At 38.9% G+C, this 107,065-nt stretch overlaps 3 protein-coding genes across 5 annotated transcripts; 2 read left to right on the top strand and 1 right to left on the bottom strand.

Annotated features, from left to right (window-relative positions):
• Positions 1-770: 770 nt before the first annotated feature.
• On the bottom strand, positions 771-4,911 carry rdh14b (retinol dehydrogenase 14b). Its single transcript, XM_051409364.1, has 2 exons — positions 4,277-4,911; positions 771-2,549 (listed from the first exon to the last, which is right to left on the bottom strand). Exons 1-2 carry the CDS (start codon positions 4,628-4,630, stop codon positions 1,932-1,934), a joined length of 972 nt encoding a protein of 323 aa, XP_051265324.1. The 5' UTR covers positions 4,631-4,911; the 3' UTR covers positions 771-1,931.
• A 2,086-nt stretch (positions 4,912-6,997) lies between these two features.
• Positions 6,998-23,131, top strand: LOC127368488 (interleukin-31 receptor subunit alpha). Of its 2 annotated transcripts, none has more exons than XM_051409345.1 (16): positions 6,998-7,321; positions 11,167-11,415; positions 11,508-11,622; positions 11,723-11,901; positions 11,994-12,109; positions 13,138-13,161; positions 14,150-14,309; positions 16,666-16,748; positions 16,914-17,124; positions 17,289-17,453; positions 18,173-18,274; positions 18,361-18,504; positions 18,599-18,739; positions 20,438-20,522; positions 20,667-20,748; positions 21,426-21,681. In XM_051409345.1, the coding sequence occupies exons 1-16, from the start codon at positions 7,267-7,269 to the stop codon at positions 21,489-21,491; spliced, it is 1,977 nt and encodes a 658-aa protein (XP_051265305.1). In that variant the 5' UTR covers positions 6,998-7,266; the 3' UTR covers positions 21,492-21,681. The 2 variants fall into 2 exon arrangements, with proteins under 2 accessions (XP_051265305.1, XP_051265304.1); XM_051409344.1 differs by lacking the exon at positions 21,426-21,681 and adding an exon at positions 21,688-23,131 and having other exon boundaries at positions 7,004-7,321.
• A 371-nt stretch (positions 23,132-23,502) lies between these two features.
• rngtt (RNA guanylyltransferase and 5'-phosphatase) lies at positions 23,503-104,236 on the top strand. 2 transcript variants are annotated; one of them, XM_051408747.1, is made up of 16 exons: positions 23,506-23,940; positions 25,245-25,354; positions 25,446-25,549; positions 25,636-25,724; positions 29,361-29,436; positions 30,419-30,668; positions 33,350-33,459; positions 34,192-34,293; positions 45,775-45,910; positions 49,350-49,421; positions 57,491-57,655; positions 73,599-73,667; positions 86,140-86,240; positions 91,464-91,530; positions 100,630-100,753; positions 103,817-104,236. In XM_051408747.1, the coding sequence occupies exons 1-16, from the start codon at positions 23,877-23,879 to the stop codon at positions 103,981-103,983; spliced, it is 1,806 nt and encodes a 601-aa protein (XP_051264707.1). In that variant the 5' UTR covers positions 23,506-23,876; the 3' UTR covers positions 103,984-104,236. The 2 variants fall into 2 exon arrangements, with proteins under 2 accessions (XP_051264708.1, XP_051264707.1); XM_051408748.1 differs by lacking the exons at positions 86,140-86,240; positions 91,464-91,530; positions 100,630-100,753; positions 103,817-104,236 and adding exons at positions 84,845-84,960; positions 85,333-86,024 and having other exon boundaries at positions 23,503-23,940.
• Positions 104,237-107,065: the final 2,829 nt, after the last annotated feature.

Raw genomic sequence — 107,065 nt, 5'->3', positions numbered from 1 at the left:
AATTTAAAAATAGGTTAGTCGAGAAAGGATTTTTTGCCAAGATCAGCAAACTCAAAACAGAAAAAGGAAGTTTATTCTGCATGTTCCAGGGAGTCATTCAGAAAATACTACGAGGAAATGTTTGTTATGCTGTTTGTTTTTGTGATATTACACATTAAATGACAGCTAATACTCACCATATGGTGGCAATTGCTCTTCTGATGTTAGTGGTATTAAATATACACAGTGAACAAAATAACAGGAATACCTTACAATATGAATATACCTTACAGTATATCCCTGCAATGAATTCCTCTTATGTAAAACCTGCTGATTAAACTTTTTAGGTCAATATATCACAATGAGGTGTAAGGCAAAAATAATAGGTCAGTTAATCATTAAACATTTTTTGACTCCTAATTAATCATTTAAGTCATTAACAAAGCACTATTTCCATTTTCCAAGCTCCAGTCTTTCAGATTGGAGGGCTTTTGTCTCCATTATTGAGTTTTGGACGTCTGAGGATGTCACCATGGATTGTATTTCAGTATTTCCTGACTAATTGTGTGGCTTAGTGATTAGTTTATTAATTAAAAAAAGCTTTAGGAAAATGTGAGTGTGAGAAATTGGGATTATTCACTACGTGATAGCATTTATAGATAAATCGAGGAATCAATAATTGTGAAAATAACAGAAATCAATTTTAGCTGAAGGCAGAAATTTAATCCACCCTCTATATATTCAACATCCTGAGCAAACAGTGGTTCAAACAGAATTAAGAAGTCACCCAGTCATTTCAGAATGCATTTATTATTCTGCATTTTAATGTTCACATAGTAATCATTGCTGTGTCTCCTTCTTATCGAGGTGAGCTTTAATGTGAGACTGAATCCATCCACAGGAGGGAGCCACAGCGTGGCAGAGTCTCACTCATCTGCATTGTCAACCTCATTGTTCTGTCTCCTCCAGACACAGCAGAATGCATTTACACTTCAAACACATCTACAGAGGGAAACTAGATTAACAGCTACCCTCCACCTCTTCTCCTTTTACACTGCAAAATACATGCTACAGTATGCACAAACTTAGCACTCAAGCACAATAGCTGAGCTAGAAAATGGATACGCTTTTCAACCTGCTCAAGCACAAGCAATAATGTGACCTCACAGTGGAGGAAAAGGTGACAACTCAGCTTGACTTTGATGAATGCAATGAGGGGATCAGTACTTTCCTTTTGATCTTGATGTGTGTGTATGTGTGTGAATCTTGGTCAGGCATAAAGACAAGAGAGCAAGCCGCTATCTAGATTTTGTATAGAACATACCCAGATTGAGCAGGCTCCCAGGAGACTGTAAATTAGTTAGTTTTTGGAATCATTTCCACATCTGTTTGCACTGAAAGGTTGATTTAAAAGTAGTTTTGACAGGAAAATCTACCATCAAGCACCTTGTTTCCTCCTTCCCTCCTTCCTTATGTTATGTGAGTGTATTTCTAGGAAGCCAAAAAGTTCATGTCTAGTCTTTTGCTGTAATCGAGGTTTGGGGATTGGAGAAACCTAATTTCCCTGGATAAATGATCTTCACTGGCCACGTATACAGGTAACCAGATTATTTTTATTACGTGTACATGTGCATGAGGAAGACTTTGGTTATTGCAGAGCAGGTAGATGTAAGGAAAAATCTTTTTACGGGCACATCTTTTTTTAAATTCAAAGCTTTATGCACTCTCCTAACAGCCCACTCCAATGTACACTGCACTCTTGCTCACAGACACTTAATTTAAACACTTCAGTGGCACAATACGTCATTCAATTAATAATTATATCCCCAAGGTGGCAATCAGTCTTTTCACAAGCCATCTCTCACAGTGTCTGTGGGGCTTGCTGGAGATTAAGTATTTTATCCAAGAACACACGAGTCCTCCCCAGCACGGTCCACAGAACAGGACTCTGCTCAGTTAGCGAGCCCGACCATCCTCCTGCTTATGTCCCACAGTCTCTTGGCTGCCTGGTCATCTGTAGCTTTGGCCATCAGCTCCTCCTCCTCACAGTTAGCGAAACACTTTCCCGAAACTCCCTCCACCTCGGGGGAGCAGGACAGATAAAGCGGAGTCTGGGCCCCCTCCAATGGACTCTTGAAAAAGAGTAGCGAGGCGAGGTAGAACAGCGGCTTTGCCAGGAAAGGGATTTTGACATGCCTGCCTAGTTTGGTCCTCACAATGCCCGGGGTGAGAGCATTGACTGTGACCCCCGTGCCCTCCAGCTGGCTGGCCAGTTCAAGTGTAAAGAGAAGGTTGGCCAGCTTGCTCTGACTGTAGCAGAAAGCCTTATTGTAGTTATTTTCACTGTTCAGGTCGTCGAAGTTGATGTGGCCGTACTTGTAGAGCTTAGAGGAAACCACGACGATGCGGCTGGGAGCCGAGGTCTTCAGGAGGTCCAGCAGGAGGTGAGTGAGGAGGAAGTGACCCAGGTGATTCACACCTAGCTGCATCTCAAAACCATCCTCTGTCTTTGTGTAGGGACACTGGTAGACGCCTGCGTTGTTGACGAGCACGTCGATCTTGGATTCCTCCTAAAAGGGTCAGAGAAATTTAAATCAATTAATACTTCATAAGTTAAACTCTCTAAAAAACCTTGACATATAAATGAAAGGTTTTTTTTTTTTCAATCTAAAGCAACTTTAAGTACTATACAATTTATAAATATAAGTAAAGTACAAGTATGAGGTTTCAATGAAATATATCAATACAAATAGCCTCCGATAGCAGATATAGGGGTATAAATAGATATAGATATGTAGAATATATTGTACATTTGTGATGATGGTGCTGTTTCCTTTATAATGTACCTGCGTTTGTTAAAGCACTAATTCATTCCAACAAATCTTTGGTCTTAAAGGGAACATCCAGAGACACCCAGTGGTTATGGGAGGTAAATGTTGGCTCATGACACGGAATATATTTCACAGAAATACTGCATTAGTACTCTTTGACTAACACTATCAAAAGGGATCGAGAAATTGGGAAGATATATGGATACTAATCGATTTGTTGAGTGTAGACTTGATAAGCTGATCAAAAGAAAATAAGGTTGATAACTGATTCATCATTTTTTAAAGCAAAAAGGCGAAAATAATTGATGGTTCAAGGTTCTCAAATGTAAGATTTTGCTGCTTCTCTCGGTCTTAATCATAATAAATACATTATTTTGGGGTTGTGGATTTTTTTTATTGCAGCAAACAAGACATTTAATGACGTTACTTTAGGCTTCAGTAAATTGTTATGGGCATTTTTCACAGTTTAACTATCTAACTGCATTTTTTAACTGTTGTTTTATACACCTAAATGATTAATCAAGTACATAATTGGCAGAATAATGTACTGAACGCAGCCTCTAAAGTACGCTTGGCTCTGCGTAAGTGACTAAGAGTATATCTTGATGACATCTTAGGAAAACATCAATATGGTGCCAGGGGACCAAACTTTCTCTGTAAATTAGACTAGTAGCAGGAATTAGCTGATGGATGCTGTCAGACTTTCTCATCCTGGCTTTAATCTGAAAGGTGATCTGAACTGTCTGGTAACAGGAATGAACGATATGGATTTTATCATCTGATATTAGAAGTTCAGAACCTGTAATTTATGCACACGTGACCTGACGGTAAGAGAAGCTATGGTGTAATGAACAAAGATGGATGATTCATTGTTGTTTACCATCACTCTGACATAAACAAATGTTATACACAACATAAACAAACAACAGTTCTGACTCATTTACTTTTTCTAAAAAAAAAAAAAAAAAAAAAACCACAAACATACTTTGGTTTTCATAGAAAATCAAACATGCAGCATCCAAATTCAAAATAAGTTATCATTATTATTATCATCAACAATCAAAGTGCACCCCTGCTGGTAACAGTGATTTGAGGACCACTATAGACCTTTTCATGTCAAGGACCCCCTAAAAGATTACATTAGACCACAGACCCCTAATCTAAGAGTATTTTGTATTAAGGAAGTAATATTTTTTAGGTTTGAAGATTACTATACAATCAACCCTATTGCTTCCCACTTAAGGACCCCTCTTAGTCCCCGGACCCCAGTTTGAAAACCACTGCATGAGGCTACTGACGTTCAGCACCACGGACAGCTGAAGCACCGGTACTGTCCCCCTTTGCATTGGACCAGACAATAACTGGAATGAACTAGACTCCAGCAACATAACCAGCATTTAAAATAAACTGCACATTGAGCAGGAGACAATGAGGGTAAACTGCCCCCATGCACTGTTCAAACTTACTTCACGTATTTCCTCACAAAATGTCCGGACTGATCTGAGAGAAGCGAGGTCCAGGTGTTTGATGACCACCTGCCCCCGTGTTGGTCCCGCCTGTTTCTGGATGTCTTTAGCGGCCTCCTCGGCGCTCCGCTGGTCCCGACAGGCCATGACGACCCGGGCTTGGAGCTTCAGCAGCTCCCCGGCCAGGGCCTTCCCTATCCCGCAGTTAGCCCCGGTCACGATGACCGTCTTCCCTCGCATGGTGTCGGCGGGATACCGGAGCAGCTTCACGGCTTTCTGCCGGGGGAATAAACGGCGCATCAGCAGCAGCACCCCACCGCCGACAACAGCGGCTATAAGCACCGCGGTGGACATGGAAGCGGGGCCGGGGACAGCACAGCAAGGGCAGGATGTCTCGGTGGCACGGTGTGTTATGAGACCAAGTTACAAAATTGCCCCGGAAATACAACCTAGGCAACTTATTGTGGACTTTATGTGTCACATGATATTTGTATTTTTCGCACACTAAACATTTTGACTTAAACGAGTGCACCGAAAAGCAAACGGCTCAACTAACGGACAGTTCAACGGTTGCTAAGCAGCAATGTAGCGCAGTGGGTTAACTGAAGTTAGCGACGTTAGCTTCAGAGGCGTCTCTTAAAACTACTTCCGGGGTATTTTTCTAACTGTTTTACACGTTATACTAAAGTTAGCGTTACACCTGTGTCAAAACTTTCTCCCGAAGCCATTATAAATGTTTTATATATATGTGTTTGTATATAGGCTATCTGGATTTTTCCAAATAGCTACTTTTGAAATGGAGATTAAAACTAGAGTGATTATTTTTCCCCTCATAAATATTGTCAACCTATTTCAATTCTTTCATAAATCATATACATTCAGCACTAGGTGGAGCTATATGAACACAAAAATAGATTATCAGATTCTCAATTGCACTTTTAAAGGATATTTTACTTCCTAAATGCTTATTTTATTGTCCTCAGAGTCGAACTTGGTCACAATAATACAATTATAGTTGTAGGTGTCAGCCATCAGCTCCAGTCACCTTTTCTAAACTTTTTTGCAACAACTGTGCCTTTATATAGGTTTATATTGGCTTATTATTATGTCAGGAGTTTTGCCTCTATAAAGAGAGGTGTTAATTGTTGTGTTGTTTGTGGCAAAGAAAATAATATTGCTGCCTTTTGAAGAGGTACAGTAGTTGTTTTTAGTAAGGCGGTATATGGAAAATTAATACCATACAGGAAATCACAGCTGGTTCAGACATACAGTCATATCAATTAGTAATTTCTCTTCTCAGGTGGAGTCTAAGGTAGGACTGAGAGTGAGGCATCAGCTGACGGGGATCCTAATTACTAACAAGTGGCTAGAAATAAATTTCCCATCCAGCCATTATATGGTTGCATTAGTGAACTCAGAGTCCCGTATAGACTTGTCCTTCTAACAGGTGACTCTATTGCTGAGGGGCTCTTTATAACCAGAACTGTTGTACTCCATAGAGCTTTCTACTATATTGGGTGAACAAAATATTATATTATTATTATTATTAGTGTTTGCTGCTTTCACCCTATAGTCTGACATGAACTGTGTTCTGTTGTACTGTAGCTTATATTATAATACTCCAGTGCTGAAATGTAGAATTGTTTTCGGTCAATCTCTCTTTTGCAGTGGTTTAATGTAACTTAGTACATATACACAAGTACTGTGTAAGTAGTGGAGTGCTGCCAGAGAGCTACTGGCAGCGGAGGCACGGCTAAGGCAGAAGGCCCTTGGGACGGTGGCAAGAGGGCGATCAAGCCTGGGCTACTTTCCAGGCAGCCAGGTGGACAGAGCTAAAGGGAAGAAGCCACAACATCTCCTCCAGGAGGAAGTGCGCACAGGTGTAGAGGAGATAAGAGCCAGCAAGATGGTGGGACTGAGTCAGCAGGGAGCCTGGACAAGGTGGGAGGAGACGCTGCAGCGGAAGATCTCATGGCCAGATCTCTGGTGGGCTGACAGCTACCGCATCAGTTTCCTGATCCAAGCCGTCTACGACACCTCGCCAAGCCCAGCAAACCTTCACACCTGGGGCAAGATTGAGACACCAAAGTATGCAAGAATCCGCGGGGCCTCAAAAGCCTGTACTGTGCGCTACACATTATGTGTTTGTAATAGACTATTGGTTGGACAAAACAAGCATTGTGAAGGTGTGTGAGGGCACTTCTCCCTATTTTCTAAACTTGTACAAACCAATCAAGCGATTAATGGAGAAAATAATAAGCAGATGAATCAATAATAATCATTAATTACAGTCCTATGCAAAATAGTTAATCTTTTGATCCTGAATTTGCACCTCAGCAGTCACAGTAAAATCCTGCTCTTACCTTAATATGCATGATTAATAATAATATGTTATAGTACATAATAGTTTAATGATCACAGGAGCCATTTGTCTGCATCGAGATTTATTTAGGCTACTTCTTTTTTAACAGTGTAGTATTAGTACTGTATTATATAGTGCTTTATAATAGTAATACCTCCTCCACCAGTGCTCTTAAGTGAATTCATTTGAACTCAACTCTGTGCCAACTGACTGGAAACATGCGACAGTAAATCGATTCCCTGACAGACACGGTGTGATTCATAACCTCGTCATAACAGCGTATCTGGAGCGGGAAGCGTTATTGTTGCTCTCCCGTTGCTCCGGGGAATGAAACGGAGTCTCGTTATAAAACTATCCACAGACTGTCGACAAGTTACTTCACTTCCTCTTAGCTCGCTGTGCGTCCAGTTGGGTAATACCGCCCGTTTATTTCAGGGCTTTGCTTCAGTTCCTGTTACTTGATGGCTAAAATGCAGAGTTAGTGGGGGGTATGCGGACAGTCTGTCAACACAGACACTATAAAGGCGATTTTAATTATTTTATCTGGCGCAACTGAACATCCCTAAAGCTCTACATGCATTTTAAAAGGATATTTATTTGAGCTCTGGTACCTGGATTAAAAAAAAAAATGTATTCTTGTCTAGCTCTATTCATCCTGGTTGCAACCTCTTCCATTTGTAAAGGTAAGTAAAGCTCTTATAATGATGTTTCTTGTTGTAGGTGAAGCATGGGGTTTAAAATGCAGAGCTGCTGACCGGTCAGATAGGCCTAAGGGTCTGAGACTTCTGGGAAATGCTTCTTTTGTTTTGGTTTCATTACATAATGTTCCCCTCAAAAAAAGTGACCGTTATTTAAAATGTCTTGAATTTAACTAGAAATATCACAATATAATATTCCTTTCAGCCAATTCGCATTTTAAATTATTATTATGTACAGTCACAGATAGGCCATTGAGACTAAAAACTGTATTTATTTATTTACAATGGACATTAATCAACACTGCATTTGACACTTAAATGTAAATTTGTCACAGTTAGCTAATCAACTAATTTCCATCTGTAGTCTTTCATTTGGGCAGGTTAAAACAAATGAGTGCATAATGTCACCAGTACAATGCTTCAACAAAACAATACAGTATAATACATAAATACATTACAGATATATAACAGTAATATATAAAAACAATGAGATTATTTAAAGACAGAGACAGAGATGAGGTGGTAAGACTACTTGATTACCTAAGTGCAAGTTTGGTTTGCCTTAATGTCTTAAATTTATGTTTAAAGGTTCATCTCACGAGGCACTTACTGTAAGTCAGAACACATATTTGATCCAAACTCAAAAGAGCCTTGTGAAATATATGAGGGTCAAATTACTCCGTGGACAAACACACACATACAAGTTTATTGAGCTAAAAGCTTTATGGATCATCTATCCACTCAGATTTAGTACATTTCATTTATGTAAAAGACAATTGTAAAGATTCTGCTGTACACTGGGATGGTCGTAGTTTTAATCCATGATACAATCTAGTCTATTCATGATCCATTGGAGCTGTTACTCAAAGAAAAAACATCACTATTGACAACTAAACAACGGATTCAGTTTAGTTTTTAATGATTGTTAGAAGGTTTCACCTGTTCTGCAGTCTGAAGTTTACACATGGATCAAAAAAACTCTATTATGTATTGTAACTGTAGTTCTATGATCTCAACTGGTGCCAAATGTAAAATGTTTACTGGTGACAAAAATAGCTTTAATTTGAATGATTTTCATTGTTATGGGCTTTTTCATTGCAAATATAGGACAGGAGCCTTTTCCAAACACCACTTGGCTTACCTACTTACTAATTCTGAGGTCCTGTCACATGCCTGAACACAGTTCCTGATTTATTTATGGCTAAAACAAAATGTGTGGGAAAAGCCAGGGAGAACTGTGTGGAAAAATTACAGGACTCTCATAAACCTGCTGCAATCCAGATGTGAAACAATATTTTGTACGGGAATTTGGCCAGAAAGTAAGAGCCGTGCAATGAGTTTGCAATCACAGTGCATCCCAAGCAGATCACAGACCCGTAACACTCCATTAAGATAAACAAGTATGTTATTGGAACAGTCAGGGAGCAAACAGTATAAGACTGTTTCTGTGTTGTGTTGTTGTAAACTGATTTTAAGTCGGATTTCCAGTCACAAAGCTAAGCATCAGATTTCCTGACATTGTTTTTTTTTAATCCACAAGGTAACACTTACTGCTGTTGTTAAAGGTCCAGTGTGTATACAGGCATCTAGCGGTGTAGCTGCAGATCGTTAAAAAAAAAATCTCAAAAACACGTCATTCTATAAAAACACAAACACAGACAGTTCCAATAAGTTCCCCTTATTTTAACCCATATTGCATACTCATGGGATACAACTATACTAGTAGAAATGACCTATAATAATAATGATGATGAATGATGAGTACTGATTCAAGTACCCTCAACTATCTGTCACTTGCTAGTACTGACCTCACAGTGCTCTCTTTCCCCAAATTAAAAATCTGCCTCAATACTCACTGGAATTATTTTAATCAGAGATAACATAAAGGCCAGGGATTGCTGTTGTGCTCAGAGTCCCTGGATGATTATAGCTGTTAGTCATGGCAGATACCCAATTTGCTTTATGAGTTAAGAGGAAAGACCTCTTAAACTCACATGCTACGGTGAGTTTAAGAGGTCTTTCCTTGGTACAGAATGACTAGCTCATGGGTGTGAACTCTCTACAGAGCCATTCATGAGCATTAAAGCAAAAATGTAGACAGCACAGAGTGGACAGTGTGTAGTGTAATGTGCTTTGTTATTTAAATTACAAAGCAACAAAGAGAGCATAGTTTCATGTGCTGCTGATGCTGCTAAAGATGGCTCTACTCTGATCTATCGAGATTACTGATACAGCATCCTCTTGAAAGATAAGGACTGATGGGTTTCTCCCCATGTGATTGAAACATTGGTGATACATTGTAAGAGAAGCCCTTGCTCAACTTGAAATAGCTTTATTTTATGTTATAAAATGGTCTATAAGAAGGAAAAGACTGCTACAGTATGAGCAAACATCCCTGTTGGTAGAATAACTCGTGCTGCATGTGAACATATACAGTATTGAATATGCAGTAACACTTCAAGTTGTTTTCTGTACAAACAGGTGTGGTTTGTGCTAAATCATTTAACTTATGGCAGGCATGAGGTGAAGTTTCAGTTTATCCTGTTTTTTTTCCATTTAAGATGTAATTGCCATTGTTTGGAACAAACACTGAAAGCCTCATAAGAAGACTTTGTTTGGCTGTTTTGCTGTGCTGTTTGAGCGTACGATGACCACCACATTTTGATTGGCTCTAGTTCTCACACCACTGCTGATGCTTTTTCTAAAATCTGGTTTTTAATCCATTGGCTATGAAGAAGAGGAGGATGTGTTTGATGTCAATCAAACTGCACAAATGTAGGTCATGTGCAGGTTAACCTGTCCCGTCTTTGCACGCTACGCCCAGTGCGGAAAAATCATCACAAAATCACAAGCTCTGCAGATTTAGATGGAATAAGATGGAAACCACCTGAAAGAAAGGGAAGTGGAACAGAGACTGGGAAACTACTATAACTGGATGAAGAGACTACCCCATAATAATAATAAGACAGCTTCCTTTTGTGCTCACCTTAGCATGGGAGTTGGGAAAGTTGCATTCAAATAAAATATAGGCTATTTGTTAAGTTCTTCACATGCTAAAGGCCTAACCTGCAACCTGCATAGTCTGTGTTACTAAATCACGAGAAGCTTAGAAATATTATACAAGTTAACAATAGAATAGAAATGTTTATTTTTTAAGTTAAATAGACATTATATCAAACTTTTGGACTACCTCTCAGCATTGTTAATACCCACACTCTTTCTCCCTGTTTGTGCGACGTGTAATAAGAAAAGAATAATTATATTTAATGTCAACATGATTTTAAAAAATGTTCCTTCTTTCAGAGTATGGTGAGTGCATTTATCTTGTTAGCTGTAAATCATCAAGCCATCGGTTAATGTTCTAATGCAATATCAATGTACATATGTGGGTTAGAGGAATAGTTTTCAACAGTTTGCTTACTACCATTTTTGCCAAGCATTGGATAAAAAAACTGATGCCACTGTCATGTCTTTACACTCGATATGAAGCTACAGCCAGCAGCAGTAGCTTAGCTTAGCAGACTGGAAACAGCTAGCCTCAAATTGTTAAATCTGTGCGACGACTGAAGTGTAAAAAGGAGCTTTAGAGGTCCTGGAAGGCAAATTTTGTTCCTGTTGGACAGAACCAGACTAGCAGTGCCTTTCTGTTTTCGGCCTTTGTGTAACAAAGCAAACCAGCTGACGGCTCTAGCTGCATATTTGCCATAAAGACACAACAGTGGTATTAATCTTCTCATCTAAGAAAGCAAACAAGTGTATTCCTTAAAATGTCCAAGTATCCCATTCATGTAAACTGCCTGTTACATCATTATTTATCATTATAATTGCAGGTCAGAACGTTTTCCCCAAAGATCCGTACATTGAAGTGGGATCCAGTATCAATATAGTGTGCCAGAATAACGTCCAAGGCAAAATATACTGGACGCTGAACAGTGAACGAATAGATAAAAGCTGGCCAGTCACTATCAACTCCTCACACAGCGTCCTGTCACTGCTGAACTTCACTCACAGCAGTGCTACACTGCAATGCCACAGTGCAAATACTCAAGTCCTCGGAGGCACCATTATCAGAACGTACAGTAAGAAGTGTTCTTAGGTACTTATATTCTGAAACTTAATATTGCACGATATAATGATATTTCATGTAATTGCTGACTTCCTTTTTTCACAGCGAAACCCAGCAATATGTCATGCATCTTGACTGATACGATTGGTGATAGTTGGTTCATGTGCACCTGGGAGCATCAGACTGATTCTTCATTGAAAATAAACTACACTGTCCTGTGGTGGGTTTCATATTTTCTTCCTTTTTTGAAGAACTAATGCAAGAACAATTCTTTGTCTTGTTGATGTCCGTACTTAATGTAAAGCATTTATGTCTTTCAGTAACTCATGCTCTAACCTGAGTGAAATCTGCAACTCCCAAGAAACATCATGCAAATCCAAATATGCGGATATAGCCGAGGAAATAACTTTTGTGGGGGATTTTAATGTTACTGTGAGAGCTAAACACGCTGCTTGGGAAGCGTTTTCAGAGCCTCAAGTATTTAAACTAAGAGAAATATGTAAGTACCATAAAGTAAATGTTGTAAGAAATTTTGTTTTAACATTGTACGTTTCTGCATTTTGATGTGTTAACCTGATCATATTCCCTTAGTGAAAATTAACCCTCCGAAGTTGAAAGTAACTGCCGTCTCTGATCACCTATTGGTTGAGTGGAAACCGACATACAAAGTCCAAAGAAAGTATCGCTGTCAAGTCAAATACAGCACGGTATGTCCCTCTTTGATCTCCTAACTTCAGCATGTGAGGTATTTACTGGAAGCAGCTGTGAAATCAGGAAAACACAGACTTTTACGCAACCATCCAATGACAGCGATTTCAAAACAGAAAGAAAGATGACTGTAAACAACCATAGAAATAAAACAGAATTAACATCCTCTCTCATGCAGGAAGAAACTAAGCTTCCCACAACAAAACAATAATAAATATAGTAAACATATACCTAGAGTTCATAAGAGCAATCTGCAAAACAGTTATCCCAAACAGTGAAGCTCATTCATGTCATTCATATTATGCGTGATCAGTGGTAGCAGATGGGAGAGATAGATTTAGGTTTAATTACATTAAATGATGGACATTGGCTGACTTCCATGTTTGTTTGGTTTTCAGGGACTTCTCCATTGCTTAGTACCAAGTCAGATATTTCTGACCTTTCCGAAAATTCTTAATGTATGACCTGAAAGTTGTTTACAAGACGGTAAAATATCAGTAAAATGTTCATTAACAACGTGTTTCATTTCTTTGTTAAACTTTTTTATTGTTATGTTTGTGCGCCTACGGCAGTAAGATTGCAGTCTGGTTCAAAACAGAAGCCGTCTGCGCTGACTTCGGAACTAACGGTTTATAAAGCGATTAACTTAAACAGCAATCTCTCCGCCACCTTAACCTAAGTGCTCTGCTATGTGAACCTAACCACTGCTATCTGTGACAAATACAGTAATCAAACGCCTCAGACTCAGTGTGCAAGGTTTCTATGCATAACAAATTCAATTGGATGACGGATAGAAATACGGGAAATATGGACTTTCCTGTGCAAAGGCAAAGGAAATTATCTCTGACCCTAGTTCTAAAAATGTAAATTTTTTATCAGCGCTCCTTAGGGAAGAAGATCTAATGAACGTGGCAACCAATCCCTTTCTCCCCTACAGCTGCTTCTGATTAAAAACTAGTACATTTTTGATTCTGTTTTTGCAATCGTGGCTGATTAAGGTGATTTCTTGTTTGTCTTTCTGTTCCAGGCTGCCAATGAAAGTACTCCAGAGGTAAGAGACACATTTCTCCCTGGCAGTCATAAAGGAATTCATGTTTGTTTGGTTTTCAGTCATTTCCGTCTCATTACCTACCGAGTTGGTTGTATGGTATGATACATTATGACACGGTGTAGGCAGCACTAGCAACAAATTAGCCTCAGATTGTAAGTGTAGCGGCTAGGTTAGCGTTCAATAGCACTAAACTGATCACAGATAAAACTAACATGTCAAATAACAAACAACAGTTGCAAAACAACTTAGTAAAAAATGGCTGTCAATATTTGCTTGGTCGCAGATTAGACATGGATATAACAATGGCTGTTAGTGAGCAGTAAATTGAGCCTTCTGACATTTACGTTTCATCATTTTACACCATAACTGATGGCTACTGAGCTGAACAAATTTTTGCATCTATGTTGTGTGTAGTACAGTAGTGTAAATGCCATGCACACTACTTTTTTGTTCCATTGTGGAATTTTGGAGGGTAGTAAAAAGTTCACACACTCACAATTCAGACACAAATAAATGGCATAACAGTAAATGTGGTTCACTATATAGTAAGTGGGTGATTCCAGACACCGCCAGTGCCAGTTAAACTCCAACTGCTATTAAACTTTATTGCTTCTAATGAAAATAAAAAAAGGTGTAAAAACTAGAGAACAGCTGGTTTTGATTTTTGCAGACCATTTCTGGTTTGCCAGGTGTTCCAGGTTGTCAATAAAGGAACTCCAAAATAAAGGCAAAGCATTTAATTTCATCAGCAAAACAAAACAAAATGTCCATTAAAAATCTGCCATAGTAAATAAGCGTGACTTTGGATTGTCAAGATCAAGGTTTCTTTATTAGTACCCAAGAGTATATGTGTTGTGCAGACAGGAGGTTCTGCATTACGGGCATAAAGACAAGACAGCATAGTTGAAAAAGATGAGTTTTCCTTCTTGGACTTGTGTAGAATTTGAATGGATGTTTCTAACTGAAATCTGTCTGGTTTTCCTTTTAGGTGCTCAATAAGAATCTGGCAGAACTTGAGAATCAAGGGATCGTGAAGATTGAAAATGTGAAGTCCTGCAGTAACTACACAGTTGCAGTCCGCTGTGCTTCAGAATCAGCCCCCTGGAGCGACTGGAGCCAGGAGGAGACAGTTCTGACCAAACTAAACCGTAAGAACAATGTCAAAACTGATAATGGCAGGCTACTTCGAGCTGTTGTGTTGTAATCAGACCCCTTGTTTTCCTTGACGCAGGTTCAGTGCAAATTCCAAGAATGTGTTAAGACAACGCTACAGCTCTCTTAAATCCTTGGGGAGATATTAAAACTTCTCAACGTCAAAAAAGTTAATAAAATCCATGCTTAAATGTAGGAGAGATTATGAGAGGTTTTGTCCACATAGGACTGATTTTCTACTTAACAGCACTTTGTAAGACCATGATTCCTCTTTTTAGACCCTCTGTGCTAATCATTGAGATAGTTTCAGTGTCATCTTTTGAGGTTTGGAGATAGATATTATGAAATTGGCAAAAAATACACAGAAATCATTACTTATAAGGAGAGCCACACAACAAGCCTTGTGGCTTATTTTTTGGCTTTGGTTATTATTTTTTAAGTCTTATTATCATTCTTACATTTTTATTAAAAAATGCTAATAAATGACAGAAACTAAACTAGATAAAGTATAGTATTCCCACTAACTGTCCATTACTGTGCAAAACAAAGCACAACAGTATGACCGCTTTTGTTTATAGTTACTTTTGTGTTTTTTGTGGAAACAATCAACAATGATTGACTTCTAGATGATTAACAAATTAATGAAAACAAACTAAATATCTTTATGTATATATATATATATATATATATATATATATATATATATATATATACACATATATATATATATATATATATATATATATATATATATATATATATATATATATATATATATGTTCTATATACATGTTACATTGGTTTTGCTTAAAGCTAGGGTAGGTAACGCTGGAGAAACTGGCAAGAGACAGATTTTAAAGTATCCAACAGCCATTGCCATTCTTGTGCAACTAGCTCGGTAGCTTTAGTAATATCTGCGTGCCGGCTTGTGGAAGTCTCTGTTCATGTGCAGGGGGGGCATAGTTAGGCAGGTAGGTAGGTGGACAGGTTGGCTTATTACAGGCCTGTGTCTGCTACAGATACCGGATTCTGTTAGTGGGGGCTCCGAGAGGGAATAAAGATCAGCTTCAGTGACACATTTGAGTTGCAGGTTTGGACTTGAATTATGAATATCTTAAGATCCTAATACAAAGTCAAAAGGGAAGTCTGTGTCTGGCTCGCACATAATGCATAATGTGTTAAGTTGACCCCTGAGGACTGATAATTCCAGGCCTGCTGACATAATCGCAGGTTTTCACAGAATTGAGAATGTATCATTTAGTAGGGGTTTGGGTTGCACAATGTATTACTTCTCATTTGAATTCTTGGAAGATTCCTAAAAAGTTAAGTAAAACCATTGACTAATGACGATTATAATACAGTGCATCCGAAAATAAAGCACTTCACTTTTTCCACATTTAGTTATGTTACAGCCTTATTCCAAAGTGGATTAAATTCATTTTTTCCCTCAAAATTCAAAACACAATACCCCATAATGACAATGTGAAAAAATTTTGTTTAAAATTTTTGCAAATTTGTTAAAAATAAAAAGCAAAAAATAAAAAATCACATGTACACAAGTTATCACAGCCTTGACTCAATACTTTGTTGAAGCACCTTTTGCAGCAATTACAGCCTCAAGTCTTTTTGAGTATGATGCTTGTCACATCTATTTTTGGGCAGTTTCTCCCAGTCTTCTTTGCAGGACCTCTCAAGCTCCATCAAGTTGGATGGGGAGCGTTAGTGCACTGCCATTTTCATATCTCTCCAGAGATGTTCAATTGGGTTCAAGTCTGGGCTCTGGCTGGGCCACTCAAGGACATCCACAGAGTTGTCCCAAAGCCACTCCTTTGTTATCTTGGCTGTGTGCTTAGGGTCGTTGTCCTTTTGGCAGATGAACCTTCACCCCAGTCTGAGGTCCAGAACTCCTGGAGCAGGTTTTCATCAAGAATGTCTCTTTACATTGCTGCATTCATCTTTCCCTCGATCCTGACTAGTCTCCCAGTACCTGCTGCTGAAAAACATCCCTGCATGATGCTGCCACCACCATTGGTCACCTCCCTGACTAAGGCCCTTCTCCCCCAGCTCTAGGAAGAGTCCTGGTGGTTCCAAACTTCTTCCATTTACGGATGATGGAGGCCACTGTGCTGTTAGGCAGTAACATAACAAAATGTGGAAAAAGTTAATAGCTGTGAATACTTTCCAGATGCACTGTATATTATTTACAGTTGTCAACAGTGGCCCTGTTCTTTACTTTTTGGGCCTTAGTCGATACCAGATTTATGACGCATATTTGATATCGACTAATTGTATTGTCTTATCATCATGTGTATTCCAGGGTGATTGTTTTGAGTGTACTTTAATCCTTTACAGAGAGTGATGTCAAGCTGCATCTGTGGAGAAAGGTAGCTGAAGCAGACGAAAATCGAGTTCGAAAAGTTCGTGCCATGTGGGCGGTAAGGAAGTCTCTCATTGCTGCCGTACCGTAGCATATTTTTTTAAATCACTTTGTTTCAAAACTCCTAATTCAAGTTTCAACTTCAACTTTAACAACCTGTATTTCTTAAGAGACATGGACGTTAAATTTCTGACTGACGGAGTGCTTCAAACTGTCTACGCAGGAGATTCCTTCAACGTGCCAAGAAACAGTTACCTACACTATCAAACAGACTCCCTACAAGCAACACATGACTGGAGTAGATCATATGGAGACTTCATGTGACAATTCAATTTGTGATGTGAACCAAGATGCGCACAGAATAAATCTCAAAGTCTTTCACAATAAATCCCTGTTTGTGGAGGACTCCGTTTATGTTCCTGCCATTGGAGAGAGTGAGTTTCAATGATATTGATTTTCCTTTTTTAATGAGTTACCACAATTTATGGATCAAATTGACTAATTTTAATGGAATAATTCTTCACCCTGATGACGGTTAGTGATGTGGTATCAAGATTTGTTATTGATTGGTTTATTTTCACTTGATCTCACTTGGCAGGACTCCCTCAAGTTACCAACATTCAGACCTCAACCTTTGAAGGCGTTATTCTGGTCAGCTGGAAGGCTCCTCGTGAGCCTGTCAGTGGTTACATGATCGACTACACCCACAATGGAAATATATACTCTTGGAAGGAGACCAAATACACTAACACAACACTGTTTGGTAGGTTAGACAACAGAGATGAAGTGGTTGATGGATGTCAGATAGAAAGATGGATGTGGAATACTTTATGGGTCTTACATGAATACATGGAATGAGCTTTGTAGACGATTCATCATCAAACCCATGACTTGTGTTTGTTGTTTTTATGGCCTGGGTGTGGCAGATAATGGATATACTAATTGAGCTGCGCTGTAATGCATTAGCGGTGCAGAGAGATCTCATCATATCATTTCAAAACAGACAAACCAAACACTGGCTCTAAATTGGCCAGTTTGTGTTTGTAGTGTTCCCTTCACGCTTGAAAAAAAGGAGGTGAAGTGAGAGAGTTGTAATCTGCAACTACACTGCTAGATACCACTAAATCCTACACACTTTCATATTTTGACCCCTGATGGTGACGCAAAATGAAAAGTCAGGGTATCACCAAAGTTATTACAGTTCATCCTGGATCGCGTGACTTTACAGCTGCAGTGGACAAAACCTTCTGCCTCATATCTCTCCGCCTAGCCCCTCCCACCAAACCCACAACAGGCAAGAATGCCTTCTCACTGAAATGACATGTGACTGGCCAAAGTCTCCTGTTACAGGCTAGATTTTCTAAAGCCTGAAAAGAAGAGATGCAGAAAAAGGCTAAAAAGCTAAGCTTTGGTTATGGCTTTTATGTGTTTAGTGTCACTTTACTGCAATAGATTTTGAGAACAGTCTTCCCTTCCCTACAGACCTCCTGGATAAGAAGCCATACAATATTACAGTAACTCCCCTCTTTGATGACAAGACAGGTCACAGCACACAGGCCCATCAGATCTGCTCCAACGTTGGAGGTACGTCATTCAGATTTTTTTGTTATTCCGAGAAAGGATTTTTTTCATGTTTTACCAGTCTGATTTTGAAAACACTATCCCTACAGATCCAGGGGATTTCACTAATGTCAATGTTCAGGCTAAGCACAAAAGCGCCTTTGTGAGCTGGAGCGTGAAGTCACAAGAGGCATGCAGGGGTGCTGTTGTTAACTACATCATCTTCTATAGTACGCAGGACGGACCACAGCTCAGTAAGTCCACCACACACTTGTTTGAAGTTTGCAACTGAATTGAAGAACCTTCATCTGACCTTTTTATGGCATTTCTGTCACTGCTTTCTTCTAGATGTTACTGTAGACAACACAACACAACACATTTCTTTGAAAGATCTGAATCCAAACACCCAATACAGCGTCTATGTCAAGGCCATAGCTCATACTGGAACTACCAAAAGCAGTGAGAGGCTCTTCGAAACCAAAAGATTCGGTGAGTAGACTGTAGGGGCTCCTTGTGAATATAAGACACACATTTAGCCTGAGTTCTATATGTACAAAACTGCAGCCCTCTAATGAAGGAATGTACAGATTTTAGATTAAATGACCCCCACCTTCAGATACTTTATTTACTAATGTGCTACAATAATGTAATGTTATTGAGTTTAAATATCTTATATTTATATTTATTATATGTGATTAAATCAGCATTCTGCCACCCCTTAAAGTCTCCACGTCACTTTCTGGCTACCCCATGGTTATTTAAATTCAACTCTGGATACGGCTCAAGATAAGACTGAAATCTGAAGCTATAATCTTTGCCCAATGTTAATTCTGGCAGTTGGTATTTTGTCCAAACTCAAACTGATGTATCCCTTGTGTTGCATGTTTTGGCATGTCGGGTTGAACGTGCAGTCGGCTGAGACACTGTTATTAAAGTCTAAAAAAAACATGTCCTTTAACATCTCCCTCTTCCAAACAAAAAGTTACATGCACAAGCAAGTAAAACACAACGTTGCTCAATTCAGTACAGTGAGGGCTTTTGCAGCTACAGTCTTACTTTGTCTGGTAAGACCAGCAGCATATAATGGCTAATGTTGGCTTGCTGTAGATATTGCTATGTAATGGACTGACTTCATGACTCTTCTCTGCTTGTACTACGTTTACACTATGTTTTACCATTGAACATTATCCCATTAATTGTCACTTGTGCTTACAGTAGATGCCGATATCCAAGCGTTACTTAGTCTTACTCTAATCAAGCCCAGATCTGACTCACAAAAGTTGCCAAGCAACCTTAAATCATTGACAAATGTTGAAAGTGTCAAACATGGAGGTCCTGGCCCATATCCACGGGTTTCAAATAACAACCGTGACAACCACTGTTTTTTCTGGCAAACTGAGGGCAGCATCTAGCAACCCAAACCAATTGGAGGTTCTTGGGTGCTAGCAGCTGCGAGCAGAGTTCCAGCTCTGTGAGATCTGGGCACAATTCAATTAGTCATTTCTGAATAAAGGCAGCATCAAATAGCAAAGGACAGATAATAAAGCCTGTGTGAAATAGAGCTACTGTTTTATATCAAAATATATATATTTGGTTGGGGTTCACAAATAAGTGTGAACAAGAGTTGTTGAGTGCCATTACTGTACGATGTTTGACATGATGATTCTGTTATTACTTTGCTGCCATATTATGATTAGGGGTAAATTTACTACAAGGAGTTTTTAACTGGTTGTAAAAAGAAAAATTCTTAATTTAACACTTATGCCGCTGTATGACCTACATAAGCACACAATAAGATTAGTTATTTATATTGTTATTCTTGATGCCTGACACTGGGTCAGAATCAGTCAGCTTCCCTTTGAAATCAGTGAAATAAAGTGGCAGAAGCACTACTGCTTTTGTCCTCAAGGGCTGCAAGAATCAACAAATCAACTTGTTGCTGCTTTATTCAGATCCCAATTATTACAGTAATTACTCTTATTAATCACTTAAAAAGTATGTTGAGTAAACCAAACTGACATTGTTTTGTAGCTACATGGTCAAAACATCATAAATTATAATGCCTCTGCGTAGCAGAACATGAACAGAGTTTCATTTATTTATTCATTCATAGAGAAGTGAGTCACTTTTCATGCTCAACAAACACTGAAACATAATTTATTTTTATTATTTGCTTTTTTTTGACAGATCCGGCTCTCATCACAGCACTCAGTGTGTGTGGAAGCATTTTAATAGTCCTCGTGTTATCTGTTGGATTATGCTGTGCTATTCAGTAAGTTTCAACCTTTTACTGTCAGTGATAATGTGATATGGAAGACACTGAACCAAGTACTACGTCAGCAATAATAAAAGGCATATTGCACTGGATTTTGTTGCTATACAGTGAATAATCTTGACATTTGTGACCACAAAATAGGTGGAAAAGATTCCAGGAGAAGCCGATTCCTAACCCTGGCAACAGTTCGCTGGGGTTGTGGCGGCCGACGGCTCATGACCAGGTGAACTCAGTGAGGAATTTTTAAAATAGCTGAGTGAGACGGTTCACTTCTAGGTTATTTGTGGTCGGGGAGAAAAACATGAAAAGGATTTTGGTTTTGTATCCTTCCCCTGGGTAGACTTTGACCAGACACCTAAAAAGTAAAGTCTGAGAATCTTTTTATGTAGTCAGTTAAATGCTCAGTTATATTGTCTGTAAATTAGAGCTGAAACAATTACTTGATCCAAAAAAATGTATTCAAAGATGTCAACTTGATAAAATATAATAGTCATTCAGTATTTCACTGTTTTCAGATATTTTACAGAAAGAACAATTGATTGATCCATAATGAAAATAATGGGTAGTTGCACTGTAAATTGCATTCCCCAACATGAAGATCTAAAGCATTTAGATCTATTTTCAAAGCCTGCTGCGCACTACCAGGAGTCAACCTGGTCTTTAAAAGTTGGCCTTTAATTCATCAGATTTCAAATATATCAAGTCTTAAAAAAAGAAATACTAGAATCAGCGTTTGTAAACTCCCTGAGGTTGCTTGCTAAAACCCTGAATTTCCAGAAAAAAGGACAATAACTTCATAATAATCCTAATTTAGTTAAACCATTGTACACTTACCAGACGCCTCCTGGTTTTCACAGACTTCTTTAATTTATTTTTGTTGTCTGTTGCCCTTCTGTTTAGAAAAATAATGAGGAAATAACCTCGGTGTCCTTGAAGGTAGCTGCAACCCTGATGTCCAATGAGTAGCCACACAATTTCATTCCCATCAAAAATGACTGCAGATTTCCCTCCTCTGAGGTCACTTTTTCTGGTCTTTGATCACCTGCACAGATGGATTTAGATGGAGACACTGTACTACTGTCATTATTCTGTAGTCAAGGTTTTATCGCCCTCTTGTTCACCCTTTTTGTGTCTGTGTGTCAATGTGTGGATCTGTCCACAGGGAATATGGCGCTTCCAGCCATTGAGTTATCCACACCAAAACATCTTCAACGTGGCTGACCCAGTGGAGGTACAGAGAACGTCCATCTCTCCACTAACTCCAGGCTGCCATGATAACCCAGCCAGTGACCAGACAGTGGAATACACTGACCCAGTCCTAGTCACAGCACCAGACATACAGAGCGAAGACTCAGTTGAACGTAAAGAGACACAGCATCCATCTCCTCCTGAAGAATCCACAGAACTGCTTTCTTCCGAGGGCGGCCCGTTGAGCCCATATCGAAGTCAGAGTTCTGTGGAAACTGCTCCCAGGACCAGTAAACCATGTAAGTCTGTTTCACTAAAACAGCCAGACAAGACACCACCTGTGACCATTTACGTAACTTTGGACATGTTTGAATAAGATCAGAGCAGGAAAAATGAAAACAATACCTTAAAGATATTCCAGGAATCGGGTCAGTCAGCTGTGAATGAATCAGATGTGGTTTAATCTTGCCAAAGACTTTCATCTGTGACATTATTGCTGCTGAATATAAAGAAAAAAAATAGTATAATTTATATCAGACTTCACTCCCCAGCTAATAAACTGCAATGTTTAATGTAAAATAAAAGCACATTTTGCTACTGTCTATCCTTTATTGCGCAAACATGTAATATTTATAGGCCAACAATGTGTGTAGTAGCTAGTTTATTAAGTCAACTTGATGTCTTTTGCAGCGATAATTATATGGAGGTAACTGTATATTCCACTAAAGGTTCTCCTTTAATGCAAAGTCAGACCTAAATACATATTTAAAAACATATTAATAACATACAACATAGAAATATGTACAATTACAAACTGCATTAAATATTATATCACAAAGTTCAGGTGTGTCCAAGTGTTGTAAATATGTATGTACATTTATGGTGTAAAAATCCTGTTATTAGCTATGTATTATGATAAGATTCTCATATGTTTCCTGTTTGTTATTAGTGATATCTGCACTTGTTAAAGCTGTACTAAACTGCTTAAAACCATAAATGCTGTCACTCATTGCAGCTTTTCTTGAACAACCTGGCATTAGTTTTAACAATTACATGTACATAAGCTGTTTCATGGTGTAGCATTTATTGTTCTCCAGAAATGTTTGAACTCGCCTGAGACGGTATAGTTGTATTTGTATAAAATGGCGCACAAATGGATACAGAACTACACTCAAGAAGCTGTTAAATATAATCCAATGTATTATCACAAATTCTGTCTTATTTATATATATTAAAATTGTGAATGGTTGAAATGGTGAAAGTTTACTACTTAGCAAAGCACACTGCACCATTTACTAAATATTCACCGAGTTAAATGGGTTTGAAAAAAACTGCATGAATTTTGTGTTTATTTATATTGTATGATTTTGTACTTTATTAAACAACAACGTTAAATAAAGCACAGATTTGTTTCGGTTTCACAGTTTCTTGTTTGTGTCCACAACGTTTGTAATGGTTGATATAGTCTGTGATTGGAGGCAGATGGATGTGGGGGGGTGTTTTTTCCACAGAAGAGTAAATTGTGAAACAGTGCATGTCATCAGAAAAGAGGAAATCAGCTGTTTGAGAAATCTACTAACACTTGTGAGACCAAAATAAATAACATAAGCCTACATTGTCAGAACACAGTTCACAAAATAAACAACAAATCATTAATGTTGTCCTTTTTTTGTTTGTTTGTTTGTTTGTTTGTTTGTAGACTTATTATTTACATTTGTGTCCTGTCCTCGTAGGAACCAGCAGGTGGCAGTATGTCGCAGGCTGCCACCTGAACTACAGACATTACCAACAGGGATTAGAAGGCTAGCTGGTTTAGCCACAGCTAGCTAGCACGTTTGGTGACGGCTGTGACGTTGTGCTAGCTAATTGCTAACAAACTGGATTTAAAGAGAAACCACTCAGACGATAATATCACTCCTGGGGCACGTTGCTCTGCCGCGAGTCGTAGAAACATATGTCTCGCGTAAAAGCATGCCGGCCCGTCAGAATGTTTCCCGGGCTTGAACTTGTTGGATGACTCTGCTGCGTTAAGTAGCTGAAGGGCCCCGAGTCCGCGGCGCTCGAGTGAGCGACAGCCGGGGGACGGCGGCGGTCTGAGCGGGAGGGAGCATCGAAGCCACCGGCTAGCCACTAATAGTCACCGCACCACGACTTCTGTTCACCATGTCACACACCGGACCCCCTCCTCGGTGGCGGAATTGTCCCAGAAGAGGACAACCCGTGGCAGGTGAGGAAAAACAAACAACTTGACAACAGATCAACCTTTTAATTGAGCTATTTGTACGTTAGCTAGTGCTAGTGCTGCGGTAGCTAGCTTAGCGGTTAGCTGCGCGATTTACTGCCGTTTATGTTCGTCACAACGTGCTGGTGAAACGTGACTGTGTGTCTTTTCTGTCAGGTTATCACCCAAGTTTTATCTTCCTGATATAACACGCAGCGCTTTGCGATTTATTTATTTTTTGTCCATTTTCAGTCGCACATTGGTGCTAGGCTAACGTTAGCATCACAACACAGTGACGCTAGCCAGCGCTGTAGTCTGAATAAATGTGTCGTTTTGTTTAAATTAAGAGGTGGTTGGTGTGAATTGGGATGCCGACCTCATTGAGACGACACTAGCTAACTACATAAGCTGAGACTTTTATTAAGGAGTATGTATATTTGCCACATGTAGCGAGGGCAACTTAATTTGTCATATTTTTAAAGGAAGTTTGGTATTACACCATTCACTCGCGTGTTGTTTAGCTAACTTGCTACCTGTGGCTGATGGGCTTTGAAACCTAGATTTTTAAAAAAATCTAACTAACAACCCTAATTTAATTTTCAGCCAAATTTGAGTTTGTGGGCTGTTTCTTGCATTTGTTTTTCTATAAAGTGCATTAGAAAAGTGCTACTAAGTTGGCTAGCATCGCTATCGAAGCATCACGTGTCAAAACAAACCGGGGCTGTAGCATGGTTGTGCATGATGCTGTAGTTGTGGTCGATATCCAGTAAAGCCGTCTAAATATAAATAACATGTTTACTTAACTAGATCTCGCATTTGCCAGAACATCTCCACTTCACGTCTGCTTTTACCAGCAGTAGTCTAAACAGATGTAACACTGAAGGGCACAGTTGGTGGTTCTGGCCCTTTTTAAATCCATACTTCAGGTATAGTACACACAGTCCAGAGACATGCCAACAAATAGTGTGTGTGTGCTGTTTTTATACTTAATTTAAAACCTGAATGTACTTCTTCTGTGCTTTGTAAGCCCTGATATTTAAACCCATGAAAATGCCACATTTGTCTGGTGATTTGTCCTCTTGATTTGGTTTGATAAAACATGTTAACCATTTCATTTGTTGACAAAATGTTTGTGTGGTAGACTGGGCTTTACAGAAATCAGCAAGTAAATTCAAGATAAAATCCTAGGGTAAATAAAAAACAAGGTTTTGGTGAACTAATCTATTCATTGGCTTCTTCAGGTTGCTACTCAGAGTACAGTGTTTTATACTTACGGCTGCTGCTTTATTACTTGTATTTTACCCTCATAGCTAAATTCCTGCCAATGAAAACGATGTTGGGTCCCAGATATGATGACCAGGTTGCAGAGGAGAACAGGTTTCACCCAAGCATGCTGTCCAACTATTTAAAAAGTCTTAAAGTAAGTAACTCCTTGAAGACTGAAGTTCTGAGTAACATTTTGAAGTTGAGAGACCCACATCTCACCATGTCTTTTTTTTGTCTTTCCTCAGGTGAAAATGGGTTTGCTTGTGGATTTGACGAACACTACTCGCTTTTACGATCGCACCGAGATTGAAAAAGATGGCGTAAAATATATGAAGCTTCCGTGTAAAGGGTATGAGAACATCTGCTGTCATGAGTTGAACTAGTCGAAAGTTAATTAGTAACGTACTAAGACCGGTGTCAATCTGTTTGCTCTAGCCATGGAGAATGCCCTTCAAAAGAGACAACTGGGATGTTCATCAGGCTCTGTGAACACTTCATAGAGAAGAATCCCACAGAATTGATAGGTAAGGAAACCTGAACTCAACAGTTAGATCAGATCAATAATTGACCATGTGCTTCTTACAGATCATTTGTGTTTTCTCCATTTTATCATCTTTGTCTGAGGAACATCTCCTTTCATAGATTTGATAGAGAAATGTTTATATGACTGTGAACATGTTTTGATATCGAAGGCTTGGGTCAGCTAGAATTTACTGCTGTGGAATAGTTGGATCACATCTATTGTTATATGTGCTGTGTTTTATGTTGTTAAACCTGAAGTAGATGATAAGACACAATAAATGTCAGTCTGTTTTCTTTTTTTCCATCTTACTTGCACCTCTTTGAGTTGTTTGTTTGCAGTTTTTTGAGGAAATGTGACTTTCCTCCTGCTATTAAAACTGATCTTGTAGTTAAGAGATTGAGTTATATTCAGTTAAGTAGTGTAATGGTAATCTGCATCGTTCAGTAGTGAAAGAAAATGGTTGCATTAATGTTCCATGTAGTTAAGCATTTGGACCAAGGGAAGCCCCTCTGCCTGTGTTTTTACTGACGCTTATATCCGTGTGACTGAAATCCATGAAGTGCTTTGCTCACAGTAGAATATGAAGATATATGAAAGAAGAACTTCAAAGAGTGTAAAAACTGCCGGCGCTGTAAATAAGTTTTCCCTGTGTATAATTCACTCAGACTGCTGGAACAGCTTTGCCTCAGCAATGAGTCATTTGGATTTTGTTTTGATGGGTTACCCCCCCGCAGTTTTACTCCTTAGACATTCAGGCTTCCGTTCATCCCACTCAATGTGAATCTTAATGCCTGAGCAACACCTAAAAAAAAATGTTGAATCTTAAATACGGGCACCTGGAGCATTATTTCTAAAAACATTACATTGCCTCCCTTATTTTGCTGTAAAGACTTAATGTTTTACTCTGTCTTGTGAGAGGGTGTTTTTTTTAGAGTATCCTTAAGGGTTTACGATTTTGTGAAGTGTGTGGGCATACTCCACAGTTCTCAGTGACATATAGGTTTCTAATATTGTGTCCTAATAATAGTTTTGTTGTGGTACTTTAATGTCAGACACTGAACACACTCTAGATAATAAGCAGTAGAATAATCTTAAATCGTGATAGTATGAATATTGGCTTTAGTCCATTCTGTTGTATTATTAACTTAAGTTATTTTATGGGAATTTATGAAATAAAGGAGCTTGTGTTTACTAAAACAGAATTAAGATTAGCAAGAAATGTCTGATAATATAACAGCATCCTGCAAGTAGTATGTTATTTATTAACAGCTTTTTCCATTTGTTCCACATTTCACCCGATTTTTTTAGATTGGGATACGTTGGAAAAAGCTTAACTGCGCAGTGTAATTTAACCTTTTTTTTTACTTATTAAAGTACATCTTTATTGTAATGTTAGAGTGCAGGTGCACTGGATATGTGCACTACCATAAGTCTCCAGCAGATAGCAGCCTTACTCTAAAATTGCTCCAGAGCAAATTTAATTGAGGTTGCATATTTCATTTCAAAATGTTCACACTGTTTTGTGTTCATACAGTTGTACACTTAAAGCCAGACAGCCTTCCAGGTACAACCAGTCTTCTGCTGAGGGTCACAGAATAGCTCCATGTAGCAGCTGCAGGTGAAACGGCCCTCTCGAGGTTTGTTCACGTGTCTCTGTTAAAGATTGGAAATGTGCAAATGCACTCCCTCGTGTGCACGGCTCTCAATCCAACGTCCAACATTAGAAAGCTAAACAAAAACACTGTCATGCAAAGTCACTATGTGGTTGGTTTTTATAAGTGTGGGAGTTTCACATGAGAAACAACACTCCACTCCCACTGAACACTGTGTAGGTGATTTCTGGGTGAAAGGACATCAGTGGACTCCAAGCCTAAACTCTGGCTAACTGAATTTGGTTTAAAAGGTTGGTTTAGAATTGTGAAGATGTATGTGGGCAGGCTTTTGCACTGTTGTTTCAACTTTATTGCAGTTTCAACTACATGTAAATTATTATTACTTAGCAGTATGTCCTTTTTTCCTACAAATAAGTTATGTTATGCGGACAGCTCAGTGTTACCAGTCTTGCATGTGTAAATAGTTTCCAACACACGCGTTTAAATCCGATATATCGGCCGATATTATCTTATTGTAGAGATATATGTATGGATGTATAACTTGGCTGATTAGTAACATTACATTATTCTATTGAAATGGTAAGCTATGTTTGAGTTAATTTAGAAAAACTGTCACAATTACTGTCCACCAAAAAACTAATCTAAAGAATTTGCATCAAGATGGTTAATGTTTAAAAAAACTGCTGTAATAGAAGTTGGTAATATGGATAGTGTCAAATGTGTATAAAAATGAGGTGTCTCTAGATCTCAATTACCGAATAATAACTCAAGTTCCACCTCATTTAAGGCCTGAAGGGTGTCCTAGTGGAACCACCACCAACATCTTTTTGTCTCATTTGTGTTGTTTTTAGGCAGCTTTCTCTGTTTTGAAAAGTTTGAAATAATATCCTGCGGTGACGTTGTGCCTAAAGGCAGCCGGGCGGGAGGGATTCTTATGAAGGACGCATGGATTTTGTAGTTGCACTTTCACACTGGTGACAGCAGGGTGCTCTCTTATACCTCACTCCTGCATCTTTTAATGCTGTCCAGATCTGTTCTTACCTACTAACTGCTGCCTGGCTTGTAAATCAAATTTCTCGAACATCAGAGCAGAATGTGTGAATGTCATCTCAGCAATGTCCTGTCTTTATCCAGCTGGTGATTAGATTTTGTTGCCTCTGCGGCACACATGTCCAAATTAGACAGTTGGGCTGGTAAATGTGATCCCCATCCTCTGACGTTGGTTCATTTCATCTTCATTAGCCTTGGCGTTGCCAGGCAAACTTCTATTGCTGGGGAGGTATGAGAGTCAGATGGTTTTATTTCGTGTAGTTTGATCCCGGTTGTGCACCTGCCGAAGGTTGTTTATTTGTGTGAATATGACTTTATTACACAATTAGGGGACTATTTTTCTTTTAGATGAACACTCTCCTTTAAATGGTGAATAAATGTGACTAAAATCTTCAGGGGGTTATTCCTGCCTTCAGGGAATCTTTCTTCCAAGGAATTTGGTTTGTGCTTTAGCAGAAAAGTCCAATTCACTTTAAAACAGTGTATGATGTCTCTCGGTTTTTTGTTTTTCCAGTGCCCTTTTCATCCACGTTGTACCTTCCTGAATGTTTCATCAATCTCTGAGTCTCTTCTGTGTGTGCATCGGCTGAGGTCAGGCTGACTTTTAATGTAGGTACAAAGGCAAGACCCCCCTCTGAGGGGACAGGGGTCTGCCTTTTGAGTCTGTGGAGTATGAGGACTTGAGGCCCCCCAGCTCCAAACACACTCGGTTTCATTTCATCTACTGAAGACTGATGTTACTGATGTGAGAGGGGAACACATCGGATAAGATTGTGCTAAACCACAGGGCTATTGAAATAATGGCGCCACATTAAATTGATTGTGTGAAGGCGTCGAGCATGGATAGTGGAGAAGATAGATGACTATTTTACCAATACACTGTTAGCTACATGCGTAAGATTTAATATAAAGGTACATTTAAAGTGGAATTCTCAGTTTTTGAGGGCTGTGCTACTTTCTTTTTTCTCCTGAAGGTGTTCACTGCACGCATGGCTTCAACCGGACAGGCTTTCTGATATGTGCATACCTGGTGGAAAAGATGGACTGGAGGTAAGGGCTGATCTCCCTTCATTCGCTCATACTGCCGGAGTGCAGTTCACAATCTCCACAATCGTCTTGCATGACAACACAAACCATACAACCTAAGTGGCTTGCATCATCGCTCTGGTTTCAAACTCTCCCACCCCTGTCAGTCTTTTTTAGCTGATAATGCCATCTTCTCCTGATAGTTTTCTGTATGTGTGTTACACTGTCAGTACCAATCAACTCAGGCTGCACAAAAGAAGCTGGCTGGTTGGCAGTGACCGAGCTAGTCACCCCAAAACAGAGGTGTTTAATAATTTACAAGAGCTCAGCGGAGGAGGGGGGGCTGAGGATGTGTCTTTAGTTGGAGGGGGAGCAGCAGTCTGAGAAAGCAGAATCCCTGGAAGCTGTAGACATGAAGGCTGAATAAAACCCTCCCACCACCCACTACTTCCTGTGTAATGAATACTCTGAGAGCATTTACAGCCCTCGTCCAGTTTCATGTGTTTACTATCAAGTGATAAACACTGCTAAATGTGTTTTGGGGTTTTGGGTTTTTTTTTTTTTTATTCCTGAAAAATATATGATGTGAATTATGATTAAGGCTGCAACTAAAGATTATCTTTATTATAGAATAATCTGCTAGTTATATTTATGCTCAATAGTTTTAATCTATAAAATGTCATAAAATAGGGAAAATTGCCAATCGCTATTTCCTAGAGTCTTTAAGTATGTTGTTTCATCTAATCCAAAACGTGAAAAATTGTATTTAGAGCTGAAACAATTAAATAATCTTAAATGAGGTCAGATGTGGAAAAGCTGCAAATTCTCACATTTCAGACCTTGAAATTATGTTTTTTGTTGTTTGATGAATCAAAAAAATTGTTGTAGCTCTAGGTTTGATAAACAGACCACATTAGAAACGCAGTAAGGACAGAACATCATATGTACCCGTACGTAAAAAGAAGCTTTTTAAAAGATGCCCCGTCTGTTTTCTGTCTCTTATCAGCGTCGAGGCAGCAGTGGCTGCTTTCGGCCAGGCCCGGGCCCCAGGGATCTACAAGGGAGACTACCTCAAAGAGCTTTTCCGTCGGTATGGTGAGGAGGAGGACGCACCCCCTGCCCCCGCGCTGCCCGAGTGGTGCTTCGACGACGACGATGGGGAAGTGGACGACGACGGTAATGCGGTTGGCCAAGAGTCGGGCCCCAGCTCCTCCGGGTCAGCGCCTGGCAAACGAAAGAAAGAGAAGCTAAAACTGGTAAGACTTCCGGGGAGCTTAGGGAAATGGACTGTTAAGTAGAAAATCTGTTGGTCCCCCCTCTGCATGACACGGAGCTCATGCAGGGTGATGTAGGGCCTACAGGGAGGCTTCCCGCTTATGTTCAACTATACATAATAATCCAGTCAAAATTGATGTTTAAATTTAGAGAACGCTTTCCATCTCTGGCAAAGGTATAATTTAGATCAGATAAAACTGCCTCCCTGTCTTTATGTAAAGCTCTCATCAGTGCAATCTGGTAAAATTAGAAGTGTTGAATCATCTCCAGTTGCGTGTAATTAGGTTTTCTTCTGTTTACATTGAGCTGATCCCCTCATCCAGGCTAATTTTGAGTAGTTTAAGAAGCTTAAATTAAAACGGTATCACCAACATTTCAAGCAGTCAGTGTAGAGGTGAAGACAAAAGCAACAGTGTTTGAACAGTAGAAAGTAAATCATATTCATCATGTTTATATCCAAATACAAACAGTTAATATTTATTTTCCAGTATTATTGCACAGAGCTTACTGAAAACCACAATCCAGGCAAATCAAAAAGTTGAGTTATACAGTAGACAGGTCTAGAGGGAATAAGCCAGAGCAGCAGCAGCTCCTCCAGGCTGCATTACTTCACTTTCATTAAGGAATACTGTCTCTTGGTTGAGTGGTCTGCTTCGGAGGTCTGACCTGTTTTGGCTGCCATGAAGAGAACCATCATGAAGTCTGTTCAAAAGTAGAAATAAGGTAGCACACCATCAAAGCAAACAATGCCCATATAGCTTCAGGTTTTTTTAAAATATAATTGTTGATGCGCTTCCTCAGAGTCATAATATCTGCTCTGAACGAACACTTTACAGTTTGGATGTGAAAATTACAAACACGACTCTGCTATTTTGGATAGTTCATATCAGGATTATTCAGTGATTGGGTTCCTGGAAGTGGTGGCTACAGTTTCTGTTTGGAAAGTTTTCCCATCTTGCTGTGTTGGAAGGGAAGTCAAAAGAATCAGGTTTCTATCTCTGGTGGACTCTGCTGCAATATGTTCGAACCATTTCAACTTTTCGTTTCTCAGGATAGTGTGTTTTATCTGAACAACAGGCCGATCGGATATGACACAGAAAAGCTGGAACTAGTGAATAACTGAAATATTAACTTACAACTATAACCCAAAAGAAGAGTAAGATGTAATTTAAGCACAATTTTAAAAGTAAGTAATTTCAGTTTTTGAGAGCACCATGTTAGCTGAGCTAGCAGCAGCTTTAGTCTTTTGAGTTGTAGGTCACCCAAGTTTTGGCAGTGCTCTGAATCATTCTGCACGTAAAACGTAAGAAAAATAGACTTGGAGTGTAGGAATATGCTATAGACCACATTCACATGCATATAGCACAAGTGTAGACAGTTGGACGGATTAAAATAAGACCATATCTGTTCCATCAGATGAATGATATGAGTTAGATGAAGGAAAAATTAGGCTGAAACACCTCCTGTGTAGAGACACTGTTAGACATCAAGAGTTTGGCCTCATCTAGAGCATAATAGTACACAGTTCATTGCTTTGAATATCAGTATTCATTGATTTCATTTGTCATCATAATATGTGCCAATATCAGAAAATATCTTTATAAATATTGTGATACTTGTTTTATCCACATCACCTGACCCTTTCCAGCTGCTGTTGAATATGGCCATACCCTATGTCTATGCGTATTTACTGGTGGTGTTGATTGATTCAGGTCCAACTCTGGACATTTTAGTGCAACGTATTTTTGCACATTTTGCTATAAAAATGCATAGTGACCGCCCTCTACTGGTTAAATTGAATTTTGCTATTGGCTGATCTGGAGGCAGGTCATGTATGTGGTGGCAGCTCTTGTCACCAAACAACTACTGCCTCTATAAAACCAATGTAAGGTAGCAGGATTTAGGGGATTAGTTACACTTTAAGTTCAAATGGTATTGTTCTCACCTGGTTGTACAAACAGGGGTTCATTTTGTGTTAATGTGTCCTGATTTTAAGGTGGATGGATGAGGTTAAGCAGCTGTTACATGCACATAACTCCTCCTCTAGATTGAAAAGTGAGAGAGAATGAGGTTCATCTGAACCATTGTGGGGCTTTCTATTCTCAGCCATTCATACACAAAACATATGCACTAATGGTACTTGGGTTGACGTATATTATCATGTCACATCTGTTTCTGTTCTAATTGGTATACATTATCATATTATACTCATCTGGGCAGAATTGGGGGGGGGGTCATGTTAAAAGAGAAATAAGGAGATTAGGAAATGAGGTGAATGAGCGAGAATTGTTCTTAGTTGAAAAAGGAGTGTTACAGATGTCATCAGTGTTACATGAAACCTGCATAAATGGGAGTGAGGGGGTGAGGAGTGAGACATCAGTAGAGTCTTGTCTCCTGGGAGTTGAATGGGAGAAACAGGGTTAATGTGGTAGATTTATAAAATATTTAAAGTGCGAATGGTTTTAAAAGTGAAGAGGTCAAGAGGAAAGCTGAATTTATACTATTTCTACCTGTTGTCTCGGCACACAGTGATTCATAAACCAAAGAAGCAGCTGTTTGGAAAGTATCAGCTGTATTTAAAATGTGTTTCTTTTATGTGTGGGAGTGTCTCTTTTTAAATCCAAGTTCAACCTTCTGTTTTCCTTTGTTTTCTTCCTCCCAGGGTGCAGTATTCCTTGAAGGCATCACAGTGAAAGGCGTCACACAGGTCACCACACAACCCAAACTAGGAGATATCCAAAGAAAGTGTCAGGAGATGGCCGAGTGGGACAAGTAAGAACCTCCCTTTACCCTCCCCCATACCTCTGGGGAAACTCTGTGTGTGTGTGTACACATATGTGGGTGTACTGTACTGTGTTGGTAGTGACTCATTTGTTGTAAATCACCTTTCTTTTAAAAATCTTGACACTCTCAGACAGACAGCCGAGTCAGGAATAGATTTTTCTGGAGAGATATGTTGCTGCAGCTCTACGGCTGGGTCTAGTCACAGTCCCCGCTAATATTTCCACTACCTGCTACCTGTTATTTTTTTGTTATACTGTATCCGTAAGTGCTTGTATACAGTTATGTTGACAATATTAAATTGAAGAACCAGTGACTAGAACTTAGTGGCATCTAGTTATGTAGTTGAAGGTAGCAACCCCCTCGTTTCACCCTCAGCTTCCAAGTATGGCCGTGAAACGTGTGAAAAAGACTCATTCTAAGCTAACAAAAACAATGATTCCTATTTTCAGGTGATTATATGCAAATGAAAACATGAATATTATATCTGCCAATAGAAGACAAAGTCTTAACACTATGTAAAACTCTTATTTATGGCTAGCTATAGGTTATATTTTAGGTTTAGACTTTAGCTGAAGTACATGTAGTGGTGAGGGTTAGACATGAAATAGATGAATACTAAAGATCAGAGTGGTTAGAGTTGGGTGATTAAATGAATGAAAATCAGCAAGTATCTTGTAAGTTTCTTACATGACAAGATGTGTGTGTTCATTGTTGTTGCAGGTCTGGTTTTCCTGGTGCTCAGCCTGTGTCCATGGACAGGCAAAACCTTCGTTTCCTGGAACAGAATCCATACAAAGTCAGCTGGAAAGCTGATGGCACACGGTAGGTCTATTGTTTTCTTTACAATAAATTGCTCCTTGTCCACTCAAGTCAATACAGGCATTGCTCTCTGTGTCTCTGAGTGGACCGATAGGCTTCTCTTCCTATTCATTAGGCCCCTTTTGAGAGTCAATATGTCCATCAGGGTTCTGTGTACTGGAGGTATTCATTTACCTCTTTGGATTGTTAGTGAAGAGTAAGAGGAATACTGACTAGTGGTTGACTGATAAGGGTTTTTAATGGCCAGTGCTGATATTTAGAGAGCAGGGCTGCTGGCCGACCTATAATGCCAATATCAAAACAAAGAAAAGTCTTGTATAGTTCTCTTCTATTCTATAGGAAATTCAGGCATATGTTTAGCTCAGGAGAGTACTAGTACAGGGCTCAAAACCAACTTTTTCACCACCTTCCCAAAAAGGAAAAGAACATCACTGACATGGCTGGCTAAAGATGTTTCTGAAGACATTTTTTATTTATCGACCTCGTGAGCACAAACATCAGCCAATGCCGATCACCTCAAAATGCCAAATAATCGTCCCAATTAATCGCCCGACTGTTCGGTCCATCACTAATACTGACATGACTTCTTTTTCAATTATAGAACTTTCATGTAGTTAATCAACCTGAGTGGTCATTGTATAGCAGTGGAGATGTGGAGGGTTTTTGTACTGATAGTCGCAGATTGTACTGGACTTTTTCTTTCCTGTCACATTTCTGGGAGAATTTGTTGTTTGCTCTTGTTGTATGGCTCTGCTGCCAAAAGCTGGTGTTGAGGGGTAAAAGGGATTTTAGTATTCCAGTAGTCTGCTGTGAAGCACTATGTCTCGCTGGTGCAAATGTGCTGGTGAATATTTAATGACTGCAGTCAATTTCAGAATTTTACATATCGGTGCTTTAATTTCCTGTAAGAATGAGACGAGCACAGAGTACCGATTTGGCTACCGACCAAAAATGCTGCAGATTTGTGTAATTGACTGCCATCATCATCTGGAAATGCTTGCAAGTGTTGTTTAAAAGTTTCGCTCTTTACTGTCTGTGGAAAGGAATACTGATCTCTTCCTCTCCTGCCTTGAGCACTTGTCCTTCACCCCATTTTCCCTTCAGCTACTTGAAGAGCAACAGAGGGACAGATACACACACACAATATGCTAGGTATGAGTCATCATTCAACTGCAGGATGGGTACGATGTTGAGAATATGATGAGTGAGTGAGTGAGAGAGAAAGAAAGAAAGAAAGCTCTGCTCTACTCAATCAATCATAAAGGCATTAAACAAATACTTAAGTTCCATAAATGAACAAAGCTACCAATTTCAAAACAAGAAATACATGAAAATAATAATTATCTTTATTAATTTCTTTAATTATTTCTATGTGGAGAATCTGTTGATAGACAGACAACATAAGCCATCTGGTCAAGTTGCAACAATTAATCAATGTGTCCAACTACCAAGAAAATAGTCCCCAAATACAGTATTTACTCCTGTTTGAGAAACTTTTGCTGAGAAGTCCTGAATAGTTTTTCTAAGCTAAAATAATCTAAGCTTCTGGTTGTACAACAGCGAGTTGGCTTGTTGTCTCATATGAGCTCTGTGACACAACCAGGCCCACCCACCAGAATAATTTAGAGTTTAGTCTCACCAGAACATATTGTGCTTGAGTCTAATTGAGAGAGACTAATTTATTTATCCTAAGTGTAATTCAATCTCTGTGTGTGTGTGTGTGTGTGTGTGTGTGTGTGTGTGTGTGTGTCTTTTACATTAGAGATCTTGATGCGTTCTTCGACCCACTCTTTCTTGAGAACTTGAAGCTCTACAGGTGCAGTCAGATTTTAATGAAACGTCACTGCATTTAATTATAAATTAACATTCATAATGTCAGTGCTTTCCTAATACATATAACCCTTCCTGGTAGTCAGTTTTCTTTTTTACAACTCAAACCATATAAAAGGGGAAACTTGGAGATAAGCTGTGCAGTAAAACTTCTTCGTATAAACTACAGTGATGTATAACAGCATGGAAAGTGTTGGCGTAATGTTTGGACTCTCAAAACATATGCATTAATCTATTTCTTGGAGCTGTGAAATAACACAGCGTCCTATCTTATCGGTAAAAACATGTGTCTCCTAACTACTTCATTGAATGTCTGGAAGTTCTTAAAGTTTGTTGACACTCCAGAAACTGGAACACAGAAAGAAGGAGTTGCTATTCATTTCCTACCATGTGTAAACTGCCTCAGAATCTCAACTTCAGCGTATTTACATGGCAAAATTTGATTTGGTAGAGAATAAGCTTTGATGATTTTCTTTATGCTTTGTCAGTGTGGTGCCAGTCTCCCGTTGGTGTTTCTGTCTGGCTTCTTTCTGCTTTACGCCGACAGCAGTATTGTTTTTTTATCAGTGTTTTTTTGAAATTGACACACAGGCTATACAGTGTGTCTGACAAAAGGTATAGGAATGTGCAAAAAGGAGGGATTCAGTGTTGTTTTGTGGATATTCACACAATTGTAGCCCTGCTGTGGTCTGCATGCAGGTAATAAGGTTGTGCTCCTATTTGTGGAAAGCTTACACTCATAGGCACATGTTGAAAGTGAAAGTAGTCTTTATTGTGTCTCTGAGGGACAGCTCGTTCTCGCTTGCTGTTGGTCTGATATTACTTTATACTACTGAACTGAAAAATAGATGCCAGCTTTTTTTTTTTTTTTTTTTTTTAAAGCGTGCCTCGCCTGAACCACTGATGTTTAATTTATCCATCAAAATAGCCACATCTTTCGTTCAAGTTTGGCTTTTGTGTGAAATTGAATTCCCACAAAAGAAGTGATAATGAGAGATGGCTTTGTAAGAAAGAAAGTAAAAGAAATCAATCAGATTCTTTTTATGATTAGAATTCTACAGGTGTGGGTTTTCATTAAATCTGGACAATGTCTCATATTGATGGACAACACTCCTCGGGGGTCCGTGGATATAAACAAACACTTTATAAAAGTAGATTAATTCCACCTTTAAGCGCCATTTCTTCAGTCTCTATTGATCCTAAAATCTCTCTGATGATAGTATGAAATCTGAAAAAATTAGCCGTAACATGTCGAGGACTTGCAAAGATAAATGAGTTTTGAGGTTTTGTACATTTCCAGTGAGATTTACTGTTTGCAGTGGTGCAGTGTGATCTTAATTTGTCATTCTTGCCATGCATTGCATAGAGTGTGCCGAGAATTTCTTATTAAATGTCCTATTTTCTAGCCAGTGGCAGTTTTAAGACCTGAAATGGATTTTTAATAGCAAATCTGTCTCTTCAAGGTGGTCTGGAAAGATTTTTTTCTCCCTGCGCGTTGCCAGAGGTTCTCATTTAAGTATTTCATATTCTAAATCCCTCCAGCTTTCGTTTGTTACACGGGTGTAGATAAGAAAGTTTCCCATTCTAATGCAAGTCATTTTTACTTTTAAAGTGAGTAATTTCCTTCTTTTATTTAGCACAAAAGCATAGTTTTTGTTTAATTTTAACACCTAATGCTCTGACAGACTTCCTCTTAGTCCCACATGAATGGTTCCCCCGCATTACTGCAGCCTCTTTCTGTGGCCACTGGGCAGTGCATCAACATTTCTGACAGTTAAACTGCCTTGCTCAGTAGCACAATAACAGACAATATGGTGACAAAGTACTCACCCAACCCCGCTTGACTAAAAATATTATGCAGCCCTCCCTGACGCACATACCAGTCATACAGTGAAAAAAAACTGTCACTGCCTGCTATCTGCCAAGGAGGTGGCTTCTAATGGGCTTTGGAAAGGACAGCAGAATCAGTGGATTTGCCAAGAGGGGAAACATAGGCCGAGTTTGGTTTTTAATCATCTTGTTGTAGAGCCTTCTGTCAGGGCTAGATTGGTCTGTGCCCCTGAGAGGAAGAGGAGGAGGGAGAGGGCCCAATTATGTCCTTGGGACTTTAAACAAACAATGCTGCTCAACTTGGACTTTATTAGAGAAATTGGACTTGAGAAAGACTTTGGCTTTCTTAATTTTCCACTCCAAGTCTTCTATCCACAACTACTACTTCAGTCAGTCATTTAGAATGAGGCATCAATAATCCAATGTCTGAGTTTAACATAGCTTTTTTTAGTTTGTTGGCTGGTATTTTCAGAGCACTATTGGTGGTGTTTTACGATGTCTGTTGGTTATTAAATTAATTTATGTCTACGACCTTGCTTAGTGAGGGGCTTGTACACCAGATTGCACCAAAACTCTGGTTGATTTAAGATTTTGTTATTGTTTGGTAATTATCCTGCTTATTTGCAGTTTGTTTTGTCTTACTTTGTGATTGCTCATTAGAATAAATGTAATTTGTTCCAGCATGAAGTAATCTCGGTTGACACTGAGTAGCCCGGTATGGGATCCATTCCATTGAGAAGGAGCTCCTTATTAGAGGTGGGGAAGTTGCGTTTACCAAAGCAACATTACAAATGTGAGATTTATGTTTGTTTTTTATCTGAACTGTTTGCTTTGTTTTTTTTCTTTAAGACTTCAACATTGACTAACTGGTTGGTTTGGCAGATGCTCGCCTGGTTAACCCTCTCAGCTCTGATGAAGTGCACTGGCACTCCCTTAAGCTTTTCTAGAGGAAATGTCAGAACAGCACCACATCGAACAGAGCAATATAGTGTGTGCCATATGGAAAATTGATCTTTTACTCTTAACTCTGAAAATGAGAAACCAACATGGTCTTTCTGGGTAGAAGTCCTGTCTGTTGATGCACCACTAATGATGTGCAAAGCTGCTGGATCTGATCTAAGACCTCCCCTGGAGCTCAGCTGCTCTCAGTCATGCCGCAGGGACTAGACTGGCAAAGCCCACACAATGGCCGTCTGTGCCTCATTAGGGCTAAAGTGCTCGGAGGACCGGAGCTCAGGGATAAGGCTAAAATCTGAGACTCACAGCACCCATCAGAGGACAGGAGCGGAAAGGAGAGAACAGGCGGGGATAGGACACACACTCTTGTGAACAAGGGAGCGCATTAGATTTAATGTTTTCCGACTGGACATAAAAAGAGAATACAGTGGCGGATGTTACCATAACTTCAGAAAGAGAGAGAGAGAGAAGGACAGATGAAGATGGGGAAACTGATGAAGGAGGGGACCACTGAGAGTTACACAGCACTAATGGTCTCCCTCTGCTCTCTTCTGAACATACTTGACAGCGTTAGCCATGGCTAACTGGCCAATTAGACAGCAGGGGAACCACTTCTGCTCAGTGCGGACCTGTTGTGTCCTCACTGGTTGACAGATCTTCTCCGTTGTGACACACAGTGTTTGAGAAGATCCATTTGATCGGCCCTTTTCTCAGATAAAAGACATATCCCTTTGCACAAGAGGATTTTCTTAACTGTGTGAATAATCATTTGCCTTAACTGAGCTATTCAGGCGTCTCCTGTTCCCTCTTATTGTCTTATAGTCTTTTTAATGCTTTCATTGTGTACACTCCCACCCCGAAAATGTAAGTGCAGCTATATCTGGCCCACTCACCATTCTTTTCTTCTCCTCCCACATTTTTAGTTTTTTCTCGCAGTTTCCACAAGACTTTTGGATGACCCTGATTTATATCTTAAGGCTAATGTTTTGTTGCTCTCTCCTGTCATGGCTGGAGGGGGATTGGGGGGGGGTCAAACTCATCGCTCTGAGCGCTCCATCGGTCTCTTTCAACTAAAGAGTGTGTTGATGATTATAATTACCACTCTCCTTGGCCAGTGTGCTTGAGAAGCATTTGAGTATAATGGAAATGATTAGGTTATATGTGTAGCTGCTCATTCCCCTCCCCCCCAGAAACAAAAGCTCTTATTGAAATGACCACCACCAATCACCAACTCACCGTAAAGGGAGTGCCTTCTACCTACGCTTTTATTCCTGGAGCTACAAAAAAAAGCAGACTATTTTATCAAAGGCAGATGGTTTTCTTCTCTTCTCACCCCCACCCAACTTTACTTGGTATTACAACAATAACTTGATATTCAGTGCCATTTTGAAAAAAATGTGCTGTCAAGTTAGTAGTAATTCCTTCAGAAAGAATTGATAGTCATTTTACACCATGCTGTGCCTCGACAAATGGTGTGCATGGTGAAAAAAAAAAAACTACCCTCTCAAGTATGTAGTAGTATTATGATTGCTTTGTATTGCAGTTTCAAAGCACAGATAAACATCTTTTCTGAACAAAAAACTAAAAGGAAAATACCAAAGGGAATAAAAACTATTCCATTTATTTATTTTATGATTTCTTATTTATGGGTTTTTTGTCATTTGTGGGTAGAAATTCTGTGTTGAAGCCATTTGAAATATGTTTCCATATGAGAACCCAAATTGCTGCCTGTAATCGAACGGCACTTTTACCAAATATTTTTGTTCTTTCTCTAGTTAAATTGTCATTATTGTGATACTATACTAGACCTGAAACGATAGATAGAAAGATAGAAATGGCAACTATTCTGATAAATGATTAGTTTTTGAACATTTTCTGGTCTCAGCTTCTCCAGTGGGAGGATTTTATTATTGTAAGTTGAATAACTTTAAGATGGACTGACTCTTGGTTGGACAAAACTGCCTATTTGAAGATGCCAGTTTGGCTTTCCGACATCTTATAGACCAAAAGGGTCATCTATTAATTGAGAAAAAATTCAGCAGATAATGAAAACAATCATCAGTTGCAGTCTCGTACAATAAAATAAGAAGACAATTGTGCTTTCTGTACTTTTGTCAGCTGGTGTATTATTCTGCACACACACTCATTCTTGGCAGCTTGTCAAATTTCCAACTTTGAACCAGCTGGTATTGATGGCTTATTTATTACATCTAATCCCTTTGTGATAATGGCGGAGAGTCACAGCAGGTATAAGAAATGCATTGTCAGTGGGGAAGTCATTATTAATCTCAAGTCCATCTCTGTCGTCAGACTTTGTGCATCCCTTCAGCCTGTGTTACTCCTGAGTTTGTACACCATCAAAGTGTTCTACCTGTTTTCATGGCATAAGTTCCCTAATTTGTCAATGTTACAAGATAATTAGCCTCCGTTTTCAGTGGTATTGATTAGGATACTTAACCTTTGGAAACGTAGCAGGACTGCAGTTGCTCATTAGGACATTAGTTCTTCCTGCTTTATGCCCCACTTGGTATTTTGTGTTAAAGTGCCACAGGCCAGCAAAGTGTAATTGGGTTCGTAAGAAGTGTGTAATGAAGCCACCAGATCGCTAAAAATGTGCATTTGTCAATAGGTTTCTTTTTACAGTCAAGCCATGAACACTATGATTGAGCTCTTCCTCACAACATGCTTGAAAAGGCTACAAAGATAAAAGCCCACTCCAGAAAATGTTCTTATCAACCAGGAAACAAAATGATGGAATATACTTCACCAATTAATCAAAGCATTAAATAATATAAAACATTTAAGTCAAAAGTCTTTTGTCAAGCAAAATGCCAAACATTTGCTGCATCCTGTTTCTTAAACAGGAGAAACTCTCTGCAGTCTGTTGGCTCAGAACATGTTCCGCCTGTGGAGTTCTTGATCCTGGATGTTGATGGAGCAGGTCTCTGTAAAGATGTGGGCACAACAGTTTCTCATTTCCTGTTGTTTGGCCATCTTGAGTCCCATTTTGCCCAGACCGGACGTAGGCCAAGAGCAGCCTTAAGTCCAAGCTGGGCCAGGATGGCTCCTAATTTAATTAACACCGTCCCAGTGTAAAAAAACACCCCTGCTGTGTTAATTGGCATACAGTTCTGGGGTTATGCTAATATTGTGAAAGCACATGCTGACAGTCATTGTATCCAGATACATTTAAATGGAAATGGCGATTGTCCACATTCAGTTCCAACAGAAATGTGTGTTAACAAAGCAATTGAATAAATATCTTTCTGTAGTTAATGCTTGGTGATGTTACAGTCATACTATTCTAGAGGATAAAACAAAGGCAACAATGGTGCCTGTGTTTTTAGGTGTGGCCCATCTTTTCAGCTCGTCTTTGGGAACCAACAGAAGGGAGGATCAAGGATTTTCTCTGCTTGCTGTCCCTCGTTTGAAATTTCCTATAGCGCCTGCCAACTCAGTGATCAGCCGACTCCGTTGATCAAACAATAAACATTTGGTAGGAACACTTTGCTTGCACTCGTGCCTCTCTGGATTTTATTCAGGAGTATTATGTCACCAAGACTGCTTTTTAAAATGACAAAATGTATTATACGGAGGCTTCATTTCATCCCAGGCCCTTATTTATATAATGACATTTCTAAATGTGATAACTAATAAACACTGACATCATACAAATAACTAATCTAGAATAGTTTAATTTGGCCCCAATCAAACTGTGACATTACATTATATGCCACATATTAGGCTACTGTTTCTAAATTGAGCAGCTCATGAAGAGAAGAATGATTGCTTGAAATTGTAATTTGGTTTCAAATTATTTGGATGACTACTGTCCAGATGGGGTGTTTTTGTTGTGATAGATCAGCTCATATGACAAAAGAACTGTTAACAGATTAGTTTTACAGCTTTCACCTCTGGATATAGTTATGCCTCAAAAAAAGAAAAATTGAGTACGGTATCCCCCCTCCACGTAGTATTTCTGAGAGTGAAGATGGAGGTATGAGGCTTATAAAAGTCTAAAAGCGTAAGTGTAAGGGTCTTAATGTCTGTGCTTCATGCTCCAGCAACCTGGCACACGTGAGCATAATGTAGAGGAAGAGTGGAGTCAAATTAATACCAGCCAAATGTTCATATCGTGACCCATGCTGGTAAGCTGGCCTATTTTGACAGCTATTTTAACAGTCTAACAGTCACTGCTCTCAAGGATTTGAATCTCCCAGTTGAGTGCACTCATGGATGAAAAAGTAATTTTCTAGCAAAATCCTGTCTTTTGAAGTTTCTCTATTGGTTCTATTTAATTTTGCGTTTACGGAAGCCAAAACAGTGAATAGGAAGAGGAATAAGGGAATAAGATGGACAAAATAACAGTAAAGCCCTTGCAGTGTAATTCAGTTTAATCCAATAGTATGACCCCAGGAATGAGCATCTTAACAAAAATTTAACATTTAAATATTAATAATTACAGTACATATTGTAGAACTTCTGCAGTGGATTACATTTGTTTAGCCAAAGGGATTTTAAAGTTGCTAACAATTCTAAAGCACATTACTTATTAGGCTCGTTCTAGAGGAGCCAGGCCTGCACTGGCAATCGCTGCACAATTCATGTCGATTAGATTTGTATCTGACTTGATCCCGGTATGCTCTGTATTAGCATTGCATGTGAGCAACAATAACCTCACGAGATTGACCCAACAGCCGTTTTTAGAGCCAAGCGCCACAGCTGCTCCCCATGCTGAGAAACGCCTGGCTGTTGCTTATCTGAATGTGGTGTGCAGGCTACAGGTAGCCTCTAACAAGATGCACATATTTCTGTGACTTGCTGTGAAGGCTTGTTTTAGTCACCGTCCCTGTGCTGCCGCCGCTTGATCTTGTCCACTTTCCAGGCGAGACACAGTTGTCTCTCAGACGAGGCTTTTGTTATATTCCTGCAGAAGTTGAATTTGTGTGAGACAAAAAATTAGATTGTTTTTAGCTTCTGTTTGCTTTAAGTCTTAATCTCACCTGCAAAGGCTGGGTATGGATTAGTTGAGCTTTGTGCTCATTCAAACAAAATCACCTAAAACACTGATGTATGCAATTTGAAGATAGTCATGCTTTTGTGTTTGTGCAAGGTAATCATTGTAAGACATTTTATTCACGGGGCTGTAAATGGTTCAGTATGCATTTGGGAAACTAAGAAACTTTCTCTGTATCAAAAATCCACCTGATGTAGTTATGAGAAGTAAAAGTTGGTCATTGTGATGTGTATATTTCTGTTCAACACTGTTCAGAAAGGCTTCTGTTTGCAATGATTGTTCCCAGAAAGCACAGCTAGATAAAAGAAAAGTGGTTGCTTTGGTAATATGTTGCATTTAGCAGCAGGTATCTGTTGGATAATCTTTCTTCTGTTCTCAGACATGATAAAAGCTCTTACGCCTTCAACTTTTGTTTTATTTAAATTGAATACAACCAATTTGCACATTAGAGATACACAAAGACTTTGGTGTTTTGCTGTTCTGAGAGAAACCCAAATCTCAAGTGATGTCTCTCTTTGCTCACAGCAATTCAGCTTTAAAGTATGATTACCATATTAAGTCCTCCAAATAAACTAATTAAAGAGAATTATAGGCAGTATTGTTTGTCTGGAGGAATAAAACTTAAGCAGAGCAATACTTAATGTATTAATTAAGTGTCACAAGGGTCATAATAGTTGATGATAAACCAGAGAAAAAAATCTAACACACACTCTCTCACACAATTCTGCATGTTGATTGTGATGTCTAATTGTATGCTTTCATATAATGAACAACAACACTTGTGCAGTACTTCCCCGTTCAGCTAACACATTGTAGTGGGGAGACTCGACAGGCTGCTGTGCTCCACAAGGCTCACAGGACAGCTAAATGTGTCAGGAAGCGACTTTTTGATAACCCTACTAGCTTGGAAAAACACTGTGAATCTTGTTAATCAACCTTCTGTGTTACTTTATTCTTTTGGCTTTTATTTACTTGTGACAAATTGTAATTTTATTAATGTCAATGCAATTTTCAAATGTCAGAACGGTGAGGGAAACAAACTAAGACTTTGTAGTCGGCATTATATTATACACTTATGAATATTCATGTGAACATAACTTTAAGTTAATCAGATTTTTTGAAAATCACATTTAAAGGCCCAGAGAAAATATCATACTATGACTAATAGGGGTCGTACATGAACACACTATTTTCTGCCACTGTGTGAACAGTTTAAGTTATTTAGAGATTTCTGTATTTTGTTTTTTCTGTGCTCTTATCACTGGTTTGAAGTGGGCGGGGCTCAGTTAGGAAAAGCTGATATTACATATTTCTGTGCCCCAATCGGGATTTAGCAGCATTTGTGATGACAGTTTGTGGGTTTGTTTGGTCATGGTCAGTCAGGTCTGATCAAATCACATCCACACAGTCCTGATGGAACAGATTAACTTGAGAGCAATTTCTTAATAAATAATACCTAAAGGTGTTTCATGAAAATGTAATGTTGTAAAATATCAATTTGTTTTCTCATTTCTGTATTGCAGCTCTTCTAAATACTGTCACCCATGAAAAGACCAACCAACAAACCCTGTTTATGTGGTCTTGCTGGAAAAATATCAGATAATAAAGATGGCAAAACTTAATGTATTTATTGTATGGAACCATTGTAACAGTTTTTTGATAAAACTCATTAAACATCATCAAACCCACAACCAGTTTTATCTGTTATATAACATTGTGATAAAATATTATTACAACTCAGGCCCTTGTCGTCAGTCGTTGGGGACATGCTAACAGATTAGTCCATTGAGAGTCTATCTGACACAGTGACCAGCACAAACTATATAATGGTTCATCTTCTTCTCCTGCAGGTACATGATGTTGATCAACGGGAAAAATGAAGTATTCATGATCGACAGAGACAACACGATCTTCCACATAGCGAACCTAGAGTTTCCTTTCCGGAAGGATCCACGTGTCCACTTATCAAATACTCTATTAGATGGGGTGAGTTGTTATTCTTACTAATACTTATTATTCTTTTGGATTGTGATGTGTTGTGTCATGCTAACTTCTCTTGTTGCTTCCTGAAAATCCTATAAGGTTTCTCTCTTGTCTGGAATTGCACATCCCCTCTATCTCCAACTTTGTAACATTCCCACCCTGCCCCTGCTGCTCAACCTAGCAGATAATTGACATCGGTTGCCAAACCTTTGGTGAAAGAACAGTATGTTTCAGTCTGACAGTAGAGCCTCTCAAACACGACTGACAGGAAAGTGATCATCCATGTCCTGGAGAACTAGCTAATGAAATGTTTTACAGTTTTTCTGTCACTGTTGCCTCTGTGTTTTACACTGAGTTGTGTTGTAACACTCAGCAGTGTGCTCCCCGGGGTGGCGGTGGGGGTTGGTGACTGATCCTCTTCCTGTAATACCGGGCTCAGACTGTTATTGGCATGTTTGTGCTGTTTAGGTCACACAGGTCCCAACTCTCTCCAGCAGCAGGTGCACATGCATGAGTCATTATCCCACTCCCTATCTGAAAACATAGGCAAGGAAATTGCTGCATGTTCACGTAATCAGCTTGGATTTGATTATGGTTGTATGGCAGTGTTTGGTATTACAGTACCGGAGATAACAGATAAGTTGCCTGTGATTGGTTTTGTTTTGCTCCCGGTCTTGTTTTCTCTTTTAGTTTAGCAATTTTATGTAAAATAGGTTTGAGCATCCTCTTGGCTTAGCAGTTGCTGATTGATGCGGAGAATTTAGTTTCCTCACCCAGACAGGACATCTAATTGCAGTGTGTTAGTGTTTCTTTGAAGGAGCAGTGTGGATGTGTGTTTAGATTGCTACAAGGTTTGTTTTGACGGGTTTATTCATCTGTTGATGCTTCTGGCTCTCAGTTGAGTGAGGCTGTGTTTGGCTGTTTACGGTGAGCCCTCTAGAAGCCCAGCTGTGTTGTCTGATATGTTTCATCTTTAGCCCAAAGGCACTGGTCTTTGTCTTTACATTTTGTTTTATAGTAGAGTTTTTAATGAGCTTTACATCAACCTGCGTTCCAATATTGGATGAATGCGCAATGTAGATTGAATTCCTGGTGGTTTCCTTTGGTCACATTAATGAATTCACCCACTGCTGTGTGTCTGTGCAACGGTTCAGTACACCAGATGCATAATGATGGCAGCCTCCTGAAATGACATCATTTCTTCCCTCAAACCCCTCCTAATGTGCTGTGCATGCCTCCCATTCGCTCCTCCGTTGGCCTCTTTACCAGTCTGGCATTGGCAAGTGAATTTTGATGTTTGGTCCTTTTGTGCTGTCAGATATGAAATTAAATCGTGTCAGCCAGTAGGGATACAAATTTTAAGTAAGTATTTTCATTGAAGATGGTTAATTGTAACACAACACAAAATGGCACCAATCACCACTGGTGAGGCCAATGTTGAAGAGCTGCAGTTCTTAAAGTTACTGCTAGATTTTGGGACAAAAACAAATCACACTACAGTCACTGTATTGCTGCCAGGAACTTCTAGCAGCTACTGCATGAGCTACGGGTGTGGTTTAATGCTATGTGTGTGATGAGGTGTTTAAGAAATGATTGTTCGCACAAAAACAACAAGAGGTTAGCGTAGATGCTGGTAAGAAACATGTAAACATAACTTTTGTTTGTTTCTTTCAGCTTTTTCAAGCTTCCTCTTTAAGACGTCCCTTCTCAAAACTATGGTTGACATTACAGTCGTTGCATTTTTCTACAGGCTATCAACCTCTGGGTGTCAAGCCCAGACATGACAGATTAAAAAAAATTACCCACATAATAATATTTGTTTCTACGGGCTGTTTTGAAAACAGTAACACAACAGTATTCTTGTGTGTGTTAGAAATTGTCACCTGCAAAATATGACTGATTTTGTGTAGTGGCAAGTGAATTTGCTCAACCTACCTAGGTTTTTGGAACCCACCAGCCACAGTGGCCAGTGGACAAAAAAGTTAATTTCCACTGTGTTGTGTGTGTGTGTGTATATGCACTACATAGACATAGTTCAAAGGATATAGTATGCATGTGTATGCATGTGTAGTGAAAATGAAATATCCCAGTGAAAGCCCAACAGGGCTCGAGTTTACCAACATTCAGCACAGATGGAACAGAAGTGGCTTAACTATAAAGTCCACACAGGCCAATAGAGAGAAAATCCTGTTTGAGGCCACATTGGGAAGGAAATTAACTGAAAAATTATGCATTAATTAGCTGTGCCAGGAATGTAAACATCTATGTTCCCATCCTACAACTACATCTAAGCGTACCACTCAAGTAGAGTCCCTTGGGTGCCCGGATAGCTCAGTCGGTAGAGCTGGCGACCCATGTACAAAGGCTGAGTCCTTGCTGCAGCAGCCTGGGGTTTGAATCCGACCTGCGGCCCTTTGCTGCGTGTCATCCCATCTCTCTCTGCCCCCCTTTCCTGTCTATCTTCAGCTATCACTACAATGAAGGCAATAAAAGCCCCCCCAAAAAAAACTTAAAAAAAAAAACTAGAGTCCCTTGAATTTAAATAAAGCCGGTTTATTAATCTTAAATAACATGAATGTAAATAAATTAATCATCTTTTTTATATGTTCTTGTCACTCAGTCATGACTCCACCATGTATGTTCATTTGGTTAAAATGGGTGCATGATGGCTATATGAGTATTACTTTTTGGGCCTTATAGCTACTTTAAGTGTCTCACCTGCAAACCTTTTACCTGTCAGTTACAGCAGTAGAGCACAGCTCGTCGCCTAAATATTTTATGAGGGAAAAGGGCATAAATATAGTCCTCTAACTGTAGTGCTTCACTCTCAAATTTATAGATAGGTGGAGGATCAGAGTTGCATTCACTTACAGTACTTCAGCAGTGGTGACGTTGGCATGCTGTCACTACATCGGATGGTTGTGTAACAGTTCTTTGCAAACTTATCATGTGTCTGTTGGGTGCCCTGCACCACCACTGCACCTGACTCTCAACTTGAGAGTCTTGCATAATGGATGTGCACATGCTATTTCTGCTTCATGTCCTCCTTCTCAGACCCCACCACCACACACCCACCTCCCCAATTCCTTGCTATCCCTCCCATTGCCACAGGCATCTCCCTCTCTGAACATACATCCCCTGGAGATTACTCACTGCCTTGTGTCCCACTGAGTTTTCCTCCCGCATAACTAGTTTCAAAGAGGAACCATTTTCTACATGTTAAGACTTCCCAGACTAAGGTCTTTTATTTTATTTTTCCTTTATTTAACCTGGAAGTCCCACTGAGATACAATTTCTCCTCTGCCAGGGAGTGCTGGTCAAGAATATGTATTTTGTACATCTTCTACACTCAGTCAAGTATCGTTGTCTCAATAACTGTCTCTTTTCACTGTCTTCTTTTACACTTCCTGTCTTGACCTGACTCTGAACTTTATCTCTGCAGGAGATGATCATCGACAAGGTGAACGGTCAGCCCGTCCCCCGCTATTTGATATACGACATCATCAAATTCAATGTGAGTAGCCCAGCCCTTTGAGAATGTGTTGTCTTTTGTTTGACCTATAACTCCTGAAAATCTGCCAGATCAAGATGTCAGACAGAATAAACAAATAACACATTGGAAGCATGCCATTAACACTGTGGTCTACCAACAGCCCCCCCCATCTCCTTTTTTCCTTTTTACTAGCTGTTAACAACGGTCTGATTCGGCAGAGGCCATTTTTGTGGCTGTAGTCAGGAGCCTGTGCCATTATATAATCAGAGCAAGGTGTACATCAGTAAAAAGAATTGATGCAGAACGGGATTTGTTTATCCTGAAACCTAAAAAATCCCTGTTGGGTTCCTCTAAAGCTTTACGGTAGCAAGCAGCAGAGCTGTGTTCATCCAGGCTCTGACAAGTATTGTCATCCCTGTGAGAATCCTGCAGTCTGCATGTTGGAGAAAAGAGCACGGCTCTGCTTGACCCCACACCCTGTCATGCACTAAAGCCTGACATTAACCACAACACCTGGGCTGAACTGTGTCTGACCCATAATGAATATTTATAAAGTTTTTGTGCTTCTACACCTGAAATTGGTTTTGCTAAGCTCCATTTACCTGTTTTCTGATAATCACTTATGAACAAAAACAAAAACAAACAAAACTTCATTAAATATTAATCTAAACATCAGAGTTGAAGTGAACCTGATGATCAGTTTATTACTCGCATTATATTTGGCCAGCAGTAACTGCTCTGGTGCATATGTACATGTAAAATTAGCTGTTATGTATGTGTACTAGCATGTTTCTCCTGTTACATTATTTTGACTTGAACAGCCCGAGGATAACATTACAAGGCTCTTAATTGCTAACGCTTTTCCAAACTGTAAATTAATTCATCCCTTCAACCGATCTGCGTGCTGCTAATGGCAATCAGGGAGGCACAGAGACAAATGAGCCTACAGTTTGCCTTTAGCGAGCCTCTGCTGTCTTCCTCATAAACATTTGATGAATATCTCAGGATAAGAGGGGGGAGTGTTACCTCGGCCATTATGTTTGTCGTTCGCCTCCTTTTCTCCATCGATCAGAGGATCAGCACAAGCAAGCGGCTCAATAAAGGCTCCAGTGGTGAGAGGAACATCTTTGTAAGGTGGTGCAGAGGTTAGCAGCTCCACATGACTCCCACCGAGCCATCAGCAAAGCGTTGTTGTATTGATCCCCGCTGGCCATTATTAGCCTTCTCCATTATCCGTGGTGGGCACCTTGGCACAGAGGCCCCATCCGGAGACTGAGGATGGAAATGCAGCAGGAGGGAGAACACACCTCCTGCTAGGCCCATGGCCTAACGTGACACCTTACTCGTTTGGAAAGTCAGGTGAAACACAGTACTGGGATTCTTTTGATTAGAGGGTGATGAGACGTGTGTGTCCTCTCTCCTGGATGGGTACTTTAGCTTTCAGTGAAGGGGTTAGAGTTTATTTAGTTATGTGGATTTTGATGGAGATGAATGAGTTATGTCAGCTTATACTGTGTTGTTCATGTTAGAGCAGTTGATGTTCTTAGTCAACCTACAGAGTGTTATTATGTTGAAAGTGCTGATGGATACAGTACCTTTCCAACCATGTGATTGACTCTGACTACCACCCTGAGAGATGGAATGAATTTTTTATTTCCGCTGTTGCTGCAAAGTATAAAAAGTATTTTTTGTCTTCCTGGAAAGTTGTTGTTGCTTGTCAGTCACTGTCAGTTCCCCCACTGTGGGGGAACTGACAAGATGTGATGAAAGCACAACAACAATTACATACATGTCCTTAATTTTCAAGTTGATGTAAAAAGCTATTATTTTGAGAAAAAGACTGTGGAGGTTTTCACGTCTATGTCCTGACACTTTGATTGACCTCGTTATCTTTCATCTCGCCAAAAATATTCTCACTTTAGGTACAAAATTAGATGAGATAATTGGCTCAATCAGATTTAACAGCTGAGCACAAAGGAGTGCTTTTAACACTCACTGCAGAAACCTTACCTGTCGAGGTATGAGTGCTTTACTGACATCAGCTCAATTCACTTTTGTTTGACAAGTTTGTCTGCCGGTTCAGTCTGTAGCTCTGCAGGGCTCTCCACCCTAAGAGTAGTCCCTGGGCTGCATCATTCCTCTCAAACCAATGGCAGCATCATTCTGATGACGCACTGAAGCTCCTCTGCAATCAGGTCTCACCAGCTGTCTGCTATAAAGTACCTTTGAAATCTGTGCTCCTGCAGTACACTAACATCTAATGTGCAGTATATATGTTAGATATATATATATATGCACACAGTAGGAGAACAATAGTGCTGGTGCCAAGGTTTTAATGGTCTGGAGCTAGTAATAGCCACTAGTGGCTAGCAATGACTTTACGTTTAACATCTGTCAGTTTAATTTGCTCATAAATCAAAATGCATCCAAGCCACTTTCATTCTGTTATTATAGCACAAGTCTCCACCTTCATTTCTATGTTGATCACGTGGTTGAACATGTGGACGTCGATGAAGGAAATGATGTGGTTATTATGGGGATAATTGTTCTAAAATGTAGCTGGAGAGGCAGCAATGCTCTCTACTCAGTTGTAGCATTGCTTAAAAATTCAACACAGGACACAGTTGATGTGGTGCACTGGATTTTCTACAGAACACTAATGTACTTATCAATCGGGAACCCTTACCGCAAGCTGCGAAAGCTTTGGCACGGATCACCCAAATAATGTTCCCTTTTCATGTTGTTTTATTGGATTAATTATAAAAGGATAATGAAATGTGTTCAGTATTTGAAATAAAAATAGTCATGAATCAAAATTTACGTTGTGGGAAAAGTTTTCTCTTTCCTTAAATTATCTTGCAACCCCTTAAACCCTGCTGCAACGTTGTGATCTAGCTGGATTTATTTTTTTCTACCTCTATCTGAGAGGTAAGCCCAACTCTGCATTAATGTGACTCATAAAGGAGCAGGAACAGTAGGCTTCAGGGGCTCTTACAGTATAACTGCACCAACCGTCGTCATAAATTTTGGCCTACGACCTGCCAGTCTACATTTGTAGACACAAATAAATTCTCTTTCAAAGCCAAAGACCATAGCTTTAAGACTACAGCTCATATTCAGCGATATGGTGAAATAGATGGTGGGAAAGGTACTCCTTTGGGTAAGGTGCGCTTTCATCTTTGTTTTCAGCAAAAAAAATGCGTTCTGTCTTTGGAACAGCCCTACACCTATGTAACGACAGGATCTTTTGGCTTTAGAGGAACGCTGCTGTGTCAGGGTGGGAAATCAGCACCAGCCAAATGCTGGTAAAATATGACAGTTGCTAGTAGAGTTCAGACACAAAACAGTGATTTACTATTGAGTGGCTGGTGAATTCGAACATTTATCTGTCAGTGGCTGATAGATGTTCACATTTTAAAAAGTTAATTTTCCATCCTGGTTCAGACTGCTCAGCACCACAAGAAACCGAGAGAGGAATTCATAGCTTGAATGACATACTTCCAATTGATAATAATATACTAGCGATAATAAATGACAACTGGAGCCTCCAGGGAATAAATCATATATTTTCTTTAATCTGCTTCAATATTGCCTCAATTGTCATGCTCCTCATGCCTGTGCTTTATGGCTCCATGATGCAGATAAGATAAACAGGAGGTGTTGTGTGTGGTAATAAACAGTTAAAAACAGCCTGAAAGCCTCCGTTTTTGTTAGAAATATCCCAAGAGAAGCTGCAAATTAAGCCTCAGTTGACTGGTCCCTACACTGCTTTTGTCACCTGCGTATAATGTAATTTATTCCAAAGTATCCCAGACAGTCACACTGCTTTTAACAGTATTCCCAACACTGTCAGTTTTTTATCAGAGATGTTTTTGCTGTACTCTTGAGTTTATCCTTAATCCGGAAGAAGGCTGCAGCTCTCTGGTGTTTTAACATTTAATGTGTGATTATATATAGATTTTTTATGCACACTCAGTTTACCCATGAAGGTGGTTATAAAATTCACTAAATTGTACCTTGTTGGACTGGATACAATCTTTGACGCCTTGTGTCCATTTGTGATGAATGCATCAGTACATCCATGTTCGATAATGTAATGATCAAATAAGAGATTTTCAGTACGTAAAAAGACGAATGATTTCGTTCTAGTATCTATTCATATTCAGTTGATTGTTTGGCTTTGAAATGTCACAAAACTGCTCATCACTAGAGCCCAAGTTGAACCAGCAGTGAAGAACCCAACATAACCAATTTACTATTATAGAAAACTAACAAATATTTCCATCTGGTTTTTTTGCTACGGTACTAACTTCAGTTGCTTGGTTTGTCCTCCTAACAGACCAAAACCCAAAGATTCAGTATTTTGTCACACAAGACAAAGACCAGCAGCGCTTTCAAGTGAGAATTTAACAAGGGGATGTTTAGACAGAGGGGTTCTGAGGTGATGTTCAGAACCAATCAAGGCATTTCTTTATAGATTTGTATCAGTTATATCAAGCCTGACACATTGCTGTAGCTTGTCAAAGATGGTGTATTGGGCTCAGTTGAAACACTGGCTCTGACCTAACCACACAGCGATGACAGTAATTCAGTAAGTGGAGCAGCACAGACAAATAAATGGCAAACTCAAGTTAGAGTTTATGTCGTTTACAGACGGTAAGCTATCGAGACACATTCACACCCAGAACCACAGCTAAAAAATGACAGGGTGCTTTCTCTGACATAATTGATCTTTATTCCCAGTAATGTCGGATTAACAAGATTCTTATCTGCTGTGTTTTCCTGTTGAACAGGCGTGGACAGCACATGCCTTGAATCATTCACACTTACATCTTGTTCTGTCCTGGTGACACAGCTGACAGATGGTGCAGAATGTGTGGGACATGATACCAGCTGTTGCTCCAGGAGACTGTAGTGTGTTTTTTTGCAATCACCCTAAAAGAATAACAAGTCCTCAAAGTAATGCCCAAATGAGAGTTTCTCAGACTTTAAATTTGCTTTTGACCTTATTTGTAGTTGCAAAATCATCCTGACAGAGTTGTTCAGGCTGCGTTAAGCAAGTCAGGCTATAAAACATAGTCACAGAGACTCAGTGGCATACATTTGGCTAATCTGTTAGCAAACTGTTGCTTATCACATCCAGCAGACATCGGGACGGCAACATGGCCGTCCCAATGGAGTCCGATCTGATCACCTGACGAATGCAAGTCCAATCTCTATTTACCTTTTTTATCTGTTTTAGACCTCCTCAAGGTGTATACTAACTAGTGCAATTAACAGTTATTTCCATTTTCAATTGATCTGATTGTTTTCTTGAGTAATTAAACTAATTGTTTAGTCTAGAAAATGGCAGTAAATAATAAAAATTGCCCTTCACCATTTCTCAGAACCCAATCTAATCTTCATTTTATTTCATTGTTTGGGACATGATTAGTGTAATTCCATATTTTCTTATTATAAACAAAATTCTCATCAACAGTAATGGCTGTTTTCGTCCCATATATTCCAACATCACTACTCGCAGAAGGCAAAGCCGTGTTCTCTGTGGTTATGTATAAAAAGTAATTTGTTGAAGACATGTTTTTTTGTTTTTTTGTCATTCATAAGGGATGGCATTGCACTTGCTTACATAAGACTGTATACTTAAAAGAATGCCCTCATCTTCTGTTCTGAATAGCTGTATGACTCACAAGACATTACAGTCGAGTAATTGCATCTAATCTTAACTAATTATTGGCCGTCCACCTCCTCATCCACTTTTAAAAAAAATGTTTTTCTTCCCCCCCATGACCCAATAATTTCATAGAAAGCTCTTCAGAAGTGGCCTTTAACAAACAGTAACAGAAGCAGAATACAAATGCCCCCAAGTCAACACCTTCTTGCTCAGTGCCTCTCAATATAGATCAGGGAATATCGATCCATAAACCCACTAGTGTAGGAACATTAAAGGTGTGGATGTTTCGCTATATAGTTTTTTATTTTTATTTTATTTGAGCAAGGTTTTTAAAGGGTAAAAACAACGCACGCATGTCAAATCACTAAAATTAGACAGCGGAATGTTGGAATTTGCAAAGGAAGGTAAAGGTTTGTCTGGTTTGGTTAGTCGACTGAATTAGGCGATCAACAGAAAATGAATCTGAATTTGTAGGGGGAAATAATAGAATAATATAACATGAGGAGAGGGTCTTCTGATTTGATGAAATTGTTGCTAATTATTCCGGAAAAAAAAAAAAATTAGCTACCAAAATATAAATGTTTTATTACATCGAGATAATTTACATAAACAAGAAAAAGCCTGAGGAATAGTCTTTCCATAAATATTTTTTACTACTCAACAGACAATTAAGTTTATCTTTTGCAAACAAAACCAAGAATGGAAAAGAGTCAGTTGTTTGACGGTGTTCATTGGCTCTCTGTTTTACAAAGTTTTTAAAAAGTTTATTCAAGAAAATTAACTTTTGAGAGATAGAAAAGTGAAAAATGATTTCAGGTGTATGGAAGGCATTTTTAAATAAGTTTTTCCACTCATCATGGCCAGGAGACGTAGATAATTTTGCCTCTTATTCCTTTTTTTTCCTGCTCTTGGCAAAAAATGAAATGGCAGCTTGTTTGCTGAGTTTGAGCTCCGTCTTTTCTCTCTCTGATAACTTGTGCGAAATATTAAATGTCAAATTGTTGTCATGTATTTAGTCCATGTCCAACTGGCAGTTTTTCAAATCTCACTTATCATTTACTTCTTCTTTTTTTTGTGCCGATAAATGTGAGTCATTATTTTTAATCACTTTTATCAATTGAGCATCAGAGATACGTGGTTGTGACTGTCAATTGGCCGTGCTGCACTGGGGCGCTTTCACACACAACTCCTCTGCCTCCACTTTTAAAGTGGTCATACGGCCATGTTTTTTTAATTTGTTACTTTGCTGTTGTAATTTTCCACCCAGGCTTCTTTATTAATAACCAGGGGCAGGAACTCAAGTATTGTATTTCTTACTAGCACAGTCACAGTGGTCCGCCAGATGGGATTGTGGGCACCTTTGCTCTGCCTTAGTGGCCCTGTCTGTTTTTGAGAGGCAGTGATGGCTCAGGTCGCTGTGCTTATAGCTTTAGCTTTAGAACAAGTGTGTGTGGCTGCCCAGGGATGGAAAGAAGCTGTTGTCATAGTGACAAAGAAAAAACTGATTCCACTGGACTGTTTACTGTTGATATTCCCATGAGCTCAACTGAAGTCAAGGTGTTGTCCAGGGCTAACTGTAGGGACCTGCACACAGCTCATCTATAAAGGAGATTAAAGAAATAACCGCTGTATGAATATACTTATACTCACTTTAATTTTCTGCCTGCTAATTAGAGCTGCAACTAATGCTTATTTTAATTATTTACTCATTGTATCATATGTTGTTTATTTGTTTGACCTATCAATTGACTTAAATTATAAAATTCCATAAAATGCCACAGAATAGTAAATGCCATTAGTTTCCCAAAGCCCAACTTGACATATTCGCTTAACTTAATCAAAAACCAAAGATATTCAGTTTAGTATAATAGAGGGCAAAAATATGAAAATGTACATTTGAGAAGCTAGAACCAGATAGTTTGGGGCTTTTTTTAACTTAAAAATGTGAAAATAGTTTCCATGTTGTTAATTTTCTGTCAATCATCTAATCATTTCATCTCTAATAGTCTCTGTATGGCTCTTCACCATGTTCTCACATGTCAGGCTGTAGAAGCAATTCCAACAAAAAGCTGCATAAAGTGTATATCAGAGTTTGTGTGACAGTGGTGTAGCGGTATTTGTCCACTTTGAAAAAAATCTCTATCTTGTGTTATCCCTCTATCTCACAGGAAGTTTAACTGTGTAACTACATCTGTAGAATATTTTTCCAAATGAAATTTATTTTAGTATGTACATTAGACGCACGGTTCAGTCTAAATACAGACTATTCTGTATTAGTTTGGTTTATTAATTGTATTCATATTGATAACAATGATTTATCTTTACAGTAAAATGTACACATGATTGTCATGTGTGTCTAAATGAGTTCATTCCTAGGGTACATTAAGATAACGGTGTTTGTTTTTTTGTGTTTCAGGGACAGCCTGTTGGCCAGTGTGACTTCAATATCCGGCTGTTATGCATAGAAAAGGAGATCATCTCTCCCCGGATGGAAAAGATGAAGACCGGACAGATTGACAAAACCAAGGAGCCCTTCAGTGTCCGAAATAAGCCCTTCTTTGACATTCACGCAGCACGCAAGGTAAAGTCAACAAAGGCATCCTTTTTACTTTCCAGCCTATTTTTTTTCCCATTTCTTTCACAGATGGAGCCCAGCCAAAACCCATTCCTACTTTCACACAAAGATATACAATTTGAGATGACTCAACATTCTCGCATTTTGTATCTACAAATAACAATTTGTGACTGTCTGTCCCGGTTACCTCCCTCAAAGTTGTACTTTCCAGAGCAACGGTTCTTTGTAGCGTCTTTTAAAGGCACATTGGCTCTGGGTCGGGAGCCAAAGCAATAGCAATTGAAAGACATCTATGTACCACTGTCTCATGTAAGGCACAATTTCGCACCCACTGGGACCGATTATGCTCCGCCTCAGCACATTGTGCGTCTCTTTTTAGGTGGCAGGAAGAAGCGGGGTTGTTGACATTCTGACCCCTGCCTCTGAAAACTGGGTCTCGAAACTTCTGGGTATTAACTTCTGCCACGGTCCTGGAAGCTGGCTTCTGCCATTGGCTAAACCTCAGATTCAGTAGAGGGAATGGGGAGCCCATCTTATTGTAGTAGACCAGTTCTCTGCTCTTGCAAAGATATACTGGATGTGCTATTGCCGTTGGTCCATACATTCTCTATGTATTAGCTATTGTGGTGGGACTTAAGGTCACATCCTTCCAGATGCCTTCTGGGGATGTAAAAATGAATAAATGTCACTGCTATGTGGGTAATTGGTGCCGTTTGCATTGATTGATTGATTCAAGTCGTGCCTTAGCTTTGTCCATGGATCTCATCTCATGCTACTAGCACCTCCATTTGTATTAAGCTTATGATTCCCTCTTCCTACGTATTTGTCTCTATCTTTGTGAATACACCATGAGTAGAAATAAATCATTACATTAGTGATGTATGTCATTATTGTATGAACGGATAAGTATGGGAAAGGACATGCTTTAATGGATGTTGTTGGATGTTTCCTAGGACCTGGCATTACCTGTAACCTTTGCTCAATAATACAGACAATAACTGTTAAATGCATGATGTTAGTTCAGTCTCTTTTTCTTTGCTGTTTTGGTTCAGATGATCATATTTTTTTTGCACTGTCCTTGTCATGTAATAAATAAATGATCACCCTTCAGGTTAAAGTACTGTGCTGTTCACAGGCTGAGGACAACAGGGCTTTTATCCTTTGAATAGCTGTTAAGCTCTCCTCAAAGGCCTGCACTTGTGCCCTAATAGCAGGTCTGTAGGAGGTCAGAGCACGATTAATTTGATGTTTCACTCGGGCCAAGATCAGTGGGAAATCTTGGCACTGCACATTCACAGATGATCAAAGTACACGGAGGGGGTAAAGTTTTAGACATCTCTTGTGTTGTGGTCCCATGTCTTTCTCTGCCAACGTTGATATCTTGGTGTTTTTGTCTTATTATGAATAGTTGGCTTACCTCTCGTCTAACCCGGTGCTATCTACTCCTCTAAGAACCTTTTTGAAGGACTGCCCCTCACCCTTGGTGGGGGCATGTTGCTGAAGATACTCTAGAAATGAAGTCACTATAACTATGTCTGGTTTCTGACTGCTCTATTGTGCTGTGCAATGGCCATCTGCTCCTCATACAGTCATATCACTGTTGAATGGGACATTAAAAGAGGGAAACTGGAATCTGGCTCATTAATTCATAGCTGCACAACCCTGCACTTCATGGCATATCAACCAGAAATTCCTTTTAGGGATATTTCAGTCACGGGCTGGAGTTGTATGATGGCTTTTGTCTGTTGCTAGGCTGCTGTTTTTCATCTCAGACACTTAAACATTCATGCTGCCATTTCCCACCGATTGGGACCATTTATTCTCCATGCTTCCTCCACTTGTCCAATTATCTTACAAAGGCCCCTTTTTGTATTACAGAAATTATACATTGGGACAACCAGATAATACATTTTGGGAATTTCCCTCTTGTGTAGGTTGAATAGACTTGGCTGACAAAATATATTTTGAGTAGAAAATAATTCTGGATTTTATGGCTTCATAACTCAGTTGATGGTGTCTGTTCTGCAGAGAATTGCATGTTTAGTTTTGTGCCTAGGTTGCAATAATACATGCTTTATCTTTGTAGTATTCTTCTTTACTTGGTTGGATTTGTTAGGCCCTTTACTTACTTACATACTTTTGCTACTTACAGTACCTGCAGAAAATTCCTAAATAAAAACACATCAAAGAAATACAATGCACATTGTTTTTATCTATGCATTTACTGTCATAATTCAATGAAAAATGTACGGTGAATACGCTACGGTTGTCTTTAAGAAATGAAATGTTTTCCTGCCTACAGTAAATGAATACCTAAAAGGGAAATGTGTATATCAATGTGTATTGTATTTCACTTATAGTTGCAGTGTCTGTACCAACTATTCAACCTTTTTACCGCTGTCTTTATGTGTCTTTGTCCACCGTGTATTCAAAATCAATCAATTTTCAGTTTAGACTTTAACCTATAAAATGTTGAAGGATTTATACTGATATACTGACTGGCAAATAAGCTCCTGTATCAATTTACTAATGTGTGCCAACAAGGAAATTGTTTGTTTTCTCAGTGTAGTGCACTTGTAGAGTACTTCCGAACAGTGCACTTGGCAGCGATCTATATATTTCTTTCAAGGAATTAGAACTTAAGTCAAGACTGGGATTTCTGGTCATTTTCTTGCTCGCTGAAGGCAGCGAAATTTCCATAGAGAATCCGTTTATGAGGTACAAATTCATATTCCTCCTGGGATTATAGAAATGAATGTTACAGTTTGGGGGCTACCGCAAACTCGTGATGATTTCTGCAATTTCCATAGGGATTGGGCTTAACAAGTCAAAAAACTCATCCAACTCAAACTTATTGTTAAGGTTTCTTTTTTTTCTTTTCAGTCCAGGATATGCAAAGCTCAACTCTTTGTAACATAGGCTCTTCTTTTGGCCATGAAGATAAATCCTTAGTGTTGAAACTCATTGAAAATGTTTTGAGTTTTATTTAAGGTCCAGTGTGTAGGATTTAGTAGCAGCTAGCGGTGTAGTTGCAGAGCTCATGAAAGAGAAACTGTGGTGGCCAGAAAACACACAAAAAACATGAATCCCCCTATTTATAGCCAGTGTTTGTCCATTCTGGGCTACTGTAGAAACATGGCAGTTGAACACGGCAGACTCCATGTAAGGCGACCCGCGGCGTCTGTAGATATAAATAGCTCATTCTAGGGTAACAAAAAACAAACTTTTCAGTTTTTTTATTCCTAATTCAGTTGATTATACACAATTGAAAACATACCTATGAATATTATATTCAATTTCTGCCAATAAAGCCTCCTTACTCTTACGCACTGGACCTTTAAATCAGGTTTGTTCATCTGCCATCACAATACAATTACATCTAGAGTTGCAATGATTAGTCTATTAATTTATTAACTAAACGGCAGAGCATTTATCAGAAACAGTTTACACAGTCTTAATTGTGAGTCATTGTTTACGGAAATGTGCCAAAGTATCTAAATTCTTGAAAATGAAACATTCACTGAGGTATACCTTGTTTGATTTGCAGAGCATTCAGTAATAAAATGTGACTCGTGCTCTATCCAGATTTAATAAAGTCACAATTTGGGAATGGAAAACTTACAAAGGGAGATTAGATTGTGTTAATTTGTCTTTGCCCTTCGCAGAATATCTAATATCCCTTCCTCATTTATCATACCTATCAAGAAATTAGGCCTATGCTGAATAAAGTTTCCCATAATGAGACTTGTATCTCCAGTTCACCCCGGGCCATCGCACATCTCTTCCCAGGAGTCCAAGCAGTGGTGAACTGACAAGAGAAAGATTCAGGTGAAAGAATGAGTTTCTGACCTGAGAGTAGATCTCATCTTACCTTTTTTTGAACAGAGATTGAATTTGGATAGAGACTTGAAAAGCAGTTATCTAGATTCTTTTTTGGAAGATTGTAGTCTTTTCATGGAGCTCGAGCCTAATCACAGCGGGTGAAGGTTTAGCGTATGTACTGAATATAAAATAGCCAAAAGAACTGACTTCTTTAAGAAGGTAAATAGTGGAGTTGAAGAGATTTTCTATAGAGATTGCTGATATACATTGAAGTGCCTGTTTTGTTTGATTGGCTGTTGTTAAAGTTGCGCTGAGAGCAGCTGCCGTTTTCTCTCAAGATTATAACAACAGTACAAAATTTGGCCTTTGCGTCCTGTGACCTTGTTACAACAAAATTATAAAAACTAATTTATGGTTTCAGTCAGAGCTTCTTATCCAGTTCCTTGTTTTATTTTTTTATATCTTGCGGTAACAGCATTACTGCCAGCAATGGGAGCAGGATTAACACATTTATTAAAAATGCTGCTTCTGTAATTGGTTTGACTCCTGATTGATTTGGAGGGAATAAAACTGAAGGAGAGTTTTAGATTATACTAAAGTTTGAAGGTTCATCCCCCGTTTGGTATTTTTTTCTTAGCAGTCTAAAAAGTGTTTGGTTAAGCACTTTAAGGTTTTGTTTTGCCCCTGATCTGATCCGAATATTGAGTATCTGCCAATACCAAGTCCCAATCCGATACTTGTATTTTCCTAGATCATGTAGTTATGCAGTGCACACTTCAGGTACATTAAAGTTATTAAAATCAATCCAGTTTATATTTTTGACAATTGGATGGCTCTGCAATGCATAAAAAAACATGCCTGCATTAAAGCTTTCTTCATTTAAAAAATAAATAAATAAATAACAGCCCTCTCTGCACCCCCTCGATGCAGCGGAGTTGCCTGAATGAACTGTATTCTGTTAAGGTTTTTTTTTCTTGTCTGTACAGCTTTTGCATGGATTACATGAATAAATTACTCTCATTGGCTTTTTGTCCGTGGGGCTTTTGCTGCACTTGCATCAGTGTGGTGAGTGTGGTTGTGTCCGCTTTCCACCGCTGTCTGTCTCTTTTCCGAGCTGTAGCTGAGCCCCGCCCGTGGTGAAACTCGTTTTCCGGCCTGCACATGATAAGCAGTCCAGTGATTGCAGAATTAGTGGTTAAATTAGTATAACCTAACACCAGTACATCTTCAAATGAGTTATCTGCTGTATATACATGGATTTGGAATTGATTCCAAAGACAAACAGTACACATTTATATTTGAAATTATACTAATACCCTATCTCTGCGAAGCCAGGTTTCGCTCTCGCCATGTTTACGTTTATAGATGAGGTGTAACTGGGTGCGCTCCGAAAGGTCACTGCAAATGCAATCCAGGATCAAATAGTTAACATTTTGAGTGGAGAGAGTGAGATGAAATCTCAGTGTGCACTATATCTCCGTCCTATGTGTTGATTCCAGATAGTGTATTTAATACCTGCAGCCAGCAACATAACTACAATGACAAGACTCTTTATCCTTTCCTGACTCACCTTCTTTTCCAGGAGACTCAGTCGTCATCAACAGTCCTTGACTCTATGTAAATGTCCTTTTCTTGTCGTTACACCCAGATCAATGACTGAGAGTCTTGCTTCTCCTTTTAGAGCAGGGTTGTAGTGGCCTGTCTGGATAAAAAGAAAGTAACTGCTCCTCAACAGCATGTCTCATTAGCCGACTGCTGTCCTGTCAGTCTGCAGGTTCCTTGTTGCTCACTAACCTAACACCTCTGTCAGCTGTCTAGTCTCCAGCTGTTGGAGATGGAAAAGTAAGACCCTGGGTCTCCATTGTCTTTGTCTACCTTATATGTGTGCTTTAACAAGTAAGGGTCAAGCTTTAGTATTGTGCTGAATCTGAGCTCAATATCTGAGTTAGCTTGTGGCGATTCTATGCCTGCAGCCTCAGCTCAAATACAAATTCAGATGTTAACGTGCTTAGAATTTCCTCTCTTTGTTTCTGTCACTTCACAATATTGTTTTAACTCTTTCAGAGGATAATGGCTGCGCTAATGAGGTAAAATCTGCCATATTCACCTGCAAACCTCCAATATTTTATTTATTCTAATTAACAGCAAAAATGTGGGAACCCTTTGGCTAGGGAGCATAGACGGTTGATATTTCCCAGCTCAACTGTGTGTCCTACTCAGTTTATGAAATGCATTGCAATAAAGCATTTATCAGCCTGCAGTTCTGGCCTTTGTAATACAGCCATCCCCCATGGTTAGGTTCAAGAACAAGCTGCACTTTATCACCTGCATCCTCTCTTTCTCTGCTGCTGCTGCACCCACTCACAGAGGGAAACATGTTGACTGTTGTATAAGGGCTTATGCTGCTTGGAAGAACACACGACATGGGCTTGATGACTAATGTTTGTTTACTTCAATTGCTTTGAAAGTTTTTAGTTTTCTTAGAAGCCTCCAAGACATTATGCAACATCTGATGGTGCACAGCGCATCTATACAGTAAAGGTCTGAATCACTGGAGAGAGAGCAGATGAATTTGTGGCAGTATGTAGTATAGCGGCTCATTTTATTTGTTCTGCTTGCCTGCTCTCTTTGTGCCTTCCAGGCAAGGAAAGGGCCCTGCGTCCTCTGGGTGAGTTCAACAGGTGTCTTCCTTCAGATGTTCTTATGAGTTTTGTGTTTATTCTGCCTTTCACCACCTACTGTGCCTTTAGTCTGTGTGAGTGATGTCTGCCTTTTCTGTTTGACCCATGGTGATGTCATGACATCCTTGCCCTCCGTCTCTGTCAACAATGAGTCCCTCTGAGATAACAGCACAGCTGGTGCCATAACAATACACATCCACATCAATTATTCCTAGAATGCTTCTTTTATTTTTATTTATTTATGCTTATTTTATACATTTAAGTCAAACTGAACTTCTCCTCACTTTTTTTGTAAGGACATAGGTTACAATTATACTGAAGCTATTGTGTGTATTTTTCAATGTTACAGTAGAGGATAAAACTATTTTTCTGTGGGAATAGCTTCTAAGCCTAAAGCTTAAGTGTGAATTTCCCATGGCAGCGGTTGGCTGAAATTACCAGGACACATGCCATCAGCTCCTGTGCTGCCCTACAGACTGTAAAGTGTCACGCTGTATATCCTTCAAATATGTTTTTCACCCTTTTTCTATGAGCTCCAAAGCATTGGCTTTCAAGCATTTAAGCCGTATGTCCCTTGACAAAATGTAATATTTAGCAGGACACATTGTGCTGTTAAGTTTTTATTCAGCTCGAAAAGTAGAACTTAACAACCAAGGATAACTAGCTTCTATTCTGATGGTGGACAAACACAAGAATTTTTTTTTACGCATATAAGGTGGGGAAGTAAAACTAAGCCATTGATAAGTTGATCAACAGAAAGTTAACTGGCTTGATGCATCAACTAATAATTAAAGTTATTAATTAAAAATTCATTCCCCAGTTCTAGCCTCTCAGTTGTAAGGATTTGATTATTTTCTTAGTCTGATGTGATAAACTATCTTTTTAGAGTTTTGGAATGTTAGTTATTGTTGTGTATTAATGTTGGAAGTTATTACCTTTGTGGCTTTTTAATAGACCAAAAGATTAACCAATTCATTAGTACAAGTACGAAAATAATAGTTGCAGCCCTAAGATTAAGTGTAGCCTTTTCTGCTATATACAGCTGTTATGATTTTCTGATACAATATACACCAATAAGCCATAACATTATGAGCAGTTGGTGGAATTTATTAGGCAGCAAGTGAACATTTTGTCCTCAAAGTTCAGCGTAAGGATTTGAGCGACTTTGACAAGGGCCAAATTGTGATGGCTAGACGACTGGGTCAGAGCATCTCCAGGGTCAGGGTCATGGGCGGCCAAGGCTCATTGATGAATGTTGGAGCAAAGGCTGACCCGATCCAACAGACGAGCTACTGACACAGTGCATTACAGCTTGTTGCGTATGGGGCTGCGTAGCCACAGACCAATCGGGGTGCCCAGGTGGTCATAATGTTATGGCTGATCATAGTATCACATTCAGTTTTAAAATAAATAAATAATTTGCTTCAACCACAGCTGAATCTCAGTAAGTTGGCTCCATCTCCCTTCTGCAACTAGGGAAGCAAATTCTTTTGTACACCTTCAAAAACCAAAGTCAAATGGTCTTTCCTCTCTGACATCCAACCAACCCCAGCTTGATCCACCTTAGTGCAGACGGTCTCTTAGTGGCTTAGACAGCACAGGTACAGCCGCATGCTGGTGGAGCCCAGTGAAGGGCTGCCTCCTGGTTGTTGCCTCTTCACACTGACTGGCTGTCTGCTGTCTGTATGAATGTGTCTGAGTGTGTGGGCTGTTCTCGGCACCGCTGTGCGTTTGTGGTTGATGGTTTATCTTTTTTCTTCTGGAGACGGTCCGGTGATGTGTTTAACTGGCAGTGGCGAGGCTTCAGCACAGACTTGCACAGGCTAAAATCCCATCTCCGCAACATGATAACTTGATCTTGTATGGATTATCTGTTTGGCATTGCTTATGTTGTTGTCGGTTTTACTGTTGTTCTCTCTCTGAGGGTAGATCAAAGTTTTATTTGCTTGTAGTAACCCATTATCACAGTATGTGTTTCACATAAGTGACATACAAGTGTGTAAACACGTGATTTAAAAATCCCTTACCAAAAGTATACAAGTATCAATTACTACATGATGTCATTGTCTATGTATTATCAGAAAAAATCTAACTGTTAAAGCTAAATTAATTATTCAATTAATCAAATTCGAAAATGATCAGCAACTGTTCTGATAAAAGATTAATCATGTAAGTCATTTTTTTAAAGCAAAAAATGTGCTTGTTTTCTTAGTCCTCTGTTTATATTAAATTGAATATCTTTAGGTTTTTGACACAACACTTTTTAAGGCGTCAACTTTGGCTCTGGAAACTAACGACTAACTGATTAATTGAGGAAATAATCTGTAGATTTATTTCATTTACATCCTCAATAGTGGCAGGCTTATCTTCCATACTTGCCATAGTTCACCACAGTTAATTCAGGCAGACAATTGTTTGGGAAAGAGATTTTATGAATGAAATGTTTGTAGTTGACAAACTAGATTTGTTTACACCAGTAGTATAGGAGCTTTGGACTTCCGGAGAGCAGGGCCTGAATGAGCGGCAGAGTCAAGCGAGCAGGCAGCATTCAGTGACCATGGCCACAGGACCGAACACAGCCTCTGACATCGTCGAAGGCCAGGTGATTTACAGCAGACCAGGTCTAGACACGGCAGGTTCAGACAGGGACAGTAGAGGCATAAAACTGAAGGAAAGGAGTGAGTTTGTAACAAGTTGATTTGTAAGTAACGTTGCACATCTCATCATTCACTGTATCAATAAGTCTGTTAGTAATTGTTTTTGTGAAGGTGTTAGTTATTTATTCCCTGTTTTGAACAAGTAGACGTGTGTGATGTTATACTGTGCTGAAATGAATTAACTTAATGTTCAGTCTCCTTGCAGGTTGTTCTGACACATTCAGAATCATTATTGCTCTTCCATTATCATTAAACAGGCAGCTGTTCAAATATATAATCAAATTAAAATAAACGTTCAAAGACTAGTCAACTGTGGCTTGAACTACTAGTTGACTAGGAATATCTTTAGTTGGGGACAATCCTAGAACAATTAGCAAGTCGAATATTGGAGTTTAGGTGGGTTCATTGTATAAAGTTCTTTGATACTTGAGTGTGACAAAAGGATATAGAAATGAATAATCCTGAAACTGAACTAGTAATGACATAATTAAAAATAGACATGTAAGCTCCCGCTGTGCCCCTGGGCGTCCGCTCAGATTATGAATTTCGGTGCAATGATTTCTTGATGCTTCAAGTCTTTGTCATCATGCAATAGCTTGCTAATTTCAGGGTAGGAAGTGACAGTTAATTCTAGCCACTCATCAAGACACCTGTCCAGTTCGCCACAGGTTCTTTTATACCAGAATTCAATTTCACGCTGTGCCCTGATATTTCGCATCATCCTTGCCCGTTCTAGTCTCATGCTATCCCTTATTGGTTTAATTCTCCAAGTTTCCATGTCTCTGTTCATCTTTTCCCTGTCACCGCAAATGAATGTATAAAATTTAATCTTGATCATGTTTTTTTTTATGAAACGACTAGCTTCCATTAAAAGATAAGATGTTTGAAGACATTTAACTTCTCCAAGCTGCATAACCTTGTTTGACTCCAGGCCAGCCAGTGGTTTAGCAGCCCTGCCCGCACACTCTGATGTGGGGTTTTCGTTTAATAGGGCACTGCACACTGGCTTCAGAGGCCTATTCACATTAGGCTTGAAAGGAGCCTCCAGCAACAACCCTGTGGTCTGACTGGAATATCAATCTATCCTCTCCACCTTTGATTCAGCCCCCGCAACTCCTCAGAGCAATGAGGATGAGCAGACAGCAGAAAAATACAAAAGCTTGAGGAATGGAAAGTGCATAATATCCGTCCAGGTGTGCTGAGGAAAAGTTGGTGATATTGCACAGAAAATTAGCAACAGCATTGCTTTGTTAATTAGAGCATGCTATATTCTCTCGGCTTGCATATTAATAGACCATAAGGTGTAGAAATATTTTATATACATGATTCCAATTGTTGAATCTGCTTCATAAAACATCCACATCTCTCCACTGCATGTATTGCTTATTACTTTGAGAAACCCAATCACAGGCCTTTACTCTGTATTTTCTGCAAGTCTATTACTCAGTTATTTAATGTTTAAAGTATAAAACCTCAGATGACAATTGAGTTTTATTAATCACATCTGTCCTTTATGGTATAACTTTTCAGTTGAAAAATCCAATCAGTCTCTCAACTGTTGATCTACAGAAATTGATTCTTTACTGAGGGAATATTTTTACATATTGCTGTATTTTCAGTACTTATACCTGTTGTGGCGGTGACATTAATTTGTTTGATTTTGTTAATTGTACATTGTTAAATAAGGAGATTATGGGGGTTCTTCTGTACCTTTACAGCCTCTTTGTTTCCTGTCACCTTCGACTTAGCTCTATGGACGGCACGTCGAGTAGAAAAATCTATTCTGCATTCCACTCGTTTCTGCTTATTTTGTATTCCAGTTGAGCAATTGAAGTCCAGCCCATACAATTTGTTATTCTTAACGACACCATAAATGGTCATTCAAACTCAAGGTCAAAAGTATAATTTGCCCACCTGGGACGCTTCGTTGCTGTAAAACATAAAAACACAGTTTGAAATTTTCTATTAATCTCTAGAAACAGAAATCCAGTAGATAGCCTTGAAAGACAAACTGACTTTAGAAAACAAGGTCCGCAAAAATCTGTCCAAGCAATCGCCTGTAGGCCTTAATACATTTCCGATGCTCATATATTTGTCAATGTTTCACTGACATGTTTTCACTGTGACATGTTTCGCAAACATTTTCAATAATAAAATTGTTTAATTTTTCGAGTAAAGGTGCAAAATATTCTCTGGTTCTAGCTCTGTAGATGTGAAACTTGGCAGTTATAATCTGTTTATAAGCGGTTTAAACTGAATATCTGTTGTGTTGGTCCGACAAAGCAAGACATTTGAAGAGGTCTGGAAAATGATGGTGGTAGTTTTTAGGAAATGGTTTTGAAATGTTACAGACCAAACGAAAATACTCATTAGATGCAGCCCTAGATATGACTAATTTCCTAAACTGTGTGCTTGTTACCACTTTTGCTTTGTTGCTGGATCAACAAAAGGTTGACGGTTAGTTATTTTTGAATGAAAGGTGCTTTAAGTGTTTGTCATAAACCATGAGTGGCATTACTCAACTACTCTGAACGTTGGGTGAGTGTGTGGTTTTATTAAATGTTTCTTTTATGACATTTTACTTGCATATCTTCATTTTACTGTTTATGATCTATTATTCATTGAGATAAGATTAAGAGACTTTAATTGATGGTAAGTGACTTTTCTGTCAGTTTGGCTAATAAAACTACATACATAAGAGTGAATATGAACTGCATACTTTGGTGCGAACACCAGGCTAGATATCATTCATCATTATGTCCTTTTGTGAAATGAGCCCAAACATAAAACGCTGGAGAGGAAAACAGTCTGACTTTGATCATGCTGACATTCACTCTCTCTGGGAAAGACTTTGCTTTGCATGTCTCCCCAAGCACTTCCGTTGTCCTGTCTCTGCCCTGGAGGTCTGCATTGAAAGCTTGATCTCTTAATGGGGCTGTGCTGTTCACCACTGCCTACACAACTCTACTGTACCGGGCACAACTTTGTGTTTCCTTTCTGAAAAGGTTTACCATGAAAGCAGGGTCGCTGCCCCTTCTCTGCGTTAACGCTCCAAGGAACTTCCTTACTGTAGGAGGATGTGTGAGTGGAAGTCTTCTTTCTGCTCATCGCTCCATCCAAGGTTCACTGTGCTCGACGGAGGTGGTGGGTGGGTGTGCTAAGATGGCAAGAGAACTGAAATGGAACTCCCAGATCTTACCGCCTACATGCCGTTCCCTCATAAAAGCACCAGTTCTTTTAAGTCTGGCTATCTGCCTTCTCCATGTCAGCATGATTGTCAAGTGTTGTGTGATCTGCTGTGACTCATTCATCATTCTGGAGAGCACTGATGTTGCTCTGCTTTCTTTGCAGATACAGCAGAGACTGAACACTTTTTTGTCGCTTTAGATAAATGTATGCAGCACTCCTCTAAGCGCTGATGACTTCACTTATTTCCCTGAAATACATCTTTTGAGAAATAGGGATGTTTTGCATCAAAGTATTTTGTGGAATTGTGAAATCATCCAGTGGTCTACATATAACAGACACAAGGTATTTTTCTCTACTAAATCCTCTGCAGCTATTGAACTGTGGTCTGACTTGGCAATGGTGTCACCAAAGCTATTACAGCTTCTTTTTGCTATAGAGAGCCAAAGTGAGAGCAGAACATCTGTGCAAGAAGTGAGAAAAAAATTCACGATTACACAAAGTGCGTTCCTGTCCACCTGTATTTATGTGCTTTTTCCAATTTGAAAAATGCAATGTAAACAGACCTATCAGATAAATCATGACATACATGCAGCATGTCACTTGTCACTCAAGCTTCCGCCCTACAAGAGAGAAAATAGCGCTAGACAAAACATTTTCTCATACCTATATTGGAAAATGCAGCAAATGGTATCTGATGTATTATACAGTGGTATCTGCTCACTTCAAAGATATTTTTTGAGACTAAATGTGTCATTATGGATCGCTATCCACTGACCATCAGGGACAGACCAATTTGGTCTAATACTGAACAAATTCATGGGTCAAAGACATCTTTCATAGGAGAGAGTCTGCCCTTTACAACCTGCTGTGCTGCTGTGTATAAAATGGTTTTACCCGCCTTGTAGTTATGTTATATTACACACTTTCTTGTATTTGTGATTGAGGTTATACTTTGGTTTGTCTCCAAGCAGCACTAGGGCAGATGACAACAATCTGTCATCTCCTGCATAGTGAATGTGTTTTGGCTCTGATGATTGTTGACAGTCTCCATATCTACTGAACCCTTCGCTATCGCACTCACAATGTCCGTCCCTGCTGATTGAAATATCAGAGCTCAGTGGAGAGATTCAGGCATTGTTGATTAAAATTTAATAATTTCATTTTAATGTCTATCAGTCTGTCGTCAGACAGGAGACAACTTACAGCATTTTATAAATGACCACTCTAAGCATATTATACCGTTATTCCTTTCAGTACCTTCCTGTATGGCTAAAATGCATTGCTTTAGTTTACGTGCATCTTGATGGCTTGGATATGATACCTGATATCCACTGCAGTGCACTAATGCATTCGCTTTCTATTTTATTGACCAAGGCCATTTCCTGTCTGCCTGAATATATTTACCCTCTGCATGAACATACAGAATAGCAAAGGTTACTTATAAAGTTTGCACACAAAGGATTGCAAAAAAATACCTCCTTTGACATAACATCACAAGATAATGATGAAGCTCCTGTGGCTGCTCGTGAGTCATCCTCATTTTCTGCAAATTATTCCACAGCATGTCAAAGATATTTTTGGGGATTTATCATTGTACAGGTGTTCCCATTTCTATTTAAGATGTTCATAAAGATTCTGTTCAACCCACATTAATTGATTTCACAAGCTGTAAAAACCCAACGCTGCCAAAACAATCAAAATAATGATCTGAAAGACTCTTTAGGTTACACCATTCCCATTGCGGTTTTTTTAGCCATAGCCTTTATTTGACTATTGATCAGCAGTGATTTTGCAGTCTCTGTTAACTCTCTGTCCTTTTAAAAGCATACAGATTCTTCTGACTGTAGTTGTATCATCATATTAGATTTGGCATTTGGTATTACATTATAGCCGAACATTTTACAAGATATATGATACGTTTTTAGATTGATTTCCCACCTTCTATGCTGCAGCAGGTTTCTGTTAAAGTCTGCGCAGTATGGAAATAAACTCAGATTGGTAATCCATCACAAAGAACACAACATCAAATTAAACTTCATGCAAAGTTTTATTTTTATTTACATGGTTGAGTTATCGCTGCAGTTTCATCTCATATCTCATGTTCACTTCTAAAACTTTGATTTGAAGGTTTTGCATTTCAGTTCCTTCCATTTTCAAATATCACTGAATATGGAGCACTCAGCTAACCTTGGCTGGCATCATCACATTGTCTCATTCTTGTCTAAGCACACAAAAGCTTGAGAGTGTTCATACTTTACTGCACACATTTCTAGACTTGGTACAATTTTGCTTCTCTGCTTTGTGTTTGGAATTAAATGTGAGCTTCCTTTTTCTAATTTTCAGCCTTTATGCTATATGTTATCGAAGGTCGGTTATTGCTCACACAGTTGGTGGAGCTTGATGCTTCCATTTTCCATTATAAAAAAAATTAAGTGCAAGAGAACTCACAATGTGGGAAACCTGCAAAACAAACCCAAAAAAATCCAACCCACGGCCCAACACAGTTGCTGTGCCAAAATGTAGCATGAGGTGAAAGGTACAAGTGAGTCAAAATTTGTACTCCGTTCAGTCAAATCTGAACACTTCCTGATGATATCACTTTGTCCAATGTAGTCAAATAAATCTTTAAATCCACATAGAAGTCACAGCACAAAGTATGCTCCTTGTAAGTTTTCTTTAGGATCAAAGTAATCCAGTAATAGTTGTCTGTACATCCAACAAGAACTGCTAATAGCTAATTTGGCACATGTTTAATGATGGCAATTTGCCAAAAAGTAAACAAATATAGGCTAAAATATCATATAGGATTGATATTTTCTTGGCTGAGGTGACAGTTGGGCTAATGTTTGGTGAATTGTATTTTACACCTAGTTGCTGTAAACTGGCAATGTTGTAATAAGTACAAATACACGTCCCCCACTAACTGAATACAGTTTCATTTTAGAATCCATCGTAGACAGGGGAAGAGAAGGGGTTATTTGAAAGAGGGGTCAAAAAAGAAAGGACTGGTATAAATAAAGTATATTCAGCTTTATTTTAATGCCTCTAATATCCTTGCTGTATTGCCGTGGTAGCTGAGGTGCTTTATTACGTAGAAAAGGTGCTTTTATTGTATAGTGTCTCAGCTGCGTCTCCTGGGCAATCCACGTCTAATACGGCGCTGTAGGTTCCCTCTCTCAGTAACAGCTGTGGTGTTTGGTGTTAACGGTAGAGATGAAATCAACCCTTCCCACTCATCAGGAACTTAATGATTTGTGGCTATTCTTGTCCTCAACCTGCGCTGTCAAGTTACAGATATTGATCTCCGAGTCATGCATTATCAATCAAAGAGATTATTGCTTAGTCTCAGGGCAAGATGGATGGAAATCTCGGTGCTTGTAACTCGGCAGGATTTGTCAAACAGAAGCCTTCCAGTTATGTTGAGACTCAATATTTTGCTCACTTTTAGAGGGTTGGGTAATGTTGGCAGACTCAAAAGCTGTAGTTGACTTTATAAATCAATGTAATTTCGAGTGTTCCTAGCTAAAGCCTTCAGCTCTCCATCTTGTTGTTTATCAGTTTTGCTTGACTGAAACTGTCCTCCTTTTTTATGTTTTTCAGCTACTGGAAGGCAGCTTCACGTCCCAGGTCAGCCACGAAGTCGACGGGCTTATCTTCCAGCCATGCGGGGTAAGGCTCCATCTATGTATGACAGTCTGTCATTTTTCAAAGCTGTTGCCACAGGTTTGATTGTCAGGCACAAATTTTTCTTCCACCAGGCTCCTACATAAGAATCGGACAGCTTGTCATTACCACCCGCCGTTTGTCACTCTCTATATCAGTCTTGCCCTCTGTTATTGTAAAGGAAACCACACTCCTACATGAATTCACATAAACACAGGCCTCTCTGTAAGAGGCTGTACAGTAAAACAGACACATGGCAGTCTGTGTTACGACGGAAACGGCCCTGGTTAGAGTACCAATTTACTTGGTGTTAGAACAGCAGAAAATCACTTACACACATACTGCTCCTCTTTTCTTCTCCTGTGATGGACTCAAATGCCCATATTCCACTGGGTAACATATAGCTGTCCTGAATAAGTTTTTTGCATATTATTCTCAGCTTTGGCACATTCGAGTTACAGTATCAATCTGTATCTAAATTATGTCCTTACCTATATTGTGTGTTTTTTTTTTTTTTTTTATACTTTGTCTTTAAAATCTCAAGTACATTTTTTGACTCATGTCTTTCATAGATTGATGTACAACATATAACAATTGAGGCCATAAGGAGGTCATGTTTTTAATTAAATCCTCAAACAATTCTAAAATAATAATTGGAGACCTTATCAAAACCAGAGATTAAAAAGCACTTTACAAGGAAAAGAACAACAGTGGATAATATACCAAAACATAAATACATCCAATTACATGCATTCCAAATTATAAACATTTGAACATTACTTTGAACTTTAAAAAAATGGTTTTAAGTTCTCTGCCATGGGAGAATATCATAATAGTAGCAAGAGCAAGAGTTTCTCTGACTACAGCACAGATGTTAAATCAGGTATTTTTACACCTGCTTTGACATTTTATGTTGCAATATGGCTTCAAGCACATTATAATTCACAGATAGCAATGCAGAGATTTTCTGCCTTGTGGCTGTGGTGATTTGAAAAGTTACATTTTCTCCCAGCTACTCCCCTAGTATCAGTGATGATTACCAAGATTGCTAAAAACCCTTTCAATGTAGCTAATTTCCATGGGAGGAAATAAGCAGGTGTAATTCTAATCATGAAGATTTCCCTTTAATGAGTACCATATGGAGGCTATGTTCCTCTTCTGATACAGTAGCTCTATGTAATTCATTGAATTTATATCGATTATGTAGATTTATATCAGAATTACAGCAGTAAAAAACCTTGGGAGCTTGACTTGCTCGATGAACACATAAAACTAAAGAAATTTGACCATTTCAGCGTGCCTTGGATCAATATAGTGAGATAATTATTTATTGGGCTCGATTACACAGGACATTAACCAAAAACAAGTTGCATAATATGTCTCTGTGGTGACAGATATATCTTATTTAAATTGTGTTAAAATGAAAATGCTTGCTCAGTGGTATGAGACTTAGCGTGACTGAGCTTGAGTGCTGTATGCAAAGTGGATTCTTAGTTGTTCTGGTTCAACTAAATAACAGTCTTTGTGTTTTTATCCTACTTGTCGTTGTGCACTTTAAATTTTTGCTCTTCACTGTGATTTGTGAAGTAATTATCATACAGTGTATAATTGTGGCTATAGCCATCAGGTAGCAGCGGTTCTCAGGAGAGCTGGCAATGAAATTTGGAGGAGGCAGGTTTACACAGCTGCACTTTCTCTCCACGAAAACATGAGCAGAGGTGATCTGCATTTCCAAGCAAGACGCCTCTCCGAGGCTGGTTAATTGATGCGTCACTGTCTTGGTCAATATTGCAGCAGAAATATCTTATTCTTGCAGGTGTTTGCGGTTCCTACCTCTCTGTTTTATTTTATTGTTCAATATAATCTCCTCCTTTCTGTTTTTCTTATATTGGGTTTTTGCTTGTTTATGAAAAAAATGCTTGTAATTCTCTTTGGGGGATTGCTAATAAGATTTAGTTTTCTTATTTCTAATTTTAGTTGATTTCTAATTTATAGAACTGTAGGAGAAATTATATTGCACAGTATGTTAGGGGAAAGAGAAACTAATTGTAAAAATAGCATATGATCATTGGTTTCTTTTTGAGCACCACACTATGTAAGTGATGCTTGACAGTTTATTTTTAGGAGACTATTGAATTTCAAAATTATACGCAATCCTGACCAGAAAATGGTTTTGATTTTGAGCACTAGGCTTCCTGTTTTTGACACAGCCAGCCATTGATTTCAGGTCATCTTGTACTCTGAAGCCTCAGTGAATTTGATGGGTCATGAGCAGCCAGACTAGAAAAAAAGGTGCTGAAAGCTCTGTGGCCCTCTGGATCTAATGATGTATGTGGCATTTATCGAACCGGCTGAGAAAATTGCAACAGCATCATCCGCATCCCAGTCATGGATTAAGAATACATTGTTTACCACGGTTTATGATTTGTTTTGGCAGGTGCTTTTTACACTTTTGAAATGATTGCTGTTCAACAAGCAGGAATAGAATCAGCCAGGGTGTGCAAATGTTCCCTCAATAAGAGAACTGATTGCATGGACAGGTCATCATTCAGACAAGTCATTTTTATTGGCAGCCGTTACATTATTTCACCCCCTTATACTGTATAATTTTTGCCATTGGATAAAAGTCCTTTCACAGCACTGCAAGGCTGTGTATGATACACAGTTCATTTTAGAAATTACCACCACAGACACATTTTCCATGTGTCCCATTAAAGCTGTTCGTGCTCAGTCTGATTTGTCAATATGTGATCAAATCACTGTTCATTAAGATGTTTTTTTTTTCAGCAGTTTCATGAATATGGCAGAAGGAAATCTCTCCAAACTCTTAAAAGGTCAGCAGCTGGTTCCTGTCTGCACAGGCACTCAAACAAATGGGCCGGGTCGGAAAAGCTGGCAAGTCTAATGTGACTAAATGATGAGGCAAATAGTCGACCATCTGATGTGAAAGTACAAAAGAAAATATTATGCAACACTGTCTGGCTTTACTTTTCTATTGCAGGATTTTCATTAAACAGTTAAACAGCTTGTTTATGAGGGCTTTGTATGAATCTGCAATAGACAACCAGAGAGAAATCCAGACACAGTATAACACAAACAGGATTTTTGTAGTGAACTAACACTAACTACTTAAATTAGGTTAGTTTCAATTATATGCATTTAACCTTACTTGGCAAATGGGAACAGTATTGTGACAGTGACCTGAGTATCATCACAACAGTCTTTGCATGTATTTAAATACAGCAGCAGAGACTAATTTATATTGTAATAACAACTCTTGACAACCACAGGCCTGGTGATGACAGGGCGACAGACACAACACTCACACCGTAACTCACACAATGCAAATACGAATTACTTGTGCCTGCTGTTTGTAGCTCTGTGCTAATGTCTGTTACTGCGTCATCCTCCTTCATAGCCCTTGGCATCACCATTTTATGAGACTTTACAAATGATAGCGAGATACAAAAGTAATCTTTAACAACTCTTCTAAATGTATCTGTACTAGAGAAGTATTTTCCCAGAGGCTATTAAATATTTACAAGGAAGAATTGAGAATTGAGAATGTTAAAGAGTTCGGTCTAGACCTGCTCTATTTGAAAAGTGTCCTGAGATAACTTCTGTTATGAATTGGCGCTATACAAATAAAATTGAATTGAATTGAATTGAATTGAATTGGGTCCATTGGCTAGAGGCAGGTAAGAGAGATGAGGTGCATTGCTGCTGCTTGGCACATTTTCAGTTAAAACTTTTGTTATATTTGAAAAAAGATTCAATGTAATACAATTTTTGAAAAGGAAAAGAATACAATTTTCAGATTGAGAATTTTTTTTTCCCCCCTTGTCTGTTTTTGTTTGTAGCACACACCAAAAGCCAGTCAAAAGTAATCTGCACACCATCCACGTTTTGATGTTCTTTGGGCATCTTGAATATATATAAACAAAAGAAGCGTGGCAATGTGTGGTTTACTGAATTAATGCACTTTTTAAGATTCATTTACTTTTTTGACCTTTTAGCTTGTGTCATTGGATTATTGATTGACAGTGGCTCTTGTTTGAAATCTCCCCCATGTGCCAACCTATGTAAATAAGCCATTATTTGTGAAGGATGCTGAGCAATAGGAGCTACCGTGTTGGTTTGTGGAGGTTATGCTTTCTTTATTTGAGCCAGCTCTTTAGAGCTTTTAGAGCTCCATTGTGTTTCTCTCTTCAGTAAGAAATATAGTTTAATTGCATTCATTGTATCGACATTTATCAAGTATTCACTTAAAGAGACTTTTGCCTTGATGTTTTGATGGTGTCTGTCACCTGTTTGGTGGGTGTTGCCAACCAGGAAATGACCACCTGCACTTAAGTCAGACTCATGGTAGGTATGCATGCATCAGCCCACTTTGGAGGAGTTCTGTAACATTAATTTCAACAGGTCAGCTTTGGTTTGTGAGGGGAAAAAACAACCATGTCCTGTACTCTACAGATACTCTGAGTTAACGTGTTGAATCAGTATCAGGAGAGAAAAAACAGCATCATTGCTGTAGTGTAAAATTCCCTCGGAATACATAACAGAGTACACAGGGTTTTGCTTCAGCACAAGATGTCTGATCTTTGGTCAATTTCACCCTCAAACTAAATATTTGATAAGATTTCGGTTTACAAGCACATTACTCTTTTACTAAAGGCCCATTCACAGCAGTTTACAGCAAATGCAACAGCTTGAGCTTTAGAATGAGTTTAAATTCCTTTACCACCGACACTACTACCAACCATTAATGTTTGAAGGGGGCCAATAACACTGTGTCACATTGCAGTTGTTTTCCAAAGTCATTGATTTTTGTCAATGTCTACACCAACCAGTGCATTGTTAATCTCCTCTTGTGTGAATGAGATTAGGGTGGTCTCGGGGTTAAGCCCAGCGGGGTCGTGTCCATTAATATTAGCACAAAGGTTGAAACTGCAGCAGCCCACAGTCACTTTGTGTGTTATCTCACCCAACACATGGTGTCCTTGGAATATGTTTTCTTTGTTTTGGGAACATTAGAAAGATTTTGAATTTATAACAAAACCATTGCCACAGATGGCAGAATTGCTTATGGGACAGCACCCCAGATGGTGATTTCTTATGAAGAATACAAAGAAGAATTTTTGTTCTCTCTTCTCTTTAAAAAAAAAAAAACCTCTAATAATTTCAACAGCACACAGAAATTCAAGTCGGTACAGAAGGTGTGATTCATATCAATTTTGGACTCATTGAAGTTTAAGCTTTTGAATCATATTGTGAAAGATGATCTGAGACAGATATGTGAGTTTAGTAGGTCACATCATTGGTTATTGTGCATTTTATGTGGTTCATGAATCAGTATAATCATTTTATGTGGGTTTTGCTATTCTTCAGAGTATCTATGTGTCATAACTGCAGACCATTTACCTCAAGATTTACCATTTAACTTCCCATCCCTTTATTCCTCAACCTTGTTTATTCCAAGACAAAAGATACAGTTTTGCACATTCACAACAAAACCCTGCATAAACACACACACACACACACACACACACACACACACACACACACACACACACACAGTGTCAATGTTACTATATAGTAAATAGGCCAGTCTGAGCTGTGACTGAGGGAGATTTTCTCTGTGGAACAGATTTATTGGACTTGTCCAGCCGTTTGTCTGTAATCTGCAGCACACCTAAACAATAGAATACGCCTTGGAGCAAAAAGCTGTTATTGAAATGAGACTTTGAAAAAAAACACTGTAATCAAAGGACTTGTCTTGAAGCATACCCCCAAGCAAGCTGCTTGTTCTTCAATAGAATTAAGCTTTCTACATTTATTATGGATAACTTCTGATATCATTTGTCAGATTCACTCTGTCTATGATTACAGTGGTTTGTGTACAATTATAGACAATCAGCCTTTTGATATGAAAGAGAAACTCAAGTGCTTATGAATAAATAGTGCTGCAGATATTGCCTAGGTTTGTGGTTAATCACATGCCATTGCTTTTAAACTATTTGTGAGTAATAGCGATGATTTATTCATCACTAGTTTCCCACAAAAGTCAACACATTTCAGACAGTAGTGAGAGGGAGATATCTACATCCCTGCAAAGGCAGTCGAAACTAAGAAACTCCAATGTAAATTGTATTTTCAGCTACAGTATGGTGTATATTTTGCAAATGTTAGAAAGTCACCCATTCAACGTTCAACACAACAAAATCAAAGATTAACCATTATATGGAAGGTATCCATCACAGATAGATTTAATTCTGTTTCATGGCACTCGATGTTGCTTTAAATCATATATTACAACAATACAATCAACAACAACGTAATACAACGCAGTTACAAACAACAGATAATCAATAAATCATGCAATAAACAGCAGGGCAGCATGTGTTAAAAAATCAGCAAGAAGATAAAAATGTATACTTTAAAATAAGATGCAATGTAGTTAAAGTGAATAGGCTAGTTTTAAATGATGGGTTTTAAGAGCAGTTTTAAAATCTGTAATCTTAGACAACAAAGTCAGTATATTTGTTGATCAGTTGGCCCACCACATTGATCCAGACTGAAATATCTTGATGAATTACCATTTTTATTGTAAAGACATTCATGGTGCCCGGATCATAAATCCTACTGACTTTGGTGATCACCTTTTCCTCCAACACCACCGTGAGGCCATCATTTGTTTTTGGTTTTTTAACAAATATTAGATCATTTATAATGTGTAAATGTGTTGTCAAAAAGGATGTTGTTGAATCAATTGTATTGCTTTTAAAATAAAAAAAATCCTTTTGACCGTTTATTTTATAGTTGGACTATGTTGTACAAAGAGCAAATTTAGCATTCTGGTGCAGTGTTTTCGATAGTGTTTACCTTCCCATACTTTCAGGTGAAGTGAAAATGACAGGACCATATTTCTTCCTGAGGAAATATAGAGTGGAAATATGGATTGTTCTCAAATACAACCCGGCTATTTCTGGACGTTAAAAGGGTAACAAATCTCTGATCTACAGCCGTTCAATAGCTTGTCACATTGTCTGTTTGCTGCTCTCTCCCTATGTTGGAATAGTTGGTCCCCCCCCCAGGTTATTTATTTCCCCATACTGACATCAGGGAAGGGCCACAGTTTGGTTCTACCGGTCACAACAAAGTTACGGTATGGTGTTTAACTGAGGCCAATCGGAATTTCATTACAGCATCCTTACAGCTGTTTTTGTGATAACCTGTCCAGCTACTGTAAAGAACCACTCTGTGAGCTCCAGGTTTTTTGAGGAGCTTTAATTTTCCAGTCATGCTTGGGTAAGCAATGCTTGGTGTATTTTCTGTGTCCAACTTGGGCTATTTTGAAAATGCTTGTGGAAGTGATAAAGTCTTAGGTGGCAGTTTTGTGGACTACTTTGAGTTCTTTATCTTTGTCACCAAAAAGATTTAGTTGAAGTAGAAGTATAAAACTGCAAAGTCAGCCGAGTAGCGATTGCACAGCTACACTGCTGGTGATTCCTGTAGTCACGTCATGCTGGTGTTTTTGAAAGCTGGCACAAGTTATGAGACTTCATTATATTCAGAATTCTTCAACAAAAAATAAGAATATGGAGTCCAGGAAACATTTTAGAACTTTTTTTTTTCTTTTACTTTAACAACTTTCTATAGAAAAAATAGTCCCTATGGTAACTGTAGAAAGTGAGGTCTGTAGATTATCTTCAGGGACAGTATTATTATTATTAATCAGGAAACACATCTTTAATTAATTCCAAATAATTTGTCTGTTGTAGCTAGACACTGAAATAAACAATATAGAATGTAAATTGTTTTAAAAATTAGCTTTGCAAATGTTTTACGAGGAAAGAAAATGTATTTAGCACTTTTTAGACGTCCCAGTTTACACGCATTTTGTTAAGAAACATTTAATCTAAATATAACGTGTCTTTATTTGCAAGAAAACCCCACGTGGCAGTTACTCTTGAAATAATTGTGAAATGTTTTTTAAATTGATAAGAGAGGAGCTGGATTAGTTCTTTTATTCTATTCTATGTAGTTAAATAGTCACTAGTGTCTGTGTGCATACAAGTATATAATCAAAGCAGGGGCAGAATAATTATTTCAAATGAACAAGTAACAACTCCAAAGGTCTACAGAGGTCTAAAATTTTAAATTGGGGTTAAGGTATCATTGAGTGAGTTTAGATTATTGTAGGCCTGTGTGGGGTGGCTGTTGAGTTAAGATGTTCATTAAGATCAAGTAATTGATTAGTTAAAAAAGTAATTACATTCATTTCTTTTGGCATGTATGCTCTTCTTTTGAAAAGTGAGGAAACCATACAGCCACACTCTTGCTTTCACGCTGTGCATCTCCCTCATGTTTTTCTTCCCCTCAGCATTTCTAACTTGAAATAGCAGGCAATTTATATGCAATGAAGCATCATTACATGAAAATGAATTTGATAGATGAGAGATGTGTTCCTGAATGCAAGATTGGGTTTGAAGGTCTGTTTTGCACCTCAATAATGAAGCTCTTGTTTTGTATGTGCAGTCACTTATTGACAAGACTAACAATAGTAATGGAAGGGCGAGTGCAACTGGCAGCACCTTTTTATTTAGGAATGAATTTGAAGGTCACCTATTTATTTAATCTGCAGTCTGATTGGCTTTTCATGGTGTTGTTGCTATGGTTCTGCTGGCTTGGATTGATTTTAAAGCAAAATTCACTTTGGTTGAAAATGTAGCATCCACATTTTGGTATGCAGAGTTAGGAACAAGACTCAGTAGATCCTCAGGCTTGTGGATTTTCTGGGGCTGACTCATTCACTAGTAGAAGTTTATATGTACAGTGAATACACAGATAAACCAGGCAAACTTTCTGCTAGTGCTGGAAGAAGTAATCAGATCTTTTTACTCAAGTAAAAGTACTACCACACTGTGAAAATATTCCACTACAAGAAAGAGTCATGCATTCAAAACCTTACTGAGGTAGAAGTATGCAAGTAGTATCACAAAATCTACTTAAAGTATCAAAAGTAAATGTACTCATTGGTCAAATGGTCCATTTCAGCGTTTTACTATAACATAGGATGTTTTTGGATGAATAATTCTGCTGTATTAATGTGTAAGCTTCATTTTACTGTTGGACTAATTTTAACAACTTTATATGCTATCAGGTAGATTAATCATAATAAATCATCATTATGTGTTTGTTGTATTGCTGTCTATATCTCTATCCCATAAAAAAACAGTTTATTTATCTTAAGGAGTAGCAGAATTTTCTCAACCCATAAAAGAACATTTAATTCTTCAGTTTATCAGAAAAGTTCAAATTAAAAATTGCCAAATTTAGAGATACATGGTTTTCAGGGCAGGTAAAGAAAAAAGCTGTCAGACAAATAGTGAAGTAAAAAGTACAATATTTGCCTCTGAAATTTAATGGAGTAGAAGTATAAAGTTATATCAAATGGAAATACTCAAGTTAAGTAAAAATTTAAGGTATTTTGTACTTTCTTAAGTACTTTTACTCAAGTACTGTACTTCATTCCACGACAGCCTTTTGCCTATATATTTTATCTCTTCAGAGGTAATACTGTATACTGTGGAGGACTTAATCCCTATACACGTTCATGTTTCATTTCTCAGAAGAGCTACATGCATAAGTGGAACAAGTCATTTCACAAGAGGTTATTTTGATGCCTGTGCTGCATAGCATAACTAACTGCATTGAAAAATGTTCCTTTCCACACCCACGTTTTCAGAAGAAAAGATGTACTCAGTCAAGGTTTTTCAAAAGAGACATGCCCTCCTTTCCTGCTCGGTGAATAGCCTTTGTGGAGTGTGCTGGTTTCAAAGGCACATGAAGGCCTCCTCCCACACGGAGAGCTCCGCTGCGGACAAAGCAGAAGGACGCCCCACACTCGTTACCTTCACTTCACACCTAAAACGACAAAGTCAAGTAATAGTTTCTCAACTAAAGTGGTACTTATATTATAAGTCCAATTAACATCACATGTAGTCATGCCCTTGGTGTAGTCAAAAATAAAGTTTTTTTAAATGTATTCTTAATAGTTGTGTATTTTTAAATGGAAGAAACATTAGAAATGCTCTTTGGTCTCAGTCAGCTGGCATGGCGGTGTTACATCGTAGGGAATAAGAGATAACATAGACAGAAGTTCTGCTTTGGTCTACATTTCGTGGTCAGACAGTGTGTTAGTGGTCTTAAAGTCTTTTAAAGCCAAAGATCTAAAATATAAATATAAAAAAATCAATTTTGTATTCAATTTAATGAAAGTTATCTCAGTGAAACAAGCCTGTGTTTCTCACTAAATTGAAAGTGCAACTAACTTACTTACTTAAGTCAATATAAAAAGGTAAATTTTTTGTGCTGGTTAGGCGGCTGCAAAATTATTTCAAAGAGGGTACATTATTAAAAACAAGTGAGAACCACTGCTGTAGCAGACGAAACAAATGCTATTTAATTTCAGTTTGACTTTAAGACAAACTTTGATGTAGCATATGTCAGCCTTACTTCGTTATAAAAAATCATGCCAAATAGTTCAAATGCATTTTCAGTCACGCAGGAACCTTACCTAAATCACTGAAAAACAACATTTTATCACTCGTAGTATCTAATAATGCATAATCTGGCAGGAAGAAGTACTTAGATCCTTGTAAATGTATTGTAAATAAATACCACAGTGCAAAAATACTGTGGTAAGTAAAAGTCCTGCATTCAAACTTTACTTATGTAAAAGTACAGAAGCAAAATGCACTTAAATATCTCAAGTAAAAGTTCTTATTCTGCAAAATGTCTTGTTTCAAAGTTTTATTTTATTATATAATATATTGTTGTATATATTGTTTAATTACATAATTGCATTTCTGTTGCTGCTGCATTAACATGGATACAGCATTTTATTGTTGTAGCTGATTGTTGGATCATCTGACATCATGTGAAACACCCTCTCCAACATCAGAAATTGGCAGGAGCCTCGTCCGACAATTTTTTGTAACTTTCTGAAACTGTCAGTCACCATTTTCTACAACGACTGGCCAGATGTTGAGGCGTGAGAGTTAGACAGGGTTTTAACTGTTGTCATCTTCACACAACTATTGTCTGTCATTTCTTGTGTGTTCAACGTAGTGCAGCACTATTAAGGAGACTGACGCGTCCACTCTTATCCCCACTTGTAGGCATCGTGGTGTCGACACTACAAAGGCATACAAAAGACAGAGTTCTTGGAGAAAGATCAGAGAGGCTATAATGGCAGGCTTTTTGTTCCACCTTCGAGCTGGGTCATTGAGAACAGGTATAAACACTTAAGCCTTTAAGCAAGGTCAGACAACACGTTATGCAACCTACATGGCTTCAAGCAGACTAAACCATTACTCTCTGTAATAGCAATGGCACTGAACCCAGCTTGCAGACGTTAAAAACATGGGCTGCAGAATCATACAACATGAGTATATTTGCACTAGGCTTGACCCTGAATTGACTGAAAACCATTTAAAAAACGTCAGGCTTCAAGATTTTCATGCTATTCAGCACAATCAACAGCTTGCCAAACTCAGACACCAGGCTTTGTATTTGCGGAGGAGTAAGGTAGTTTTTTTTGACAAGTAGTGGTGTGTTTCTTTCTGCCGATGATGAATTTAAGTTTTTTTTTTTTCCCCCCTCAAAGTCCTGCCATAGGGGCATACGTGGGTGGAGCCAGGAACCCCTTATTTGGTCATGTGCTGTGACAGCGCAGGTTCTCCTGAGGAATCCTGTCTTGTTTTCTACACATTTCCTTGGAGTAGACTTCTGTTACCGGGCAACCTGACAGTGACGGAGTCTGATCATCTGTTCCCGCCTCCACCCGTCATGCCTTTACATTTCTCATGTTCCAGCCACTTGCTTCATGTCTTCTGAAATGTCAAGCATGCATAAATAATGGAGAAATGATGGAGGAAAGCATGTTGTGTCACATGTTGCTGCACATTAAAACACAGTAGTGATGTGGAGAAATGTTGAATTATCAGCCTTTTAATGGTTTATCATCTCTATTCTTGTGCTTCCACCATACAGTTTTCTACTTATAATCATTGATTTTCAAATGTGAAGCACTTGAACACATTTTTTAATTAGCTCTTTTTTTTTTGTTTGCGTTTCGTAATGATGTTGATACCCAGAGACTCATTTTTAACCTAAGATCAATTCATTTCCATGTTCATTTTCCTTGCTGCTCTAGATAGTTAGATACCAACAGTGTACCATAATGGAGCCTAATTTGTATGAGGCTCATTAACTGTAGCTGTTGCTTAAAAATTATGCTCGGTTTACAAATTGCTCAGTCATTAAGTCTGCAGAGTTATGGGTTGACAAAACTGCAAACTACTCATGAAACCCACAGTGTCACCCTTGTTCCATAAAAGCAGCTTTAATGTTTATCTGCAGCAAATCTTCCATATTATTAATTTTTTATTGGGGGGATTGGGTGTCTCTGCAGAGATACAAGGCCGGAAGGTGTGATGACATCCTCAAGTGGAAGCCCCCCAATCTGAACTCTGTGGACTTTCGCCTCAAGATCACCAAAGTCGGAGGAGAAGGGTAAGTCGCTGTTGCCTGGGAAACGCTCTGCCTGATGAATCTAATAGCACCTATCATTTTGTGACACACTGGAGTACTTGGAGACATCCGCGCACACACCCCTAAACGTGTACAGTTGCTGTGTGTGTTGGTGTCAGAAGCATGCTTTGAACCAAAGAAATCCATTGAATTGCTTTGACATTAATCTTTTCTTTACCAACCTGTCTTTCTCCCACATTTCCTTTTCCTTTTTTTTTTTTTTGCCTTGGGGTTTAATTCGTCTTACAGTAACGTTGCAACAGTGTGCAAAAGTTCATTCCTTTCCCCATAATCACTTCCATGCAATTTTGTGTCCAATCACAGAAGTGGTTTATATGCTGTGAGTGCCTGTATGTTTAAAGAAATACCCAACTGCCCTTCCCCTTTTCTCTCATTTTATGCGTTTTATCTTCGGCAGCATAAATTATTCAGACCTACTGATGCTCATCCTAGACCTGATCCTTGTAAACATTAGAACTCATTAGAACAATTCTATACTAGAAAAGACAACATATTCCTGCAGGTTGGACAGGGTGGACTACGATGACATTTTGTACGGACATTCCTGTTCCCCAGAAGATGAATCCTACAAACTTTGGTGACCTCTTGACATTTTCTCTTCTCTCTGGTTAACATCTTTGGTTTTTACTTGAATGTCTCAAAATAACAATTGGATGGATTGCCATGAAATTTGGTGCAGATGGTCATTGTTAACCTTTGCGAAGCAGCTGGACTTAGAAGTTCACAAAATCTAAGTATTACATGAGAATCCATCTTGAAAGGCTTCAATGTATGCGCTTGTGGCTGGTACAGTGGTAATAGACCAATCAGTGTCCTTTGAAGGACCTATCCATGGTAGGGATAGGTGTTGGTCAGATTTTAACCTGTACCACTACTACCACTACTGCCTATCGTTCTGGTACTTTTGTGTTTGTTTTTTCCAAGAGTGACCTGAATGACCCAAATCTGTTCTCAATGTTAAAGGTGTTTTTACTCCTACGTTATATCGTTTGTTGAACTGATTGAAGTTTGCTTGTGATAGATAGTAATAGACAGATGATTCATCTAATCACTTGCCTATACTTAAAAGTGCATGCCATTATCCCATATGGTCCTCTTACCAACCACCTGGCAAAGTCGGGTTATTTGATGGTACACAGAGGAAGAATTTTTCCTCCAGAACCACCAAAAGGTCAAATGTAAAGTTTTTACTTATCTGGTGAAATATCACAACTATTGGATAGATTCCCATAATATTTGGTACAGATATTTATCTTTCCAGGAGGATAAATTGTAACTTCAATGATCCCTTTTCATCTAACATCAGGTCAAAATGTGTCCAACACTGTAATGTATGAACTACCTGCAAAATGGAAAAAACATTCCCATCAGCCTCAGTTGTACTTTGTGTTAAGTGCTCATTAGCAAATTTTAGCATGCTGACACGCTAAACTAAAATAAAAAAAAAACATTGTAAGCATTACACTTTCTAAACATCAACATGTAAGCGTTGTAATCGTGAGCATGCTGACATTCAAATTTAGCTCAAAGCACTACACTGTGTATAAGTACAATTTCAGGGAGCCGCTAGCATGACTGAAGACTTATATTCTTTTTTTTCTGTCAGCGCATCACAATGCGCATCTCTTTGCTTTGTGTGCGTTTCTTCAACTGAGTGTGTGACTATTGTCTGAGGGCAGGCAAACAGACCCATAGCAGTGCGCTTTCTGGTCATGCTGCCTTTTCCTCTGAGAGCCAGGTGACCTTAGTGACTGTTCCAGCTTTGTAGCCATGAGCTTGCCACTCTTCACCAACAACAGACTGAAAGCAGCACAGCAGGGTACAGTCACTCATTCTACTCCAAAGCCGGCCAGCAGGCCAGCTAGTCGGCTTCTTGACTGCTCCCTATGTGTGGGAGGACACAGACGAATATTGTTGCCATTTGAGAATGTTCTGATATTTCCCCAAAAGATGCATTTTGCTGGCATATAAGCACTCATCAGACCTCACTCAGTCTTGGTGTAGGTTTTCAAATCTCTCCTTAGTTACTGTCTGAGAGGGAGAGAGAGAGAGGCAGAGATGGACAGATATGTTAGGAGGTAACAACTGTTTATTCATCAGCCCACACAATCAATCCTTGAGCATGTCTTTGTGTACCACTGAGGCAAACAGCCTGGCAAGTTTTATTACCTTCTCTGAAAGCAAGCACAGAGGCAGACAGTGATTATTGTGTGGCAGGAAGAGTGGTGAGGTGGAAAAGAACAAAATGGAAAGATGAAGCAATTCCAGAAAGCATGCCAACGCCCCTCCCAAGTGTGGAATTGAACAGTCTCGAGCATTGTATAGATTGCTTAAATTATGGATAATTTGAAACCAGCATTCTGTCTGAAGAGGCCATGACTAATGGTTACATCATCATTCATTAGCTGTGGAGTGAGTTTGAAGTCCCAGAAAAGGAGAATAGTACTGTCTGACTGGCATGGATTGGGTCCCTAGAGGCCAGCGTCCAGGCTTCTTGTTACTGGTCTTTCTACTCTGTGGACTCGAGTGTCATTACAGCATCCCAAACCATATTTTGTGTAAAGGATCCACTGTCAAGACAAAGCAGTCAAGTGCTCTCACTTGTGGCTGATGATGTAAAAGCATCAAAGTGAAGTTAATAACATGTGACATAACAGTGCATGTATTACTGTGTGAATTAATCTTATATGCAACATTTAACCTCCAGAGCCACTGTGACGTTGACATTCGAACCATCATGAAGAAACTGCATGGTGTCAGGAAGTGTGATTTTTAGTAGCAGTATTTCTGCAGTGTTAATTGTAAGATGCAAACAATCGTTATATAGACCATTTTTAGAAGCTGCGAGGAAGGATTTGGGTAGCAAAGACGTTCACTGCAGTGTAATTCAGAGCAGGTGAATGTGAAATGTCGAGAAAGTCGCTGCGTTTCAGCCATCAGAACAAACATGGAGCCTGTCTTTGGACTCTGAATCCCTGTGATATGGTTTTCTCTGTATGGACATAAAGATTTCTTGAATTGGTACCCTGAGGGACCCGGTTGTATCCAGTTGGCATGTTGTCACAGGAAGTGTGTTGCCTGAATTCCAGCACGCACATATTGTCAAGTTTAATGCCTAAGTGTTGAACTAACTTGTTCAGTAACTTTTTTTGGCCCATGTTTGGCATGACTCAAACAGTAGGACATGCTGCATTTATCATTTTCAGCTGCTAATCTCTCATCGAGATGGTATGTGTGGGATTGACTTAAAATAAACTACAGTGTCCATGTACAGGAAGGAACATGTCACCAAGTGCAAAAATGTGGTTTATTGTTGGGTTTTTAAAGCTGGGATAGGTAACGTTAGAGAAACTAGGAAGAGACGGCTAGATTTTGAAAGCATACAGCCAAGTGTGAACCTATGGCGACGTCACCCATTGGTTTGTGTGTTTTGAAGCCTCGAGTTTGGCATAATGGCCATAGTCTCGATGGGTTTCGGACCCAGCAGCGGTGACATACTGCGGGTTGAGTAGCCCTCATTGGCTGCGCTTAGTTTTCGACTCGACTGTATCAGGAACCAATTCCAGCTTCCCTGGTCCCACGTGTTCTTGTATTACAGATTAAATGTGTTTCTGAAAAGATTTTAAGTGAGAAAAAGGCAATGCAGAATCCTGATTCATATTTGAACAGCACAGCCTAGTTTGAATGTTTTAATGTAGAGAAGAAAAAAGAGTGCAGCACAGCTCCGATACATCCCCAGGTGTGTGAGGCAGTTTGGCAGTATATAATACACCTTCTTTTTCACATATTTTAGATTATATTTCTTCCCTCAGACCAGGTTATAAAGGTTTTTCAATATTTCATCACTTGAGACCTTGGCCATGCTTTCTTCACATATTCATTGTTTTAGTTGTTCAGGTTTGGCTTTACATTTTTTTTTTTGCTTCTCTGAATTTATAAATAATTCGACCATATTGTTCCAGCTGTTACAAGTAATAGGTAATACAAGTATGATTTCATGCTGTTCAAAGGTTACGCTGACATTTCACAGCTTCTTGATTGCTTCACAAAAACTCCTGACTTGTGTTGGAGGCTATTTTTATTGGTGTCACTTGTTGTTATGGTGCCTCAATTTTGTATTCATCTGAAAATAAAGAATAAAATAATACATTGTGTAATTTAAACCAGCAGGACTCTCAACATAAAGTTAGAATCATGAAACCGCTTGTAAACAACAACAACAGTCTGTTCTTATAGGGCACTCTGATGTGTACTCTCACCTGGTTCCTCATCTGTTCCATTGCATCTCACTGAAAAGAAAATCTTATTGATATCTTACTGTTTTAGAAAATTGTGTCATGATCAGTACTCTTTTCTGGTTGTGGTATTTGACACACAGCACGTGTAAGTCAGAGGTATTAATAGAACCACTGACGAGAATGGACTTTGTTTTGTGAGGACTTGGCACGTAAGAGTGTCCATTACTTCATGGCTATTTGGCTCCCTTAATGTCTACTGCTGCTTCCTTCCTGCTTGTGCCAGCTATCATTACACAGGAGGGGGCTGGGGTGGACGGGAAGAAGGTCTCCAACTTGAAATCTCTGTATGGGGGGCATCAGACTACGTAGCCACACTGTTGTTTAGCTGTCAGTTTAGCCACGTAGCCTCGCTCATTTACGTTCTAAAAATGGTTGACTAATATGAAACCAGTGCCTATGTCCCATGGCACATGGGGTTGTTTTTGGTGGAGGGGGGGGTAAGGTGTGATTAAGACATCTGTTGGGCGTGATCTCTGGGATGAGACACAATACTGCACAGACACATGTTCATGGTACTGAGAGATGCACACACTACTGTACATATAAACCACAATAAAGTCTGAATTAACTGTGCTGAGGGACGGAGATATAGTGCCATATAATGCCTGTGACCTTGTCTTCAGTCTCTGTATATGTCGCACAGAATTATTATTGCCTTGAACCTATCTGAACGTGCCCATACTGTGGTTTTTTCTTTAAGTTTGGAAACGTCAAGCTGTGCAGAGAGACAGAAGGGCTTAAAAAGGTGTAATCTCACATCTCTGCCGTTCTGTTACTAGCTGGAAAATGGAAGCGGTGTAGTGACTTTTTCCACCATTGTTACCATTCAGATACTCTGAGGCTGAGGGTGTTGCGGGTGCTAACCATGATCTTTTTGTCTTCGTAGGCTGATTCCACAGACTGTCGGCTTGCTCTACGTCGGCAGCTATGACAGGCCCTTTGCAAAGATGAAGGTGAGAAATAAATGTGTTGTTTTGTTGAATTCATCCCCGTGCCAACAAGCCTAAGCGCCCTGTGCTCTTCCAGCTTCCCCTGTAACATGAAATAAGATTTTAGTTTTGTTGCAGCTATGCAGCTGAGTTTAAATTGCCAAGAAAAAAAGGAATACACAAAATATTTAGCAAATTATGCTTTTTCTTCATCTGTTACTGTTTGACAAGCAGTTTCATTATTATTCAATTTAGTTGTTTCACTCACCATAAATACTCAGACAGTGGCTCAGGAATATATCTACCATAACTACAGAACCAGGCTTTTATTACAGACAGGTGTTTATTACAATTTTTGCCTGTTTACACGTATTTTTTACAATTCTTGTAAAAATCTTGTTTTACTTACTTAACAGATCTCCTATAGTTATCTGTTCTCTTTCTGTCTTTTTAACCAACTCACTGTTGTCATTCACTAATTAATTTCAGTCAGTTTTACTTTGATCTTTTTTTAGTTCTGTGTTAAGCTGCTGTGAATGAAACGCAACACTTCCTGCATAGATGTTTCACATTCAGTAATTGGAGAATTGTTATGCATTTCTGAAATGATGCAAAGCCAGGTATGCCTTTCACTGAACATATGTATATACTGTGTACAACAGCACATACATGTACAAAGATTAACATTGCCCAAATATCATCATTCTTGTTCTTTTTTCCCAATATGAACTAATCACTCTGTCATTATAATCATATTCTTAAATAGTGCCAAAACAAATCAGATCAATTAATCAGTCAATTGACAGAAAAAGGCTTTTTTACTATTGTCTGACAAACAATCGGCAAAACATGAAAATAATCCAGTGATTATTTGACTATGAAAATAATTTATTAGCTGCAACCCTACTTTAACCTGAGTGTGTTTAGTTGCAGTTGATTTTATATGCAATAATGATGATAATCAATCTACTGATTGTGAAGAAGGAGAGGCATTTCTCAGCTCCACTTAACATCGTGGGATTCACTTCCTTGTTGCGTACAGTCTATGTGAACACACACCGTTGTATGGGATTGCAGACTCTACATCATCAGACCTTTGACCTACAGTAACATAGACTCAGTCAAGTGCTCTCTGCATTAAGTAGCATCTCATCTCCATAAGGGTATAATGGGAATTCGGTGGTCTGGAGTGAAAGTGAGGAGATTCTAACGATAGTTATTACATTTGTTCTACTGTTTCTATTTTAATGCAGATTTGTATAATGCTATTACACTATATGGAAATTTGCCACTTTGACTAAATGACTCTTAGTATGTGTAGGCCTTCCATTAGTCACAGTCATGGTTTAGAAACACAGTAAATGAGTAGTTCTTTTCCCTCTGGTATTGTCACTGTTCTGCCAATTCCCATGTATCAGCCCTGGGCTCTGTAACTGAACACGGTAGAGTCTCTGTTTGCCGCTCGGTCTCTAAGCTCCTCTCAGGGCAACAGAGCAAAAGCTGAAGCCCTGGGGTCATCTTCTGTCAGCTTTCATGTTGCTATTTTTGTTGTGAAATGTGTTTTACAGTCAGTCCAAATGTGAATATGCTAAAAAATGGTAATTATATGCCAGCCCATGACACGTCAACTTCTGGTTTTGGCTGCCTGAATAATGTTCCTGATAGATCTTGCTTGTAGTGCACCACAGAGTAGTTCTGATATTCATTGCCTCGCTCATGGGTATGTTAGTAATGGCGGTGTGTCGATAGATTTAATTTGAGGCAGATCCAGTTGCCAGCTCCTTTGAAAGCATCAGGCTCCTGGAAGAAAAAGAAGAAATCAAACCAACTCTTTCTGTAATTAGAAAAATGTCGTAATCTTCATGAAAACTGGTTTTATTGGCTCAATTCCTCCAATTTAGCTCCTTATTGTTGTAATTCCTTACACTCTTGGCACCTACAGGGAATCACTAAAATGAATTTTGGAATGGAGCTTTCATGAGGAAATATCAGCTCAGCCTTTCGAAAAGAGCAAATATTGTGAAAGACCAGACCAGCTGAAACCATGTTATCCAGCCAATATTTGTTTAATATTTGTTATAGATTATAGAGTCGTGATCATGTGTGTAGATGCAAGCTTTACAGGGTACATTTCCTTTGTGTCGCCTTAGATCTTATTGTACTTTTTCTTTATAATAAACAAATCTATAATTACTATAGTAAATATAGTCACAGGCTGAAAAACAAAAAGTCAGTTTTTTATCTTTTCAGCCTTTTTTTGGGTGTTTATCCCTTAATTATGTTGCACCTGAAGCTCAGTAAATTGGATATAATCCTCACAGCTAAATTATGGTTTATTATAACTTGCGTTTTATTTTTATTGATCCCTCTGTTGGTTCAGTCTGTTATGACAAACCTATTTACCTACTGTACTTGCACTAGTCTTAAAGGAATAATTTTGGGGAAATGATTGAGAAAAAAGAGGCTTATTGGCTTTCTTTCCCCAGAATTAGATGAGAAGATTGATACCACTCTCTACAGTCTCTACAGTAAATGTGCAGCTGGAACCAGCAGCAGAGGCGGGAAACAGTAGACCAGCTAGTTTGGCTCCATCCAAAGATAACAAAATCCATCTACCAGCACCTCTAAAGCTCACTGATTAACCCGCTTCATCTTGTTTCTTTAATCCAATCCTAGAGTCTTGTTTTCCCTGCCAGGTTGCCAGGCAACCAGCACGACAGGCCAAAAGATAGTCCGACAAGTGTAAAACCACAACTTCAGTTTTTGTATAGATTAAACAGACAGGACACAGTGTGCTAATAAGTGAGCTTTAGTGCTGGTAGGTGGATTTTTTTACCTTTGTACTGAGTCGGGCTAGCTGTTTCTCCCTGTTAGTAAGTAGTTCTTTGTACTAAACTAAGCTACCAGTTGCTGGCTAGCTTCATATTTATTGTACAAACAACAAGAACAGTATCGGTCTTCTCACATAACTTGTTAAATGTTACGAGTGCTCACTTTGTTTTTCTTCCAAATAAAGTGGTAGCTAATCTTCCTAAAATCTCCTAATCTTTCGAGATCTCGGCTACTACTTTGTGGAGTACAATGTTATTAAAACACTAGAATTGAGAGCTAAAGCTACACAAATAAAACCCAACTTGTGATAAACCACTCATTACAGCTACTCATTTCTATAGTTTGTGAGAGGAGGCGTTTTCAGTCCTGGTAGAAATAATGGCTATTGATTTCCCCATTGAGGTTTAGTTTCAGTGCTTCATGGTGTTGGCTCCCTATGCCGAACGATATGTGGCCTGTGAGTACAGCTCATTAATCATAAATAATCTGAATGGTGCCTGACAGATCTAGGCACCAGAGACGAGAGATAAGAGCAGTTCTTTGTCAAAGACCAGCCGCTTTGATGAAGCCGTGAGATTTCTGCAGTGCGCACTTCACCTGCAGAGTGCTGAAATGCCTCTGACAGTTTTTTCCATCAATAATTTCCCCAATTTGTAGAACTCTATATGCATCATTAAGTAAGTTAAAACAAGTATGTCTCTTTTTTTAATCAAGAGTGACACTTTCTCAGTGAACTGCAATTAAAATATTTGAATAGGTTCTCATTTTCAGTTCATTTTTAAGATTTGTTTTGCCCATAGCTTTTGTAAATTATATGAAATGTGGGCTCAAGAACCATAAATATTGTCGGAGTAATTTAATGTGCTTCCCACAGAAAGCACTCAATTGTGCTGCACAACAAACAAACTAATCAATTAAAAGTTTTGGAGGTAAAGTCCAAATTCTGGCAGTAGTTCTTTTCCCCTTCCTGTATCTTGTTTAACTGCCAGACTTGACAATGTATGCCTGCTTTTCCCTCATTTGCCCCAGTTACACATTATTAGCTTGTTTTTCTCCATCTAGATCTCCTCAAATCTGAACGTGTGGGATAATGATCAGTATTATATATATTCACCAGAGACCCAACGCTGACGTCATGTAACAGGTTCATGAGGAGTCGCTCAACATCGTTGGACTCCCATTTTTTTGTTCTCCGACACATCTATTTCAGGCCACACATAGCTGTAACTGGCTCGAGTAATTACACTGTAGGTAATAGAACATCCGAGGCGAGTATTTTAGCTTTACAACTCACGCTGTTTGCTGAGTCACTCAGTTGTTCTGTATATTTTAGTAGGAGCTGATATTAATGGACAGAAAACATCTAATGTATTCTGTTCGAAAGCATATTAAAGATTGAACATTAGTTTCAATACTGTCCATCAGTTTTGTTGTTCGCTCTGAGGGAGTGTTTGTTCATGTTCTTACTCTTGCATCTTATATCCTCTCTCCACTTATATATTCTTTCATCTACTTTCTCGTTATTAAAATGGACCCGAGTGCTGCAGTTTCGCAGACCTGCGGGCTGCTTCTGATTAAGTCTAGAATAAAACAAAGACGGGGCCAGTCGGAGGGCAATGTCGGGAAAACAAAACCGCTATTCAAGGAAATGACAAACTTTGAATCTTTGCTCATCCATGTCGCCATTTCTACACAATTCCTGTAATAAACTGTAGCACAATGTATGAGTACAACAGTCCCCACAGATCCAAGTATCTGATAAAGAAGCAGATTGACTCTCTGTATTGTGCACAGACTAGTAAAATGTCAGATGTCGTATACTTCCATTATTTTGTAGTTGTTTGCTTTGGTCACTGTTTATTTACTGCATGATATAGAATTCATTTTATTTAGTCCTTCCCAGTGATGAAAATGGTCGTGTTCCCCTTGACCATGATATTACCAGGGGACACTCTGACACTGTACTAATGTATTTATAATGTTAATTAATATGTTGATTAAAGCAAGTGGCCATTTGTGACCATTTTAAGGACATGAGCTTGTGCCTTAAGGAAAAACTTGTTATTATGGGTTATATACTTATTTGCTTTCTTTCTTAGAAGACCAGTGCCATTAACTGTGCTAACTATGTAGCTATAGACTCTGGGATCTTACCTTAGCATAGCATAAGAACTGCAAGCAGGGGGAAAACGTGTATCTTGGCTCATTCCAAGGTTTTAAAAAAAATCTTAACCGGATAATAAACGCAATCAATTAGTGCAATTGAAGATGTTTTACACAGAAGTGAAAAGTTGATAATAAGGCACGACAAATGTAAACAGTAAAGCAATTTGAGACGAAATAAAATTGATAAAATGACTAAGATCTGCGAAGATTGGACAAACCACACATAAAGATTGTTTCCATCAAAGTGCACAGATATCTACAGTAAATGTGCAGCTGGAACCAGCAGCAGAGGCGGGAAACAGTAGACCAGCTAGTTTGGCTCCATCCAAAGATAACAAAATCCATCTACCAGCACCTCTAAAGCTCACTGATTAACCCGCTTCATCTTGTTTCTTTAATCCAATCCTAGAGTCTTGTCTTCCCTGCCAGGTTGCCAGGCAACCAGCACGACAGGCCAAAAGATAGTCCGACAAGTGTAAAACCACAACTTCAGTTTTTGTATAGATTAAACAGACAGGACACAGTATGCTAGTAAGTGAGCTTTAGTGCTGGTAGGTGGATTTTTTTCCTTTGTACTGGGTCAGGCTAGCTGTTTCTCCCTGTTTCAAGTAGTTCTTAGTACTAAACTAAGCTACCAGCTGCTGGCTAGCTTCATATTTATTGTACAAACAAAAGAACAGTATCGGTCTTCTCATATAACTTGTTAAATGATATTTCAGTCTTTGACAGTCGGGACAGTATATATATATATGCAGTGAAATTTACTCTGAAAAGGCCCAAAAAAGTCCATCAGAGAGGAAAGTGCAGCAGTTTAGATCTTAGATAGAGAAGACGGTTAAGCCTGCAGAGGGAAAAAGAAGTGACTGACAGTGACTCTATCTGAAGTCTTAAGATTAGATTCTTTACAAAGCACTCTATATGATTTTTATCTGCCGACTGTCAACACCAACTGAACCAGACTGGAACAGACCCGATCCAACTTGGTCCCATCAGTCTGAATGCCCAGATCACATGTAGACAAAAGTGATTACATTCAAGATTATTCTCTGTATTTTTTCTTTATTTCAAGCGCTGGAAGTTGTCCAACACACTAAAAATAAAGTCACTAATTTCAGGGTTTTGTATTTATGTCTTTGTATATTCATCCAAATAAGCCATTGTTGAAAGTGAAGGACACATCAGGGGTTCCACACAAGTAGCAGGCATAAAATACTGCCTTTCATTCTTGTTAGTATTGTTTGTAGTTTCGAAATCAGAACAAGCCAGGATTAGAATAGAAAGGCAGAAAGAGTAGTGTAACACTGGCTGATAAAGAGTTTGACTGCCAAAGTCCCCGATAACTGGAGGCACACGTGCGCTGCCATAATAAGACAGATTTGAAGGGATTAAGCACCAAGTGGTGAGGAAAAATGGCAGCCAATAAGTCACCCTTCACCAGCAGGAAGAGATCCCAGCCTGTAGCAGCGCGTTCCTGCCTGCTTGTACTGCCCCTAACAGCTTTCTGGCAGATCACTGTGTCGAGCTTTAGGGAAGCTTAGAGATTCTGTCACTCCTTTAGATCATCTGCTGTTCTTCTCCAAATAAAGAAATATTTGATTTACACTTAGTCTTATTAATGTACTGAGATCAGAGACAAATGTTGTGGAGATAAATTGGATTTTGGAATTATGACAATGACTAATTAAGCGAGCTCGTGAGTTACGATTCGTCAAGGTTGTTATCTGAAATGCAATAACTACTATTCTCTCTCTCTCTCTCTCTCTCTCTCTCTCTCTCTCTCTCTCTCTCTCTCTCTCTCTCTCTCTCTCTCTCTCCCGAGCTGTCTTCCTTCCTCACACGCTTTCTTTGTTTCCTGTGTGATTTCGACCCCCACTGAGAGCCCAGATGCCCCACACTCCAGGATCACACAAGCTCCTAGTTTGTATTTTAGCATTTTGCCAAACACCGGTGCTTTCCTGGCAATGACGGTCACTCTCTGACCTTGTAGGTCACATGTTCACACTAAAGCCTAGAGGTCAGCCTCTTTGTCTCCCCACAACCTTTCTGCCTGTCTGGACAGCCTCTCGCTGTGTTTGAGGTCAAGGTGAAAAATCACAGCAGAGCACGTCATAATGACTTAAGTGTCACTGTTGTTTTCTCTTAGCCAGTCATTGCATTAGATTCTCTCAGCTGCACTTTTTTTGCTTTCCAGCAGCTCTAGGATTTGCATTTTCCAAGTCTTGAGAATCCTGTCAGTGAGACACAGTCCATCGACAAATAAACAACAGATGCTCAAATGTCTTCTTTGACTCATGTTTGATCTTCGGTATCATGTGCCATTTTCATATACTTCAACTATGTTGCAGCGTGCTCAGTGTGTAGAGATGATTTTGTTTTCAAAGCAGAATGTGATGTAATAAGTCAGTGATCCCATGTAGCTCAGTGGGAGGAGCAGGAACTGTTGCACTGCTTTGTTGAGAGCTAAATAACTCGCGCTGTGTGAGAATCTGTCTGTGTTTATGTAAAAATACAACCATTTTAGCCTGAATCCTAAATTAGCAATGCAACAAATGGCAGTCAGTTTAATTAAGGTTATTTAATGTAGCTTATGAGGTAAATTGTTCTGTCAAGAATAGTGACTTGCTTGCTGTCTTGAATCTTGAAACAGCAGTGAGCAAGAACTCAATTTAAAAGACGACAGATTCTCTATGATATGGTTTTACTTGAAGCATCTCAGCTTACACACACTTGTAAACAGGCATATTTTCTGATGTCACATTATATTGAACTCTGGTGAGACTTGAGAAAAAAACAAATGTCTGTATCAATACTCTTGTCTTTATAGAATATCCTTTGATGCTGAGTGTTAAAGAAGAAATTCTTTGAGATACATTTTTGAAATAGTTGTTTGACTAAATAATCTTAGCCTGAGGTCCCCTTAATAGTTGTTTTTTGAGCTTTATCTTTCATCACCACTGGGTCTTCTATGCTTAGGTCCAACAGTCACCAGAGACAGAGATACAGAACTAACAGGCTACTGGGGCGCCGGTTTTGATAATTGTTTTTTTTAAGTGAAAATGCCAAACATTTGCTGGTTTCCACTTCTCAGATGTAAGGGTTTGCTGCTTTTTGCTGTTTTATTTTGAACTATTAATCAAAGAAAACAGACAATTTGAAGTTGTACCTGTAGCTTCTGGGAAATTGTAGCAATGGAAAGCTTCACTATTGTCTGACATTTTATAGACTAAACCGTTAATTGTCTAATTTTACTTTATTAAAGTACCAGTGTGTAGGATTTAGAGGCATCTAGCAGTGTAGTTACAGATTGTAACTCCCTCATTTCACCCTCACCTTCCAAGTGCAAAAGAGAAACTACTACACTGGGCCTTCAATGAGAGAGGAATCATTAATCAAAATGATTGGATGTTAGTTGTAATCAGGCTGTGACTCTGGTCAGAGATTTGTATAGTTTAATCACCACATTACATGATATTTGATTCCATAAAGGTTAATGAGTTTTGAAACAGTGACTTCTCATTTCCATGTGTAGCTTCCAGAAAGCCTTTTTTATTGCCAATCCAAAGAAGAAAAAAAGAAGTATACCATCGTAATGCTTGTTTGTTTCCTTGGATTTTTCTACGTTGTATCTGCTGCAGTCAAATGCTACTGCGGCCTGTATCAACATAATTCATCATATTGAGCTTCATTTGAATTTTAAGTCCTTATAGCGTATACATACATGTAATGTTGCCCTCCAATGCTGCCTAAAGCTTCAATTTAACTGCCACTGAAAGTATCCAATGGTGAGTCGTAATAGCTAAAGTAAAGATAATCATTTGCAGCATATTCTTATCAAACTGCAGTTTCATGTGTCAATCATTGTGAGCTACTGGTATTCATAAGTGCAGCATGTCTCAGAGAGCTGGTATAATGATGGGACTTCGTGACTTCTGTGTGATAAATGGCAAAACTGTAGTAGATCAGACTGTTATAGTGTCTGAATGTGGCAAAATACATTAGAGGATGTATAATTTCCACCGGCCGTGATGGCAGCAGAAGAAAATCAAACTCACACTTTCATTTAATCCGCTCTGTGTTGTAACAACCATCAAAACCATCTGTGTCCTTTCATCTCTGTCTGCGCAGGCCACTAAAGAGCTGAAGCAGTACGACAACAAGATCATCGAGTGCACCTTCGCCAACAACAGCTGGGTGTTCATGAGGCAGAGGGTGGACAAGAGCTTCCCCAACTCCTACGAGACAGCAATGGGTGAGACTTTGTCCTTCATTGTCCAACAGTTATTTATTAATATCACACCGTCTCCTCAGTCTTTGTCCAGAAAGTGAACAACAGTAAATAACCAGTCAGCCTCCGATTAATGGCTCATGTTACCTATATTTCACATCAGACTCCTGTCTTAGTTTGATTTCTGTTGTGTGTGTGTGTGTGTGTGTGTGTGTGTGTGTGTGTGTGTGTGTGTGTGTGTGCGTGTGCGTGTGCGTGTGTGTGTGCGTGTGTGACAGTCTGCTGTGTACTTGACTTTAAGAATGCACACAGACAGTCTGGCCTTGTATTTCATGCCCAGAATCCTCATTTCAGCAATTTAGGACAAGATGTTTTGTTTATCTTTTTACTTTGAATAGAGAGAACTTACATTTGCTCAAAAGTCAAGAATTGCAACATTATTGCATATGTATGTGAGGTTTCAGTGTTGGATTTTAAAGCCGAACTTAGCGGTATTTTTCTGTGAACAATGGATCAAATAACTGTATGTGAAAGGGGTCACTCAACCCACATATGATTATCACCTGACTGTACAGCTCCTCTCATCTCTGTGGCACATTTTAGCATCTTCCTGCTCATTGTTTTGGTTTTACCACCTACAACCTTACTGTGTTGGTTCACTTTCAGTACAAAAATCCTGGTTTCAAGCAGCAAAAAGCTCTTATAAATCCACTGTAAGCTACCTGCTCTGCACCAAACAGCACACAGACTAGCTGGTGAACACACACAGAAACAGACTTTTACCTCAGGTGTTGATGGAGACCAAAACCGAGCTAAAAGGTGCTTCAATTTTAATCAAGTGGCCAGAAACACAGCGATAAACGAATGCTACTGTTGTCTGCTGGATGTGTAAATACACAACTGTTTTCTAACCTATTAACACTGACAAATTTATGAGGTGATAATGTGTTCACAGTTTGTTCCACAGCCCCAAGCACCAAAAAAAAATCAATTAATCCTGCTTTAATAAATTATTATTATAAAAAGGTTGTTGAAGGCATTAGGGTGCTAAAGCAGAGCTGCAGTAACATCATCATGTCTCGCTTTGTTGTTCTACAAAAATATGTATTGTTAAAATTAGCATATTAGGAATAGTTTTTTTAGATCATTTTGCAAGTTTTTGATTAAACTTTTGCATTTCTTTATATTAATATAGTACTAACAGTTCTTTTAAAGATATTGTATTCAAATTATGTAGTAGCTGAGCTTCATTTCAGCTTGAAGCGTTGAAATAATTTTTAGTTTTACAGTTCAATATATGCAAAACAGTGATTAACTCCGATTGGAATTCTGAATAAACATTAATTGCACAGCTTTATATCTTCTATATTATAATCTTCTTGAGGATACAAATAGAGAAAAATGTAGTGAGAGCAAGACTGAGAAAGAACGCAAAAAAATAATAGTTTACCACAATAACAAATCCTATTTGTGTGGCACTTTATCTAAATGCTGACTTTACAGTGCTGTGCAAGGAGGCATATAAAAGTACAAATTGAAGCAATAAAAACAAGAAGCACAAGCGAGAGAAAATACATTTTAAAGGCTGAATTGAATAATAAAAGATAGAAAAGATAGTCCTGTATTATTGAGCTTCAGATCCTCAGGCAGGCTGTTGCTGCTGCCCCGGCGCCCAGATGGCAAAAGCACCCTTGTATCTAAAATCTAGACAGATAGCGCAGCATTTCTCACCAAGCTGATAACAACACTGTTCAATATAGAAACCTGTACCTGCTATCCCTCAATGTGCTGTCGGCTAAGCCCCGCCCCCTTGGTTACAGTTGCCATGTCTCGTGGAGCTTTCCGTTCTAGAATGTGACATTCTAGAATGTCACGTGCAGTTTACAGTGATAATTGTAGCAGATCTGTCGCTCACAATTAGTGGCGAGTTTTGTTAATGTGGCTCCTTTTTTTATTTTCAGACGGCAGTAAACAACAGCTGCTTCCCATTTTCAGCAACCGTTGATTTTGCCAGATGAAACGACGACTGTTGCTGGCGGATTTTAGCAGCTGTAGCTATGTAACGAGCTCTGTCTTTGGCGGACTTTTTAAAGAGTAGCACCGCACTAGATTTTTAGAAGCTCCATGGGTTTTTTGCCCTGGTACATTGGTGCTTAAGAATAACAATCAAGCGTAGAACAATATAAAAAAAAGATAAAGACAATAAAAAGGAGCCACTATATACAAATATAGAAAGTTAGAGAATATGTACAAAATACCAGGATACTTGAAAAAAAATTAAAGCTGTTTAGAGTCTGACTAGTAGTAAGTCCCTCCAGGAAGTTGTGATGTTGTGATTGCAACAATTTGGCAAATTCAGCCAATCTCTGACTTCAGTGTGATGTTGCAATTTTGTTCAATCACTACAACTTCTCCTTTTTATGAATTATAAATAAATAAAAAAACTGCAACTATTCTTGCAACTGTCACTTTCTTTTGCAATTCCATTGCTAAAATCATTGCAACTTGCATTGTGATTGTGACGTTTGTTTTTTTAGAAAAACAGACATTTCAGGCCTCAACAATCCAACAAAAAGCCTGCAAAATCCTGGAGGGATTGTTTAGTGCCCTGGCACATTAATGCTGCCCAGGGTGAGCATTATTAGACTGGCTAAAGTTAGTCTTTAATGTTTCCAGCTGACATAATGAAAATCAGAAACCTGCAAAATGGTCTTACGTATGCATTTGATGGCTACATACACACACACACACACACACACACACACACACACACACACTAATGTTAGCCTACAGACTGATTCAGTAACATTAAGGTAGTTTTCCCACAGTGAAAGAATAGTCAACATTTAAATCCGACAAAAAATTATATGATAACTAACTGTAGCTAGGAAGATAGTTAGCATGGTATAGCTAACGGATAGCTAACGAACAAACCAACTGTCTAATCGTCAATTACATATATTTTTATTAAATATATTATAACGAGATATAAATTGACTGTGTTCCAGGATGCGTGAGGAGTCTGTCACCATCTCTTTAGTAACTTCCTTCCTTTCTTCTGTGTGTGTTTGTTGTTTCTCTCCCCAGCTGTGTGTAAAAGCATCCAGGAGCCCGTCACAAAGGAAATCCTCTTGGAGTACGTGGACCGCTGCTCTCAGGGAGTCCAAGCCCAAAACCGGAAACACCCGCCAGACCCAGACTCTGAGCTAATGCCCCCTCCCCCTCCAAAAAGACCCAACCGGGCCATCCCATAGCCCACAGCAGGGCTTTCTGGACTGCTCTCCAGTCATAGTGTACATCCACATCACCAGCCACATCAACCCCCCCACGACAGAAAACAGACATTTCAAGGCTTTTTACCCTCCGCACACATTTGCTTTAACAGCCTGTACTTGTAAGGACTTGAGAAAACCTTAATTGACTGCCTCAACATTATTAATTTACCTTGTAGACTTCTTTGTAGCTTTAATTGCTGGTGTTCTTATTAAAATGAAAACATGATGCTTAGTTTATTTTTGTTTTGTTTTCCTATTTATCTTTTTTAAAGTCTGAGCTAATTGGTATTTATCAACAGGGACTTTGTTATGGCTACAAAAAACGGCTGACAATGAAGACCTTGTTTATGTTTTGTCAACTAGTTCTTTATTTGTATTGAAGGAAGAGTAAACATCATCAAAGCTCACTCTGCTGTCTGAATGCATTTAAATCAGGACACTTTGAAAGTAGTTTGCAGCCTCTGAGATCTAATTTAGATTAACGCAAAACCGCACGGGTTCGGGTATCAGAAATAATGCTGCTGCCAGTGTTCGACCCATAATGCTTCAGTCTCTGGTTTCCAAATGTTTCCATATTTAGAGTCAGCAAACAGATAAAGATTAGATCTCAGCTCCCTGTTTCGTAAGATTGTGTCCAAAGGAAGCCCATCTGTGTGGACTTTTGTTTTAAAGGACACATGGGTGGGTGGGGAGATGACAACATGATTACAGTCTCAACAAACAGAACTATAAAGGAGTGAAATCGAGCTACCAATGGAAGACAAACCAATACAAAGTTTCTTCCAAAAATTAATGTTTTTTGCAAATGTCGATGGAGAGAGTTACGTAATAAGCCTGACAGAAAATCAGTGTTAAATTTAGATCTGGTGGTGAAAGCCTCATCAGTGTTGCCCCTCTGGATGGAGGATTTTACATCCTGGAAGAGACCACTCCCAAAAGCACATGTTTCATTATAGGATAAAATCACATCTCACACATGTGTTGCATGTCTGGATAAACGTTTTTCACATTGATCAAATTTAAGAGTTTTTATTGCAGTTTTCTTTAAATACATCTGTATTTCTAAATGGGTGTGATGTTTCAGGCAATACACAGCACAAATAACCTGTTTGTACAGATCTAAACCTAAAACATCTGTGGTGTTGATGAGAAACTATGAGCAGGGGAGATGTGTTTGTGTTCTGCTAATGTATTTTACCCACTAACACTCTTTGGACACCGGTTTCACAGCCGTAAGCTGGCAGAAAGACCAGTGAGTGCAAAGCTGCATGTGTTGTCCTTCTAAAACTGAGGAGACACTGTGTGAATTTCAGTTTTAGCCCCGAATTTTAGAACCGGGTTAATTTTCTGCAAGAGCAGTTGATGTTTAGTTTCAGGGGAGGTCACAACGCCTGATTAACTGCCCGAACAATCAACGATCGGACTTCATCAGCCTCCAGAAGAACAAATATTGATGAATGAATCTTAACAGAAATCTGAGGAGAAATCACTCAGTCCATCATCTTAAAGTACAAGAAATATGTCCACATATGTCTGACACACAGGCTGGTAACAGATTACATGTAATAAGTTATGTAATCAGGAAATGCAAAGCAAACTGTAATCCGTCACAGTTGCAGAAAAAAAGGTGTACTCAGATCACAGTTAGATTTAGCATAATGGGAATTATTAGCAGGATTATAATAATACATTTAAAAACAAAGAACGATATACTACCTTTCACATACACGCTGCTCAGTCTCACAACAACATTCTGGTCTGAACCGAAACCAAATCTTAACAGTTGCCGATTACAGTTAAGGAAAAGGGGATAACGCACCAGTGTCGAACCTGTGGTCGGAGCACCAGCTCTACCAGGTGAGCTACCGGGACGCCCCAACATTATTCTGTTTATAAAGCAGAAAAGTGAACGTCACAGTCATGAAAAGCACATTTTTGATGATAAAAACCTTTTCTAAGATTTCGTCGTCTTATAGAGTACATCAAAATAATGTATCAATATTTCTTTTCCCTTAGCTTAATTTGCATATTTGGTTGAGGTAATCCAAAAGTAAAAGTATAATCAAGTTGCTTTAATATTTAATATTGTGATACTTGCATTCGGATGCTGACTACATTTTTTTTAAACAGGTGATTTAGTGACTATCTGATCACATTACACTCAAACCTGGGAATAACACATTACCTCCAGCAACAGTTTGTGGTTGACCTCTGGCCTCCCAGTGGACGGCAGGAAAATTAAGATAATTTCCCATCAAATTTTTAAACATGCTCTTCATTGCTCCTTTATTTGAATCCCATAGGAAACCCTTGTTGCCAGGGAACATTTGATTTATTTTTTTTCTTATCCTGTTGCCCACGTTGTTGCCTGTTGCTAGGAGTGTTGCCCATCTGCACTGTTTATCACCCACTGTAGTGTTTGTAGAAATAATTTACTCTACAGCTTCCACATACAGCACATTAGTAACAAGAGCTGACACATTTAAATTACTGGTTTACACTGTGTAATCGGAGAGAAATAATGTCTCCATCGGTTTTATTAAATTTTTACGGGCGATCTCTTAAACAAGAGCGGATGTTGCCGCAGAAATGATTCGACATTCAGAGAATATTTCTATTTCTCTCTCTTGACTAAAAGTCGGCATTTCAGAACAACTGTGTTGCTGCTTTGTTTGAAATACGTGTTTCAGCGCTGCCATGCAGTGAAAGGGCTTATTTTTAGGCCTGAGAGTCAGAGTTTGTACTTATTTTAAGATTAGGGTGACAGCAGTGGTTAGTCATGCAGTGTGGAGAATTTAGATCAGAAGTTAAGGAATAATTGTAAGTTAGTGGAGTATAACACAAGGGTGTAACAAATCAGGCCTGTGTGTGTGTTTTGACGTCAGCTGTTGGTGCCTGAGGCAACTGTTCTCCTTATAGCAGAGATAGATGTGCTGTACTCTCAGGGCTCTTTTCCCCTCTGGCTGCACATGAAAGCTGGCTGATTCTCATCAAAGCCTCGCTCACCTTTGTGTCACGAGGTTTTTGCCGCTGAGACATCTCCCCACTCTCATGCAGCAGG

The sequence above is a fragment of the Dicentrarchus labrax genome, unplaced genomic scaffold (genome assembly GCF_905237075.1).
Source record: "Dicentrarchus labrax unplaced genomic scaffold, dlabrax2021, whole genome shotgun sequence".
In the NCBI taxonomy this organism is placed as follows: domain Eukaryota; kingdom Metazoa; phylum Chordata; class Actinopteri; family Moronidae; genus Dicentrarchus; species Dicentrarchus labrax.
The sequence above is the reverse complement of the archived record's forward strand: the minus strand, read 5'-3'. Positions and strand labels throughout refer to the sequence as shown.

What these genes read in the sequence shown, in the direction of transcription:
- rdh14b (XM_051409364.1), bottom strand. Translation starts at nt 4,630, where the DNA reads ATGTCCACCGCGGTGCTTATAGCCGCTGTTGTCGGCGGTGGGGTGCTG. An exon ending in TTTGTGAGGAAATACGTGAA is followed by an intron (nt 2,550 to 4,276) that starts GTAAGTTTGAAC and finishes TGACCCTTTTAG; the next exon opens with GAGGAATCCAAGATCGACGT.
- LOC127368488 (XM_051409344.1), top strand. Translation starts at nt 7,267, where the DNA reads ATGTATTCTTGTCTAGCTCTATTCATCCTGGTTGCAACCTCTTCCATT. An exon ending in ATTTAAACTAAGAGAAATAT is followed by an intron (nt 11,902 to 11,993) that starts GTAAGTACCATA and finishes ATATTCCCTTAG; the next exon opens with TGAAAATTAACCCTCCGAAG. An exon ending in GTCAAGTCAAATACAGCACG is followed by an intron (nt 12,110 to 13,137) that starts GTATGTCCCTCT and finishes TTTCTGTTCCAG; the next exon opens with GCTGCCAATGAAAGTACTCC.
- rngtt (XM_051408747.1), top strand. Translation starts at nt 23,877, where the DNA reads ATGTCACACACCGGACCCCCTCCTCGGTGGCGGAATTGTCCCAGAAGA. An exon ending in ATGAAGCTTCCGTGTAAAGG is followed by an intron (nt 25,550 to 25,635) that starts GTATGAGAACAT and finishes TGTTTGCTCTAG; the next exon opens with CCATGGAGAATGCCCTTCAA. An exon ending in GTGGAAAAGATGGACTGGAG is followed by an intron (nt 29,437 to 30,418) that starts GTAAGGGCTGAT and finishes GTCTCTTATCAG; the next exon opens with CGTCGAGGCAGCAGTGGCTG.